Source organism: Ochotona curzoniae, unplaced genomic scaffold, assembly GCF_017591425.1.
Source record: "Ochotona curzoniae isolate NIBS_2020 unplaced genomic scaffold, NIBS_Ocur_1.0 scaffold_4701, whole genome shotgun sequence".
Lineage (NCBI taxonomy): Eukaryota > Metazoa > Chordata > Mammalia > Lagomorpha > Ochotonidae > Ochotona > Ochotona curzoniae.
In genome coordinates this window covers 14346780-14490958 of record NW_024467122.1, presented here as the reverse complement: position 1 = coordinate 14490958, position 144179 = coordinate 14346780, and the positions used below count along the sequence as shown (strand labels likewise).

The window sequence follows — 144179 nt, the reverse complement described above, 5'->3', positions numbered from 1 at the left end:
TTTTCTAGAAACTTATAGAAGGCCAGGGTTAGATGGTGGGGAAAAAAAGAGAGAATGGCGTTAGATGAAGAGATGCAGACAGACACCAGACCACATAGCACCTTCTAGCCTACAGAAGTTATCACTTCAATCTAGATGTAATGAGAAGCTGTGGAGGGTTTCAAGGTGGCGAATTGCATGTGAGGCAGACGCTCTGAATGCTCTAAGCACAGAGTTGGAAAGGAAGAACAGAGCTCATTAAGGAGGCCATAGCAGTGATCCAAGTGGGATTCCAGCAGCCTGGACACAGACGATGGCAATATAGATGGAGAGGAACGAATAGAACCAAACCACATTTTTGGTGATGAAGGACTTGCTATGGTTTGCCCCCAAAAGCTCATGTGCTGGATCTTGGTCCCCAGTGTGGTGGTTTTGAGGTAGTAGAAACTTTAGAAGATAACTTATGATGTCTTCACCCTCACAAACCAATTAATGCTGCGTCAAGGCAGTGGGTCTTGTGACTCAAAAGACCTAGTTTTTACAAAACAAGTCACTTTCCCATCATACACACACACGCCCACACAGAGCTAGTTCCCTTTCTGCTTCTCCACCTGCCATGACCCATGTGGGGCCCTCACAAGGGCCCAGTGGCCACCAGACTCATGAGGCAAATAGATCCCTTTTGTGAATATATTGCTCAGAATCATATATTCTCCCACAATACTTAAAAAAAAAGAAACAAAGAAAAAGAAAGAAAGAACAGACTAAGACAGCCCCAGAGCATGCTACAGTTAATAGTAAGTAGTCATACAAATAGAGAGGATACATAACAGGCTATGTCACGGCATCCAGCTGAAAAACTAAAAGGCATCAAGCTCAAAGGGCAAGGAGCCTTGAAATCGTACAGTGCAGAAAAGGAACAGGAGCCCAAACATGCCAGTGACTGATCCCAAGCCATCCAGCAAATCCCACTCTCCAGAATCTCACCCCATCAGCTTCATTCCCTGCCTTCCCACACAGCAGCCCAACCATCCTCATGGCCCCAAGCAGGGGTAACAGCCAGGGATTGTCAAAATGCCACACTCCCAGGATTTGTCATCCTCTCCGTCCTCCTGTCTTCTGGCTGCTTTAGTCACGTGAAAGTTTAATCATTTCCAACTCACCATGGGAGACAGAATCACAACATGCACCTGAAACACGCTGATGGTGACAACCCACACTTCTCGTTCATTTGTCAGGTACCAGATAGGGTGTGACCACTTCACACACACCAGATCACTTAATCTTCACAAATATCCTGTAAGATGTGGACTTCTATTAAACTCTGTTCTACCAAGTGGGAAATGAAGTTCAAAAGACTTAAATCAACTCTCTCTGCAACTCCATGCAACAGAATATTGTGTCTCAATCGTCCAGCTCTGAGATAGGAGAGTTCAGGCGCCTTCTTGCTCCCACAGCATCCGCTTTGCCTGAGTCAAATTACCTGTTACGTGGTAGTGATGTTTTCCTTTTTTAGCTCCATGCCAAAAACTATTTCCTGGGTGATTCTATGAGAATAATTAGTCTTTATGTAAGCATGGGTCTGCAGGTTATGAAAGACATAACTTTCAGACAGCCAGAGAACCCAGGAGGCAGCTTAGAATCACTAAGCTTCACTGTTTCTGAAGTCATTACAGATATCAACCCACAAATCACCACTTGCATTGGGCCTGCACACCTTCCTCCCACCCAAAATGATGATAGCAATTTTCTAGAAACAAATGAAGGAAGAGAGACAGCCATAGTGTTGTTCTGTAGTTCCCCCACTGGAGTTTTGTTGTCACAAGTGGAAAGGAGGTGCTGTCATCTGGGGAATCCATATCAGGGTGTGACTACAGCCCCTTGAGTCATATGACCTGACTCGGACATGTGATCAGGAGGGACGTGACACAGCCTCAACACAGCTCTTCTCGCTGCAGGTGACAGCTGTCCACTTCAAACCACGTAACCCAGAGTAGGAAGATGGGAGTGTGTCATGGCCCCGAGACAGACAGGGTAAGCAGGCCTCCAGTAGAGGTCACACCAGAAACTAAAAGTTACATCAACATCCTTTTATCTGGGCTTGATGCAATAGCTCAATTGGCTAATCCTCCCCCATCAAGCACCAGGGTCCCATATGGGCACCAGTTCAGAAGGGGCTGTTTCAGGACTTGTCCTGTCAGGAGCTCCCTTCTGGGAGACCCAGGCCCCACCTGCCTTGCTGTTTGTTTGTTTGTTTGTTTTCATGACACAGTCCCATAGGCTCAGCGATTTCCCTTTCTACCCTCCCCAGTCCCTCTCGCCACATCCCATTGATTTCCCCTATATCACTATAATACTAGATAGTCCTTCAACAACACTCACAAATCCATCATCCTGCTATTTAAGTGTATCATGACATTGTAGGTACAGACAGTCGGTAGAAAGTGCAGACTCCTGTTGTCAAGATATATTTAACAGTTTCGTTGGGAGTCCATCTTTTATTCAGAAGTAGAGATGCATACTGCAATGTATCTTCCTTTTTAGCATACTATCTCCATTATACGGTTCTTCTAGATGCAAGTATTACATGCATGTTTATCTATACATCTATTGATCTTGTATTTTGCATGAAAAAGAACTAATATTTTCCAGGAGTGATACAAAGAGGTTGATGAAGAAAATCCTGTTAAATCCATAAAGGCAGGTTGGGGTAACATACTTACTTAGGGCTATAAGATTTCGATCAGCCTCTTATCAGGATATTTCACCAAGTTCATGGACATGAAATCAAACCATAAGCTTATTTTGGTCCTAAAATTTTTTGAAGTTCATACATAGGAGAGATCTTCCAAAAGTTCGTGGAAAATGTGTACAATTTAAAAAATTGAGTTTCAAACTACTTTCATATCAAAATACTTGCCCAAAACATAAGTATTGCACTTTCACCCCAACTTTTCAAAGCATCCTCAAACATACAAAGTGTTAAAAACTGCCTAGGACATAGTAAATGCTTTATAAGAATTTATCATCATCATCATCAGCTTCTTCATGCAGAGTGGGCCACCTAAAGCACTTCCTAACCACAGCTATGCTAACTCCTAGCTAGCTCCCAAAGGCTGAGTTTTAAAACAGCAAAGAGAGGACAAAATGTGGTTCACAACTGTTTGGCTTCATGTTTATGCAAATTACCAACAATAATTCATTCTGGATTCCCAAAGTAAATAACTTTCAGCCCAATGTATTATCCAATAAAAGCAATCATTTCCCTTTGAGGCTTCCAGGCCTCTCCACACGAGTCCCAGGAGTGGCCACAATACATCAGGACGTGATGACCAAGGTCATTGCTTCATGACATCGACCACTGTTCTTGCAGTGCTCACAGTGAGAAGAGGTTTCTATAAGCCCAGGAAGGAACAAGGGGTTCCCCTCCCCCAACCACTGATTGCAGTGCAGTCTGATATTCCACCTTATCTCCTTCGCTGAGCTGCTTTCAAGTTGCTATTTCTTATAAAACAAGCTCTCCTGCATAATTCATATTTTAAAAGCTCTGCAAGTTCCCAGGTACCTTAACAACATTCTTTTCTTTTTTTTTTTTTCTTTAAGATGTACTTATTTATTTGAAAGAGTTACAGAGAGAGAAGGAGAGACAGGGAGAGAAAAAGAGATCTCTAATCCACTGGTTCGCTCTCCAAATGGCCATAACGATTAGGGCTGTACCAGAATGAAAACAGGAGCCTGGGGGTTCTTTCCGGTCTCCTACATGGATGGCAGGGGCCCCAGCATGTGGGCCGTGTTCCAATGCTTTTCCTAAGCACACCAGCTGGATGGAAAATGAAGCAGCCCATCCCACACTGGGATGTTGGTATCATAGGTGGTGACTTCACTTAACATCATGCTCCTCTTTTACAAGGAAACCCACCAACATAAAGGACTTGCCAGTGACTCTAGGGACTGAGGGTGCACTGTGCTGGCGGGACACCAGTGTCAGTACTGACACTCTGCGTGGACACCACAACAACAGCCTCACCTACATGGGGTTGAGGTGCTGGAATGGGCTGGGCTAAGCATTCAGGATGCAATCAAGGGTCAGAAAGGTAGGAACTGCACAATGGACATGCTGTGTGAGAACTAACGAGCCTTCAGATGAACTTTAGCCCAGAAGGACACAGATAGCACCTCCTTCACTGAGAAAGTAAAATAAAATAATAAAATAAAATCACTGCTGAGAAGGGCCTTGAAATACTGGAAATACCCTTTGGCTATCCTCTGAAGATTGGTTCTAAAAACAGGAGAATCTGTCGGAACTGGACTCCACAGCATAGCTGGAACAAAGGATTTGGGAAAAGCAAATGATAAGACCCACTTATCAAAGATAAGATAGATGTAATTATCACACTCATTAGCAGCTCTCGGAGGGCCAATCTGGGGTACCTTAAACACCAGGGATCTGCAGCAACCGTGACGTTACAAGGACAGAAGATGAATGCAGAGTAACGTCTGATTTGCAACCAAACAAACGAAAGCCCTACGGAAAGGGAAACTACATGAGCTGCAATATTAGGAAATGATGGCTCCTCGTTTCATTTCCAAATTCAAGTCAGTACAAAAACCTTACGCCTATTCATTAAAGAAAAGTTAGTTCTGCTTCAAGCAGGAGCTGACAGCTATACCGTATGCATATTTCTGCCAGTCAGTCCCTAAAAATACTTGTGTACATTTGCTAGGGCAGCTATACAGAGGGGAGAGGAATTCTAGGTCATTGCTACCTGAAACACGATCACATTCCTCGCATCCCTCCAGTGAGGTCTGACAGAGGTGTCTGAAGGCCAAATGATGAATGGATTCTGTTAACAACATTTAAGCGGGGTCTATGTTCCTAATAGTTGGCAGGGACTCCACACTGATTCCCTGACTTGTGTGTGGAGTAGCAGTCATTGTAATAGGATGCAGCTAAGTATTTGCCTCTGAAACAATTCCCATGCCTAGCCGAGATAATAAACCACAGGGATGTCACAGCCAGGTAGCATTGCAGAAGTCAGAGCCATCATCAAAGACACCCACTGTTAGGGTGGCCATCCCCATCAAGTCACCGGTCTGTCCCCTGCCGTTATCAGACACATCACTGAAAAGGACACATTGCTATTAATGCACTACCATTAACGGATGACATGGATTTCAGCAGCTGTGCCCAGATATGATGTCTTCACTAACACAGATTAACACAGCCTCTGGGCAAGTCCATCCTTCTCCATCCTTATCAGTCAGCAATATCAAAAGAGATTCACTGTGCAGGAGAGCAGTATACATTCATCTTTTCTTGTCTAAAGGTTCGTTTTCACATACAATCTGCAGAGATTTTATTGCCTTGGCATTCTGCACACACTGCACTCGTAAGCCATATGGATCATATCCGTGCCAATGATACCTAGAGAACAAGAAATAAACTACTCCGGATATCCCAGTAAGAGACATAGGAACCAAGGGCTGGGAGAAAACCCCTGCCGTGAGTAAGGAGCTTGCCACACCGGTGAAGTTCACAGAGGTGCAAAGATAGTTACATCTTACAAACTGAAAAACTGTGGTACCTTGCAACTCCTGACACCAGGAAAAATATACAGTACTTAATGGACTTCTTTGGAATTTAAAGGTAAAATTCGTGGCACATTGCTCCAACCTATTTATCAAGTAATTAACAACTGCCACTTTTTAAAATGTGTTTGTTTTTAGATAGACGGGGGAGATCGAAAGGAGACAGAGAGAGAGATAGTTCCCATGTCTGCTTCATTCCTCAGATGCCTACAGTGAGTGCAACTGGGCTGGGACAAAGCCAGGAGTCAGGAATCCAGGTTCCCACGGGGGTGTACTGTCATCAGGTGATATTGTCATCAGATAATTCTGGCAACCAGAGCTAGACAGGGCAAATCAGATGACCGTGAGCCTGACAGTTGTCTAGAGACGGAAATCCAAAATGGTCATGGTACATAGAGGGGGAGCGCTGAGGACCCACTGTGGCCGCTGAACGTACAGGAGAACCCGCAGCCTGTTCAGAGCGTCACCTCTAAGGATCTCTACAGCCGTTGTGTCTGGCCAGCACTTTGGATTGTGCTTGCTAATAGACTGGGATTAATGGGACAAAGGGGTAGTAAAGATGGTGGAGTCTATTAAACACCAGCCTTTCTCTCTACCCCAATTCTTGATCCAGATCTCACAATGGTTGCCGTCACCCACGTCTGAACTGACACTGCTACTTTACGCAGGAACCACCTGGCATTGCCTCATCTTGAGCCAAAAACCTCCTCTCTCACTTTCTGCTCTGGGACTTCTTGGACGCTACTGGAATACACAGAGAAATGCACTCAGCAGCCAGGCATGTACACCTTGGGAGTGACCAGGCAGCTAGCCATGACCTGTGATGGATGGAACGTGACAGATTGTCCCAAAAAACCAGTCCTGGGACATGCTTCCCAAGTCTCTCCCACCACGTCTCCAGGACTAGGCAGCAGCCAACCACAATAACCAGGTCTTGACTACTTCTTGCCACTACTTTCCCTCAGGGCTGTGCAGGAGCTGTGCTGACTCAAGAGAGCTGCTCGTTCACATCTCTACTGCCCCCACGTTCAGTGACATCAAATGGGCCATGACAGAGCGTCTACACCATGGAAGGTGGCAAATGGCTCAAGTCAGCATAATTGGCTTTTTTCCAGCCAGCTGGCTGATGAACGTTCTGCAACAACCCCTGGCTTCTTCGTCTCCTTCCTTCCTTCCTCCTTTTCCCTCTCTATTTCTTATACCAGCTTTTCCTACTTCTATTACCAAATAAACCGCAGCTGCACATACGCCTTTGTCTCAAACTACGCTTTCAAGAGAGGTCAGGCGAAGACAAATGTCGACCTCATAGTGCTGTTTTGAAACATACATGGGATCCAAATGTAATAAAATGCTGATGGCAAATACCGAATAGCCCAAACCTAGAAAAATATACCCACCTTAGAGAATCGTCTGCTATTCATTGCCTATCAAGGGCCATTGGAATCAGCTGCCTAAGGAAAAGGTGGTTGTCAAATGGAGACAATAAGGCCTTGCTCCGGTCTTGGTGCCTTGACCAAGTGACTCAAAGAAGTTGAGAGACACATGTTCACCAGCGTGCTACAGAAATGGGCTGAGGTCCCAGCACCTCTGGGTGCTAGGTCCTTGTTGCTCTTCCTTTGAGTATTTTTGTGGAACTTAAAACCCAGCTCCAGCAAGGAGTAGGAAAAAGAACCTGAGCTAATTCTTTGGTCTTGGCAGAAGGCTAATTCCAAGCACAGCATGTGGCTGGCTTTGAAACCCTTCTGATCTTCCCACCTTGTTTTATGGGCATTTGTCTCGGGCAGATGGCTAGCTGTGGATGTATAAGCATGTTGATGTGTGCTTTAAGCTAAGAAAGGTATATCCCTGAAGCTGCACTGTGAAAAACCGTATCTTCTAGCCGTATATAATTACTTACACTTAAGTTAATTACTGTGAAATAAAAATTCAAATTCAGTTCTATAGTCAGCTAGCCACATTTTGAGAGCTCAATAGCCGTGTGTGGCTAGTGGCTACTAAATGGGGCCACATAGACATGAATGCTTCCACCATCACAGAAAGTTCTCGTGGATACGTGCTTTGGAAAAGCTGAAGCAGTTGGACCCCAGGCCTGAGGTGGCGCAGAACAATCACAGCTGAGTGTTATCACTCCTTTGTTGTCTACGGCTGGAAGGCTGTGGGAGGGTCCCCTGAAGCCGGGGAGAATGGCACTGAGCCATGGGGACGACAGCGACATCTTGTGGCAGCAAAAGCAACAACAGTTAAAAGATCCCCTATCGGGTGAGCAGGTTTCAATTTTTGGTCCAGAACCACCTTGTTGTGCTTGAGAATTACACCATGTGTGTATTTTCAGTGAGGCAGGATCTATGCTAAATTTTACCCATACATTTTCTAAGCAGAAAAACACCCTTATAAGTGGGTATAATTGATATCATCCCCATTGCAGACATGATAGAACCGGGGCTCCAGGAGACCAATGAAACCTAAACTCATTAGTGGGGAGACCGGGGAAAGGTGGTCCTTGCACTAGAGGGGGGATTTCACAGTCATGCAATTTAGATATTTGAAGAAATATGACCTCAAGCTTACCCCCAAAATGGTGAAATGAAATTTAGGATGTAGAGAGAATATGGGGAAAACGTTCAGGTTGAGTTTCTGTCTCTGTTCATCTTTCGTTGGGAAGGGGGTATCTGCCTTGCTGTCAATTTTCTGTTACCCTCAGCAGTAAGGCAGACTTCTCTCTTCAGATCTCCAAAGCCAAATGAATATATTCATGAGCATTACGCAGAATAGGAAACACATTACTTAAAAATTTGCGATAATAAACTTGCTACCGAGTTCTATCACACCCCGTGTAAGAGAGCCAAAACATGTCAATTCTGAGGTCATTTGGCAGCCACTTCAGAGCTTTTTGATAAGTGTTTAGCTGAAATTACAGCATTACCTGCAAAGGTTTCCCAAGGTCTCCAACTCCTATATATATATATTCGCAACGCAGGCCGTGACTTCTGCTGCATGTCAAATGCGCTCTCTTGAGCTTCCACCACCTGTCAATTATTTTAAGTCGTTAATTAAGACTCTTCAAGGAGACTCTGACATCCCAGAAAAAAGATGCCTCCACACAGCTCCTCACTCTCTTCCCAGATCAAAATCCATGTCAACAGACACGGGCACAAGAGATGCTTTCCCACCTATTTGAAAGGGCAAGGTTTTGACATGTGGGTGGGAGAGATGGAGCGTGCGCTTTGGGGAATGCTGAGTCATCCAAAGCCAGGGCAGTAAAAACTTTCCCTGCTTGACCAATTTGCTTCTAGAGCCCTTCTCCCACCCCAGTCCCTCCACCCTGGCCAAGAGCTGCTGAGCGTTGCCCCAATGATTTCATGAGCATCGCCTCCTGCAACACAGACACGCAGCAGAAAGAGCTGGATACGCCCACCAGAAGCACAGCTGGACACCGCTGGACTCGCAGGCACCAGCTGTGCCCACAGCTTCTCCGCTGCCCAACCCCGATGAACCAGCATTGTTGAGCCATGATTATTTCTATATTGCCTCGGATGTAGAAAAGCCAATTGGAGCCAAGGAGAGGGAGGGCAGCCAAAGCAAGGGCAGCTGGAGGAGCCAGACTGTGAGAATTGTTTGAAGAGGGAGGGACGTGATGCTGGGACTCAACAGATGCATACCAGGACCCTGAGGGGGTAGTCAAACCCCTTAAGCTGATCTCTTCTCTGAACTGTTTCTGGAAGACACCCCAGTAATAGAAGAGGCAAAGCATGAGGTGCTTAGCCAGAACTGTAGGGGTCTCACTCCCTTCTACCCTTGTTGGGATCCTAAGTCAGCCAGGGTCTTTTCTTTCCACCTTTGGGAAACAAATGGGTGCCATCACTTAGTCCCCTGCTGGTGTTGCTCTGGTCCATACTTCAGTCCCCTGGAGTGCCCTGGCCCCTCCTGCTGCTCCCCCTCTGCTCCCACAGGCAGAAGGGGAAGGATGCTGTCTCCCTGTCTTGGCTTCATGATGGCTCTGCTCTTTGCCACTGCTCTGGAACCTCAGACTCACAGCTTCACCCCCAACAGATTTTTTCCTGCCCAAAGAAGCAGCTCTCACAGCCACCAACTGATGGTGGTCCTTAATAGCTGAGGGGATCCAACTGCCAAGGGGACCACTGGGAATTGGACTCCCTTGTAGGCCAAGAACTCTGAGGTCATCCACTCCCTTTTGGATCTCCCACACAGGATGGAAGAAGCCCAGATCCTTCCTCACAGGATCTAATGTCATCAAAATAACAGCCGGGAGCCGTGAGTGGTCCTCAGGAACAGAAGAACAGTAAACTTCCTTTGGGATGTGGGAGGGGAGCTTTGTCTGATTCTTACTTAGTTCCAACCTTGGATCCCCACCCTCTCTTGCAATGACCAGCAGGGTTGCTCTGGAGCACCCCCTCCCAAATTAAAATTAGATTAGATAGACAGAGACCAATAAGGAAAGCTTAGAACCAGACAGGAAGTGGACAGCTTGGACTCACATATACCTTACTAGGTAGGACACAAAGGTTAGATACTCTTCACTAAGGTATTGAAGATTTCTCTGCACACCCCTTGTAAAACTGTATTGTGCCTCAGTTGTTAACATATGCTTTGTTAGAGTTATAAGCCGGATTGGACTATTCTAAAATTCACCAAGTTCAGTAAAAATTATGCTTCAATACTATAAACAGCTAAATATAAAAATGAAAATAGACACAAGACAGCTGACTAGTACCCTATAATCATTTTAAGGCGTATAGCAGCCGGTTGTGTATAAACTAAAATTGAAATGTCAATGAAGTAACCACAGGATGTGGTTAAGAACTTGCATTTTTCTAACATATTAGTCATTCAATACCATGTCAATTAACTCCATAATGTTGTAAATTGTTGTTGATGTTATGTTGTGGCTTTTCATTAGATGGAATGATATTCTGCCAGCTATACTTCCAAACCAGGGATGGTCTCCCAAGAAACTGTTGAATTTATTTGGACAAAAAGATACTGGACTTTATACATGGTACATGTTTGCAATGAAGGAACAATGACTGGATTTCAACTGTAATACTGCAACAATGTGGAGGAATCCATCATGGGGGGAGGGCAGGGGGAGGATATGGAGGAATCCCAGAGCCTATGAAACTGTGTCATAAAACAAAATCAAATAAATGAAAAAAAAATAGCTGAGGGGATCTTAGCAATGACACCATGCTATTTCTACTTCTGAGACTAACAGGGCACTATTGCTAAGGATGGTAGACCAGCCGACATAACTGATTCTCAGGAAAACTGGATATGCTTACATGTTCATCTTGTCTCTCCAAAAGAAAAAAAGCCACTCTGAGCTTTGAGGTTTCCTACACCTGTGGGGGAAGCAGAGCTCTCAGGAGCTGGCTCCACTTGCAGTGCACACTATGTCCACTTTTTGAGCTTCCCTCTGAGTCCTGAAGTTCGGCATGGTGCAGCAGGTGGCAGGTGAGTGCCTGTCTTCTTACTGCTTTCTTCCTTTCCAAGAAGTGCCCTCTTGCCTGGGTTTGAGAGCGAATCCCTCCCTAGGGACCTGTCATACAAGGTCCCCTCTCCGGCAGGGAAGATGCAGAGTAAGGAAAACGAGAGGACCAGAGAAAATTCAGAGGCGCATAAGGCAAAATTGGTTATCTCCAACTGCCAATCAGTGAAGCGTCTTCCTCCTAAACTATTTTACAGTTTCTTTTAAAATACTCTGTTCACTGTGGTGGGTGGGAACAGTGGTAAGGAGGGGGCAGTACCAAGCAGAGGACATTCTCCAACAGCAGTACGACTTCATGAATCACTCGTCTAGATTAAGTAAAGCCACTCCTGAAATACCCACAGTTCATCTGCAACTCCTGACATGACAGGTACACAAGCAGCACTGGCTGACTACCTGTCTCCATGCCTCCCAAAACAACACAGCTGCCCCGTCCTCACCGAGACCGCCCCTCCCGGGGCTGGGGAGGGGAGGGCATACCCACACCATTCTCCATGCAGGAAAACAAAAAGTCAGCAAATGTCTGTAAGGCTTACTCGAGTATGAACTCAAACAGAAATCTCTGCCATGGTTTCACAGTTTCACGGTCTTAGCAATCTGAGCAAGGCCCAGGAGGGAATGTGAAGAAAATGCTCGGGTGGTCTGCGTGATGGAGTGAGGAGGGTGGCCTGCTCTGTCTCTGCTTTCTTCGGACAGCAGCTAGAACATGAAGCACTGAATGAGGCATCACAACCCTAAGTGTACAAAGGAGTGGATCCCATGCATGTGGAAGGGTGGCACTGAGCAGGCATCCATGGCTCCTCCTGGGCCAAGGATCGGCTGTGAGGGCAGGAGCCAGAGGCTCGGACTGGGCGTCAGGAGCTATCTGGCACAGATGTAACACAACCGCAGTATCTCCATGTTGGAGATCTCCACTCCGTCCACCAGGACTCTCAAGGTCATGGGCAGAAGGAAGCCCTGACCTTTCCATCAACTGATTCCTTCCAGAGCCCAGCAGAGCAGTTAATTCCTCTCACACCAGGAGACATTGTGAGTCCATCAAAACCTCCTCTGGTAGAATCCTGCTCACCTTGGCAGGTGCATGACAAACACAAGTACTACAGAAGATACAACAAAAAAATCATGGAAAATGGAATTCAAACATAATTGTGTTTCAGCGAAGGAGGAAAAACCGGTGAAATATTTGCATTCAAGAGACCTTCACATTTTTCATGAAACAAATCATATTACAAAAAAAACAACCCAAGGATTTCAAATTGAACCAAAATGGACTTATCCTTTCTTTCCATCATTCCATGAATATTTTGAAGTGTGCTTGTGCAGCTCTTGAAGCGTGCCACATTTTGAGGCAAATTGAAGTCATTATCTGAAAGCTGGCCGGCGATGTGTCTGGAGGCGAGAGGCTCAAAGGTCTAGCTTTGCAGCTGGGGAGGCTGGGTGCCTGTCCACAGACAGCGATGCACTTTGAGGTCTTTAATAATACAGCTCCCACTAGGTGACTAACACGGTGAACCAGGGATTCTGAGAGCAGTTGGACACACGATCCTCTGTAAGCGCTCTCTCCCGATGATGTTCACGGCACCCCTCCCCGTTCACTCTTAAGTAACTGTTTGGGGAGAAGGTACAGTGATGATCCCTGCTTTTTGGACCAGGAAGGAAGAAGTAAGATTCAGAAACCTGCCTGTGATCACATTAACTGGCAAGACAGAGTCAGAGCGCCAGGCCTGGGGACTCTAAGATGTGTCCTCCTAACCTCTGTGTTTATATTGTCTTGGCTGACACAGTGAACTGTGGTTGACACTTGGGAGATGCCCGCTAAGGTTTCCGTCTAGAAGGAGCCAAGAGACTAGTTGGTACGCCTTTCTCTATAGAAGAAACCATCCTCTCTGCACCCAGGATCCTTTTAAGGCTTGAGAGAGTGGGGCATGATGATCGGACAGGATGGATTTTGGGCCCAGCCTGGGAACAGGACAGGCAGGGGATGGATTTCCTAATCAACAAAAAGGAGATGAGAGGAAAAATACTGAGGACAGTTCATGACTACCTGAACTGATGATACGGGTCAGTCCCGGAGGCTGCCTTATGGGATCCTGGCACAAGCAAGCCTACTTTAGCCAGCAGGCTACCGTACCAGGCCCAAAATGTGGTGTTTTAAGATGAGGTTTGCACCTTCCATTCCCTTCGCCTTGGCTGTTCTTTCCAACAGCATCTTCATGTCTTTCAGGTGACCTCACCCTAAGAAGTACAACGCCTTTAATAATCCTGGCCCCACCCATCTATGCATTTTCTTTATATTACCAGTTACCTTCTATGGTTAGGCACTTGTTTGTCTTCCTATCTTCCCCCTAAAATGTAAAGAATTCAACCATATCTACTTACTTTCTGTATCCCCAGAGTGTAACAGTATTCCTGGAATTGTCCTGTAGAACTTCATAAAATCATGGCAATGCTGTAGACCCACTTTGAATAAACAGCAGCTACTAGCCATACACGGTGCCTCCCTGAAGTGGCGCTATGACTAAATAACAATGTCCATGCCAACCTCATACAGTTAAACATGCCAAATACCTGGCATGGGCAAAGTGTGAAGTTTATGGCCCAAGGCCAAAACGTATGCACTGACAAGTTTTATTTCTCCAAAATATCCCCACCCCCTGTGCATTTTGGGCACAAGGTAACCTGCACTTACCACCCTAACCCGATGCTGCCGATTCCTCTGTCTTTCAGACTTAACAAGTAACTTTCCACTTCGGGGAATAGCCATCAATACTTTGGCTAGTATCAGATGATTTGACATGATGTTAACCCTTTTATTAGATGCACTAGAATAGATCCAAAGCCCAACTTTCCTTTTTTGTAACAGATGGCCTAAAAATGAAATCGAAAAATTCACATATCCTCTTGTTATACTATTTCTTACTATCAGTAATATGACCTAGTTGTGTCTTCTTCATTAGTGGAAATCTCATAGTACTAGCTTGTGCTCTGATGTCCTGACAGGCTCAAGCAGTTTGATCCTGGATCACAGTGTCTCCATCTGCTTTGTACTTTCAGAGCGTCGCTCTCCTCCTCCCCCACCCCCCAGATACCCTCCAAATATAGCCTCTGACAAAGGCTTTCACGTAGCAGCTTGCTTGACCTCAAGGAATAGGGATATCAGATGAAAAAGTGAATAGTACAGAAGAGAAATTATTATCAAGAATGATCTTGGGTCCAGTTGTCGTAGCCTAGTGGCTAAAGTTCTCACCTTGCACTTCTGGGATCACATATGGACACTGGTTCTAATTCTGGCTACTCCACTTCACTTCCAGCTCCCTACCTGTGGCCTGCACCCACGTGGGAGACCCAGAAGAAGCTCCTGGCTCCTGGCTTTGGATCAGCTCAGCTCCGGCCATTGCGGCTGCTTGGGAAGTGAACCAGCAGATGAACCTCTGCCTCTCCTTCTCTCTGCAAATCTGCCTTTCCCATAAAAATAAATAAATCTTAAAAAAAAAAAAAAGAAAGCTCACACAAGGATAAATTTTCAAGATAGCACTGTAATGGATAATCAGTGTTCAATTACACATTCTGAAGAGCCTTCTGAAATACAGTGGAGAACCAGCCACACACAGAACAAATGGTGTGAACATTTATCCATCAGCTTCCAGTCCCATTGGTCAAACCCACCAGGGGCTCACATGTAATCTGTAGTAATTCAGACATTGTAAACTAGTGGGAGTGGGAGCCAGCGCAGGACTGAGTGCTATCGGAGTGTCTGCAATTAAAGATGGAATTCGGAGTGGTACAAGAGGCGTCTGGTATACATGCCAGACGTCCTTAATTCCAAGTGCGCCCATTATTGTTCCATTTAAGAGTGGCCCTTTGTTCTCAAAAGTGTCACTTTACCAGTTTCCTTCCTCTCTTTCTCTCTCTCCCCTCTGAGAAGCACATACAAAATGTCCCAGTAGAATTAACTTTCCACGGTTATTTTTCTTCCCTATTGTTTTTTTTTTCCTAATTTACTACTGATTTCTGCAGAAACATTCTCAACAAAATGCACCGTAGTTTGAGGCAAATGAAGAATGGAACTACATAAATCTACTCCCACTAAGTCTTCAGTAAACGGAAGATTTTAATATGCTTAATGAACATCCCTCAAAAACAGTAAGAATATTGCCTACTGGGACAGAAAAATCACACCAACCAATACCAAGAACCATGAACTGTTAAAGTTCTAGAGGCTGGAGCCCGCCGCTATAACCTAGTGGCTAAAGTCCTCGCCTTGCATGTGCTGGGATCCCATATGGGTGCCGGTTTGTGTCCTGGCAGCCCTACTTCCCATCCAGCTCCTTGCTCGTGCCCTGGGAAAGTGGTGAAGGACAGTCCAAAGCCTTGGGACCCTGCACACACGTGGGAGACCTGAAAGAAGCTCCTGGCTTCTGGCTTCGGATCAGACATTGCTGTCACTTAGCAAGTGAATCAGGGGACTGACGATCTTCCTTCTGTCTCTCCTCCTCTTGGTATATCTGACTTTCCAATAAAAATAAATAAATCTTTAAAAACAAAAATGCCCTAGAAGCTAATGCTATATGAATATAAGCCATTATCAACTTTTTAAAATGTGGCCATTCATCGGTAGCAACAGGCACTCTTGTGACAATACACAAATATCACATTACCAGTACTGTTCTTGTTTTTATTTAAGAACCAAAAGAGATGTGTTTATGGAGTGTAAAATTATTTTAGATCACTGTGGTGAATCTGAATTGCAAACTACTTAACCAGTGAATGACAAAAGCTAACTACAAATGTAATTCTGAAAAATTAGATCATCAGTTATACAACACAACAGATCGAAGCAGAGCGTTTAAATGACTTGAGATACTACTCAGTCATTTCAGGGCAAAACTCAGATTCAGTATTTTTCTCAGTGGCTCCTCATCTTGAAGATGGATGGTCTCCCTAAAAAACTGACATTCAATGTAGGCTGATGTAATACAAAGTAAATACTTTAAAATTTGAATGAGAATCATGAATAGTGGCAACGTTGAGCACTTTCGATGACATGGAACAACAGTCAACCAATCATTTGTTAAAACTGTGGTTTTATGTTTCTCTTGTTCATTACAAGTGAGATTCCTGCCATCAGTAGTCATGGATGACGGAGAGAGCTTATCACTTTGGATGCTGGCATTCAATTAAATGATCTCAACCAGGATTAAGCCCTAAGCATGGCACTTTGTCAACAGCAAGAGCTCACTGGACGTTTGTGATATGATGATCACCAGATAAAAATAGATTTGGGGAAATCACATTTCACTTACACAGCACAAAACCTTCCTATTTGACCATTCCCCAAATTAAGCTGTAAGAAGGCCCTAAATGATTTGTAAGAAAAAACAAGATTGTTCATGTCTTCAAATTTCCACCAGCTAGCTCTGATTTTCAGCTTTAAACATGAATAAAAATATATCCAAAAGAGCATGTTCTTCCCTCCAAAGATCCAACTTGTCAATCCATCCTATTTTTATCTAATAATACATTGTGAAGAATAATTGACTTCCATACCTAAAGACAACAATATTTTTAAATCCACTAAGCTGTATGATGTGCTTTATTTAAATTCATGTCCTATTCTGTGGAAGGAATTTGGTGGAGCACAGTCTGTTGGAATTACTTAGAAAAAGTCTTGGCCAAAGGGATCACCTTTTTTGCTAACTACTTTAGAAGATACTGAATGCTTTTTCTGAAAACACATAGAACTGAAACAGTAAAATACTTTTCGGTAAGACATGCATCCTTTTATTTCACCTTGTACTCATCTTCAGCTGCAGACCATTTAGAGCTAAAAGGGATGCAGAAGCTGGATCAAGCGGCACCAGTGGAGAAAAAGTGCAAGGGTCACAAAAAGCCATGATGATTCTTTGTAACACGGACAGAGAAAAAGGAAAGCAACGGCCTCAACAATGAACATCTGCTCTTTTAGTCGCAAGAAATCAACTGCAGAAAATACATGCACCCTGTAATAATAACGAACGACACAAAAACGAATTCACACCGCAAAAGTTGAACTGAACAAGCTTTTAATCAACTTAGGTCACTAGAGTAAGAACACCTTTTTCCAAGGTTTCTCACAACACCACATACTATCTATACCCTCACGGTTACCCCATCGTATTGTCTAATTCTAGAAGCTTTGATTTGGGGACATAGAATGGAAGATATTTTCTGATTCCATGGCGTACAAGAATAGAACATTCATCAGTGTGTGTCCTGTGACCAGGACTTCAGCTGTGTTCTCATTTGCATCTTGTGTCAGAAGCTAACTGCGTAGCCATCATATGCCAAATAAATCTTGCTAACAAGGAAACACAGCTTGTTTATTTAAAGGTAACTTCAGGATGTTCACAAGTTCTTTCTTTTTATTTATTCCTTTTAAAACAACCATGGAAAATTATAGCTACATGAAGCTAACAACACAGTATGTAAATTACAAATGTGACTTGGTGTAAAAATACAAGTGTGTTTATACAGAATATCATGAATACACGTACCGAAAGCAATTAGAAACATACAGACCAAAATGGTAACAATGGATTCTCAGGAATGGATATGAAGCAGTAATTATTTCTAATGCTTTTCAGCATTTCCTGAGTTCTTCATGGCTGCTACTGAGGCCCTCCAGAATCCAGCCTTGTGTTGACATGGCAACCGTGGAAAACTTCCAGTCCTGGTGAACTAAGCAATATCAGCTGCTTTGATGGGCTATGCCAGCTGTCAGAAGTCCGTAGGAACCACCTCCTTCTGGGACCTGTGCTGCTCATGAGATTCTCTGGCCTTGGCCCGTCTGAATTCTGACATCACCCACACAAGAATCAACCTTGAGAGGAGAGTTTCTTGGATTTGTTTTCAAGAAAAACAAGATACTGAGCTCCAGTACATGTGTCAAAGAATCCCTTGTATCTGTCATCAAAAATCAAGACTCCTTGGTAGTCAGACCTAGCCTCGCCATGGCATCACCTGAAGGGTTCAGGAGGGCTTCCCAGGCATCTAATTCAGGTTTTATTAAAGCAATTTCTTCAGCACCAGCTATTAAAATCACAAAGACCATGCATGGACACATACTTTATTGAAAGGTAAAGCTGCCTATACACATTTGGCACATTTTTTCAGGCCTGGATATCTCACCAGAAGGCAAAACACTGGATGCCACATATGCGGAAGCCTTTCACAATCCCATGATCCGGGTAGTCTCAACCACTGTCTTGTCCCTCATCTCTGCATCCAACCAGTCCCCAAGTCCTCGCAGTTTCTGCTCCCTCCTGACAACCTCCAGAACCCATCCTCCCACCATTTACTCCTCTAACTAGGTCCACATCACAGCCACCTCTCACCTATACTGGTTTTATTGATTCCAGACTTTAACCTTCCCAGTCCAACCCTCCCATGAGCTTAGACCTGATTATATCAAATCTCAAATTAATATCTTCCAATGATCCCAAATGCCCTCCAAATAAAGTTCTAATTCTTTGCATGACCTAGATCTTAAGAGCCTATCTCATCCTCCACACTGCACTTTCCCCCTAAAACCCCTAAAATTTCCCTTGAGGACCTAGACTCCCCACAGACATGCGCTCCATTGCTGTTTGCTTGAATAAATCCTACCATTCTTATAGCCTCGGGTGTGCAAACATTCAGGTGTGCTCGTCTCAGCAGAAATGTCCACGCCCTCCCCAGCAGGATCAGAAGCTCCTTTCTGTATGCCAAGGTGTTCCTGAGATGAAACTATTTTCTCCTCCCTCTACTAGTCCTTAGGCTCCTTCTGGTCAGGGACAGTATCTTGCTCCCCGATTCTCCAAATGCTTAATACCCTGCCAAACACGTAAGAGGTTCTGAACCAATACCGACTCAGTAAGAAGCAAGATCATGAAGCATTCCTGGCTGACTGGAGAGGCTCACCGACTGTCCTCACTCTCCCTGACACACATTTCCTCATGTAGAAAATCATTTCTTTCTCTTTTACTTCCATCCCTCTTATCTACGAAATGGGGTTTTTACATCCAAGTACTGCTTCCCTCCTTGCAGGTGTATTTTAGTCTGAGCAGTCATTAAGAAGCCTGAAACTGAACTCTGAGTGCTCTGAGACGTGAAATTTGAGAAATATTTCTAATGTTGTTGGCCTTCTTCCTTTCACTGCTAAGTAGCACTGGTTAATAAAAACCTCAGTTTCCTAAACTTTGAGACCAAGGTCAGTGATCTGCCCACCTTGAAGGTGATGAGATAGCCCAAGCGAGCACTCCTTCCACTCGCACTGTTCCTCTCCTGCAGCTACGAACTTGGAGAAGGCCGAGTTCCCCCCTAGAGAGAGGTTTGCTGTGTCTATTCATCCTCAGATGCTCTATCCTCAGCCCACAACAGCTTAGGCTTCTCAGCAATATCACTCTTGAACTTCAGACCGTAGGCTGCGACTCTCAGGTGAGAATCCACACTCCATGTTACCAGTTAGTGGTTACCGTCACTAATGTTCTTGATGCTTTTGGAGGAGAAAACGCAGGATCTATGCCCTATTACATGGAAGATTTGAGATGCTTTTACTTAATTTTTTTTTTCTTTTGGGCTTTTATGAGCAAACTAGATAGAACAAGGGAGCAGGTGGCTTATTCCGTTCTGCTTCTATTGCTATTTCCATGAGGAAACTTTGGTCTTCCTTTCTTCCTCCTTCCCTGTCTTCCTTCTTTCCTCTCTCTTTAACCCATATTCACACAACAGAAATGTCTATTAATTCCTAGGAAGTGAGATACATCTGTTACCACAAACAGGATATTCCCAATGCATTTAAACAACAGTGGCTTATGAAGTAAATACAGCTTTTTTTCTGCATACAGAAATTAAGCCTCGTGCTTCTGTTTCCAGCTACACTGACTGCCCAAGTTTATAATTACCAGAGTAACATAATTAAATGTCTTTCCTCTGTCCATTCGCAGTTTATCATTCTAATAGTTAGCTCAGAAAGAAGGTACATGACTATGCAATGGGGGCCAAATGTGAAGACAGAAGACTTCTATTAATTCAACGACATTATTTTATTCTCAAATTGTTTCCCATTTCTAAAAGTTTATATTCAGTCGTATGAACTAACTGATAATTAAGGAAGATATTTAGCTGAGCTTAAGTACAGTTAAAGTAACCCAGCAGCTTTCCTCTCCTTGTTCATCTTGGACTCCAATCCTCTCTCAACCATATTTATTCTACTCAGCATAGGGCAGTTTTCGGAAAGAAAATAGACTTGTGTAGCTTTGTGGTTCTCACCTAATTATCTCCCTTGCATTCTTCTCTCTGGGGTCGGCAACATTTCTCCAAGGATCAGTCCCCTGGGAACGTGGCCCTCTTTAGCAAATTCTCATGGTCAGAACCCTGTCTGTACCTACCTTGTATTACAGTTTCCTCGCTATCTTCTATCCGTTTTCCTTCCCTGTAAACATACCTTCAGACAGCCTGAAAAAGCTGCTTTCCTCAGCTGTAATCTTGCTCTTCAGACGCTCCTGTGGCCTGATCAATCACAAACCCTGATTGGCCAAAGGCTACAGAGCTAGAACCTTGATCCATGCTATGTCCAAAGACGGGTTTTTTGGGCAGCTGGCAGCAATGTTGATTATTTGTACCCACAGAAATTGCCATGCCCATGCATCATCTGACCCCGCTCTCAAGCTGTGGCTGTGATTCCTAATCAGATGTTTCCTCTGGACTTCCACAAGAAAAAGCCTCACTGTAGACACATGAGGGAAGCACTAGGGCATAGGATGTTCCATGTTCAGCTATGCTATTTTCACCTCTTAACATTTCATTCTTAAGTCTTGGCTTTTGAAGAAATAATGAAATGAAGAAGTAGATTTGATCAACCATGCTGGAGCCACTTTAATTGCATTCTACAATTTTGCTTTCAAAAATTTTCCCTACATTTTTGACTTACGCAGGAGACACAGGTAGCTTAAGAGAGCATTTCTAGAAAGCTACATTTGAAACAGTTTATGAGTTGAAGTTGAGGCTAAGGCACTGCTAAGGGAATCTGCTCCTCTGGGATGCTAATTAGTTCCAAATACTGCCTACAAATTATGCCAGCAAGCTACCAAAATCAGCATCTTGCAGGAGAGAAAGAAACCAAAGAAGTTGAGACGAAAAATGATGTAACCTTCTGGTTACAGGAAAGGCCATCGAGGGCAAGGGCGGATCCCAGGTTCTCCAACTCAGTCTGCTATTCCTTTTCTAGCAGCTTCCATCCTTTTTTTTCTTTCCTTTGATTTTCTTTCCTCCACTACAGCAGGTGTGATTCAGGAAATAGCATCTCCTTCAATGAAGGTCTGCTCTCCTCGTCTCTTTGCTGTTAAGAACACTTCACACGAGACCTACCCTCAACCCACATTTAGTTAAGACACAGTACTGCTCACGATAAGCACTATGTTGTAGAGCAGATCTCTAGAACTTGCTCCACTTGTATAATTGAAACGTTACACCAACTGGCACCTTCCATTTCTCCCTCCTTCAGTGACCATGGGGACAGCTACGACTGGTAGAGTATTTCTATGAGTTTGGCTGTTTTAGCTACCTCTTGCAATTGGGGCTGTGCAGAATTTGTCCTTCTACAACTTTATTTCACTTAGCATATTATCCTCTAAGTTCATCTATGTCGCTACAATAACAAGATGCCTTTCTTTTGTGAGGCTGAATACGTTAGCATACAATACACCGTGTCTCTTTCTCTGCATGCTCAGACAGGTTTTTACAGAAACCTACTGTGACCTAAATAAGTTACTTTCCTTGAAGCAGCGAAATGCCTCTAAAAAGGCCACATACATTTATGCTTCGGCCTAAATTCACATACATGTCATCCTTACAGACCTCTGGAAAATGAAAACACACATTTTTATCAGTTATTTTATCATACTGCAGTTTGAAGGCCTCCACTGTTGGTCATGTTCTAGCTGACTCCACAGACTGAGCAGCCTGAGCTGTTGATGCCATCAGTATCATCCACGCATGAATGAATTAAAATGGACCATTATGCATCTCTAAAAACAGCCTGTCAATATCACACTCATTTAGCCCTAACGTGAGGAACACCTACAGCAAGGGGCTACTCTTACAAATGGAAAACATCACTTATGCAACACTAGGATGCTTCCACCCTTAAAATCACAACGAGTGATGAATGCTTGGATTCTCGATTCCATTTTTATAGTATGACCTGAAGCCTATTTACCCATCACTCACTTCTACCGGACCTTTCAGAGCTTTTTATTTCTGTTTGTCAATTTCACACATCTTCTAAGGGCTGGCTCTTAGCAAAAAGAGTAAAAAAAATCACCTGATTCAAAGTTCTTGTGAGCCATTCACCATTCAAGGATGCATTCTAGGAATGTTCCTCTTTTAGTTGCCTAGAGATGACACTTCAAAGATGGCTGAGATAGAGGAAGGAGGGACTCGCATTAGCAAGTGAAAAGTTATTAAGGCATCATTCATTGAACAAATGCAGAAACCCCTATCAAATATTCCTTGACCAAGCAGCCTCAACCTTGGAGTCTTGAATATAAAGAACTGTGACATGTCACGTTTCCCCTCAAAGTCTGTGGAGCACTGGAGATGGGGTGCGTAGGCAAACTTTGAGTACAAATCATGTTGATTCTCTCCAGGTAGAACCTGGAGTGATTGTTTGATTTCTCAGCTTTAGTTCCATTTAGTCAGATGGAAGAAGCAACACATTGAAAATGATGCAATTTGCCTTGAACAGAGTAGAACAGGCCCAGAGAAATTGAGCAAGTTATCCACTGTGACAATATAATTAATAACTATTATTCTTCCTTGGAAATGAGCCGAGTCTGTACCCCCTAATTCAACCCACTGTGGTTCCAAAATTCCCAGATTCGGCAAGGATATTTAAATGCCCTATTTTAATTACATCAGAGAATGACATTTCAAAGGAAATGAGACATGATCTAATGTGGTAGAGTCCATCATCCCAATACTGGGATGGATTCCTTGAGACAAACTGATTTTCCACAAACTTTGCTGAGGGCCAGGGCTCTGGCCACCATGCCTGCTTCTGCTACAGAATGTCTAGTTTCCCACTAAAGTCAGATAAGGAGAAACAGTGAGCTGATCCTGCGATGGCCAAGGCCATAGACATGGAAAGCAACACTCTGAATTCACAGCGGTGGTCACAGAAACTCAGATCAATAGCAAAGACAAATGTGCCAGGAACTTGTCTGCCCTCACTTTCTTCTTCATGTCTTCCTTATTTTTTCCCTTGGCAAAGCCAGAGCACACACACAAAAATAAGATAAATATGTTAAGACTCTGTTGACAGGTACTTTGAACTCCATCACATAGGAAAATGAACAGTCCATTCAATGTATTGTTTCTGGTGCATTTTTTTTTCTTCTTGCCAACTTTAAGAATAAAACAGAAGATGAAAAACCATAAACCAGAAGACTAAAGTACCATAATGCACAATGCATACAAATCTAGCATACCCTCAGTGTATTGAGAGATCTTTTTTTTATGCAAATGCAGTGTGTACCACGGCCTCCAAGTCTGGTTTCAGGTGGGGCTGGATTGGATCATGAGAGGTTATACATTGTTAAGATTTCTATTTCAAAGTCAAGCATGCCCTGGTGGCAACAATCATTAAACTTAACGAAGGTAATCCAAGCCAAGGCAAACAACACTGTGGAAAAATACAAAATATTTACTCTACCTAATGTAGCTATTCCTACTGGACAATAAGTATGCTGCATAATTATGAACTGCAGCCCATAGCTATGCAAAGCTCACTACAGAATGAACCAAACCCTGCGTGTGTAGTTAGGGATCCAGCATGACTTTACTGCTCAGCACAAGACAAATCCACGACCCAGCAGACACGGGACTCACGGCCTGACAGCTGCGGTGTGGGAGGATGGTGTTTTTCCCTTTTCCCTTTTCGCCTCAAAATACAAACAAAATAATCACATCATTGAAGATCACAATTAAACCCCAGTCTAACTTAAAATTCATCTTCAGAGCTGTCGGCTAAGAGCATCACTCGGTCTTGCATGCTGTTGAATTCTCTCTGCTAAGAGAAAAACAAATAACAAAGCGTTAAACTCTTGCTGCTACAGAACAATGCTGAGACACTGTTCCACTGCAAAAGACACTAACAAAGCAGGGCCAGGCAGCAGCTGCTGCAGCTGCTCCACACCGCCAGGCACCTCAACACTGTGCACACACCATTAACCCCCACGTGCTTTATTAAGCAAATTAGATGAGTCCAGAGTGTTCAGAAACTGATGAGCTTTTCTAGTCCTGGTTCCGTACCTTTCTTTTATGCCTTTTGAAGCCATTTCTCCTTCGGCGATTCATAACCTTAATGCTGTAGAGTGCTCCCAAGATGAACAAGGCTCCAGCTATCCCCACGCCTACGGGCACCAGCATCCCAGACATGTAACCAGCCTGCATGGAAAAGGCAACACCATCAGACCACGGCCCGCGGCTCCCCATTTCTCCTGGATGGCAGCAGGTACACAGTCAGTTCTAATTCCGCCATTGGCCTTGCTAGCGAATAAAAATCACATCGAGAATAAGGTCACTTTTTAGGGAGAAGGTAATGGATGAGAGGTAGCACTGTATATTGGGTATCTCAAGTCTCACAAGTAAATGTTGAAATAGATCAAGCAGACCTAATGCACCTGCAGTCATCTGCTCACGTGCATCCATCAATATCTATTTTGGGTGATAGCAATATAAATTGTATTAAAAATGAGTGAAGTAAGCTTCTGAGCATGCTAGGACTATTAGAGTGCTACACAGTGAAAACAGCCTGAGACTGAGTGTCCTTTGCACTTGCATAATTTAGAGGATAAAAGGAGGGCCCTGACCATGATGGCTCTCTCTCTCTCTCTCTCTCTCTCTTTTTCTCTACCCCCACTCCCTTCCCCTCTACTTCTTGATTTACATTAAGAAAAAAAAAAAGAGACAAGAGATTTGTAGGGAAGCAAAGTGCCTACAAAAGGACAGAGCCGGAAGAGTATTAGATGCTGCGGCAAAGGGGAGAAGACCGGTGCAAGGACACAGCAGGCACAAAAACAGCAGACGGGATAACTTCTGAGCACAGCAGAATCTGTCCAGCGGAAAAGACTGAAGTTTGGGTTTGGAAAAGGATTCTGAGTGTCTCCCACCCAAAAGAAAGGAAGTGGCAGATAAGGGCACAAAGACCCCATCAACAACAGAGGTGCCTCCCCAAGAGCAGAGATCTCAAACCCACGTGTGGCCCCCACTGTCCCCAAGTTGTCATCTGGATACCTTGGTCCTGACAGCAGCCTGACCCCTACATAACCCAGGGGGTAAGCAAGTTACTCAGGCCCACTGAAGACTTAGGACAAGGCCACACTACCAAGTATCCTCCCCACACCCTAGCCAGTAAAACACCTATGGACTGGAGGGTATGTGCTAGCCTAGAGCACTTTCAGAGGGGAACACAAACATAGGCTTGCCTTCCTAGAAGCGCACCCAGACAAAATACACAAGCAATTAAAAGTCACAATTCATAGACAGGCATCGGGGATGGGAGGGACCATGAGTCTGTTCAAATGCTTCCAACAGAGCTCAAGGTTCTCTAGAAAGTGCTAAAGTGTGTGGGCTGACATGCCTTCCTGACACGCAGAGAAGCAGTTCTCGGGAGAGGGAGGCCCTGCCAGAGCTATAGCAGGTCCATCCCTGGCTGTGCCTCCCAAAGCTTAGGTTAAGGCAAATGATGGAATGTGAGAACAACAACATCATTCATCAGCATCCTAAGTGCTTTTCCCCAAGAAACAAAACCCAGTCATTTATCAACAAATTAATATGCTTTGCAAAAGCCCAAACTTTTTCTAAATGCCTTCCAGATCAGCTAAAGGCTTACAAAAACACTGTAATTTTCCATGTGGGAAAACAATGGACAACAGTAAGGTTTCAGTGCTTTTGCTGGCAATGTGAACAAGAAAAAAAAAATTACTGTTCTCAGTGCTTGGAAATATGCACTTGTGAAAACAGGATCAACTTTAAGACAAGTCAGGTGGGCTTTTCTGAGTTGGACCTTCAGGCACATCTGAGCCTGTGGGAGATGAGGCTCACCCCTGGGGTGGCCCTGCCTTCACAAAGTAGTTTGTTCCCACGTGAATCACAAGGAAATTCAACACTATCCCACATTTCTTTATTGACACATTAACACTTCTTATTTCTGGAGTTCCACATCATGTAGATTTAACCAGCAAAAAGAAATTCGGTTATCTTTTTTTGTTGTTGTTGTTCCCTCATTTGGGGACAGAGGAGCAACATCTGTCTTGCATTGAAATCACAGATTACAAGATGGGAACAAAGTAATCCCACCATCTTGGACTGTAATTTAACCATTCCATTCTCAAAACTGACAAAGGGGAAACGAGCTCTTCCTTTACAGAGCTCCTTGGTTTCTCCAGAAACAAAATAAATAAATAAGTAGGCCTGCACAGAATTTTTAACTTGCAAATCCTGCCTAGCACCGTTTTTTTTTTTTAATATAAAATTTTATTTTGACATTCTTTACATAGTTAATTAGGGTAAGAAGGTTCAAGGGCTACATGAAAGAGGATAATACTAGTATTTTTCCATATTGTTACCTTCATGTTTAAAGGGGGGTATTAAGGGAGAAGGCCCACCCAATTTCCCACCCTCCCCAGGTCCCAGATGTAGGGCATGCTCTGAGGATCTTGCTCAGGTGGTTTTGATATTGCAATTGTTATGAATCGCTGCCAGTCTTGCCACTCCAAGCACTATGAGGGCTTTGAAAAACCCACTGATTGACATAGTCCATCATAGCTTAGATGGTTGGTTGACCTGTTCTGTCTTCTCTCTTTTCTTCGTTAGGGTTCTGAGTCCAACATTTAGATTAGGAAGATCTCCAAAGAAACTTCTTGTATGTGCTAACAAGTACAGGGCCTGGCACCGTCCATCGCTCCAATCAGCTGGTGGTTGCAATTGCTGGGTTGGTTCTGTTTTCACTCCCGACTTCCACTGGAACCAATGGGTGTTGCAGTCCAGCCTAGTTCTGCCCAGCACATACTTGGTCCTCACATATACCAGCGGGAGCTGCAGCCTAGGTTGGAGCGACCCACAATAACCCCCACCAGGCCCACCCCCTACCCTGGTTTGCCAGTAAGTGTAGCAGTAATCCAGCCTGTCCCACACCCCATTCCACCCCAGCTGCTATCTTAGTTTTATGTCCTCCTGTGGAAGTGGTAACCCAAGACGGATGAGCCCACTATTACCCTCCCAGGCCTCTCCCACTCCCAGATTCCAGCTGATGCTGCGTCTAAGCCCAAACAACCCTCGCCCACTTTAATTTTGTTTGCACCAGTAGGAATAATCCACCGAGCCCGGCTTTTCCCTGATCTAGTCCACATGAGGCGCACAGGTGTGGTAGCTCTGCCCAGTCTGGTCTGCCCCCATCCCAGCCCATGCTCTCCTGCGGAAGTAGCTGTCCTGCAAAGGAACCCTCCCTTATTCCCCTGCTGGCTCTGCCCACTTCCTTTCTTGTTCTCAGGCTGGTAGGGCGCTGCGGTCCCTTCCAGTACAGGCAACCTCACCTCGGCATTCCATAATGTGCATTAGTCTTTGTTGCGACCGACCCTAGGTCGACCCACACTGGTGCCTGGATTTGCCAGTGGATGACGTGGACAGATTCAGCCTGGTCTTGCCCCCACGTCAGCCTATTGTATGCCAGTGGGTAGCTTTCCATGGCCTTTTCTGCGCTGTTTCCTATCATGTTTCTTGCGTTTACCTGCCGGGTCTGTGTCCTGCCAGAGGAGTTGCCCAGGCTCCTCCATCAGAACCTCTCCCAATGCCAGGTTTCATGCTTACCAGTGGGTCCATGAGCCAACCCTACTCAGTCCACCTCCAGGAATAAGGAACTGTGGCTTTTCCTGACTGGCCTTCCACCCAATCTGGTTCTTGCTGTTGGATGTTCCAGCCCAGCCATGGTTTGTCCATACCCACATATGGCTCACACATGGCTCAGTAGGGGTTTGAGACCTAGCCTAGTCCATCCCACATCTGCCCTGGTCCTCCAGAACACCAGGGGGAGTCGGGGTCCGGCCCGGTTCGGTGCATCCAATCCCAGTCCACACTTGTGCCAAGGGAGACTACAACTGTTTCCCGACCAGAGCGCAGCTCCCCTTCCAGGCCATGTGCCTCTTGGTGGGAACCTCAACCCAGCTAGGGTTGTCCCCTTAGCTCCCCAACCGGATCTGTTCCCAGCCATAGATCACTTGCCTGCCAATGGATGCTCTGACTCAGCTTGGCACAGCTCCTCACCTGTCCCGACCTCTGCCTTAGACACTGTGGCTTAGCATCCCTGACTCCCACAGACCAGCAGGTACAAGAGCCTAGCTCGGCATGACCTTTGCTCCCTCCTGGTTTCTAGTTTTACTTGTGGGCTAAGGTTTGCTCAGTTCTGCCTAATCTACTCTGTTCCATTACCAGTTGACACATTGGCCAACTGTTGGAGCTACTTTTGCAGGACAAGCCCCAAGCCCTTGCTTCTGCATGACTGGTATTTGGTGCTCAGAATTATTAGTGATTAAAAGTTTTGCTAAGGAAGAGTTACTGCCTGTTTCAGGTCCAAGAATCACAATGGGTTCAACCTGGAGCTAATTAAGCAGCAACTCAAAGAACCAAATCCTCAGAGCTCCCCGGCCGGGCAGCCAGCAGGCAGAGCCTGGCACCAAATGGCGCACTGGCAGCCCGGGGACAGCTCAGCACATGGCGGCTGTGCCCATGGCGGCTGTCCGGGATCCAGGCATGAGACGCCCCGTCCTGAGACCCACCAGCTGCCAGGAGGCTGCTGGAGGTTTAAATAACCCAGGCCCAAGGTCGCCCCCCCCTCCAAATCCCATTCACCGCCCCATGAGGGCGGTGGGTGGGTCCCGGGCCTGCCCAGTCCCGGAGGCCTTCCCCTCGGTCTACTCACCCCGAAGGAAGCGGCCCCCGGAACCCAGCAGACCCGGGGACAGCTCAGCACATGGCGGCTGTGCCCATGGCGGCTGTCCGGGATCCAGGCATGAGACGCCCCGTCCTGAGACCCACCACCGTTTTTTTAAGTCCAAATTGTGGAATGTGCACATGCCTCCAAAAGTGACACTCCGAACAGGACACATTTCTAGCAATGTCTTATCCCAACCCAAAATGCACTGCCTGGATTTAATCATAAAGAAATATCCAACAAGTAGAAAGTGGAGAATATTCTTTTAAAAAAGAAAGACTGCATTCTTTTAAAATGTCAGTGTCTGGAAGGCAAAAGGTAGCTATAAAAATGTTCCAGACAAAAGGAGACTAGAGAAACATGACAATTAAATGTGTTACATAATGCTAGACTGGATCCTGTACTAGAGAAGGAAAAATCGCTTTCGTGGTTTAGGACTATTGAAGCAATCTGAAACATAGATGCCACCCTACCTAAAAGAGCTACACTAACGTTAAACGTATTCAAGCTACTGAATATGTTAAGATTCGTTAACAAAACACTACTGTTCTTTGAAAGTGTATGCTGAACTATTTGGGGATAACCAGACCAAGAACATGCAACTTATCCTCAAATGGATCAGAAGAAAAGAGAGACCATTTTAACAAATGATAAAGCCAAATGGGATCCAGCATTACCAGTGGACAGAATGGGTAAAGATGGCAGTTATTTCGAAACGAAAGTCACATTCTTTAAATACATTTTAAATTGAAATATAACTAGATATACTTGTTTGAGAGTTTTTGTCTCAAGTGTATGAGAGGCATCTTTTTTGGCAGGATAATACATGATAATCATGATTTATTCTGTTGTGTTACAATGTACTAACTATAGCCTATTAGATTGAGACAGTGCATTTGTGCTTTCCATGTACAATGATGGTTCTCCAACTGGAGAAAGCGCTGTACTAATTACCATGTGTTTGTTGTGACCCTGACAATCTAATGTACTAATAAATCCCTTAGAATTAAAAAATACAAAATACAATGTATAACACTGTCAACACAGTTTCCAAAAAAAAAAAATTTTTTTTGTTAAGATGTTAAACATAGATCACTGGATTCCATCTGCATTTGTAACCCTGTGTTCAGGCTACATATTGAACACTGCTGCCCTGAGTAATGGTCTGGTTCATTTGTCCTCTGGATGTTCTCTTAAAGCTAGAGAAAAAAAAACTGAGAGAGAGAAACAAAATGGAGGAATAGGGTTAGGACACAGTTAAACAGACAATCATTAGCCAGGGTGAGGCAGAAAGGGAGTTAACCAAGGAAATAGGAAAGGACAGGCCAATGGCAGAGGGATAGCTGGAGACCCATGGACACTGGGAAGCAGCAAAGACAGCAGAGTGGGGTTGCAATGACCAAACATTCCAGGGTGGTCAGCAATCAGAGCTCCACAGTGGCCAGGTGGGAAGCGGAGTTCACCGGGAGGTCAGGAGGTGAACCTAGCCATCGAATTGCCCATCCTGGTGATCTGCTTGATTTACCAATGAGCAAACACAGAGTGGCAGAGCCCAAGCAGGCAGGTGCAGGCACAGGGTAGACTTCATGGCTCAGGCTCCACAGAGCACATCAGGCACCATTTTGTGGAACGAGGAAAAGGCTGTGGGGCTGGGGGGACAAAAGCAAGCTGCACATGCACTAAGCCAGGAGCAGGTACATATCCATTTCAGCACATCGCACTGTTCCCACAAGGAAAATGGTACCGACTTGGCATCCCACAGGTTCCACCCAGAAAGGTCCGGGTGGCCCCGAGACCTAACATCCAGCAGGCGCAGACCTCTACCAGTGCCACACTGGGCATCATTTTGTGTACTTAGGAGGAACAACAGTGAGCTCCACATGCACTAACCTGGGAGAGAATTCACTTCTGGCTCAACACATTGCACTGGTCTCACAGTAATAGTACCAACTTGGCACCCTACAGGTTCCACTCAAAATAGGTCTGCATGGTCCTCAGATCTAATGGTTAGCAGGTTCTGGCAAGATCAACACTGCTGAAAACCCAGTGAATTAGGGTAGCTGGTATCTCCATAATCCCAGGCATCTTGAAACAGCAGTGGGAGAAAAGCTGTGCAAGCAATGGTGGGACCACAGTGAAGGATCATGGGAAGTGAAAAGTGGAGAGCCAAGAGCTGGGGTTACAGAGACCTAGCACAATCAGTAAAGTCCACCTGTAAACCAGTGGGAAACACCACTTAAAAAGTGACCCAAAGGAGAGGAATCTGCTAACCAGAATAGCAATGACCAAGAGCAAAAGAAGAGACAGAGGCACAATGGATATTACTGAAGACTCTTCCACAAAGGAGCACAAGTCTTTGTCAACCTCAGAGTTGACAAACTTTAAGAGTTACCTGAGGAAGACATCAAGAAAGTGGGGGATAAAAAATGCTTAAAATTTGTTACAAGACTTCTTAGTAACAATGAGAAGCACATACAGGAGTTGAAGGAATTTAAGGAATAAGTCACACAGGATATAGTAACACTAAAACAAAATCAAACTGCATTGTTAGAAATGAAGGACACAATAGAGAAAATGGAAAATTCAATGGAAAGCCTTAATGATAGAATGAGTCAGGCAGAAGAAAGGATCTTGGAATTGAAGGACATTTCCTTCAACAATTGGGGGAAAAAATAAAAAATGGAGGAGAATCTGAGTCAAGCTAAGAAGAGTATTCAGGAATTACAGAGCACTATTAAAGGGCCAAATGTAAGAGTTATGGGAGTCCCAGAAGGTGCAGAAAGAGAAGCTGGGTTTACAAAGGTATTTAATGAAATAATAAATGAAAACTTCCCTAATTTGGAGAAAGAATTGGGAAACAAAACACAGGAAGACACAGAACTTCCAACAGGATGACCAAAAGTGAACTTCACCTCAACATATGATAATCAAGCTCTGTTCAGTTGAACACAGGGAAAAGATCCTTAAATGTGCACATGAAAAAATCAATTAACATACAGAAGAGCCCCAAGCAGACTCACTGCTGTCCTCTCAAAGGAAATTCTATAGGCCAGAAGAGAATGGAGTGACATATTCCAGATTCTAAAATGAAAAAATTGCTGGCCCAGAATAATGTACCCAGAAAAGCTTTCCTTTTTCTTTGAAAATGAAACAAAATTCTTCCATAATAAAGGAAAACTCAAAGAATATGCCTCTTCCAGATTCACCTTACAAATGAGCTTAAAGAAATATCACCTACCAAAATCAAAGGAAAACAGTTTGGTTTTTTATAATAAGACTGGTCTTTATTAGACACCTAAATAGTTAAGTATCTTCAGTTTTGAGAAGTCGTTTAGCTACTCAAAGGTTATCAGTAGGTTAGTCAAGTTAAGATTCACCCGACAAGCACCCCCAACCTAGATCTTTAACCAAAAAGAAGGGTAATTCTATATCAAATCCATATGATGCACCACAACAGCCATTCCCTGCTTCTGTAGCAACAGGACTTCAGTTTTGGATTCAGCACAGAATACAAATTATTCCTCACCTTTCATGCAGCTGGGTATAATCATATGATAAATTTCAACACAAAGATAACAAATTAGTGTTACCTGTAAATTCTAGGACATACTCTTTAAAAGGCATCAGGTACTTTGCCTAGTACTTAAGATGCCCACATTGTACAAGTACCTGGGTTTGACTCCCAACTCCAGCTCCTGAGTCCAATGTCTCGCTAAAATGGATCCCAAGAGTCAGTGGGGGTGGCTCCAAGAACTGGATTCCTGCCCCTGACATGAGAGACCCAGGTTATGTTCCCCAGTTCTGACTTTGACCCCAGCTCAGCTACCATTGCTGGTAAACAAGAGATGCTAAATGCACACGTACCTCTCAATGAAATAAGTAAAAATTTAATGGGGGGAGTAGAGCCTTTATTTTGGCCCCCTTAAACAATGGCAGAGAGAGACTTTACCCTCTCCTTTTGAGAAGGGCAGGACTCCTTTGATCTTCCCCTACTCTTTCTTTCTGGCTAGAATATAGACACAGCTAAGTTGGAAGTGCCAACATAGAGCAAGAGATGATCTTGGGAATGAAGGACACAAGGATGGAGCTTGAGTTTGTGCCTGTCACTGTGTCTCTTCCCACTGATGCTCGACAACTATTTTTAGATTCACATATGACAGACAAATTTCTAATTTAGCAAAGGCAATGATATCAGAGATTCTTCGTGACTTACAATTGGTATAAATCCAAGCTAGTATAAAAAGACAACAAAAACAAAAGGAGTTAACTTAGGCTTTTAAAAAGACCACTCTTTTTAGAGCCTGACTAAAAGAGAATGAATAGTGGAAAAGTCAAATGAAGTTAAGCTGAGAGCATGTTGTGGCTTGGTCCAGCTTAAATCTGTGATTTTGTTAGCAATTCCAAAACTTTCATCAAAGAGACAACCGTCTCACTCTCAGTGGATTCCAAATAAAATGACTGGCAAGACATACAGATCATAGGTGATGGACAGTTATATGTATAGAAGATACAGTCACATGTGTACATGTGACTGGTCATGTGCACATATGAAAGGATTTGTAACATTTTTTCATATAGAGGAAGGGTAGATAATTTAAACATCTGAATGAGTCCCTCCTAGAAAGAATCAAAAGGTGAAGACATAAATGTTAATTAAAACATTAAATAAATAAGATATAGATATCAAATAAATCCTTGCTATAGTCTTGACTTTTTTTTTCTATTTAAAAAAATTATTTAAGAAATGCTAGCGATGGGGGAGACCTTGGATTGAGCACACGTGGGGTCTTCTTGACTCCATGCGCTCCTTGTGCTTGTTGGTCTCCATGCGCTCAGCAATGGCACTGGGGGCAACCTTGAATCAGGCCTGTCGAGGGTCCTTTTGATTCAATGCTCCTGGAGACAGAGGGGGCGACCTCCAATTGGACAGCCAATGGTGGGGTGAGGTGTCCTGCATGGCCTGGGTCACCTGGCCTAGATTCTTGGGCCTGTCTGCATTGTTGGCGAGCTCCAGGAGCAGGATCCAATAGGGCCCAGGTTCTTGGGAGCCCCTGAGCCCATGAGCCCACCTGCAAAAACTCGACCTCCTCATCTGTGGAAAAGACAGAGCAGTGGACGGCAGGTCCAGATGCACCTGAAGGAAATGGCAACCCATTGGAGCCTACAGAGGACGTCTGGTAACAGAGCAGGGGAAGGAGAACAAAATACATTGCACAACTACCCCAGAAAAATGATGACAGCAAAAATCTGGGTGAACAGAGACTCTAAGGTTGACTGTTTTAGCCAATGGACATTGGAAGGGATTCCTCATCCTTAGGTTGGCAAAATCGACAGCATTTCAGAACTATCAAAACCACCTGAGCAGAACTCTTAGAGCATGCGCTACATGGGAACCCTGGGTTCTAACAAGAGGCCGTTCCCATCCCTGGATAGCAGGCAGTTGGGAGGCTGGGTATGGCTTCTCTTTTTATTTTCCCACCTTCTCCCAGACACAGGAAGAAGAAATAGAAACTTTAGAAACAGTGATTACACCCACTTTTCCCTATCCTCCCCCGTGATCCTTCCCACCCTGATCAACAATGTAAACACCATCAAAAATAAAGATTAAAAAAAAGAAGAAGAAATGTTGGGGGAAAAATGCTTTAAAAGATGATGAGAATGCTAGGAAAACCTCAAAATCCAGGGGAAAAAAAAAGAGTCACACATAAATTATTCCTCCAAAAGAAAAGGAAGTGGTAGCAGGCATCAGACTTTCCAAATTCACAGCAATCCCTCCTTGAACTGAACAGATTTTTAAAGGAAGCGGTGGGCATACAGACACAGGTAAGATGTTCTACAATAGCTAACTTTCAAACAAATTGCATCGCAAAATTTCTTTGGTTATATTTGTCCCTTCACAGTTGCTCAGGATATTTTCTGTAGAAACAATGGCATATGGGTTCTGAGATTAATACAACAGATCCTGTTATATTTTCATTGCATCACATTTTCCTCTGAAAAATAGTAAGCATACCGACATAACTATATTGGGTTTTAAATCTTTGGACTATTCTTCCCCCAAGTGTTTCAAGTCCCTCCAATCACAGCTCCTTTGCACACTGGACCACTAAAAATTCCATGAGCTTAAACTTTTTCTGAGAAGCAAAAAAATATTAGCAAGGAGAATTATAGCATTATATCATCATTATTATATCATTATTACAATGGAATGTTTTATTAATATTTAACTATAGAAAAGTACATATGATAACTACTTGGCAAAAACTGACTCCAAATCAAAAAGGTTGATGGGACACCACTGACACAGTATACTAAGTATTGGTGAATTGGAGGTAATTCAATATTTGCCACTTGATAAGCTTTCCACTTAACTGAAACCCTAGTAAAATCTGAATTTGGTTATAATAATGAGATATGACACAGGTTACACCAAGGAATTCAAGGCTTCACCACTATTTTTATTCCAGTATAAAATCACAAAGTAACCAAAAGTGAAAACTTGAAAGAGTTGGAAATCTAAAGAAAATGAAAATATAAACCTGAAAACTAATGCTGCCAATCACCATATATGTGCAATTAATAGGAAAGGAAAAAATATTTTTCTCTCACTGGCTATTTCATACAGGTCAGCTCATGAACAGTTAATAAGAAGCAGCACCGTGAAAACTATACACCCAGAAAGTCTCACATGGGGACAAGAAATGTTAGTTAGGATGGCTACATTCTTGAAATTCCCTAGAGGAAAAACCACCTGCATATGTCAAGAACATGATTCAGTTGAACAGACTTACACCTTTATATGACAGCATGATGCTTCAAAGAATAAGCAGCCTCATGTGTACTACAGAAGGACTATAACAGACCTTCCCGATGGGCACATGGAAGTGGCCTCCATCTTGGGATAGATTATTGGAAAAAGATGAGCAAGCTAGAGCTCGGCCTCTAGCTTAGCGGTTAAAATGCCCACATCCCACATTAAAGTAACTGGGTGTTAGAACTGGTTCTGGCTCCTAGCTCAGCTTCCCGTTAATGTAGACGACTCAGGGTTAATGTAGATTCTGCGTGATGGCTTGAGGAATAGGGTCCCTACCACTCACATGGCAGACCTGGACCAAGTGTCCAGCTCCAGCTATCACAGGTATTCAGGGAGTCAACCAGCAGATACGAATGATCTGTCCTCTCTCTCTCTCTCTCTCTCTCTCTCTCTCTCTCTCTCTGTCTCTCTCTCTCTCTCTCTCTCTCTCTCTCTATGTATATATATACACACACACATATCCCCTACCTTCCCTTCTTCCCTCTCTCTGGTGCATACATGCACTATCTCAAATAACCCCTCTTTTATAAAAAGAAACTTAAAGCTGTACTACTCTAGAAGTCTTTTATTTGACAAAGTTGTAAGACTTTAAAAGTAAATCCAAAGAAAGCAAATGAGTTCCTTACCTTGTCTTTTAGTTTTTCCATCCAGCTTCTCACTAGGAAAAAAAGAGAATAAAATATGAATAACCACATTATGTTTATACTTTACGGTATTAAGCTAATTTGATACATTAGAAGCTGATCTCATGGAATATGGTAAAAGTGCCAACAGCATTAATATAATGATGCTGGCCGTCTTGTTTCTATTTCCACTTCATAAAAATGCAACAGACAGCAAAAGTTTCCCTCATATCATTATTAGACGAGCAGCGTATGTTTCTTTGCTATTTTTTTTTTCTATGACTATTGAGCGCTTTCTGCAGTGACCTGGGAGGAGAGAGGCCATCACCTTCAAAGCACCACATTCATTTGTTCTCTGGCGTATTCTTTTCTGTCTTTATCCCTCATCACAGTCGGTTTTGAAGCTTGGCGGGAGGTTGCACATGAACCGTCTGAGAGCAGAGATGAGACTGAGGGAGCAAGGGCAAGGAGCAAAGCAGAGCGCCTCACAACTGGCCCCAGGGGGAACCATTTGCAATCAGGTGTGAAGAACAAAGAATGTGACCACAACCAAGAGCAAGTGTTTCTGAAACACAGATAGCTTCCTAAATGTATCATTCTAGGACAACATAACTGCAATGAAAAAACAAAGCAATAATTGGGAAACATTTATAAAAGCCCACTGGAAATGGCCACATCAACTAATTACAACCATTTGGAAGTGTGTGCATACCAAGAGCAGAAGTAAATACACCGAAACCAAGCGTTAGTCTGTCAGGGACAGCATGGGGTGCAGTGAGGTAAACCCCTGCCTGCGATGCCTGTATCCACTGTGCCCCAGCGATCCCACTTTTAGTCTAGCTAGCAGACCTGGAAAAGCAGTGGAATATGGTCAGAACACTTGGCCGCTGCCACCCCACATGAGAGACTCCAATGAAGCCATAGACTCTTGGCTTCAGCCTGGCTCATCCCAGGCTATCTGTTGTAGTTCTTTGTGGCTGTGAAACAATGCATGGGATAACTACGTCTGTGTCTTAAAAAAAAAAAAGACATAAAAAGAAAGTCTCAGTATTTTTTAAAACATGAATGAAAAAACTAAAAATGATAATCTTACTTTTGGGGAAGCCTATTATTCATCTAGACATTAATCCAAATGAGTAAAGTTACAGAATATAAAATCAGCATATAAAATTTAGTATCATTTCCACTCACCAACACCAAACTATCTGAGAAAGAAAAAAAGAAAAAAAAAGATCCCATTCACAGTAGCTACCAAACAACAACAGCTCATAGGAATAAATTTAACCAAGGAAAAGGAAGACAAAACACTAACGCCAGAAACTGGAGAAGACAAACATAAAAGAAAACTTATCTCATACTGATGGACTGAAGGATGAATATTGCCAGGTCCAGCGCAGTAGTCTACTGGTTAAAGTCCTCGCCTTGCACACGCCGGGATCCCATATGGACGCCGGTTCTAATCCCAGCAGCACCACTTCCCATCCAGCTCCTTGCTTGTGGCCTGGGAAAGCAGTCAAGCACGGCCCAAAGCCTTGGGACCTTGCACCTATGTGGGAGACCCAGAAGAAGCTCCTGGCTCTTGGCTTTAGATTGCCATAGCTCCAGCCATTGTGGCCACTTGGGGAGTGAATCAACAGAGAAGAAGAAAGATCTTCCTCTCTGTCTCTTCTCCTCTGTATATAACTGACTTTCCAATAAAATAAACAAATCTTTTTTAAAAAAAGAATGAATATTACCAAATTGTATAACTGAAAAAATACTACAAAGAAATGCCTATCAAACTCCAAAGACATCTTTAAAATAAATAAGAAAATTCTAAAAATAATATGGGACCTCAATTAACCAAAACAATTTGGAGAGAAAAGATAAGCTAAAGATACTATTCCACCTGATTTCAAGGTGATTGTAATCAAAACAGCATAATACAGGCATAAAAAGAGACACACGAACAAGTGCAACAAAACAGAGAGCCCGAGAATAAATCTATACATTTGCAGTGAATTAGTTTTGGGTAAAGTTTCCAAGAACACAAAATGGGAAAAGAAAAACACATCTTCATTAAATGGCGTTAGGAAAGCCAGATATTCACACGCAGAAAAAGGAAATCAGATCCTGATCTCGTACAACTGAAACATAAAACTCAACTTGAAGTATAAACTTCAATGTGAGATCCAAACTTGCAAATTCACAAGCTTTATAAGATTGGTTTATACAATGGTATTTTTTTATGTATATGATTACAAAAGGAAAGGCAACAAAAGCAAAGACACACAAATAAGTTAGCACCAAACCAAAAACAAATAAGAACTGAATGAAGAAAATTTGATATGTACACTGTAGAATACTACTCATCCATAAAAAAGGATGAAATCCTATCTTTTGCAACAAATGGCAGCAACTGGAAACTATTATGCTTAGTGAAATAAGTCAGACACCAAAACACAAATATCATACATTTTCCCTGATCTGTGATAACTGATATAGAGTACAAAAATATTTAATCCACATGAATGAAACTGACATTTTGAGATTTGATTCTTGTTTACAGTCTTTGTCTACACTCTTGAGCAACAGTGGTTTTTTTTTCTACTTGCTCCTTGTTGAATTCTTTCTTTAAAAAAAAAAAAGATTTATTTTATTGGAAAGTCAGGTATGCAGAGATGGAGAGACAGAGAGGAAGATCTTCCACCTGATGATTCACTCCCCAAGCAGCCACAATGGCCGGAGCTCCACTGATCCAAAGCCCAAAGCCAGGAGCCTCTTCCGGGTCTCCCATGTCGGTGCAGGGTCCCAAGGCCACAAGCAGGAAGCTGGATGGGACGTGTGACTGCTCAGATTAGAATCGGTGACCATATGGTACCCTGGTATGTGCAAGGCGAGGATTCTAGCCACTAGGTTACCGCGCCAGGCCCTATTCTTTACCTAATGGATTGTAAAGCCTATGACTGCGAACCAAAAGTACATCACTTCCAAAATGTAAAAGAAGAAATAAGGAAGGAGGAGAGCAGGTAGGGAACGCAGGAGAGGGAAAGGGGTGTGATGTATCAACCGTATTATGAAATAATAAGAAATTTGTTCACTTCAAATAGTTTCTCAAATGGTAAATGACCTTTCTCAAGAGAAGACATAGAAACGGAAAACAAGTATACAAAATGTGTCTGCTATCACCACTCATTAGGGAAATGTGAATAAAATCACAAAGATCTATTGCTTCACACCTAACTGAGTGGCTACTATAAAAGCCTAAATAACAAAGATACTGGAACATTTGCACATTGTTGGTACAAATGTAAATTCATAACGTCACTATGGAAAACAGCATGCAGTTTCCTCAAAAAACTAAAAATGGAAACTTACTACCAGTTGCTGGACACACTAAGGAAATGAAATCAGTATGGTGAAGAAACACATATGCCCCCATATTCACTGTATCATCATGCACAATCCCCAAGATACGGAATCAACCCAGTGTCTACCAAAGAATGAGTGAATAAAGAAAACACAGTATACACATACACACAGTGGATCCTATTTGCCTTTTAAAAAGACAGGGCTAGGGAGAAGCTGTCATTTGTCACAGCACAGACACACACAGAGGGTACCAACTGGATAAGCTAAGCACAGAAAGGCAAACATTAAATCTGGTAACACTGGATAGACAAAAGCAGACAGTAGAATGGTCTCCCGGGTACAGCAATTTGCCATTCACCTAACTTCCCTATGACAAAAATGGTGGAAAGAATGAAGAAACTCCAGATGAAAAGATGTTCTTGTATTATCGCCTGTAAGCTATCACTTGTACTGCTCTGCTCATCTGTGTGGGTTCTACATCCTCAAACTCAACCAACTGTAGATTGAAAATATTCTGCATAAGAAGAGCTTGTCCAAATATTTACGAGAAAGTTTTATGCTGCTGCTCAGCTCGTTTGTGAAGTTCACTGATGAACTTGAACCCATGAGTCCTGCAGATGACTTCGGGCCCATTCAGGCCTGAAGGGGTCTCTGAGCAGCCTTGGAGGAGCTGGCCAGGAAGGCAAAGGAGGTATTGCCTGGGAGCCAGCCTTAGTCAATGAGGGCTGCAGGTACACTTAGATAGTCGTATAGTGTATTGTTGCACAATAATTTAGTGACTTAAAATATTACACATTGGGGGAGCATCAAAATTACAGAATAAAGACATGTTTAAACAGACAGAGAAACATTAGCCAGTATGAAGCAGAGAGGGCATATTCCAAGAAATAGGAAAGGACAGAATGACAGCAGAAAGCCACCTGGAGACAGACAGAAGTGGGAAAGCATCAGACACAACAAGGTGTTGCAGTGACCGATACCCCAGAGGCATTCAGGGAACAATGATCTGAACTGCACCTGCAGCCTGAACTCCACCAGCAATAAGATGGGAAGAAATGCTTACCAGGAGCTCAGGAGGTGAACCCAGACAAAGAACTGCCCATTCTGCTGGTCTGTTTGATTTGACCAGGAGCAGACACAGAGCAGCAAGTCCCAAACAGGCAGTGCTGGAAAAGGGTAGATTTCACAGCCCAGTTTATCCTCCAGAGCAGAATCGGGCACCATTTTGTCTAGAGAGACAAAGGTTATGGTACAGGACTGAGCATGTCCTGCATTGGGAGAGAACTCATTTCTGGCTCAGCAAACTACAACGACGTGACATCCTACAGGTTACACCAAAGACCAGTCCAGGTTCCCCTTAGATCTGACAGCCAGCACATCAGATGCCATTTTTTAAGTGTGGCAAATGCTTTAAGATTGCAGGGAAACATTGGCAAGAACTCACTGACTCACATGGATTGCACTGGTCCCAGAGGAAAATAATACCAACTTCGGCATCGTATAGGTCAAAATAGGTCTGTGTAACCCTCAGACCTAACGGCCAACAGATTCTGGAAAGATCAGCACCAAAAACAATCTAACTATATAGGACTCCTGGTGTCTCCCTAATCCTGGGACCTGCTCCAACCAGAAGTGGGATAAAGGTGGTACAGACAATGGTGCAGCCTCAGCATGGTATCACAGGAGGTAGAGACTGGTGAGCCAGGAGCTGGAGCTACAGAGACTATGGTGGAAATCTAATATAAGAATCCAGACCTGGAACTCACTGGAGTGAGTGGCACAAATGACTGCAAAAAAAAAAAAAAAAGTCATGTGCCAACTGTAATAAGTAAAATTGAAATGTAGACCTATGGGTGACACAGCTTACAAACCTGCCCCAAGGAGAAGAATCTAATAACCAGAAGTACAATGACCAAGAACAAGAGACAAAGGCACAGTGATTGTTATTGAAGAATCCCCTGCAAAGGAGCAAAACCCTTTGCCAACCTCGGTATTAACTGAGGAATACACTGAGAAAATGAGGATACAGAATTCAAAACACTTGTTATAAAAACTTCTTATCAACAACGAGAAGTACGTAAAATAGGCATTCAAGGAATTCAAGGAATATGACACACTGGAAGTGAATCAAATGAAATTTGATACATTAGAAATGAAGAATACGGTAAAGCAAACTAAAAATACAGTGGAGAGTCTCCAAAACAGAATGAAGGAGACAGAAGAAAGAATCTCAGAATTGGAAGACATTTCCTGTCATCAGGGGGGAACAAACAAAAACCTGGAAGCAGAGCTGGGTCAAGCTAAAAAAAGTATTCAAGAACAGAAAGACACTATTAAAAGGCCAAATATAAGAGTTATGGGAGTCCCAGAAGGTGCAGAAAGAGAAGCTGGGTTTATACAGAAGCTGGGTTAAATACAAATGTATTTAATGAAATAATAAGGGAAAATTTCCCTAATCTAGAGAAAGAATGGGAAACAAGATCCAGGAGGGGCTCAGAATTCCCAACAGGCATGACCAAAGCCTATCTTCACCACGACACATGATAATCAAGCTCTCTTCAATCAAAAACAAGGAAAAGATCCTTAAATGTGCACGTGAAAAAAATCAGTTGACATAAAAAGGTTTATAGCACCTTCTCCCATCATCAAAAACCACAGCACAACACCTTCATATGTTCTTCTCTGGCTCTGATCAACTCCCCACCTCCAGGTCCTTAATTCAATTACATCAGCTTAATTAATGTCTTTGCCATGTAAGTTGCCTATTTATACTTTCCCAGGATTTGGGTGGTGAATACCATCTTGCCTTTATACAGCAGGCAAATCCACCAATCCTCCTCACTACTGGCAAGCCTTCTAGCAGCTTCTCAGAAGCCCCAACAACAATCCACTCACCAACACCACTTCACCAGCTCTCTTCGCTCTCCCTGGTTCCTATGCCCTCGCCATACCTCCTGTGATCACTTTCCAAACAAACTGCTTGCACCCAGGTTGTATCAGTGTCCACTTTGGGGAAGGACTCATAATAAAACAGTAGTCAACTTCTGCTACCAAAGGGCAGGCCAGCCTTTGCCATACTCATTCTGTACTGTAACTACCAAAATGAGCACAAGGAAGAAGGGAAGGATGGCAGGCAAGCTCGTCAAGTGCAAGGTAGAGGCCAACTCTGTCCGCTTAGATTGATGCTACCAAGAATTTCAAGCTACCTGGAATTATAAGATACCCTTTCCATATAATATGTAAAATAAACACCACAGTCAGGTTCACTTAGAGCATATTCAATTTTGAAAGAATACAAGTCTATTTAACAAAATTTTCATAATCCCATCTTCCAATAATGCAGAAAGTTGCACTTCTTAATGGAAACAGGACTGCAACTCCCACTTACACCAAAAAGAATCAGAGCATTGTACAGCTCACTTCCATTTACAGTTTTTCCACAGTGTCAAGAAACAAATGGAGACCAAGAGTTCTCCATCCTTGTTCTTTAAGCATAAGTGCCTGCTGTAAGTGCCCCCCAAAAAACAGACAAAGCTTTTTTCCAACTTACATAACACACTTAAGAATCATAAAATTTATCTTTTTGTTAAAAGAACATTGAGTTTTTCTAGCCACGGATTATTCTCTAATGATACTAAATTTACCTGCTGTAAAATCACACAGAAATACAATCTATCACCATTTACTCTTCACATAATTACAGCACAGCAAGACTCCAGTGAAAAGAATGACCTACTTCTTTGCTAGGGCTAAGTGGGCAGTAATCACACATCTGAGAAGCAATTAATTCTGAAGGTTCTAAACTGATACATACAGAGTAAAGATGCAAAGAGCCCAGATATCCAAATCATTTCTTTCAAGAAGTAATCAGAAAGCCTGTCATTAATGCAGGTTTAGGAATGATGCTATATACCGACCAGGAAGAGACAGAGACAACATCTTAACTCACCTGCACATCCTGCCATTGACTAATGCAGATAATACCTACAGGTTATAAGCCACAGTGTCACGGCCCTGGTGATGGGAGACTCGCAACTCCAACATGTGGATTCATAAGATGTGCAAATGGAGAGGTAAGTGTCTCTCTGTGTGTCTGCCTTCATCTTCCACAAACGGGAAGTAACATATTTAGCAAAGCCTGCCACAAGCCACCAGAGCAGAAAATATTTGCTTCTGTGCCCTCCCACAACTTTCTAGGGGACGGGAGATCCCTGCCTTTGTCCTAAAACACCTGGAGTTCTCCTGAGCTTGGACGTTTGGGAGTTCAGTGGTGCTGAGTCCACATTCACAAGACTTGATATTTTCACTCTCAGCAGGTTTCTCCTCACATTGCATTCCCTCATCTTCAACCCACTGGTGAAAGAGAAAACGCCTTTGCCTTCATACTTGATCTTTTTGTGTTAATTTCTTTTTGTGTTTTTTTTTCATCTATTGGAAGACAGAGATCTTCCATCTGCTGGCTGACTCCCCAAATGAATGCCAAAACAATCAGGGCTGGACCAGGGTAAAGCAAGGAGCCAGAAATCCTTCTGGATCCCACACATGGATGGAAGGGGTCCAAGCACTTGAGCCATCACACGCTACCATCCAGGAGTCATAAGCAGGAGCTAGACTGGAAACAAAGTCTCCTAGATATGGACTGGGTACATCTTAAGCAGTGACTTAACCCATTGTGCCACTATACAACCTATCTTTTTATTCTATTTTTAAATTGACCACAGCATCTGTGGCACATAATAAGATATTTTGATACATGCATGCAATATTAATTTTTAAATTAGCATAATTAACATTTTTCTCTCCTTAAATATTTATCATTTCTTTGTGGCAGAGAAGCTTCTAACCCTTCACAAGATATGTGATAAGTGGTTTCCACTACTCTACTATAGAACACAAGAACTCCTCCCTAATATGTAAGTGGATTCTGGTATCAGCTGCCCAACTTCCCCCTATTCCACTTCCCACTTGACTTCCTAGCCTGTAATGACTACTCTTATGCCCTCTCCACCTACGAAATCAATGTTTTATTCTTCCACATGTGTATGAAGACTTGTTTTATTTATCCATTCATGCTTTGGTGGATACTCCAGTTGTTTCCACAGTGTGGCTATGCACATAGTGCTGTGATAAACATGCCAAAAAGTCGTGTCTTTGGCATAACGATTTCTTATCCCTTGATACAAGAAGATATTTCAAAAAGTTTATGGAATAGAATTAAAATACTTCTGATCAAAAGAAGTTTGAAATTCATGCACAGTTCTTTCACACTGCACATTTTCCATGATTTTGGATGAACACTCATATGCCCAGGAATGGAATAAGTAGATCCCATCCTTTGTTTTTAATATCAAAAGTCACTGCTTTATGAAGTTCACCATCATCAAGCTTCAAGTGGAAGGTCAGATTGTGTGCTTTGCTTATCAAATACACTGATTCCAAAACTGGCCATCTTGAGATTCAGCTGAGGAATTAGGAACTACCAAATCAGTCAGCACCTACCTTCCCTAGTCTCTCTTCACTTTATGGATAATTTCCTTCAGAACATGTTAGCTTCAAGATGAGCCTCCAACCCCAAGCACTCTTCTCCTTTCTACAAATTTGGGGGATTCCATTGATAAAAACCATGGCTTAATGCTAAGATTACAGAAAAAGATTACATGGTGACCACATGACATTAAAGTTTCCTGTTTGCCTGCAGACCTTCTTAGAATATTAGAGTTTCTGGCATAATTCCACTCAATCAGCATGAAGTCGTGTCTAACCCAGTACTGTCTTGGCCAGCAGAGAAACCAAATTGAGGCAGAACACTGTCTGAGAACATGGGTGGGTTTCAAAAGTTCATTCACCAGTTCAAAATACTTTGTAAAAATGAGTGTATACCACACAGAACTCTTAAGAGAATTTAAGGCAGGTCTTTGATTAAGAATACTTGAGCACTGATGTAACATTACAGAGTTTGGAAAATGTCAAACATATAAGAGGGATAAATTCTAGAGCGCTACCAGACAGTCTGGGGTCTATAGCTAACAACACTATAGCATATACTTAAAAAGTTAGATGTTTGGTAAGGTGAACAATTGGATGTTTGGATGTTTGTATACATTGTGAAGTGATCAACACAAGCTAATAACATGTCAGCAACATAACTGAATAGTTACCAGTGTGTGTGTGTGTGTGTGTGTGTGTGTGTGTGTGTGTGTGTGTGTGTTAGAAAGACTTAGCAGATCTTGTCTAAAACATTCTTACCACAACCCCAATATAGGCAGCTGCCTAGGTTGCCTTGTACGTGGGCAAGTGCCACAATTCTGGGAGAAAAGCAGCCAGTAACTGGTGAGCATTCTGAGCCTGGTTAATGCCAAATCTGTGTTAACTATTCCAGTGTGCCAGCACAGTTGCCTCTTCTATTTTGTTTGTAAAGAAATGCAAGGAAGGTGGTAGATTCTGGCCCAGAACATGCCATACTGCAATGCAATGGTTGGGTCAGGGAGGAGGACAGTGCTGCAGATTGCCAGGGAAAGGGTTCTGTGGACATGTTGGAGTGGGAGCCAGTGAAGGCATGTTTGACAGGTGAGGGGTGACTTTTAGGGGTTTCCACAGACCATGTCACTGCACTCATAGGTAGGCAAGGGAGCTAAAATGGAGTGGTTTACAGCAGGAAACAGAAGGGCATGTCTAGGTCAGGCCAAGGCACACGCCCACATGAGAGACCTAGGCTGGTCTGAGGTGAGTTGCCCACTGGTACATGCAAAAGCTGGAGCTAAGGGCATGCCTGGCTGGGCTAGGCTGCAAAACCCACCTTGTCAAGGTAGAGAATGAGTCACGTTAGGCTGGGCCACAGCACCCATCAGAATGCAAGAGAACCAGATCTGTGGGCAGACTCTGTACGGGATTTGTGAGCTCACCTCTGTGGGACTGCAGCATCCACCAGTCTGCACAAGAGCTTGGGATTAGGGCAGAGGTGGTGATGGACCAAGCCAACCTGGATGGTAGAAATCATCAACACTCACAGGAAAGGGGCTGGGAGGAAGCCAGATTGAGCAAGATTGTAGCATTCACCAACACATGCAAAAGCCAGGACTGAGGGCAGACCAGGCCAAGCAGGGCCACAGCACCTGCCAAAATATGTGAGATCTGGGGCTGGGAGTGGGCATAGCAGGTGAGCTTGGGGAACTCCCCTGCCAGGGCGCAGCTCCTGTTGGGGAGCACAAGAGGTGGAGCTGGGGGATGAGCCAAGCCATGTAGTGCTTCAGCACTTGTTGGAATGTATCTCTGTATATAGCCCACTTGGGCTGTATCTATGGGCAGATCAACCTGGGTCAGGCCACAGTACTTGTTGGCAAATGCAAGAGCCAAGACAGGGTATGGACTATGCCAGGCAGGGCTAGGCCACAATACCCTCCAATGAAAGCTGAGAGTAGAGGTAGGCCATGCTAGGCTAAGCCAAAGCACTTGCCAGTATGTACAAGATTTGGGCTGAGAATGGGCATGGTAGGGGAACTTTGAGGACCCTCCCCTTCTTGGCTACAGCTCTCACTGGTGAGCATGAGAGCCAGGGTTAGAGGTGGAAAAGCTGGGCAAAGCAACAGCATCTGTCAGCATGTGTGTAGGCTGTGTCTGGGGGTGTGCCAGACCGCCCTAGGCCCCAGCCTACTGGCACTGCTGAGAGTCAGAATGAGTACAGGAGGGGCTGGGTTAGACCATGGCACCCAATGACTCACATGTGAACTGTGTCTGCCGATGTGTCAGGCTGGATGTAGCACCCATCAGTGAGAACATGGAAAGGTTGTGAACCAGTCAGGCTGGGTCACAGTACCTACAGGTAAGTGCCAGGACTAAGGAGTAGGTCAGCTCAGGTTGGCCACAGCACCCGTTGGCACACACAAGATCTGGGGCTGGGAGCAGGTCTGTTAGGGAAACTTTTTAGGAACTCCTCCGTTAGGATGCAGCTCCCTTTGGTGAGCTTGAGAATGGGGCTGAGGGTAGGCCAGGCCAGGCAGGGCTGCAGCATCTGTAACCATATGTGTGGGTCAGGTCTGGGGGTGGGCTGGGCTGGGCCAGCCCACAATACGTGCCATCACATGCAAGAGCCAGGACAGGGAGCAGGCCAGGATAAGTTTGAGCCACAATACCCACCAGTTCACATGAGGGCTAGCACTGGGTGTGGCCAAGTTGGGCTAGGCTGCTACACCCATTTGCAAGAACTAGCACTGGGAATGGGCCAAGCTAAACCAGGCTGCAGCAGCAAATGCAGAGACTAGGGACAGGTTGTGCCAGACTGGGTCATAATACCCACAAGACCCAGGGGTTGGGAGCAGTCCTGTTAGGGGAACTTTGGGAACTCCTCTGCTGGGCTGCTGCTTCCACTGGTGAGTATGAGAGCTGGGACTGGGGATGGGCTGGTTCTGACAGGGCTGGAGCACCTATCAGTTGGCAGTGGGCTCAGACTAAGGTCGGGCCAGGCTGGTCTAGACTGCCACACCCACTGGCAAGTCCTGGAACTGGGTGTGAATCATGTCAGGCTGGACCACAGTACACCCTAGCAAGCACAAGATCCTGGAATGAGAGCAAGCCTGGTAGGGGAACTGTGGACATTCACTCTGCTAGGTTGCTGCTCCCACTGGTGAACATGAGAGCCAGGGCTGGGGGCCAGTCAAGCTGGACCAGGCAGCAGCACTGGCCAGCCCATGTGTAGGCTGGGTCTGGAGTGGGTTAGGCTTCACTGAGCTACAGCACCATGGGTGTGCACACGGGCCAGATGGGATACAAGACAGGACAGGTTGGGTTAGGCCTCAGCACATGCCAGCTCTTGCCAAAACCACAACTGGGAGCAGGCTTGGCGGGGGTTCTGGGCAGATGCCCTGACTAGGTCACAGCACTCACTGGTATGCCTGAGAACCAAGCTGTGGTAGGTGCCTGTAGTACCCATAGGTACACATGAGAGATAGAGATGAGACCAAAATTGACCATGCAGCTGCATCCACCATTTAGTGTGTTAGTTTGGTTGACAAACCAAACCTGATTCTGCACTGGCTGGTGTATTCAAGTGTCAGATCTGAGGTTTGACTGGTGAGGCATCCCTAACTAGATCACTATACTTAAAACCCGGCTACAGCAAGAAATCACAACATACATGGTCCCAACCTTGGAGTACATGTGCCAGGACTGGGCCTCCTCAGTTGCTGATGCCTATGCAGGAACAGCATGCCCAGATGCACTTAGGGGACATGACAGCCAGCTAATCCAGACCAGCAAAGGACCTCAAGTGCCTCATCAAAGCATGGAAATCAGCTCCACTGGCCAAGCTTTCCAGCAAGTATCTGGGCCCGTGGATGTGTGGTCAGCCAGCAGACTTTGGAAGATTTTCTCAACCCTGTGCAATGAAACCAATGATGTATCAGACAATCAAAACTACTCAAGTAACACTATCAGAATACTCTTCCCCATATCAGGGTCTCTAAGTCATCATCAAAGGACTGTCCCCCCTTCCTCCGGGTGTTGATGTAGTTTGACAGTAAGAAGTAGCCTCCTCCCCACCTCCTCTAAGAACACAGGAGAAAAAAAAGAGCTAAAACATTTGTCCCCATCTACCTTCCTCCATACCTCCACCCTCTTCACCCTAATCGGAGGCGCATATGGGTATACATCCCAATTCTTATCACAAACAATCATCATTATCATAATAAAAGCAATCAAAGGAAATGTTGGAAAGCAATACATGTGTTAATGACCTTGAAGAAGGTGATGTTTTCAGGAATGCACAGTTCTTCCCTCAAACACATCAAGTTGCATATAGTAAGTATGTACAGTTCATTACATGTCCCAAAAAAGACATCCAAGCATCACAATACTCCAAGGCAGAATTTTTCTACCATCTAAACAGACTTGAAAGTTCTCCTAACTTCTATTGACACTTAGGGAGAAGCATAAGGGTCTTGACAGACCCCAGTAGAATAGCAGGTGCCTAATCCAGGCTCCACCTCCACCCCAACCCATCACAACTCCTTACACAAGCTTTTCCCATGCTCCCTGGGAGCGGCTGTTCAACTACATGGAGTAGTGAAGCCAATACCATTTCCACATCTCATAGTTATGTCAGACCCCATGAAGGGGTTTGAGATGCTACCCCTCCCAGCTGCTGTGTTTATTTAGGCTCCTTCACACTAGAGTGTTCATTTCTTTGTGTGATCTGTAATTTTTCCTGTGAGCTCATTTTAGTGTGGACGTTGTTTTCCCCTTGTGAAACACGGATGCTCTGCATTGCAGTGCACAGATTCTTGTCTGCCTGTGCTAAGCACGTCATGAATTGCACCCATTGAAAGGGGGCTGAGGCTGACTTCTGAGTTGGGGGAACTGTCATCTGTCACTGAGAACCCCAGGGAAAAAACGTGCTCTGTGGATGTTTTCCTGGCTTTGGAATGGGGAACATGGGTAGCTTCCAGATCATCTTTCCCTGAGCAGGTAGCTTTCCAAGGATGCATCCTTTGTAGAGAAACCTTGGTTCCTGTCCCTGCCCAACACTAGCCCAGGCACGTTTCTGGGTGCCGTGGTGTTGTGAAACCCCATCCCACGTCCCAGGATCTGCACTCAGGTCCCATAGCTTCAGTAAGAGGCTGCTGCTCAAGCTTCAAGCTGCCTCCCTGGCACTGACAGATTTGCATACTTGAAAACTTAATTGTAATTCACCTGGCATTCTCCCTGTGTTTGTAGCAGAAGATGGAAATCTACCATCATGCAACCCGTTATGTTGCTGGAACTGGAAAACCAGACTCAACTTCTAAACAGCTGTTATTTCAATTTGAAGGAGTTGGAGAGTGAGAGATAACAGAGACAGGCAGATCTTCCAAGGGCTGGCGCACACCCCATATGGCCACAACAGCTATGGCTGGGCCAGGTCAAAGCCAGGAGTCAAGAGCTTCTTCCAGGTCTTGAGTGCCAGATGGTTAGGCACATGGGTCTTCTTCAGCTTTTACTCATGCCATTGGCAAGGAAGTAGAGACATTGGCTCAAAGCTAGATTGGAAGTGGCGCAGCCAGGACATGAATCAGCACTCATATGTGATGCCAGCATTGCAGGAGGGGGCATTACCAGCCATGTCACCACATCAACCTTAAATAATGTGCTTTTGTGGTTTTTCTTACTTACTGAGATTAGCACTTTATTCACCTAACTTGAAATGTGTGTTTCAATGACATGTTTTACATTCACAATATTACACAACTATCACTTCCATCTAATTCCGAAATATTTTGATCACATCCAAAGGCACCTCAGGCCCATGAGCAGGTGTTCTCCGTTGTCCCTTCCCCAGTCCCTGGCAATCACTAACCTTCTTTCTGACTCTGGACACGCTTACCTTGACATTTCACATAAGTGGACCTTCTGTGTCTTACTTAACTCAGCATAATATCATCAAGGCTTACTCACCTTGCAACAGCCATACAAACGGCCCATAAGCATATAAGAAGAAGATAACACCAATAGTTATTAACAAATTGCAAATCAAAATCCCAGTGACATACCACTTGACATCAAAGAGGAAAGTCACTTATCTAAAAAAGCACAAAACCGCAAGAGATGGCAAGGATGAGGATAAATTGGATCCCCTCAAACACCATTAGTAGAACTGCAAAACTGTACATCTACTGTAAAAAATAATTTAGTTATCCTTCAGAAAGTTACATATTAAATTAGCAAATTAGCATGTAACCCAGCAGTTCCACTCTTAGGGATACACCCAAAGGAACTGAATAGAGGTCCTCAAAGGAATACTTGTACACCAATGTTTGTACAGCACCAAGCATAATACTAAAAAGAGAAAATAAACTAAACATCCACAACTGATAAATGGACAAAGTCTAGTACAGACCTACAGTGCTGTATCATACTGGCATAAAAAGGAATGAAGCAGGGGCCAACATAAGAGCTCAACTGCTTAATCTTTCACCTGTAAGAACCAGCATCCCATATGGGCACCAGTTCATGTCCCAGCTGCTCCACTTCCCATCCATAAGCCTTTGGCCTCTGTACCTGCATGGAAGACTCAAAAGAAGCTCCTGGCTTCAAACTGGCTCAGCTCTGGTTGTTACGGCCATTTAGAGAATGAATTCATGCATGGAAGATCACTCTGTCTCTCCTCTCCATAAATCTGCCTTTCCAATAAAAAATAAATAAGTAACTCTTTTTTAAAAAGTACTTTTACCTGCTACAACATAGATGAACATTAAAAACATGGCACTAGAAGGTGATAATGCTAAAGGAGGGAAGATGGAGGATCACTACAGAGCAGGACGGGCCATGCTCACATATGTGACCCACGGGTTCGCAGCTCCATATACCATCCTGCTGTACTCTCCACCACAGCAAATACCACAGCCACACATTACAGTCGAGATAGCCTGCCTAGACAGCTAGGAAAAGGTGATGCTGTTGAAACAAGATCCTGTTTAACCTATGCACTTCTCGGAGGCGATCCTAAAAGCATACAGAGTCAACTGCTGCACAAAACAAAGGAACCAGAAGCAAAGTCAACAGCTTGCATTTCTCTTTTTCCCCCTACTTTTTGCCACAGTAAAATACAAATAACCTAAGGCTTCCAGTCTTAACCACACTGAGTGTACAGCTCGGTAGAATTAAGAACATGCATAATGCTGAAATTCATCACCATCACCCATCTTCAGAGCTCCTTCCATCTCATCAAACTGAAACTCCATTCCCACTCAACAGTTGCTTCTCCTTCACCTCCCTTCATGTCCATACCACTGACTTTAAATTCCTCATACAGTAGAATCACACAGCAATTTTCTTTTCATGACCAGTCTCTTTCATTTAGCATGTTGTCCTCTATCTTACCCCTTTGGTAGCATGTGTCAAGGGGGAAAAATACTCCATTTTACATGTACACTACATTTTGCTTAGCATAATTCCACTGAGGAGCCTCTAGAGTTGCTTCTGCATTTTAGTTACTGTGGATAAATGCTGTAATGAACATGACTGTACAAGCAGCTCTTTTTAACCCTGCTTTCAATTCTTCTGGGTGTACACCCAGAAGTGGGAATACATTTATGGTCTGATACACTTTCATTCAATTACAAGAAGAATTTAGCAACATAACATTTATTGGGTGTATAACAGGTATCAGTACTGCTCCAGAAAATACCTATAAAGCCATGAATATTTATGACTTAAAATAAAGACCACAGTTACGCTTAAAAGCGGGGAAGAGAAACTGAACTGTACTTTTTTAGCAGACGTAATTAAATCCCAAACCTCCGAGCATCGATTAGATACTAGAAATAAACCTGATTATCCCACATGCTCATTTCCATATAAACACTTTTATGAGTTGCCTAACTGTGCACAGCCCTGAATCAGCCCTCAGCCAAAGTGGATTTGCCTTTACCTAACAACAAACGGACCTTGAACCCATTTACAAGTTTCTTACCAAGAAACAGAAAGAGATCTTTCATTTAATTGGCAAAACAACCATGTGCATTATTAATGAAAAGTTTGTTTTCTTCTTAATGCAGAAGCCTAAAAACGCCATTAATGCTGTCCAAGTTACAAATGCACGCTGGAAGAACATAACCAAACAACAGCCACTTTCTCCATGGGCCAAAACTACAGAGAAATGCTCCTCCAGGGGTTTTCCAAGGTTTTATGTTTGTGCGAAAGAATCTGCAGTAGACTTCAGCAACTAACAGCAACTAACTAAAAACGTCTGGGGAGATGTTTTTCCAAAAGTTTGACTCAATGTACAACAGGATAACCAGCTGGAAATCAAGACCCAGCCATCTGCACAGGGCAAGGAAATCCCCAACAGAAACCCAACAAGAATAACTTGAGTAGCCCTCCCCAAAGCTCTCTCCCACTCTACACTTCCAAACCAGGCTGTCAGGCTTTGTCTCTTATTACCACAAGAGTTTCTTATTCCTTTCCAGTGGTTTGGAAAGGCCACCCGATCACATCACTGCCAGCTGGAGACCCCTTTGGAATCTCCTGCTGCCCAGAGAGAACAGCCTGAACTTACACCGGGCTTGCAAGGCCTTGGATGATGCCAGTTCTTACAGCTAGCCAAGCGTGCCTCTCCTCCAAACTTCCACGGCTATTCTCGTTTTATCTCAAATTTTTATATTTTAAATGCTGTGCTAGTAATTGCACGTATTTTTTACCTACTTTGTGATGATACACGCACACCACTGTGTGAGCTCACCAGATTAACCTGTGTTCACCTTCTCTTTGCCCCAACTCACACCTATTCACCTCTAGACCTGGCGTAAAGGCCCTGCCTCGCAAGAGTCTTCTCTGGCTTCTACACTGCATCCTTCTTCTGGGAAACCACAGCGCCCTGTTCCTCCTGCATCCTTAATGTCATGCACCACACTGCTATGCAACAAAAGTATCCTGTTTAGTAACTGCCCCTGTTTTCACTGATTTGAACTCTCTAAAACAGCGCTGTATCTGTTTTACTGGTGGACATAGCTCCAGCATTACACACTCCTTAGCAGAAAGAGGACAGTATTATTGACTTAATGAATCATCTTCCACAATAATATACAATTATTCTCATGAGGCCTAGGCTATTGCTAGGAGCTAGATCAACAATAAATCTATTGCCACAATGCTAACTACCTGAGGGGTTTTTGTGGTAAGGATACCTCTCTCTATTAAATAAAGACTATGGACCCCTTCTTGGGACACTTTTTAGAAAAGCATAAGGTAACCACAATGCTAAAGAAACAATTACATTTAGATTCCATTAAGTTTCTTTTTTTTTAAGATTTATTTATTTATTGGAAAGTCAGATATACAGAGAGGAGGAGAGACAGAGAGGAAGATCTTCCGTCCGATGACTCACTCCCCAAGTGAGCACAACGGCCGATGCTATGCTGATCCGAAGCCAGGATCCAGGAACTTCTTCAAGGTATCCCATGTGGGTGCAGGGTCCCAAAGCCTGGGGCCATCCTCAACTGCTTTCCTAGGCCACAAGCAGGGAGCTGGATGGGAAGTGGAACTGCCGGGATTAGAACCGGCGCCCACATGGGATCCCGGGGCTTCAAGGCAAGGACTTTAGCCGCTAGTCCACACCGCCGGGCCCGCCCATTAAGTTTCTATTGGACTATTATGATACAATAGTCAATGTCTTTTTTTTTTACTCTTATTAAATAATAAGATCTAGTGGCAAATCTAACAATTACCATGATTCTAAAATAATGATGAGAATAAATTACATCTTGAGAAGTTTGTGACCACCATAAGGTGACAATGAAGATATGTATAATACAGAGGTACTGCAAAAGCCTATTTTTAGAACTCCAGATCAAAAGCTGGGTTGATTTGGGTATAAAAAGTTTGAAATCTGGACACAACATGGTTGTCTAGCAGCTAAAGTTCTCGCCTTGCACATGCTAGGATCCCATATGGGCACCGGTTCTAATCCCAGCAACCCCACTTTCCATCCAGCTCCCTGCCTGTGGCCTGGGAAAGCAGTCGAGGACGGCCCAAAGTCTTGGGACTCTGCACCTGCAAAGGGGACCCGGAAGAAGATCCTGACTCCTGGCTTTGGATTGGCTCAGCTCTGGGCGTTGTGGTCACTTGGGGAGTGACTCAACAGATGGAAGATCTTCCTCTCTGTCTCTCCTCCTCTCTGTATATCTGACTTTCTAATAAAAATAAAATAAATCTTTAAAAAAAAGCTTGAAATCCATGCAGTTTTTTCCTAACACGCATTTTCCATGAATTTTCTGAAGACCCCTCACATTAATGGATTTAAAAAAATGTCTGCACCAAAATAAGTTCAACCTTTACTTTTATTTTCCACAAACCTCACTAAGTACTTTCATATTTATTGGTCTCAAAGCCATAATTACTGCTGTTATTACTTTGGCTACTTCCTACACTCAAGCTTGGACAAAATACTGAAGTTCAATTAGGAGTTAGAGTAACAATGCAATGTTTGCCATCCTAGGACACAAGCCCTAGAAATCCTGTGAGAGGCAGGCAACGCCCTGCTTCACTCACGTGCTATCAGAAACAGGTGCAACCAACATGCCTGGATCCACCACTGCCTCTGTGTGGTGCCCATGTTTCCCCTGGACTGTTCCAGGCCTTGATGAGTATGGCAAGGACCTGAGTAACCCCATCCCTGTGGGACAGAGGACTTACTGCAACTGTGGCTCGAGAACTCAGCACTGACCTGGCCCAAACGTTCTGAGGGCTGAACTCCCACCTGAGTCCTTTCCTAGCCAGGCCCCCTGCCTTTGCCCCTTCTGGTGCAACAGCCAGACTGGCATTCCAGTCTGCAGGCTCCCAAAACCTACTCCTGTCCCCTTCTCCTTCTCCTTTCCAGGGGTCTCTCTCTGTAAAGCTTGCATGAGTAATCCCATTTTAGTTCTGCTTCTCAGAAGACCTAAACTAACACAATCTCTTTTGATTAAGGAAAAGAGAACATCTTATTTGCCTGAGTTTATTCCGACCTGATTACTCTGAAGATATGTGGACAGCCTACATTTGTAACACTCTACCACCTAATTCCAGAAAAAGACATTGCAGAGAATTTTTTCATAAAATAGAAAACTCTTTCCCATTAACTCTTGGTCATCTGAAGAAGAGCCACAGAGGTGGAAAAAAGGGTCACAGGGGTGGGAAGAAAGGCCTCAGTGGTGGGAAAAGGACCACAGGATTGGGTATTGGGCCTAATGCTTCAGAGGCCACCGAAATGATCACATCCCATATCAAAGTGCCTGGGTTTGAGTCCCCACTCCACTCTCAATTCCAGCTTCCTGCTAATTCACAACCTGGGAAGCAATGGTGATAGCTCAGGTAGCTGAGTCCTGGCTGCCCTTGTAGGAGATCCAGGCTGAGCTTCTGGCTCCCACACGTTCAGCCTAGCTCAACCCTCAGCTGGTGGAAATACTTGAGGAGTAAACCAGCAAAGGGAAGATACTCTGTTTTTCTCTCTTTCTCTCTTTATCAAACATGTAGATAGAAATTACAGAAGGACCACAGAGGATTGGGCCCAAAGATTAATCTCCCTGAGAAGATAACAAAGGTTTCTTAAGGAGTCTGGAACTAAAAGAAGCTGGCTGAGACCCACAACCAGCACTAAAACGCTTACACAGGATCCCTAAGCTACACTGAGCCAGTTCAGCAAGGTGTCCTACTACTCATTCCGAGAGCCCTCTGACCCCACAGCTAGAAGTGAATGCATCAGAATTCAGCAATGATGATGCAAAAATCAAAAAGGCCACAGAGTGATGTAAGAAAAAGCAAGGATCATTTTCTCACACCTTACAGTTTTGTTCATGGGGCAAGTGGACATGTAGACAGCACGGCAGGAACTGAATGAAACCAACAGATGGAACAATTTTCTGGAATCCAACAAGACATGGAAAACATTAGAGACTTCATAATGAGCAGTTCAGCCCTGACCTAGACATTTCAAGGACTCAGACGATCTGTGCCAAGCCCCAAAGAGCTGGACGTGCTCAACTTCACTTATCTTCAAAGAATGCTGCAGCTGCAAATACCCCCTGCCCCCAGTTACAAATAGCCTTGAACCTGGTCCTCAATGGAGCACCTGTTGAGTTTCTAGCTAAACCTGTGTCTCCTGATATGCACGACCTTTCTGTACCCAAATAAAAACTGTCTAGGCTTTTATGTTAACCTGAAAAGTGATTTTTTGGTCTACTGCAAAAGTTTCTAATCTGTCAGCAATGGCTAACACATAAAGTGCCTAATAGGTAGCAAATAGTATTCTAAGGGTTTCATATGGATAAACACTCTGCACAACAACAGGTTAAAACAGGTACAACCATTTATTTTCATTGTGCAGATGAGAGAACTGGGGCAAGAGTGGTTAGCAATGAATCCAAGATTGCACAGCTTGTAAGTAGCAGACCTAGGGTTTGAGTCCAAGAATACCAAGTCCAGAGTCTGTGCTCTCCCTCCATAACTACCCACAATGTTCAACTGGGGTTCTTGCATTCCAAGATTTAGGGTAGAATCTAACTTCTCTCCACCCGCTAGTGAGCAGAAAATAGAGGCAACTGACCCAGGCTGGCAGATGTCACACAAATTGGGAGCTTGGGTGAAAGGGGAGAAGTTTATAGGTGGACGTCAAAAAGAAAAAAATTAAAAAAAAAACCAGACACACAAGCCATTCTGAAGCAAAGTGAGGGGCAGCGCTGAGAAATGTCCTCTACACAAAAAAGGAAAATGCCTGAAGCTTTGGCATGGCATGGAGGAAGCTACCAGCTGTGTTCCTGCAGATTCCTGCAAACAGGAGCTCCAGTTGATTGGATATGGACTCACACATGGTGCCCAAGAGGACCTTTCTCAAGAGAGGAAAAAGGGAGACCCTGGAACCTCAAAGGACTTAACATCACAAAGGTCATGACAGAAACCACCAACCATCCCCACCTCAAAGGGAACTGTGTCACCAGTCAGGAATATGAGTGAACTTGGCTAAATTTCCTTCTTCCATTCAAAAAGTACAAAGAAGTTAAGCTGTGGACTGAACCACAAAGCAAGGAGGATAAATGGTGGTGCTACTTGGATGAAGCTTTTCCAAAAGCTCACCTGGATATAATTAGAAGGAAGCTATCTAAAAGCAAACTGGGATTGCGTGATGGGAGACATCCCTGCAATACTGACCAACACAGCTTTCTCCTGCCCTTCAAATCCGTGAGCATTCACCTTGGCCGTCAGCACTTTCTGCCTGTCTGCTTCTGGAAAGAACTTGGCACTTATAATAATAGAAGAGCAATTTTTTTAGAAAGGAACAACAACCACACAAAAAAAAAAAAGAAAAGAAAATGTTGGAAACAAGAACTGAAAAGGAAAAATATGTGGGGGAATAAGCCAAGTAGCAAAACATAAAATATCAGCAACATGCAACAGACAAAGGGAAGCAGAGGAAAATAATCTGTGTAAATGGCTAACAGTAGCAAGAAAGGAGGAAGTCAGTCAGATACAGCCAGGAAGTGCTTTATGCCCTTAATTAAACCTTCTATTTCGGGCCCGGCGCGGTGGCGCAAGTGGTTAAAGGTCCTCGCCTTGCACGCCCGGGATCCCATATGGGCGCCGGTTCTAATCCCGGCAGCCCCGCTTCCCTTCCAGCTCCCTGCCTGTGGCCTGGGAAAGCAGTCGAGGACGGCCCAAAGCTTTGGGAACCTGCACCCGCGTGGGAGACCCGGAAGAGGCTCCTGGCTTCAGATCGGCATAGTATCGGCCCGTTGCGCTCACTTGGGGAGTGAATCATCGGACGGAAGATCTTCCTCTCTGTCTCTCCTCTCTCTGTATATCCGCCTTTCCAATGAAAAAATAATAAAAATAAATCTTTAAAAAAAAAAAAAAACCTTCTATTTCACAAATAAGAAATCAACTGCTGGAATTTTGATCAAGATATAATTAAATTTCACTAATGATAGAGAAAGCCCCTAGCAAGATTAAATGATGCACCTGTATCTGAGCTACCAAAAAAAAAACTATCATCACAGACACATTCTTCTTCAAAGCACCTCTTTCCTGACCTGTGTCATCCCTCAGTCCTCTACGTAACACCTGTGGCACCAAATGTATGATGTAGTTTAGGTAGAAAGTGGAAAACACAACGGTAGAACCAGAAAAACCCATTTGTCTTTTAGCCCAGCCCATTTACATTAAGTTCTCTCTGTTGTTTCAATTCAGCTGCAGATTAAGCTTCCGTAACCACGTACTTGCTGCAAATGGGATAAAGCAAGGATGAGGACCCCACTCCTGCCTTCAAGGGGTTTATAATCTCATAGGGACACCCACAAAAGAATTAATCAAAGTCAAGTGGTTGAGTGCCTCTGACAGTGACAGCTAAGAAGGTTGTCACATCAAAACACAAAAGAAGGCATTCATCAAGGGCCTATTCTTTTTTTTTACTACTACAGAAACTCAAGGGTTAAAAACCTACCTCACTCCCAGGAGTTTGAAAATGAATGACATGAGTATGCCATAGAGTAAGCTCACTCTTCTAAACAACAGACTATACTCCCCTCCCTCCAAAATACCCATACTTGAGGTTTTTGTGAAGTCTAAACTATGGGATCCTTATCCTGAATTCCAGTTTAGAGTGGCTATGAGCATGACTTAACTGGTAAAGGCTTCTTTCTCCATCAAGGTTCTCATAAGATGAATTCAAGAAGTTGACTCTAATCTGGGCTTTGAGTCATTTGCCTACAGAGCACACCTCAGGTCCTATGGCATGACATGCACCTGTTACCTGATATCTTCAAGTGCGGCACTGCCCAAGGGCTCTGACCTTTGGGCTCTGTTTCACTAGTACAACAGACCATCTAATCCTCGGGTACAGTTGTAAGAAAGAGGGAGGGGCAAGAGGATCCTTCCCATGAATCATCACGGGCTGGAGGAGACCTTTCAGCTGCCTCACTCACACACAGACATTCTATTCCTCAACACCCACTCATGATGGTGCCTTTCTTTGACTGATGGTGTCAGTCCATTGGACCCGGTGATTGCCAGTAAAAAAATTTATCACCCATGTGAGTACCTGCATTTTCCCATAGGGAGCAATCAATCCACCAAGGAAGAATTAAGAACAAGAACAGACTAGTAGCATGTGACGGCTTCTGTAACAGTAAGCCTGGCATGTAGAGCAAGCTGCCCAGTTGTGAAGGAGAGCTAAGCTATTTGCTCAGTCTTGCCTTGTTTTGGAGTTTATCTCATTCTCCCATTTTCAAAAAGAAAATCTGTCTTGGTTTTAATTTTGGTTTAAAAAATAAGGATGTAACATTCACATAAAATTTACCATCAAACAAAAAAAGAAAAATATCTAAACCATAACAATTTTAGCTGAACAGTTCAATTGTGTTAAGCATATTCACATTTTAATGCAGTCACAAATTAAAACTCAATTCTGCATCTAATAAACAATATTTCTCCTTTCCCCTTCTTTCAATCCCTGGGGGGGGAAAGGCCTGTTTGTCAAGTAGAGCAATGAGTCTAGCAATAATCTCCTCTATGTCACAATGATATCAACCTTAGGGGACCTTACGTCACACACAGGAATGAAAGGCATTAATTGAAGATAATATTACAAAGAAGTCAAGGATTCTTAATTTATTATTTTTTGTATACTAAAAAGTCAGGCAGCTTCTCTGGGGAATACACCTACAAAATATCCAAAGATCTATTTGGGGAAGTCACTAAAACTAATACTTATTCCTATGCTCCTGACAATAACCATCAGTGATGCAAAACCTGTGGCAACCTGGCAGGCCAAAGTGTGATTTGAACTGAGGCGCTGAAGGGTGGTGATGGGAGTAACCCCATCCACTTCTAGGGACACTTGGTAAATTCTGAAAATGCCAACTTGCCCTCAAACAGCCTCCTGTGCAGCAAAGATCCATCCACTGGCAGCAGGATCAGTACCCTGGGTTGTATTTGGCCAAAATCTAACAGGTGACACCAACCTTGGATGTAAGAGCCACAGTTACACGAAGACTGCACTTGTTCTAATGGCCACACAACTGTCCACTCCCAAACTAAAGAACGTCCAGCTAATGCAATCCGCAGCCCAGCTAAAACTACAAAAGTGATCATCTAGCAACAGAAAACAACTAACCACTTGAATAACCAATGTATTCATACAGAGAACCTTCATAGACTAGAAACAATTCTTTATCCTCACCATACCTTTTGATATCATGAGCCTTGCACATTTTCAGACCAAAGTATTAAAACTGGATTTGATTTCTATTTCCTTGAACTAAACTTGTCTATAATCACCCCTCCCTCCAACAACTCTGCCTCCCACAGTTCCCTCAGGTATCCAACTGATACAAGGTAACACTGGCCCATGCCTTCCCCTGGCTGAGCTTTACATACACCACTCCTTAATTAACATTCTAGTATATAACTCTAAACATAGAGAAACAAAGAGAAAACTCCAGGATATTCTAAGCCTGAATATTAGGAACAGTTTGAAACCTCTCTATATTGAGACCACTGCCAGGATTCTGATGTACTCCAAGGCTCTGTACCACGCATCTCTTCCCCGTCCACATTTTTCTGACCTTACTCCAGGACCTGATCAGGTCCCACTAAGGTTACAACCCACTGGCCCAGTATCCAAATTTCTGTTTCATTGGACCCACAAGCTTTACACCTTCCCAGACACAAACACTACGCTCCACTAAGATCAGAATGTGTGTCCTCATTTCCTAAACCATACTTTTGCTTTTAATTACACCAACTTCCCTATACTATGTGTCTTGTGGGACCAGCTTTGTGGTAAGTATTCATTTATATCTCAGGCTATTCTCAATACAACCCTCCTCAATGGAGTTCACTGAGAACATGTCAGTTTGGAACGCGTATCACAAACACCTGACATGAACGACATGAACGACTTCTGAGCTCCTGATCAATGCATTTGGAGACCTCTTTGTCTCTTGCTCCATCTTGAAGCAATCTTTCCACAGGCTCCCAAACCATCACATGCCCTGCATGTCTCTGGTGGTTGCTCCTCAGTCTCCTAGTGGGGTCTGACCTACTTGACATGTTTTAATTGTTAAAGTTCCTCAGGGTTCAATACCAGGGTTCAATTACCCTTCTTCTAAACTCCCCTGCATCAGTTTCCATCCAACACTGACTGCCAGATGTAGACCCAAGCCCACCTCTCCTCCAGGTTGCAGTCATTTCTCTCCTTTGGGGTCTCTCATTGACCCAAAATTCCACATACCCAAAACTGAACTGATGATCTCTGCCTTTCCCCATCTTTCATGTAGTTCTCACATTCTAGCCAACTCCTTTCCATTTCAGTAATGGCATGTCTACCCACCTGTTACAGCAACCAAATACCTAGGGATCACATTCAACACTTCCCTTCCTGTCGTTGCCAGATCAGATCAGCCACCAAGACCCGAACTAGCTGCTAAATTACTTTTGAATCCATCTGCTTGCCCATTGTGCAGTCCTTTTGACACACTCCTCCATGGCTTCCCTGTGTCTGTCACTGTACCTCCTTTTTTCCATATCTACTCTTCATGCAGCATTCCCTCAAAGCATCCTTAGCCAGAGCGAGGCCCTAAAAGTCACAGAGCACTTGAAAATAGGTGCTGCTCTAATCTTCTCCCAATGCTAATCCATAGCGTTCTCAGGCCACTTCCGGCTAACAGCATGAAATCCCAAATCCTTAATTGGGCAACAAGGTCTTACAGGGTTCACCAGTTCTACTGCACTGCCTGATGGCTCTAGCTCTAACAACCGTGTTTCAAGTCTCCAAGTGCTTCCTGCCACCAACACTGATAAATCTGTTCCCTTTGCCTGAAATGCTCCCGCCTCAGCAACACTCTCTTTTCTCCTTCACTGCATGTTTTAATTCAAAAACCCATTTCCCCAGAGCAACTTTGGGTCAGAACCTCTGCTCTAAGACCTCCGGCCACCCAATCTTATTCTTCATGGCACCTAGAATTGAAAGGTCAGTGGGGGCCTGATTACCGTCTAAGCCCTTCCCTCTCACCAAAATAGGGTCATGAGAAAAGCAATCACTGTGTCGGGGAGCCTGCTGTGCTGTGACCTCTAGTGCTGAGTGATGTGCACCTGAGTTTTACGGAGGATGGTTTCTGGGCGCCACACTCACAGTGGTCATATCACCATCCTATTATGCCAGCAATGTAGGACTCCATGTCATATTTTGTGGTTTCCTGTTCTATACAGTATTTACAAATATGTTATGATGTGATAAAATTTAAGCTCCAGAGAGCCAAAAATATTTAGCTTCTTAGAGATGGAATGTGGAGAAACTTAGACAGTGTTGTTAGTACCTCCCAAAAGTTGATTCTACTCGTCTCCCCCTTCTAAATAGATGGAAACCAAGACACAAGCAAACAGAATAACTGTACAAGGCTACTAAATAAACACAGAAACCAATAATCAACCTTGACCTACCAAATCCAGAGCTGGTAGTCATGTACAGCATATGTGAAAATATATTTTTTTAAATCACATTGTGATACTAATAATAGAAGCTTAAAACTCATTGTTCATTGAGAAAGTAGGCAAGAACTGCCAACTCATGAACCACAAGAAAGCCCATCTGCAAATCCATCTGAGAAGTGGAAGACAGAGCTAAACAACTTTGGTGAGAACAACCACACAAACTCCCACATTGCCTCTCAAGGAAGGATAGCACACGCACTCAATGGAATTAGCAAGGTCACTCTGCACACTTCTCAGTTTCTGTATTGGCCAAATAAGTTATGTGATGGCTTTGAAACTACATTGAAATATGCAATGAAGAGTTACCCATCTGCAAGGTTATAGTATAGGGCTTTCTGACTACATGACATCCAACGAGATTCTTTTTCCTAAAGCAATGATGTGGGATTGTCACATGGCAGTAAAGCTCCCAATGCCTGCAGTAGTACACAAAAAAACTGCACTTGATAGTTTAAGCACAAACATTAAAAATTTATACACAAAATTATTCTGGCATCACCACTTAAGTCCTTAATTTTTATTTTTTAAACTTTATTTAGGGCCCAGCACAATAGTGTAGTGGCTAAAGTCCTCACCTTGAACATGCTGGGATGCCATATGGGCACCAGTTCTAATCCCAGCAGCCCCAATTCCCATCTAACTTCCTGCTTGTGGCCTGGGAAAGCAGTCGAGGACGGCCCAAAGCCTTGGGACCAAGCACCGCATGAGAGACCAGGAAGAAGCTCCAGGCTCCTGGCTTCGGATTGGCTCAGCTCCAGCTGTTGCGGCCACTTAGAGAGTGTATCATCGGAAGGAAGATCTTCCTCTCTGAATCCCCTCCTCTCTGTATATCTGTCTTTCCCATAAAGACATGCAAAACCAGGAGCCGGGAGAGTCTTCCCAGTATCCAGGTATTTGGATGCAGCGGCCCAAGCAGTTGGGCCATCTTCCACTGTTTCCCCAGGCACATCAGCCAAGTTGGACTGGCAGAAGAGCAACCAGGACTTGAATCAGCACCCACATGGGATGCCAGTACCACAGGCAGGGGCTTTACAGACTAAACCACAGTGCCAGCGCCAAGTCCAATGAAATCAAGCATGGCATCAATTCCCACCCACACCGAGGTAGGCCATGGAGTCGCTTCTCCCTAGGATCTGGATTACAACAGTTGATGAGTTTGCTAAAAGAAGAAAGTGGTGTTGCTTCATGCTCTCACGCTCAACAGCTACAGTGGCTGCCCAGCTGCGAGGACTACTCAAGCCATTTGCTCATGCACACGTAAGTAGCCCTCACTAAGGAGAGGAAATAGAAACACCAAGAAAATATCCCCAATTGGATCCTATATGGAGCCACATTTCCTCTTATGTATTAAACAGACTTTGTAACCATTCACTTACCAGATTGTTTTAAAAGGCTTATGAAGTACACAAACATGTGACAAACTCACTGGAGAGAGAGATGAAATAAACAAGGCTCTTTCCTGGATTTCTGGATCTTCCAGTATTAAAAGGTGCAAAAGGGCTGGTGTCCTGGTGCAGCACATTAAGCCACTATCCGCAATGCCAGCATCCATATTGGAGCACTGGTTCAAACCGCAAATACTCTGATTCCAATCCAGCTCAGCTCCCTGCTAATGTACCAGGAAAATCAGCAGAAGACAGCCCAGGTCCTTGGGCCCCTGGCACCCATTTGGGAGGCACAATTGGAGTTTCTGGCTCTGATTTCAGCTTGCCTCAGTCCCTACCACCACAGTGATTTGGGAAGTAAACCAATAGATGGAATCAGTCTCTTACTCTCGCTCTCTCTGGCCCCAAATAAATAAATCCTTTTTAAAAAGTAAAAAATGTAGTTGGCATTGTGAAACAGCAGATGAAACGGCCACTGGTGATGCCAGCACCCCAAATGTCTGCCATTCCCAGACCTAGTGTTCTACTTTTGATCCCACTCCCTGCTAAAGAACCGAGGAAAGCGCCAAGGATGAGCCAAGTGCTTGGACCTCTGCACTCACACGGGAGATCCAGAAGAAGCTCCTGGCTCCCAGATGCAGCCTGGTATAGCCCTGGCCCAAGCAGCCATTCAGGGAGTGAGTCAGTGGATGGAAGATACTGTTTACTCTTTTTCTGTCTCCCTTCCTCTCTCTTAACTCTGCCTTTCTAGTAAAATTTTTAAAAATAAACATTTTTTAAATAAAAGTGTCACAGAGGCTAATTACCAACATCAGGCAACATAAGTCACCTCACATTTAATCAACTAGTAGCAAAGAATCTTTTGTTGCTGTTTTTGAGATAACATATTTCTAAGTTACATTATAGTCAAGAGTTTAATGCTTCACCAAATGAGTTTAACAGGTAGAAAGCAAAAATAAATAAATAAATCCCTTATCTAATGAGGACATTGGCAAGGGCTATCAGCAAAAATCAAGTGGAAAGATGACCACTTCACCCAACACAGTATATTTTAAAGTTATCACAGATCATTAAAACTACAGTAGTAACATTTTTAATAACTGGTTTCATAAGGTTGTAAAACAAAGACTGGAAAAAAAAAACTATTTTGTAGCAGTGTTGATAAACAAGCATTTCTTCCTATTTTAGTTTAGTTTTTGTATTGCTTTTTATTTAAATTTAGTTTCCACACACAAGAGAGAGTATGTAATGTTTGCATTTCTGATTCTTACTATAGTCTACGGCCATACCACCCTGAATGCGCCCGGTATCATCTGATTCTATTTACATTCAATATGATGTCTTTCAGTTGCATTGATTTTGACGTAAGTGGTACAATATCATTCCTTTTTGCACCCCAGTAACATTCTAGTGTGTGCATACATCAACGCTTTCTCTAAATATTCATCTGATGATGGACACCCTTATTGATTCTATATTTTGGTTATTAAAAACAGTGCTGCTATAAATAATGGTACAGGCTGATACAACATGTTCATGCATTTTGGGTATGCATCCAGAAGTGGAACTACGGGATCACAGAGCAAGTCTATTTCCAGCTTAAAAAAATTATTTGTTTCTTTAAAAAGCAGAGTTACAGAGGAAGAAACAGAGAGAGGTTTTCCATTGAATCCCCAAATGGGTGGGTCAGGTTGAAGCCAGGAACCAGAATCTTCCTTTGGGTTTCCCACATGAGTGCAGGACTCCAAGCACTTGGGCATATTCCTCTGCTTTCCCAGGTAAGCAGGGAGCTGGTCACAAATGAAGCAACCAGGACTTGAACTAGAGGCATACAGATGTCGGCGTTGCAGGCAGCAGCCTAACTCACTACCCCACAAACCTGGCTCTCCGCATTTAGATTTTGCATTCCATGCTTGCACAAGGGCCATGCTAATCTTCACTGTATCATTCCCATTTTAGCACATGCGCTGCCGAAGCGAATACCCTATGGTTAGCTTTTTTAAGAATTCTCAGAATGTTCTCCACAGTGGCTGCACTAGTTTATTCTTGCCAGCAGTTAATAAGTTTGTTAAGTGTTTGCCTTTCTCTGCATGCACGCCAACAACTGTTACCAATTTGTCTTTCGGATTTTAGTCATTCCGTCAGGGGTGAGGTGATTACTCATTGTGACTCTGGCTTTCATTTGCCTGATGGCTAGTGATGCTGAGTTATCTTTTCGGATGATTTGCTGGTCCTTTATATTTCTTCTTCTGAGAACCGTCTACTGACAGTCTTGAGTGCACTGGCTGTGCTTCGTTACTGGTTTTCTAAGTTAGTGATACACTCTAGAGCACATATTATTGAATAGGTAGCTCACAAATATTTCTCCCATTCTCTTGACTGTCTCCACGCTCTGCTGACCATGTTCTTTGCTGTGCAGACACCCCTGACTTTGATAAGTCCCATTTGTTTGGTTCTACTTTTTCTCCTGTGATTTGAGGGCTGTGTCCAAGAAGTTATCTCCTACAACAATGACATGAAAATGCTTCCCCTATATTTTCTTGCAGCCATTTAAAAGCTTTGGATCTGAGTTGATTTTGAGTTGATTTTCATATATAGTGAGAGATAAGAATCTAATGCAGGTTCTTAACTACATTCTGTGACTTAAAGAGATTATCCTTATAAAATGCATGATCTGAACACTTTCGTCAAAAATAAGTTAGCTGCTGCAGGTATGTGGATTAATTTTTGGGTTCTCTGTTCATTCTATCGACCTATGTATTAACTGCTATGCCAGTACCATGCTGCTTTATTACCCAGCTTTGTATCATGCTTTGATGTCTATTGTGATGCCTCCAGCTTGATTATTTTGCTCAGGATTGTCTTGGTTGTTCTGGGTCTTTTGTGATTCCATAAAAATTGTAGGGTTTTTTTTTTCTAATTCTGTGAAGAATATCTGTGGTATTTTGACAGAGATTCCATTAAACCTGTAGATCATTATAAGTCATATGGACAGCTAAATGATATTGACTCTTCAAATCATGAGCAATGAATATCTTGTCTGTGTATATCTTGGATGATTCTTTTAATCAGTGATTCATGCTTTCAACATATGAAACCTTCACTTCTTGGGTTAAATTTATTTCTAAATATTTAATTTTTTGTGGTTAGCATGAATGGTAATTTTTTCTTGATTTATCTTTCAGGGAATCTATCACTAATATATTAGCATTTTTCACGTCTTTTTTTGTAACCTGGTACTACACTAAACTGGCTTGGGTTATGCCACGTACAACATCATGTCATCTACAAACACGGATAACTTAAATTTCTCTTTATCAATTTTAATGCCTTTTATTTATTTCTCCTCCCTAATTGCTCTTCCTAAAACTTCCAGTACTACATTGACTAAGAACAGAAAAAGCAGCCCTGACTCCAGTCACTGCGTGCACATGATGAGCTGGCCCCGGGACTGCATCATGTCCAGGGTCTGCTCCTTTAAGGGTGACTACAAAGGGGGAGTAGTCTCAGGATCCTGCGCAGGCATGGGGCCCACCTGCCACAATCACTGGGCAGCAGATGGCATTGAGCGACCAGCAGGCAGAGTCTGATGTCAAATGGCATGCTAGCCGCCCAGCCATGAGTTCTGGGTTTTGGTGCTTTGAATTGCTGCTTAGGTAGCTCCATGTTGAACCCACTGTGCTTCTAGGATGTGAAGCAATCCTGTAGATTCCCAACGACACAGTAACTTTTCCTTTGTAGAACTTGTTATCACCAAACAATGCTGACCACCAAACACCAGTCCATGCAAAACCTAAGACTCGGGGCTTGTCTAGCAGGAGCATATCCTAGTACCTGACATAATGATGAATCAGGAGACAGGTCACATTAGGCAGGGCCATGACATTAACTACCACAGGAGAGAACCATTTCTGGGCGTAGATTCTGTAGGGGATGTGTGGGCCAAACCCTGTGGAAATACTAGTCCCACTGGTTAGCTCAAGAATTGGGGTGGTGATGGACTAAGTTAGGTGTGACTAAGGAGCCTGCCATCACTCACACATAAGGAACCAACAACAGTCTGGGCTGGTCAAGGCAGCAGCACCCAAATGTGCATCCTGAATAGGGTGTGGAGTGGGCTGGGCTGCAACGTTCACCAGCTCATACAAGGCCAAATGGAAGGCCAGACTGTGTTGGGAACTGGTCTAAAACCCACTGGCATGTATGAGAACTGGGTCTGGGAGTGGATCAAGTGGAGGAACTTGGGGAACTCCACTGGCAACTCATAGCTCCCGCTGGTGAACATGTGGTCCAGACCTGGGGGTCAGACAAGCTGGGCAAGGTAGCTCCAAGGCTGGCCAATGTGTGAATTGGCAATGCAATGGGATGGATCAGGCAGGACTGAGCAAACCTTAGCACACAAGCAAAATTAGAAACCAGGGTAGAACATAGGTCATGCTGAGCTAGGCTCTAACACCTCCTGGTCTGCATGAGCCTGGAATGCCAAGTCACAGCATCTAAGGCAAAGCCCAACACAGCTGAGTCAGAGCAACCACTGACATGCGTGCGATCTATGGCTGGGAACAGGCCAGGTTGGGGAGCTAAGGGGACACCCTAGCTGCGTTGAGGTTCCCAGCGAGGAGTGAATGGGCTGGAATGGGGGCTGCATTCTGATCTGGATATGGCTGCAGTCTCTCTTGGCACAAGTGTGGACTGAAACTGGATGCATCAAGCCGGGCCAGACTCCAACACCATCTGGTGTTCTGGAGGACCAGGGTAGATGTGGGACCGGCTAGACTAGGTCTCAGCCCCTACTGAGCCATGTGTGAGCTGTATGTGGGTATGGACGAGCCGTGGCTGGGCTGGAACATCCAACAGTAAAAACCAGATTGGGTTGAAGGCCAGTCAGGAAAGGCCACTGTTCCTGCTAGGACAGGAGGTGGACTGAGTAGGTCTGGCTCATGGACTTCCTGGTATGCTCAAAATCTGACATTGGAAGAGGTTATGATGGACAGGCCAGGGCAATTCCTCTGGTAGGACACAGACCCGGCAGATAAGCACAAGAGGCACGATAGAGAACAGCCCAGAACAGGCTATGGAAAATTTTCCACTACATACATTTGGCATGGGTTGGGGGCAGACCAGGCTGAATCAGTTCACGCTTTCCACTGGCGAATCCGAGCACCAGAACAGAGAGTGAGGTAGGCCAGGTTTGGTCATGACAAAATCCAGTGCACATTACGGAACACCAAGGTGAGATGACCCATACCAGATGTGGCCGCAGCACCCAACAGCACACGAAAGAACCAGGAAGGGAGAGAGCAAGGCTGGCAGAAGGAATATGGGGGTGTTCCCTTGCTGGACAACCACTCTCACTGAAGAGTGTGGGCTGGGATGGGGGCAGGCCAGGCCAGGCAGGGCTACAACACCTGTGGGCCTCATGTGAGCTAGATCGGAGAAAAGCCTGGATGGGCTGAATGTTCTGGCTGGTGTAAGCTACAATTAGAGTGTGTGAAGGTTGTTTGGGCTTAGCCATAGCATCAGCTGGCAGAAGCTGGCACTGGGGGCTAATTCTGTCAATTTAAACCACAGAATCACCTAGAGAGTGCGAAATCCGGGAGTGGTAATTGCCTGGAAGGGAAATAGTGGACTCCTCCCTCTTGGGTTATCACTCCCATGGTAGGACACAAAAACTAACACAGGGGCTGGAGTGGCTAGACAGAAAGGCATCCAACAGCAAATGGTGGGCTAGATAGTGGAGCTGGTTAGGTTAAACTAGTATTCAATGCCCATTGACAAGTATGAGAGCTGAATGGGATGTGGGACAGACTGAACTAGTCTGCCATACATACTGGCAAGCACTGGGACCAGCGCAGGGGGCAGGCCTGATGGGAGTTATTGTGGGTCGCTCCAACTAGGCTGCGGCTCCCATTGGCTTATGTGAGGGCCGAGTGTGTGCTGGGCAGAACCAGCTGGACTGCAACACACATTGGTTCCAGTGGAAGACAGGGCTGGAAACAGAACCAACCCAGCAATTGCAACCACCAGTTGATTGGGGCGATGAAGTGTACTGGAACCTGTACTTGCTAGTACATACAACAATCTTTTCTGAGATCACCTCAGACAAAGTTTCTTTGGGGATCACTTCATCGAACTGCCAGACTCAGAACCCTAACCATGAAAAGACAGAGGACAGAACAAATCAATCAACTACCGCAATCATATGTTGGCTGTGAAAACTGGACAAATGGAGACTCTAAGGGGGATTGCGTCAATCAGTGGATTCTGCAGCAACCTCCTCGTGCTTGGAATGGCAAGATTGTGGCAATTCATAACTGTTGAACTATCAAAACCACTTGAGCAAGACCCTCAGAGCATGCCCCACATCAGGGACCTGGGGTGTGTAGGAGATTGGGTAGGGCTTCTCCCTTAAATCCCCCTTTATCTCAGATATAGGAAAGAAACAATATGGAACTTTTAGTTTACCCATTTCCCTTAGCCTTTGAATCTTTTTACCCTAATTAACTATGTAAAGATTGTCAAAATACAATAAAAAATGAAAAAAAAAAACCCAGTGCAAGTTGACATTCTTGTCTACATTAAGTAAGAACAGTGAAAATTGACATTTCCAGATCTGAGGCGAAACTTTTTCAGATTGGCTTTTTGTCATACACAGTCTTTATAACTTTGAAGCAAGTTCCCTGTATACCTAATTCATGGAGTTTCATTTTTTAACTATAAAGGGCTACTGAATCTTACCAAATGCTTTCTCTGCATCTCCTGAGATGACCATATGGCTTTTATTCCTTATTCTGCTGCTGTGATTTATGATGTTTATTGATTTGCAAATGCTGAACCACCCTTGCATCTCTGGGATAAATACCACTTGATCATGATGTATGATCTTTTCTATGTGGTTTTAAATTTGGAAAATGCCAGAGGAGCAGGAGGTGTGCTGTACATCCCTGCTCAAAGCTGAGTCCACAGGTCAGCAGCATCAAGGTCTCGTCTGGGAGCTCAGCTCATCTCAGGCAGTCTCAGGTATCTCCTCACCCACCAACTCAAAAACAAAACCAGATGGGCTTTTCAAATGACCCCGATGCTCTATGAAGTTTGGAGACACTCCTGCTTTATGTATTTGATATTCCGTGTCTTCCCACCAGTAATTCCCTCCTTCAAATTGAAGGAGGCCAACTTCAAAACTGGAAGTCAGGGCTTTTTCTAGAATACGAAGTACACTGTTTTAAAACTGAAATCTCTGAGGGATTTGTTTTTAATTTAAATCTAGAAAACATGATTCAAATGCTCAGCAAACTACATGGTCCTGCCTTTTAATATCTTCTAAGTACTCAGACCCTGGCCTGAAATGCTAAAGGATTTAAAAATACAGCTCTATTCATAGAGGGAAGGATGTTCTCCCTTAAAGCTTAATGTGCATTAAGTTGACCTTGCAAAGATGGAAACTTTTACTCAGAAGTTTAACTTGATTGCAAAACATAATAATAAAAGAACTATCAGACAGAATGCCATTAGAAAGAATGAAGATGGAATTCCTCCCAACTTAGAAAGAGTTGCTGAGTTACGGAGTCATAAAATGTGAGCCCAGAAAAGACCTCAGTGGCTGCCTCTCAGCTCTGTCTCATTCCTAAAGAAACTTGCGCAGTACCTCAAATCTAAAACACCCTTCCTCAAAGAGCCCTCAGTGACTCACATTTGTGAACTGAGCCATCCACCCACATTTAAATAATGTTTGATCTTCTGATATCTGCCAAATATTCTATTATCATACTTGTTGCTTTACAAAGGTCAAGCATTAACACAATGTTAAACCTCACACCAAACAGTATTGTACTAGCTATGTGTCGCATAACGTACAGTGAGGGCTGCCTTAGGAGAAAGGGAACCTCTGACGTGGTGGGGGAGGCTCAGGCAACATTCACATGCCTAGATGGAACCTTGGAGATGTGCAGTTCCAGGCTGTCCTTCACAGCATAGATACAGCTGCTAACAGTCAGGCACTTTGGTCAAGGTCATAATGCAAGTCTCTCTCTGAACTAATATCCAAAACCAGCATTCTGTCAGTATCATGCCTCATAGCTCCCCCTGAGCACCCCTCCTTCTGGCCAGTGCTGGTTAGGTCAGGTTCCTAGGCAAAGCCCATTAGTTGTCCATTAAAATCCATTATCCTCTCCTCCTATAGCAAGAGAGCCAGGTCTGGTCACAGTTTCCTAGTCTTTTGCAGTTAGTAGTGGCATAGCGGCTGAGTGTGTTGAATGAAATATTGTCAGAGTGATGTGTGACTTGAGAGCCCACACCTTAGTAGGCATGTCTCCCACACACTCTCCATCCTGTTCCCAGACAACAACGTCACAGTGAGCACGTGCAGGAACCTGGATCCCTCAACCATCTGAGTATCACAACCACCATAAATCTAGAAGCCTCACTTAAACTAGAAAAAGAAACTTTACTTTTCTTGCAGGATCTCAAATCAATACAGTGTATGACCAACATAATATAACCTAGGTGGAGGTAAATGAACATGATGCTTTCCTACTAAAAACACAAGTATCTCTTTACTTCAGCTCCTTGGCCCAAGCCAGTGTCTTGTACATTCAAACAGAAATACAGGCAGACATCGATCAGACATTTAGGTGCCAAACAATTTGTTAAAAATTCTGCATACATAAATCCTCACAATAACTCTATAAACTACTCAGTTTACAGATGAGAAAGAAAATGAGGTTTACAGGGATAAATTAAGTCATATCATTAAGTTAGCATTGAGTAAAATTCAAACTTAGACATGACAGCCTAAAACTAATGTGTTTTCTAAAAATTATTTTATTTTTATTGGAAAGTCAGCTATACAGAGAGAAGGAGAGACAGTGAGGAAGATCTTCCGTCCATGGATTCACTACCCAAGTGGCCACAATGGCCGGAGCTATACCAATCTGAAGCCAGGAGCCAGGAGATTCTTCTGAGTGCAGGGTCCCAAGGTTTTGGGACGTCCTTGACTGATTTCCCAGGCCATAAGCAGGGAGCTGGATGGGACGCGAGGCCACCAAGACTAGAACCAGCACCCATATGGGATCCTGATGCATACAAGACAAGGACTCTAGCCACTAAGCTACCACACTGGGCCCAAGCTAATGTCTTTTTTAAGATTTGTTTTCCTTAAAAGGCAGAGTTGCAGAGATGCAAAGAGATGCAGAGAGAGAGGTGTTACATCTACTGGTTCATTCCCCAGTTGGCCTCAACGGCTAGAGCTGAGCCAATTTAAAGGAGTTTCTTCCAGGTTTCCCACATGGGTACAGCAGCCCAAGGACTTGGGCCACCCTCCACTGCTTCTCAGGTCATTTCCTGTAGGAAGCTGGAACAGAAGTGGAGCAGCCAGGACTAGAACTAATGCCCATATGCGATGTTGGCACCACAAGCAGAGGAATGGCCTGCTATAACACTGCACCAACCTCACTAGTGCCCTTGCTTAAAATAAATATTCCATGTGTATGTATGTGTGTGTGTTGATGGACAGAAATGAAGTGAAAGAAATCAATGTGGCAACTAGATGTAGTAATCAGAACACTGGCCCAAGAGACAAAAGACCTGAGATTCCCACAGGTCAGGACTGTGGACAAGCTACTTCGTGTCTCAGGGTCTCAGTGTCTCCTAAATAACACACATCACCTGAATCCAAAGACCTTTAAAGACACCGCAGCACAAGTCTGGGTCAAACACGCAAAGATCAACCTGTACTCACTCACTACCACCTACAAACCCATGCTTTCATTACCAAAGCAACAAAAGAGAAAACCCTGCCAGAGAAATCAAGGTCACTCCATTATGGAAGTCAGGACAGAGATTCCTCAGAGAACTGAAAATAGATCTGTCATGGGACCCAGCCATCCACTCCTGCATATGGGAATTATTTGCACTCCAAAATTTATAACAGCTCAACTCACAGTAACTAAGATATAGAGAAAAATCATTGATGTTGATTCCATCAATGGCTAGAGAAAGAAAATGTGGTATTTATTTTTTATCCATTTTTTGACAATCTTTACATAGTTAATTAGGGCACAAATTTCAGGGGCTACAGGAAAGTGGGTAATACCATTATTTCCACATTGTTTTTCTTTCCTATATCTGGGGTAAAGGGGGATTTAAGGGAGAAGCCCTACCCAATCTCCTACACACCCCAGGTCCCTGATGTGGGGCATGCTCTGAGGGTCTTGCTCAAGTGGTTTTGATAGTTCAACAGTTATGAATTGCTGCCAATCTTGCCTTTCCAAGCACGAGGAGATTGCTGCAGAATCCACTGATTGACGCAATCCCCCCTTAGAGTCTCTTTTTGTCCAGTTTTTCACAGCCAACATATAGCTGCGGTAGTTGATTGATTTGTTCTGTCCTCTGTCTTTGTGCATGGTTAGGGTTCTGAGTCTGGCAGTTCCGACTGGTATGCTGATCCGCCAAAGAAGAGGCTTTGTCTGAGTTGCATTCCAGGAAAAGATTGTTGTATGTACTTGCAAGTACAGGTTCCAGTACACTCCATCGCCCCAATCAACTGGTGGTTGCAATTGCTGGGTTGGTTCTGTTTCCAGCCCTGTCTTCCACTGGAACCAATGTGTGTTGCAGTCCAGACTGGTTCTGCCCAGCACACACTCGGCCCTCACATAAGCCAATGGGAGCTGCAGCCTAGTTGGAGCGACCCACAATAACTCCCATCAGGCCCGCCCCCTGTGCTGGTCCCAGTGCTTGCCAGTATGTATGGCAGACTAGTTCAGTCTGTTCCACATCCCATTCAGCTCTCATACTTGTCAATGGGCATTGAATACTAGTTTAACCTAACCAGCTCCACTATCTAGCCCACCACTTGCTGTTGGATGCCTTTCTGTCTAGCCACTCCAGCCCCTGTGCTAGTTTTCGTGTCCTACCGTGGGAGTGATAACCCAAGAGGGAGGAGTCCACTATTTCCCTTCCAGGCCATTCCCACTCCCACTCCCGGATTTTGTACTCTCTAGGTGATTCTGTGGTTTAAATTGACAGAATTAGCCCCCATTGTCAGCTTCTGCCAGCTGATGCTGTGGCTAAGCCCAAACAACCTTCACACACTCTAATTGTAGCTTACACCAGTCAGAACATTCAGCCCAACCAGGCTTTTCTCATCTAGTTAAAATGAGGCCCACAGGTGTTGTAGCCCTGCTAGTCTGGCCTGCCCCCATCCCAACCCACACTCTTCAGTGAGAGTGGTTGTCCAGCAAGGGAACACCCCCATATTCCTTCTGCCAGCCTTGCTCCCTCCCTTTCTGGTTCTTTCATATGCTGTTGGGTGCTGCGGCCACATCTGGTATGGGTCATCTCACCTTGGTGTTCCATAATGTTCACTGGATTTTGTCATGACCAAACCTGGCCTGACTCACTCTCTGTTCTGGTGCTCGGATTCGCCAGTGGAAAGCGTGAACTGATTCAGCCTGGTCTGCCCCCAACCCATGCCAAATGTATGTAGTGGAAAACTTTCCATAGCCTGTTCTGGGCTGTTCTCTGTCATGCCTCTTGTGCTTATCTGCCAGGTCTGTGTCCTGCCAGAGGAATTGCCCTGGCCTGTCCATCAGAACCTCTCCCAATGTCAGATTTTGAGCATACCAGGCAGTCCATGAGCCAGACCTACTCAGTCCACCTCCTGTCCTAGCAGGAACAGTGGCCTTTCCTGACTGGCCTTCAACCCAATCTGGTTTTTATTGTTGGATATTCCAGCCCAGTCACGGCTCGTCCATACCCACATACAGCTCACACATGGCTCAGTAGGGGCTGAGACCTAGCCTAGCCGGTCCCACATCTACCCTGGTCCTCCAGAACACTAGTTGGTGTTGGAGTCTGGCCCGGTTTGGTGCATCCAGTCTCAGTCCACACTTGTGCCAAGAGAGACTACAGCCATATCCAGATCAGAACACAGCCCCCATTCCAGCCCATTCACTCCTCACTGGGAACCTCAACCCAGCTAGGGTGTCCCCTTAGCTCCCCAACCTGGCCTGTTCCCAGCCATAGATCGCACACATGTCAGTGTTGCTCTGACTCAGCTGTGTTGGGCTTTGCCTTAGATGCTGTGACTTGGCATTCCAGGCTCATGCAGACCAGTAGGTGTAAGAGCCTAGCTCAGCATGACCTATGTTCCACCCTGGTTTCTAATTTTGCTTGTGTGCTAAGGTTTGCTCAGTCCTGCCTGATCCATCCCATTGTATTGCCAATTCACACATTGGCCAGCCTTGGAGCTACCTTGCCCAGCTTGTCCGATCCCCAGGTCTGGAGCATGTGTTCACCAGCGGGAGCTATGAGTTGCCAGTGGAGTTCCCCAAGTTCCTCCACTTGATCCACTCCCAGACCCAGTTCTCATACATGCCAGTGGGTTTTAGACCAGTGCCCGACAGTCTGGCCTTCCATTTGGCCTTGTATGAGCTGGTGAACGTTGCAGCCCAGCCCACCCCACACCCTATTCAGGATGCACATTTGGGTGCTGCTGCCTTGACCAGCCCAGACTGTTGTTGGTTCCTTTATGCGTGAGTGATGGCAGGCTCCTTAGTCACACCTAACTTAGTCCTTCACCACCCCAATTCTTGAGCTAATTCTTGTGGTAGTTAATGTCATGGTCCTGCCTAATGTGACCTGTCTCCTGATTCATCATTATGTCAGGTACTAGGATATGCTCCTGCTAGACAAGCCCCGAGTCTTAGGTTTTGCATGGACTGGTGTTTGGTGGTCAGCATTGTTCGGTGATAACAAGTTCTACAAAGTACTCAAAGGAGGCTGCTATATCAGTCTTACCCTTAAAGGTCATCTGGTCATCTGGTCCCTCTCCTCCAACTTACCAGGTCTCTGTACCCTTGCTTACCTTCAAAGGAAAAGTTACTCTGTTGTTAGGAGTCTTCACGATTGATTTGCAACCCAGAAGCACAGCGGGCTCAACATGGAGGTACCTAAGCACAATTCATAGTCCCAAGATCCAAGAGCTCACTGCCTGGTGGCCAGCAGGTGGAGCCTGGCACCAAATGTGGCACTGGCCCAGGGACTGCTCATCATGTGTACACAGTGGCTAGAAACAGGGCTCCAAGCATGAAGACGTACCTGGACTGGAACCTACCAGCAGCTAACAGGATGCTGGTTTTTAACCTCTAGACCCCAAAGCTGCCCCCTCCCAGTCCCATCTACCACATGATGTTGGCGGTGGGTGATGCCCGAGTACACACTGTTCTCCAGATCTGAAAATGTGGTGCATATATATATATATATATATATATAATGAAATACTACCCAGTTATAAAAATGAATAAAATGTTGTCTTCTGCAACTAAATGCTTAGTAAAAAAAAAACTGTCCCAAAAAGACAAATACATGTTTTCTCTGATTAGTGATCACTAACAGGCAGAATACCAAAAAAACTAATTTTTAGGGACAACATGACATTCTAGAATTTGATTATTGTGTTCAATCTTTGCTTACACTTGTGAGGAATAGTAATTTTCATTTTCTACTTGCTGTTTGCTGATATCTTTACCTGATGTAGTATTAGCCTGTGATTATGAAGTGAAGTGAAAGCATGTCATTGTAAATATTTTTTTAAAAAGGAAGACAAAAAGAGGTTGGCTGGAAAACATGGGCAGGAGGTGCAGGGTGGGAGGTATCACTGCACTCCTAAATCTGTTTTTAAAAATAAAACAAATATTATTTTGTTAGGAGGTCATTAAAAGGAAGAAACCAAAAGTTGAAACAAGTAACATAAAATAAGCTGAATATGGGCCCATCATGGTTGCCTAGCAGCTAGAGTCCTCACCTTGCATGCACCAGGATCCCATGTGGGTGTCGGTTCACATCCTGGCTGCTCCACTTCCCATCCAGCAACTTGCTTGTGGCCTGGGAAAGTAGTCAAGGATGGTCCAAAGTCTTGGGATCCTGCACCAGCAAGGGAGACCCAGAAGAAGCTCCTGGCTTCAGATCGGCTCAGCTCCAGCTGTTGCAGCCACTCATGGAGTAAGTCAGCAATGGAAGATCTTCCTCTCTGTCTCTCCTCCTTTGTATATCTGACTTTCCAATAAAAATAAATAAATCTTTTTTTAAAAAAAATAAGTTAAATAAGCTTAAAAGTCAAATCCATGAGTTTCAGACTGTTCTGGGTTAATTATCCTTTTCCTATTCAAATCTAGTTGTTTAACTACCTGTTCCATCACCGTTTTCTACTGCAGGTTTGCTCAGAAAAGTGTAAAATGTAAAAAGCCTGGGAATGCTAAAACATAGACCACAGAATAGAAAGATGGGACACATGAAGAGGCCCTATGAACTCCTCAATTATGGGTGAATCCTACAGCAGGAACCTTAAGGCTGAGTGTGTGGTGAGAAATGTACAAAGGGCAGACACTTCCAAGGGGACAGATAACCCATCGTAAAGACACTGGGAGAAGGGGATAGCAATCCCCAGGAGACGGCTACACTAACACAGGGCATGGCTGAGCCTCCTGAGGAAAAGCAGGCAGCATAAAACACGAGAAAGGCCCTTCTGGTGCTTCACATTTCCCAGGGTGTGTATAAACTTGGGTGTGATGCCTGTAGTCAACCCTCTGCAGACCAGACAGTAGATCACTTTGCCAAACACTTGGTCCAAGCCTGTGCAGTGAGACCACTGTGAAAAGCAGCGAAATATTTCACAGGAGTCTGCAAGGATGCTAAATCCCATCAGCGAGTGAGCTCTCATTTTAAGATCAGCATTAAGAACCAGTCCCTTTCATTAAGGATACATACCCAAGGTCTAAGAACATAGATTCAGAACGTGTCTTCAACCACAGCGTGTAGCTAGAGCTCCAGATGAACTATTGGAAATGGCTCCACTAATGCTTCCCACTAATCATCTCAAAAATACCTTGTAAATACCAATTCACACCACATCACTCAGCACAAATACACCACTGAAAGCCCTGCGAAGCACTAACTCTCTCTGTGCAGACTGTTTATGGGGAGTTAATGACTGCTGGAGTCTGTGGACTCTGCCCAGAGCCAGTGGTTATTAATGCATAGGGGAAAAAAATGTGATACTCTGGTTCATCTTTTCAGAGGTAGCACATCCTTTGATGTGTACAGAATACAAAACCCTGGATGTTGCATCAGAGGGGAGCTGGCTGGTATTTCTGAACGCACTTGTGGACTCTTCCGTTAAGAGCTTCAGATTCCCAGAGACTGCAAAGCTCCACAACAGATCTGTCGGGTGGATGCTTACAGTGTTAAGCCATGTTGTCAACACACAGACAACAACGTAAAAGGCAATAAATACTCCCTGCATCTTCACACCAGCTCACTGGATTAGAGTCTGTGTTAATCAATACCAGATTCCTTTTTTGAGTCTGATGAATATGAACCCAATTTAATCTTTCCTGCCACTTTTCAAAGCCATATTTTATTCACTCTTTCATGTGTCTGCCTGCATTGAAAAGACTTAATTCATCTCCAGAGTTCCCTTCACAGGGTAGTAAAAGCAGCATTAACGAGCCACCTTTGCTGTTGCTGGCACATAACTCTTTGTCACAAATGGGTAATAGCTTGTTCTTGCTTTGTACCCCCACTGCACTAATTTGCCTCTTTAGCCTGTAGTTCTGCAGAACTGGCAGAAGACAGTTCACTCCTAGTAGTTTTCTAAAGACTTATTTAAAAGGCAGAGTTACAGAGACAGGAGGAGAGAGACACAGCAAATCTTCTATATGCTGGTTCACTCTGCAAATGGCTACAGCAACCAGGGTTGAGCCAGGTCAGAGCCAGGTGCCCGGAGCTTCTTCTGGATCCCCCACATGAATCAAGAGTCCAAGCGCTTTCCATCATCTTCAGCTGTTTCTGAGCTTTATTAACAGAGAACTGGATCAGAAGTGGAGCAGTTGGGACTTGAGCCATCACCCATTTGGGATCCCAACACTGCAGACAGACGCTGCTATACAATGAGCCAGCCCCTGGTCCTAATTTTAACAAATAAATAGACTAACTTCAGCAAAGTCCAACTAAGATGGGGCAGGGGTATAAATATTATAAAACCATTTGCCCCTCAATAATTGACAGTCCTCCCAAACAGCAATTGGACCACAAGACATCAGAGCACATGTGAACCTTAGACACTGATAATGATGACAAAGAATACCTATGATATTGATAACCATTGAGCTGTACCCAGTGAATATTTAGAGGTATAAAAATAAGACAGCTGTACAGAGAATTTCTCAGTACTTCTCAGGGGAACAGCATTGTTGTATCGCAGGTAAAGTCACCACCCACAATGCCATCTTCCCATATGGGTACTGGTTCATGTCCTGGCTGCTCCACTTCCAATCCAGCTTCCAGCTAATGGCCTGGGAAAACCAGCAGAGGATGGCCCAAGTAATTGGGCTCCTGCTACCCCCTTGGGAGACCCAGATGAAGCTCCTGACCCCTGGCTTCAGCCCAGCTCAGCCCTGAGTATATGCTGTGTTTCAATCCTATGCCGTTTCTCCATGACACGTATGGCCAGGGAATGCTCAGGAAAGAGTCTGGCTAAACCTTTTCAGCCGCTGGACTCTTGCTGGCTCTGTCCAGGCATCCAAAAATCTCCTCAATGTGGATCAACTGTCCAGTGTAGAATCCTCCATAAACATGTGTTCATGGCACAGGCCCAAAATACTATCATTTTATATCATTCCTTCCTCCCAGGTATTCCAGTCCACAAAATCTGGCAAAACCCCCCTCCTACTGGTAACAACCACATCTAAATTCCCTAGTGCCTTACTCAGCCCACCTCACTGGCTGCCATAGAACCAATCATTTCTGACATCAGGACTGAAACTGCTGTTTTCTGGTTCACCTGTTCCCCCCTGGAAAGCCAGATTCTGATCCACTGCCTTCCTCAAGACAGGATGCTTCTGAGAGCAGGAGCCAAAACAACAGGATCTGGCACCCACTGAACAGAAGACTGGAGATACAAAACAAAACAAAAAATGTCAAACACGCTCCAATTTACAAGTGGGTGAGGCTGTTCACATATTTGAGTCTTCATGAGAAGTTACTGGTGGACAGAAAAGCATTGCTGCAGCATCACCGTCAATTTGAGATGAATGACTCTCTTTGGAGCTGTGGTGGGCACCAAATACAGCGTATGCGGCAGTCTTTAACTGCAGAGAGGGTGATCAGAGAACGAGCCCAAGGTGGGGGTGAATGCTGGAATCAAGCCTGGCTGGGCCATTGGCTCCTGTGACTCATTTACTCCTCCGACCTAGTGAGGTCACTTTATCAAAGAGATGTCACTTTTATCCCCACTTTATCAAAGAGATGAAACTAGGGTTCACAAAGGTTGTTTTCCAAATCACTCACTTAACAAATGCCAAGCCAAAAACAGCCCAGATCTGTTAGATAACAACACTTGAGCTCAATGCCTCAGCTATCTTACTTTCCTGAGAGAACTTTAGTAAAAGCAGATGCCAATAACAGGGAAGATAATCAAATGACAAAGGAATATAGAATCCGGAGAATCAAGACGGCAGAATAGGGTAAGGCCACGTTTAAATGGACAGAGAAACATTTAATCAGAATGAAGCAGAGAGGACACATTCCAGGAAATAGGAGAGGAGAGAACAACAGCAGAGGGGTACCTGGAGACTGACAGACACAGGAAAGCAGAGGACACAATAGTGTGGTGTTGCAGTGACTGATATTCCAGTGGCATTCAGCTAACAGCGATCTGAACTCCACCAGCAGCCAGAACTCCACCAGCAACCAGGTGGGAAGGGACTTTCACTGGGAGCTTGGGAGACAAAGAACTGTCCATCCTGCTGGTCCATTTGATTTGACCAGGAGCAGAGACAGAGCAGCAGATCCCAGACAGGCAGTGCGAGAACAGGGTGGATTTCACAGCTGAGTCAGCCCCCTAAAGAAAAATTGGGGGCGCCATTTTGCGTAAGGAAGCAAAGACGAGAGAAAGGACTGAGCATACACTGAGCTGGGAGTGAACTCAATTCTGACTCAGTGAACTGCATCAACATGGCATTCTACAGGTTCCACCCAAGACAGGTCTGGACAGCACTCAGATCTGACAACCAAGAGATCAAGAACTCTACATCAGGCACCATTTTGTACAATGTGGCAATAGCTTTGGGACTGCAGGGGACAACAGTGAACTGCGCATGTGCTGAGCCTGCGAGAACTCACTGAGCTCAGGATTTCACTGGTCCTGCAGGAAAATAATGCTGACTGTGGCATCGTACAGAAGTCCCAGAAGGTGCAGAAAGAGAAGCTGGGTTTACAGCTGTATTTAATGAAATAATAGGGGAAATTTTGCCTAATCTAGAGAAAAATTGGGAAATAACACCCAGGAGGGGCACAGAACTCCCAACAGGCTTGACCGAAAGCAAAATTCACCATGGTTCATGATAATTAAGCTCTCTTCAATTGAACATAAGGAAAAGATCCTTAAATGTGCACGTGAAAAACATCAATTGACATATAAAGGAAGGCCAATTAAGCTCACAGGAGATCTCTCACAGGAAACTCTACAGGCCAGAAGAGAATGGAGCAACATATTCCAGATTCTAAAAGAAAAAAATTGCCGGCCTAGGATAACATATCCAGCAAAGGTTTCTTTTGTCTTTGAAAATGAAATAAAATTCTTCCACAGTAAAGAAAAGTTAAAAGAATTAGCCTCTCCTAAACCTACCCTACAAAGGATACTTCAAGATGTTCTCTTGACAGAGAAGAGGAATAGCACCTACCAAAACCAAAGGCAAATGGGAAGAACATCCCAGTAAAATGACAACAGAAGACTAAACCAATGAACAACCCATGCCTAAAATTACAGGACCAAAATACCACCCATACATATTAACTCTGAATGTAAATGGCTTAAGCTCAATCAAACGTCATAGATTAGTAGACTGGATTAAAAAACAAAACTCATCTATTGCTTGTCTAGAAGAGACACACTTCACCAACAAAAATCAGCGGAAACTATATTGCATGGGATTTGATGTTTTCTGTTAGTTTCATCTCTTCAAAACACTTTCTTCTGATTAAATCATTCAATGACCCATAGCTCATAAAGTAGCATCATTTTCTTCAAGAAGGTTGTTGATTTTCTTTTTCTTTTCTTTTGTGATACATTAGTCATTCAGTAACATGTTATTTAATTTCATGGTGTTATTAATTTCTTTGTTCTTCTGTTGTTGATTTTGTATTGTGGCTCTTCATTTAAAGGGATGTACAGTAGCTGTGTAATGGAGACTGTCATATCTAGTAACATGTTATTTAACTTCATGGCATTGTAAATTTCTATTTTTATTTCTATTGTTGATTTTGTATTATGACTTTTCATTAGAGGGGATGTACGGTAGCTGTGAAACAGATACTAACAGATACTAACATCCAGATGTGAGGATACAATACAGTATGCATTTCTACTTCCAGACAAAGATGGACTTACAATGAAACTGTTTACTATATCTTGACAATAGGATTCATGCCTTAGTCCACGCCTGCTATGATGGACATATGACTGTGTATGAAGAACTATACTTTACTAATGATATAGAGGAACAAGGCAGGGGGAGGGGGGGAGAATTGGGGCTGGGATAAGGGAACTTCCAGGAGCCTTTGGAACTGTATCATAAAATGATAATAATAATAATAAAATGTATTTTAAAAAAAAGAAATATAGAATCCAGGGAGAACACCGTGACCAGCTGAGTCCAGCACTGCAACGTCCGGCAATGGAAGAACCAAAAAATAGGACAGTGACAAATGGTAGGAATAAGTGCATGTTAAGAGGGAGCCATATGCCTAGGTACTATGCTAAGTGTTGTAGCTATATTAACTCTTTCCATCCCTGCAGCAGCCTCCAGACACAAGCCCATTTTAGTGATATACATAAGGCACAGAGAGGTTAAGCAATCTGTCTACACAGCTAGCAGCAAGTGAGTTGTGGACTTGAACTCAGGCAATCTAGCTTCAGAGTCCGGAAAGTCAGCACCTTCTGGGTGATCAGGGAAGCACCCAGCAAGGACACTTTCACTTCTAGGCAATGAACACTTGGGATGGAGAAAAGGAAAGCAAAAATTGGGGCAAAGCAGGTGAGTGTATTACTTCCCTAAGGCTGTCACAGCACACCACACACTGGGCAGCTGAAAGCAACACACATTTATTTCCTCGGTCCTGAGACATTCAAGTCTGAAACCATGGAGCTGGCAGGGCTGAACTCCCTGCAGAACCTCCAGTGAAAGATGGTTCCCTGCCTCTTTCAGGCTCCGGCAGTTCTAGACAGCATTTGGCTTGTGGTGACGTAATGGCAATCTCTGCCCGTCTTAATACAGACTCCTTACTCTGTGTCCGTGTCCAAACCTCCCTGTTCTCATGGGGACACCAGGCACGTAGGAATAGGGCCCATCCTAATGAGCTCATGGTTAAGTTGACTACATCTGCAGAGACTCTATTTCTTAAAAAAAAAAAAAAAGGTCAAGTTCATATTTACTGAGGGGCAGGGCCTCTCCCTATCTTCCTGGGTTAGAGGGGGCACAGTTCAACCCATAACTGCACCCCTGGGTTCTGGGCCAGGGGTCCTGTGGGGAAAGGGGTTAAAGATAAAGATTGGAAAGATTATTCATAAGCCCTATTAAAATAATATATCTTCAAGGATCAGTAGGAAGGCCATAGTTCTTTCCAAATAAGTAGAAAATTTGATTATCTGCATCCCAAGAAACACTTGCCAGGTCTGGCCTATCATTTTTGATATTCTGCTTTGATTTAATGAGTCAGAGAAGGACACAGCCTCCCAGCCTTTGCCAGGAACATCCTGGTACTGTCATCCATCACAGCTTCCCAGCTCATGTCTGCCCTAATCAATAAGAAAGCAACACCGATGCCCACATCAAGCTGCACAGTTAACTTTCAATCACACAGACTGACAGTGGCACACAGTTGTGTAAACACTAAAACTAACAAACAAGAGCTTCCTACCAGACTGGAACGTGGCCTGAATTTTTCCTGATATTTCCCTTGGTCAATTAGAAACATGGCTTGCAACCTCTCTGCTTATAGCAAATATAGGTAGTCACACCGGAAGGCAGCCTAGAAACAGCCAGATGGGAAAAGAGAAGACAAACTGGAAATAAATGGCTGCTGTAAACAATATACACAGCATTTTTTAAAGTATTTTTTCTATTTTCCATGATATATTTGGTATCCCCCACCTTGAGCCAAGAATTAGAAGTGTTCACTGTCAACAATAGGCTGATACAACATGAAAAACACAAGTACAACTTTAGTTTAAGCATTCCCAGTACTAGACTAATCACATTTGCCACTGACAATATGCATATGTTCATCAACTCCTTCCAAAGCATTTCTTCCAAGGCTGACAATGTAGCATTGTGAGTGGAGCTCCCACCTCCAATGCCAGCATCATCTGTGGATGCTGGTTTGAATCTCAGCTATTCCACTTCCAACACAGCTCCCTATGATGTGGAAACACAGGAAGCAGCTCCAGTCTCCTGACTTCTAGCTTTGGCCTTGCCTACACCAGCCACTGCAGCCACTTGGAGAGTGAACAAAGAGGATGGAAATGTGCCCCACCCCCAACTCTACCTTTCAAACAAATAGAACGAATCTTAAAAAAAAATCCACTCCTTACTGACTCATTCCCGATTAGCTTAGCATAGCATCATTAAATGAGTGGAAATTTAGTTTAAACGGAAACATGAACAAAAGATGAGCACTTGGTCAATAGCTGTTTGAATGTTCCTAATGTCATGAGACACCCTTGACCCTCCTTGTCTCTGTTATTTTAATTCATAATCATTGGGCTAGTGTTGTGGTACAGGATATTGTCACCACTTGAGATAATGGCATCCCATATGAATGCCAACTCAAGTGCTGGATTTCATGCTTCCAATCCAGCTTCGTAGTAGTGCTTCCGAGAAGGCAGCAGACAACAGACCACATATTTGAACCCCTGTTACTCACATGGGAGACCACCTTGGAGCTCTCAGCGCCTAGCTTCGGCCTAGCCCAGAACTGGCTGTGGTGGCCATTTGAGGAGTGAACCAATGGAGAGAAGCTCTCTCTGTGCATGTGTGCACGTGTTTCTTACTCTGCCCTCCTCACCCCCATCACTATATCTTTCAAATAGACAGCTTCTTAAAAACTCATAACTACTTTATTTACTAAGTAAAGATGATACAGTTCCAGCAAAAGACAACATTCTTAAGCACCAAAACTACTCTTAAAACACACATCTAGGTAGCTTAGTGGTTGTAGTCCTCGCCTTGCATGCACCAGGATCCCACAGGGGCGCCAGCTCGAGTCCCCCATTTTCCATCCAGCTTCCTGCTTGTGGCCTAGGAAAGCAGCAGAGCTTGGCCCAAAGCCTTGGGACCCTGCACCCATGTGAGAGACCCAAAAGAGCTCCTGGCTCCTGGCTTCAGATCAGGTCAGCTCCAGCTGTTGTGGGTGGTAAGCCAGCAGAAGGAAGATCTTTCTGTCTCTCCTTCTCTCTGTAAAACTAACTTTCCAATAAAGATGAATATAAGTCTTAAAAAAAAAAAAAGCACGGCTACTTCTAACAAATGAATGTTGTTCTATTGAGCCAGCAAATCAAACACCATCATTTATTCCAACAGTAATGCTAAAGCTTAAGATTTAAAAAAAAAAAAAGGGCCCAGCACGGTGGCACAAGTGGTTAAAGGTCCTCGCCTTGCACGCCAGGGATCCCATATGGGCGCCGGTTCTAATCCCGGCAGCCCCGCTTCCCTTCCAGCTCCCTGCCTGTGGCCTGGGAAAGCAGTCGAGGACGGCCCAAAGCTTTGGGAACCTGCACCCACGTGGGAGACCCGGAAGAGGCTCGTGGCTTCGGACCGGCATAGTATCGGCCCGTTGCGCTCACTTGGGGAGTGAATCATCGGACGGAAGATCTTCCTCTCTGTCTCTCCTCTCTGTATATCCGCCTTTCCAATGAAAAAATAATAAAAAATAAATCTTAAAAAAAAAAAAAGATTTAAAAAAAAAAACTATTATTGCCTACAATTGCCATCAAAGTATCTCAAACAATCCTTCCTTTGAATTCATAAAATTTACAAAATTACTTTTCCTGCCTGTCATTTATATGATATTGTACTGGATGTCATTAACTTTCTGAAATATTCAAGAGTAAATAAGAGCAAAATGAGACAAATGATACTGTTGATCAAACAGGGTAATGCCATTTAAGACCAAGAACATTTCACAAGAACAATATCCTGCTCGCCAGCCATGTACTCTTGTGGGCCAGCATCCTGATGCAGCAGGCTAAGCACACCTTCAGTGCTGGCATCCCGCAGGACCGGCGGAGTCTCAGCTACTCTGTTTCACATGCAGCTCCTGCTGATGCACTGCAAAGAGGAAGATGAAATTCTCGGGCATCTGCCCTCATGTGGGAGACCAGAAACGTGCAGAAAACCCCATAGTCCCTCTACTTCCCTGAAAGGCCTTTCCCACATCAAGGAGGCAAATTCACCAGGCTACCACACAAGGGTACCCCTGTACCAACCTTCCATTTCCCATCACTTCTTCCCTTCTATCTCTCATTCAGTGAATGATGAAGACTTCTCTGCAAAGAGGACTTCCTGGTATAGAAATGGCACATCTGTGGCCCACTAATGGCAGTGATCTTTTCTATGTCTTAAAGACGCTCGAGTTGGCACTGACAATGCTATCACCCTGGCCTAAAACTGATACTTTACTATGGACCTTCTGGATGAAAGGAGAGGGCCACAACCAGTCGTGTGACTGCTCCAAGAGAGATGCTGAGGTCAGCATAGCTAGTCTGTGTCCCCAATCAGGTCCCAAGGTCCTCCTAGGTATTTGAAATGCCCTTCAGGGTGGCAACCAGGTCCATGGAAAAAGCGGGACTGGAGGCTGACCTGGCACCCACAAGTCTGAGAAATAAAAACACACAGTGGAGTCAAGGGTAGGTGTAAGAGGCAAGGGGAGTCCGGCAGGATCTCAAAGACACTACAGAGAGCACAGACTGAGGAATACAGACTGCTGCTGAAGGCTCCACAGCCCCTGTAAATGCTTGATGTTCTCAATCACAAGTCCCTTCAAGTCCTGACATCGGCCCAGGAAAAGGTAAGGAGCCAGAAACAGCCACAAAGGCTCTGGTACCACACAGCAGCTGCTCACGTGCTACTGCACGTGCTCACCACTAATCATGAGGCTGTTTTCTTTCATCTCAACAATGTGAAGTCCCAAGCCAGGAAAGTCCTGCCCCAGCAGCCCCCTCTAGATGACTGGGGCTCTGGTGCCTCTGAACAGCTGCTAGCACAGAAGAGCTGGCTTCAAGTTGACAGGAACAACCAGCACCTTTCCATCTAGGGAAGGCAGCTCACTCCCATGGTCTTCTGAGCAGCTGCCATGAGCAGCTGAGGGCCTGTGTGGACACTACAGCCTAGCCTCCTTATCTAGCCCACTTAGCTGGCTGGCTGGCATCTCTGAACACTAGACACATTCCTTCTTTAACTTCCAATGCAAGGTTGTGGGCTCAGGACCTTCTTTTGGTATCCTTTGCCATAACAATGCAGGTCCTGCAAAGTGGGGGACCTTGGCATGCTATGCCTTGTCTTTTGTTTGTTTGTTTGATTACCTTTACATAGTTGATTAGGGCACAAAGGGTCAAGGACTACAGGATGTTTCTACATTCTCTCTGTCTCTCTCTGTCTCTGTCTCTCTCTTTCTGTATCTGGGGTAAGGGGTAAGGGGGAAGATTAAGGGAGAACCCCACTCCAGCCTCCCACCAATCCCAGGATCCCTGACATGGGGCATGCTCTGAGGGCACTACTCAAGTCGTTTTAATAGTTCAACAGTTCTGAATTGCTGCCAATCTCGCCACTCCAAGCACGATGAATCTCTACAGAATCCACTGCTATGCCTTGCTCTTAACAGTATTTCATCTCCAGAAGCTTTTCAACCCTTGTTGAGAGTCTTGCACAATCAATGATTTCACATAAAATGATCACTAATTTTATGAACTCTCCACACAACTCTATCATGTCCACGGCATGCTCGTGTAGGAGACAATTCTGGTATCGCTGTCTCAGCGTCTATGAACCTGTGGATATTGTTTCAGCTCTACCTCCACGTGACAATGGAGAAAGCCAACCTTGCTCTTCAAAGTTCCCTTTGAGGGCAGCAGGGAACCAGAGCAGGCAAACCCATCGCAGCACCAAACATCTAGCAATTGCCAGGGCTGGGCAAGGTGTGACTGACGACAACGTTTCCTTGTAGCATGATGAACTAGATAGAGGTGATTGTTGCAAAATATTGTGAATGTATCAAATGTCATAGATTTTGCACCTTAAAATAATTCATTGCGAGCTTTATGTCACATAAGATTTACCTCAATCTACAAAGTTTTAATATTTCAGAAAAGTTAACAGAGTCCTAGAATCCATGAAGACTCTGAAGAACTAAGAATATTTTTTAATGCACAAAGGAAGAATGATATGGTCACTTTTCCATAAGGAGAAATCAAAAGCAACGATCCTACATACTGCTTCTGATTACAGAATCTCGAGGACCTAAGAGGTCAGAGGTCACTGATGTGCACATTACACACTGACTGCAAGACACTATTTTATGTACGATTTTCATGATTCTAGAAATGTCAAAATGTAAAAGTCATTTGTATAGAATCAAAGGAAAATACTGTCACAAATAAACTAAACAAGAAGATTCCTTTACTATCCTAATCTCCAGTGTAACCTGAAATGCTCCCACAAAAAATAAATGGAAACAATGCAATGTCAACTTGGGCGAAATGACTAGAAAAAGGACTGGAAGATAATAGACCACCTGACCACGGTGAGTAGAGGGATTGTAGGTGGGTTTCCCCATCTTTAAATACTCCCTGAAAGTGGCAGGATGGGGCTTCCTCTGCTCTCAGCAATCTTTCCCTGGTAGAAGAAGGTCTTCCCTCCTCAAGCGTCAGCATTACACTGTGAGAGGTGACCACAACAGTAAAGGTTTGTTTGCTCAAGCAGGTGCTTCACTCGGAAAGCTTCCTTCTTTTATTCGACAAATATTTCAGGAGGGCCTGCCACAAGCCAGGCATGGTTGTAGGCTCCGGTGAGGCAACTAGAAATAAACACCCTATCCCTGTGCAGTGGGGAGGAGGAGAAGCACCTGCTAAACTCAGATATGCAGAACAGGACACGGTGGCTGGCTCACTAGAACAGCAAGATGAGGTGGTAAAAGAGAAAAGGGGAAGGAAGACCAAGTCAGAAGGACTTCTGAGGACCCAGGAAAGGAGAGTCGGCAAAGCCAGAAAGGGAACACACAGCAACGGGGAGCCACATCGCTCTACCTTTCTCAGGCCTTTGAGCGATTCTGTGCTCTGCTCTAAATAAGGGCTCTTTCTGATGGCAGACAGAGCAAAGGCCTACCCAGCTGTGCCTGGGCATAATGCCAAATCAATATATTTCACACAATTTTGTCTTGCTTCCTTGCTTTCTTGAACGTATACTGTTTCTTAGGCAGAATAATCACAAAAATGGGGAAAATCAACTAACACTAACCCCTGCTGTACTTCTTTCAACCAACCAAGCAGGTGCTTTTAGAAGATGGTGAGTCACCATCTGTAAAAGCAATCACCTTATAAACTCATGTAAGGTAAGAATGCCCAAGAGTAGCCGAAATTTCACTTCAATAAGGGAAACGAGAGTGTCACATTTCTCTTTGGAAAATGCTGGCTCCTTCTGATTCCTAATGGATGGTGTGTCACTGAAACACCATTTAAGTGGCCTGAATGATGTTTCCTATCAGGATGATAAGGGGTAGGTGTTAGGGGACTGAGAAGACACAAGAATATGAGTCTAGCAGATACTGAAAGAGATCTTGCAGAAGCCATTAGCTCTTTTGATCATCCACGTCCCTGAAAATATCTTACTATGTCTGCATATTGATTACAACTTTCCCCATATGGCAATGACGGAGGGGATTATCATTCCTCGGCACCCCACTCCCCACAAAAGCATTAGTGGCTGATGTTTTCGCATTAACACTTCCACATGAAGCCTGACGTACCAAGTGCTACTCACTGACTAAAGTGCCCACACTTGAGGTTTGTTACAGTCGAGGATAATAGCATGCTGTTCTCAAAACAGGATATCACCATGCTCACCATGATTAAACAGCACCATCTGCTAGCCTTCATGATGCCCGACAATCCGCTCGTGTCAGAAAGGGCCTCCTGATTTATCTGAGAAACACAGAAGGAGAGTGCAGAGAATTGGGAAAGGAGATAAGTCATGTTAACCAGCCACTCTTGTTCCTCAGCTAGTAAGCAAAGATATCACAAGGAAACGGATCCATCCTTTGAATGTGGGGTAAAATAACCAAAATAAAGTTACGAACCCTTACAGCTGAAACAGACCTTGAGCAACCCTGTCCAAGATCCCCTGGCCATCAGGTCGAGACGGACCTGAAGATGTCAAAGATTTACCTAAAAAACAAGCAAGCCAGTTGGAACTTCCAAATTTCTTCTTTCCAGAATAACTCAGATTTCCAATGAGATGAAAAACACTGCAATGACCACTTCCATCTACATTGCACGGGTCTTCAAGGAGATCACAGAAAATGTGTATTATGAAAAAAACTATGCATAGATTTCAAAAATTTAGCTTGCAGTTCCACTTTTTTTGGTAAGTACTATAGTACATACACAGCATCCACTCACTTATGTATGTCAGACAACAACCTCAAGCAAAAGTCCAGAGATGTATTACACACTGTCATTTATCATAGGGTACACCAGGATGAACAAGGCATTTCTCAGTCTTGTAATTCTCAATCTCGTAAGTCAAGTCACAAATAGAATCTAGCACTATGGGGGACCAACGCAGTGGCCTAGTGGCTAACGTCTTCACCTTGAAAACGCCGGGATCCCATATGGATGCCAGTTCTAATCCCGGTAGCTCTACTTCCTATCCAGCTCCCTGCTGGTGGCCTAGAAAAGCAGTCGAGGACAGCCCAAGGCCTTGGGACCCTGCATCCGCATTGGAGACCTTGAAGAAGTTCGTGGCTCCTGGCTCCAGATCAGCACAGCACGAGCTGTTGTGGTCACAAGGAGAGTGAAGCATCGGACAGAAGATCTTCCTCTCTGTCTCTCCTCCTCTCTGTATATCTGACTTGAAAATAAATCTTTAAAAAAAAGAATATAGCACTATGGACAAAAGTCTGTAGGAGTGTAAACAAGGACGGACTCAACTGGGGAGGATTCTCCCTGGTAGGATGACGTTTGCATCAGACAGGGATTCCGGAAGGGCAATCTACAAAAAGACAAGGGACAAACAAGAGAGGGAATTCCTGACCCAGAGATCTGGGTTAGCAACATGAGGGAACATTTCTTTCACACTGAGAAGAGTTAGTGTGACAGGGACGTGAAGTACAGAACGGTATCAGAACAGGTGGCAGAGGGTAAGGTTACAAGAAAGTAGCTAGAAGGCCCAAATCAGCAGAGTTTCAAAAAGACACACAAAGCAAATTTTCTCCTACAGGTAAATAAGGTGGCCAGTGAAGAGTTCCACACACAAGTATGTTCTTATTCAAGCTGTCACATAAAAATCCTGACGTAACACCTTCTCCTCATGTGTTTAGTGCTCAGGAGACACCAGAGCTGTGCTTTAGAATGATGCTTTAGCTGGCAGTGTAGACTAGCAGAGGAAGAGACTGCACACAGAAGGGTGGGAAGAGAGGCTCCTGAGATGGCCAGGAGAAGACGTGATATTGACTTAGGGCCACAAGCTGGCAAAGAAGGATGAATCTGCCAGTCACTTAGGAGACAATGAGTGGCACCTCACTGGCGCCCAGATGTGGGAGGCAAGAGAAAGCAAGAACTTGAGATGACATTGAGTTCCAACTCAGTGAGTGCTTGTTCCCATGGGGTTTGGGGCCCTTCTCAGCTCAAACCTGGGGGAGAAGCTGATAGAATGGAATCACAAGGGGGAGGAGAAGACTTGAATAGGAGATGGCCCCCTCTTCCTGAGTCTCAGGAAGGATGATGGTCCAGGTACACTGGAGGAGAGTAGACACCAAAACTGCATATCACTCCAAGACTGCTTTACGGACAGCGGACAGCACTAAAGGCCCAGGGTCATGAAGTTACCTAGACCACACCCTAGCCGCAAAGCCAAAGCACTGCACGTCTCCCCAGGGCTCCTCCATAGAATTACAATGTCCCCTTTCACAAGGAGAACAGCACCAACATCCCACCCTCTGGCACACGCCAACAGAAGAGAGGACAGGCACATAAATCAAGGGAAACCTTAAGTGCCACTTTTCAACCACTCCCTGTCCTGGCTACTGTCTACCTCTTCATAATTTATTTTGTTATCTGGTACATGTGAACATTTACTTTCTTTGTTTCAAGAAAAATAGCTGGAAAAAGATCAATAAACTCATACTAGCCTTGAGGCCATGGTTTTCACAATCTGACAAATTGTGGGGTTTATTTTTTTTTTAAAGAATTAGATAAACAGTTTGAGGGCAGAACCAAGTATTAAACTAAAAATAGAAAGAGTGATAATAACCCTATTAAGAAATTTTTGCCATGTTGACTGAAAAACAGGTGAGAGAAGTTGGGACCAATTCATCAGAACACATTTGCTGTCTTTGTAACACAAACTTTTGAGTCTTATCCTAGTGAGGAGGCATTCAGATTTATTCACTCAATTTGACTCATCCAAAAAATCGATATTTGGGACTCTAAATAAATTGAGTTTAAAGTTTCGAAATGTAATTGATGGCTCACTGGAGATACAGAAAATGCTGAACAAAAGAGCTCCACGGCTTTTATCAATACTGTTTTGTGATGTGCTTAAAGAGTCCAAGTTCTAATGCAACGGCCAGCACTCTCCTGCCACCCGGGTCGCTTCTAAATGCTGCCAAATCAGCTGCTAGAGTATTCTGGACTAACTTCAGCTGCCTGATGGAACCTGAAGGCCTTGTTAAATCCCCCAACATGGCAGGGAGCAGTGCAGGTGGAAGCCAGGAAAGACAGATTGCTCCCACATCCCATGCTATCTTCCATGTCATACGCTAATAAAATCACCAAAATCTTTGCCACAATCTATGACACATCAAGAGCATGGGGTGGCCTTTAGTGTCCAGAAAAAGAGAGAGATGGTGACAGTAATCTATAAGTATGGTTAATTTTCTGAATATTTAAAATTCAGTAAAATCAGGAAGGTATTCTTCACGTGTTTCAAATAGTGCCCATGACAAAGGATATAAGCCACAAAAAGACTCTTGCATGAAGTGAAGGGGTCCAGACACCACCTTCCCAGCTGGTGCCCTGACATGATACAGGCACATCCCTAAACACCGTTCCGTCCTAGTGATCACCCACACCACAACCTGTCACCTTCTATGTCAGCCCAATCATTGCCTAAAGTTACAATCTTTTATTTTTTATTATTATTACTATTACTATTACCACTTGATCCACCTGGCTCCTTTTCGGATAGCAATAAGCTCCTAAAAGCCAGATTTTCTCCACTGTTCATCCCTATAAGCCTGAATGCTGACAACGGCCTGCCACATCATGGGTGCATAGTAAGTGAATGGATGAGGACAAAATGTAGAAATACAAATACCTAATGCTTTCTGAAGAGACGTGCCCACTGTTAAACACCTACTTCTTTTAGATCAACAATAATAGATGGAGAGGGATTTGAGTCTGAGGTATGGCTGGATCTAGATGTTCAGTTAACATGGATTACTGGTGCTTCCTGGCTGTTTCCCCTAACAGAATTGGTTTGGCTGGAGGGGTCCCAGGGTTTCGGTTGACTGCAGCGACACCTACTGCTGAGTTTGAGGAAGAGCCATCTTCTTACTGAGCTGACAGCAAAGTGGTACCCGAGACAAGACCTCAGGGGTTTGGATGTCAACCGGATGTCAACCGTCCTGAATTATCAGCATTCCAAGAAGCAGATGCTTCAGTGTGTGTTCCATTAACACATCCCAAGGCAGATTAGGAGCTGAGCCTTCAACAGAAACTCCCGGCTCCAGTGCCCTCCTGGGGCTTTGCTGAATGGGGAAAGAGCACCAGCATCACATACTTGCCTCACTAAGAGGAAAAGAACTTTTAGTGGCACTCCTTCAGAATAACACCCTTATGTCTGCACTGGCTCTGTGAAATCCCTACTCTTTCAGAATTTGCCCTAGAAAAAAATGTGACAACTACAGACTAAAAAGTGAGAAAGAAAAAATTGAGGAAACTTAAAATAGTATAAAGCAACATCTTTATGCCACTTTACAAAACTCATTTATTTTTCATGTAAGCGGGCACTCTGGGGTGAATGGTTTTGCAATCAAGGCCCCCACACTCCACATGGGGATGTCTGGGTTCCATTCCCAGCTCCAGCTCTCAATTCACCATGGTCTGTCTAATGCAGACCCTGGGAGGCAACAACAAATTTTTATAAAAGAAAGAAAAGGGGAGCAAAGCTTTGAGGAGTAGAAGTGGATGCAGGAGCCCAGCGCGGTGGCACAGTGGTTAAAGTCCTTGCCTTGCACGCCCGGGATCCCATATGGGCGCCGGTTCTAATCCTGGCAGCCCCACTTCCCTTCCAGCTCCCTGCCTGTGGCCCGGGAAAGCAGTCGAGGACGGCCCAAAGCTTTGGGACCCTGCACCCGCGTGGGAGACCCGGAAGAGGCTCCTGGCTTCGGATCGGCATAGTGTCGGCCCGTTGCGCTCACTTGAGGAGTGAATCATCGGACGGAAGATCTTCCTCTCTGTCTCTCCTCTCTGTATATCCGCCTTTCCGATAAAAATAATAAAAATTTAAAAAAAGAGAAGTGGATGTAGAAGCTGAGACAGAGGGGAGCAGGAGGGTTAAAAAAATAACTGGAAGGGGGAGGGTTGTCTGAGAGCCAAGACCAAGGAAACTGGGGGAGAGGGCCACCTCCTGACCCCCTCCCCAGGAAGAGCAAGTCAGTTATGGGCATAGTAGGCTAAGCTTCAGCCTGTGGGCCAGCATCCCATACTGGTTCGTGTCCCTGCTGCTTTACCTCAGATAAGGCTCCCTGCTTATGGCCTGGGAAAAGCAGTGGAGAATGGCTCAAATTCTTGGGCCTCTGTACTCACATGGGAGACCCAGGAGAAGCACCTGCCTCCTGGCTTGGGATCAGCTCAGCTCTGCCAGTTGTTGCTATTTAAGAAGTGAGTGAACCAGAAAAAGGAAGATTCTATCTATCTATCTATCTCACGAGGGAAAGAAGGAAGGAAAGAAAAGAAAAAAGGCAACACCTAGGGTCCAGCACAGTAGCCTAGCAGCTAAAATCCTCACCTTGCATGCACCAAAATCCCATATGTGCACCAAATCTAAGCCCAGCAGCCCCTCTTCCCATCCAGCTCCCTTCTTGGGACCTGGGAAAGCAGTCAAGGATGGCCCAAAGCCTTGGGACTCTGCACCCACGTGGGAGACCCAGAAGAACTCCTGGCCCCTGACTTCAGATTGGTGCAGCTCCAGCTGTTGTGGCCACTTGGGGAGTGAATCAGCGGATAAATCTTCCTCTCTGTCTCTTCTCTGTTTATCTGACTTACCAATAAAAACAAATAAATCTTAAAAAAAAAAAAGGCAATGCCTGGGTACCCATGAGTTATCTGGAAATAATCGCTGCCCAGCCCAGAATCCTACAGCTAAACCAGGCTTGGGATGCGGTGCTCTGCCCCAGGGGTTCACCAGATGTCACTTTATCCACACCCAGGCTTCATGGAACCCATCGTTGACCATAGTTCTATATTTTGTGCCAGGCGCTGTGGAAACACCTCTTTGAACATCAGAAAAGCAGAGAGGTTCTCAGTCAGAAAAAGTAAAATGCAATCATCATTTACCTTCAAAGGCTGAAATGAAACGAACAGTTCTGGCTGGCTGAGCTTGGGGGGTTATTTCTAACGGCCCCAACTGCAGACAGCGAACAATTACCTAATGGCTCCGCTTGCTGAGCTGCGGAGCCCAGCGCATTCTTTCTCTGATCCAGATCAAAAAAAAAATAAATACAATTTGGTAAACTCCAAATATTCAGGATCTTACTAAAGAAGATCAATAACATCTCATTAAGGAATTTCATTTACATCATGTCATCTCAAATCAAGAAACAAAGACATTTTCTCAATTTTCCTTTAATACAATTGGAAGCTCTCCAATGTCATCTTTGTTATTTCCTTCATATTTTTGAGGAGAATAATAATTTCTCCCTTACTGGAAGTCTCCCCAGTTCTTCTAGCATTTCTACTTACTTAATTCCCACAAGAGTCTTACTAGATGTTTTCATAAGTTTTAATAATTTCCCAACTGAGCCCACAAGTGCACTCTGATTACAAAGAAATTGTTTCACATTAGTCTTCTCAAGCACAATGTGCCATATTAATGTTTTTATCAACTGCGGCTGATGAAGAGATTATTTTGGCTCAGGCCCAAGACTCCTTTTTCATCTCTCCAAAGGCAAAGTGATTGCTGAATTTTCACTTAAGAGATGGCATTCTGAATGAGAGAAATGTGACTTTTTTTTTTTTTCCTAATTCCATATAACTGAATTAGGAAAATACAGAGAGGACGTTAGCACCTGGGAAGCTTACTCCATTATCTCATTCACATTATTTAAAAAAATAATAAAATCAAGATAAATATTTGGGAGTTGAGATTTTAGGTTTCCAGAAAGATCTTCCTAATCAACAAGTTCAAATTTATTTTTTGTGCACCTTCTGTAAGGCCAGCATCCCATATGAGCGCAGGTTCGAGTCCCAGGTTGAGTCCCAACTCCTGCAATGCACCTGGGAAAGCAGCAGAAGATGACCCAAGTCCTTGGGCCCCTGAACTCACTCAGGAGACCCAGACTGAGTTTCTGGCTCCTGACTTCAGCTAGCCCCGGTTTTTGAGGCCATTTGGGAGGTGAACCAATAGATGGAAGATCTCTCCTTGTTCTAAAACTTTGCCTTTCAAATAAATAAGCTCAGCTTTGGTGAGGGAAAAAGAACCAACGTCTAAGACCTCAGACAGGGCATTCAAAAAATGAGAACATTTTCAAACCAAGACCCTCTGAAGCATTTAAAACACTAAATCATGGGCCCGGCGCGGTGGCGCAGTGGCACAGTGGTTAAGGTCCTCACCTTGCATGCCCGGGATCCCATATGGGGGCGCCAGTTCTATCCCGGCAGCCCCACTTCCCTTCCAGCTCCCTGCCTGTGGCCCGGGGAAAGGCAGTCGAGGACGGCCCAAGGCTTTGGGACCCTGCACCCGCGAGGGAGACCCAGAAGAGCTCCTGGCTTCGGATCGGCATAGTATCGGCCGTTGTGCTCACTTGGGGAGTGAATCATCGGATGGAAGATCTTTCTCTCTGTCTCTCCTCTCTGTATATCCGCCTTTCCAATAAAAAAATAATAAAAATAAATCTTAAAAAAAAAATAAAACACTAAATCATAATGACAATTTTACTGCAGTGAGATGAAACATAACAACTCAACTCTCTAGGCTGAAGAAACAATGGAATCATGGCAGACAATACAGGCGTAATGTCTCGCACCGCTGAAATGATAGTAGAATGACCAAGGTTTGTATCTGGACAAAGCCGCCTAATTAACTCTTGGGATACTGTGTGACTGAGCAACCGCACATTGAGGAGGCAGTCATCTCGTTCTCATCTGACTCCATCTCGCTGACTTGGTTCTCTCTGGGCTGTGGGTAGCCATCCCGAGCTTGAAACTGTTCAGCACAGCTGGAAGAGCAGGGACGCTGACTGCACCTGTCCTGAGGACAACATGGCTGGGGCTGGGGGACGCTGGGTAGCTCCCTGGATTGGTGGGGGAAATGGCACCTGATCAGATCCCACAGGCTTTCCACTAAGCATAAAGCTGATACTGAGCTTAAATATCACACAGCAGATACAACTCCCCGAGCTTTAACTTTCTCTGATTCCCTCCTCAGTATTTACCCACAATGCTTAGCATCTGTGAAACCTTCAGTAAAGAACTAACATTAGCATGCCTTCGTAACTACTTTAGTCACACGCTTTAGAGCGTAGACCAAAGGTAGGTTGTCTGAAATAGGACCTAATATTTCAGAATGTTTTGCAAAAATTAAGTTTGAAAGATTCTGTTCTACGCAATCAGACCTTGAAAACGTTGAGTCAATTCATGAGTTTAGACTGTTTTGCTGTAAAATAATTTTTAAATAATACGTAGGAAATGTATATTAACAACAATTTATTCATGGATTTCAAACAATTTTGCACCAAAGTTAACTCATATTTTTGTAGGTTTTTTAAATTGATTTGAAAGGGAATGGGTGAGACAGGGAGAGACAAAAAGAGATCTCTGCCCACAAGAGATGGAGCTGGAGTTGGGATAGGCTGAAGCCAGGACCCAGAAACTCCCCCAGGTGTCTCCCAGGTTGGTGTCAGGAGCCCTGGTACTTGGGCCATCCCTGCTGCCTCCCTGGCAAAGCAGCAGGCAGGTGGATCAGAAGAAGAGGCAGGCCTCAATCCTACCACTCTGGTATGGAAAGGGGTATCCCAAGCAGCTGTTCAACCCACTGCTCCACAATGACCCCTACTGTAGTATTATCTTTTTATTTGAAAGACAGAATGATAAAAAAGAGAAAAACTCATTTTTAATTCCACAACCATGAAGTTTTCGAACTCACCTTGTATTTTCACATTGCGCTGTAATTTCAAAACGAGCTTTGGCTTCTTAAGGTCAGCCTACCAGCTCTCTTGGGACTGTAATACTGTGACTGTGAACCCTCCAAATGCAGAGACCCCGCTGGGCTCAAGGCTGCTATTTCAACAAGCCTAACTTCCCTTCCTTGGCCTAGCAACCTGCCCAGGCAGGCTTCACTCCTGCGCCAGAGAGCTGAGTATGCTGGCCCTGACACAGCAGACTGTGCCACTGGGAGCTGTAGCTGCCACTGCTCAGCAGTGCCACGCACCTGACTCTTAAGCTTTTCCCTCCTCCATGCCAGAGGCTTCAAATCGACTTCATGTTGATTTTATCAAAAGAAAACTTAAGGGGAAGGAAAGTTACAGCATTCCTTATTTGACATGCGCAGAGCGAATGGTGTCTGCATTCATGATTTGAGATCTGTCTATGACCCTTAGAATTAATAAATTTCTGGAGGTTCAGTTTGTCTGCACGAGACCTGTCATACAAACATCTTACAAACAGTTGTGGACAGTTATTATTCATCAGCTTTCCAAAGAAATTTAGCATGAGGGCAGGCACCTGTAGCAATGGCAAAAACACCAGTGGGAACACACACATCTCATACCATGGCACCTGAATCAAGTGTCTTCGTCTGTCTTTAGTTTGAAATCTCACACTTCCCACTATCTTGGGAGAAGCTGCCGCAGTCTGCACAGCTCTATACTTAAGCACCCAGTCCGGGCGACATGCTATGTGTTGTAAAGGAACCAGAAGAGAAGGCCGTTGCCTTTTCACAGTCTGCAGCTCTCCCTTCGTAAGCTCTACCTACCACACCAGGGCTGCAGCTTGTCCTCATCGCCACCAATCCAAAACACCTTTGTCTAAATGTTCCTTTCCTTTTTATTTCACTAAATTACCAGCTAATGACCCTGATGAAGAAATCTCTCATGCAGCTTAATAGATAATAATCTCTTAATGAGTTATTCCACCCAGTTCGCACATCTGCATTGTTCTAAGGCCTTCCGCTGTAAGTCTAAGGAAGGCTCTAATCCTGGGAGGTGGGCACCGTGCCAGAACTGCAGGGTGATACACAGGAGCGACACCCCAGGAGTCATAACTCACAGGCGAGTAAGGCCTGGCTGTCAGTGGGAATTCAGTCCCTTGCTAACAACTGCTCAGCTACTGATGGGCTTCACATCTGACGGGCCACTCTGCACCCTGATGGCTTATCTCCTTATGTCACCCCTCACTCTGTCCTCAGCATTTAACTAGACATTAATCAGCTGCCCAATTCATGTCTAATTGAAAAAACAAGCATGTGTTTTCCACAAACTGCTCCACAACAAGTGTTTGAAAGATTCCCAGAGAAAAATATCCAATTCCTTCGTCAAAGTGCTCATTACAGTGTCGCACACAGGAGTATGAGAAAAGTGACGACAGCTATAATTATTCTGACCTTAGGTGACAGCTTCGGAATGTCTAGAACATCTGTCGAGCTCTAAAGCGGCCAAAATAATCTCCTGAAGAAGAAAAGGCAGCGATGAGATCCTCAAGTTCTCAACCAGAACTTACAAACTCAAAACAACTGAAGGGATTTTATAAACTTTGTGGGAAAATAAAAGGTAAAAATTAAGTTTATTTTTTGGTATGAAAAACAATTACATATGTAATTTTTTCATAATAGGCATTGTCCATGACCCTTTTAAAGGTCCTTGGTGTATATGGATTTAAATTTTTTGCAACAAAATACACCTATCTTTTAATTTTTCCACAAATTTGTTGAATATCCCTGGGTTTAAAATAAAGATGTCCTCAGCTCTAGGCTACTGCCTAGGCTGCCTTATCTTAGGTAAGTGTTACACTTCTAACAGAAAAGCAGCCAATAGCTGGCGGGCACTCTGAGCCTGGTTAATGCCAAATCTGCGTTGCCTACATCAGTGTGCCAGCATAGCTGCCTATTCTATTTTCTTTTAATTTTTTAAAAATATGCAGGAAAGGCGGGGAATGCTAGGCCAGAATACACCACTCCTCCCCATAGGCAGGAAGGTCTAGGGGGGTCAGGGGGAAAGCTACAGACTTCCCCAGGTAGGTGGGTGTGGTGACATGCTGGAGTGACTGAGGACATGTTTGACAAAGGAGAAATGGCTTCTGGGGATAGTCCAGGCTGGGTTAGACTGCCACACTCACTGGTGCACATGAAAAACAGATGGGTGCAGGCTGGCCAGGCTAGACTGCAGCACTGGCTGGCAAGAGCTACGATTGGGTCATATCAAGCTAGACTACAGTACCAACCTGCCAAGTAAAAGATCCAGGGCTGGGATCAGGACTGGTAGGGGAACTGTGCACACTCCTACTAGACTGCAGCTCCCACTGGTAAGCACAAGAGCAGGAGCTGGGGGCAGCCCAGGCGAGGCCGGACTGTAGCATCCATTGGCATATGTGTAAGCCAGGTCTGGAGATGGGCCAGCACACACTGGCATGACTGAGAGCCAGGACGGAGCACAGGCCAGGTTGGGTTGGACCACAACACATGCCAGTTCACATGCGGGTTGGAGGTGGGCTAGGTTGGTCTAGGCTAATGCACCTGCCAACAAAAGCTGGAACTGGGGGCAGGTCAAGCTGAACCAGGCAGCAGCACCTGCTGGTAAATGCCAAGACTGGGGATGGAGCATCTCAGACTGGGCCGCAGTGCCTGCTGGCACAGGCAAGATTTGACTGGACACAGACCTGGCAGGAGAACTTCGGGGACTTCCTTGCTGGGCCACTGTTTCCACTGCTGTGTGTAAGAGCTCAAACTACAGGCAGGATGGTCCCAGGACAGTTCAGGCTAGGCTAGGCTGCCACACAGCTAGCATATGCAAGAACCAAATAAGTGGGGGCCTGCCAGGCTAGGCTATAGCATTGGCTGGCAAGTGCCAGGACTAGGTGTAAGTCGTGTCAGGCTGGACAATCATACTCCGGGCAAATGCAAGATTCGGTGTTTGGAGGGAGCCTGGCCTGTTAGGGAAACCGTGAGCAATGTTCTGTTATGCTGCTGCTCCCACTGAAGAGCACAAGAGTCGGGGCTGGTTGCAGATCAAGTCGGGCAAGGCGGCAGCACCCAGAGGCATGCACACTGGCTGGATTTGCGGGCAGGGCAGGCTGGGCTGAGCTGCAGCATCCAAGAGTGAGCATGAGAGCCAGATGGGATATGAGACAGACTGGACTAGGTCACAGTTACAGGTCAGCATTTGCAAAACCCAGAGCTGGGGTAGGCCTGGTGGAAGTTCTCAGCAGTCACCCTGTTAGGCTGCAGCACTTGCCAGTGTCCATGAGGACCAGTCCAGTGATGGGCTGGGCTGAACTAGGCCACAGCCCCCATTGGTTCATATAAGAGATGGGACTACAGATAGAACTAATCAGGAAGCTGCATCCACCAGTATGTGCGCTAGCTGGTGTGGCTGACTGACCAAACCTGACCCTGCACTGGCTGGTTCACACAAGTGTCAAGTCTGAGGTCAGCCCAAGCGAGGCTACTTGAGGGACTCCCCAATTGGAGTGCTATACTCAAAACTCAGCTACAGGAAAAATTTACAACATATGTGGTCCCCACCTTGATACTCCTGGGCCTCCTCAGTTGCTGATGCCTGTGCAGTAACAGCATGCCCAGATGTACAGAGGGGACATGACAGCCAGCTCTTCTAGGCCACCAATGTCTTGTCTGCATGAAGCATCTCAACCATGTAGCTGCTGTCCTGTCCGAAAGCAAAGTCAAGGCCCACAGTGCAGAAAGCTAAAAAACCACCTGGGTTCTGGATGCCCCCTGAGCTGTAGAGTCAGCAGATATAGGGAGCTTTGTTGCAGGACTTCTTGTTTCAAGAGAAAATTCATCTTTTTACTCTATAAATTCATTTTTTAGAGTTCTCATTTCCAACAGTTGAAGGCAAACTAACAGATACAGAAACTAAAAAGGAAAGAATCACCATATTGATTACATTGGTAGTATCTGGAACACTGAAATTGGACTGCTGTCCTATTGATTTTATATGTTAAAAATGAGAGCCGAGTGATTGATTTTAGAAATGGGATATGACATGGGTTTGAGTCACAATATCTGTTCTCTTGGGACAGACATTTGGCACAGCAGTTAAGACTCACTCAGAACCCCATATCCCATCAGTGCCTGCATTTGAGACCCAGCTACATTCTTGACACCAGTGTCCCATGAGTGTGCACTCTAGACAACAGCAGATAATGGCTCAAGGCATTTGGGCCCTGTACCCATATGGGAGAGCTGCAGTGAGCCCCCATACATGATGCCATGTCCAGCTTCTGCAGACATTTGGGATTTGGACACCATGAACCTCCTTTCTCACTCCAACCTTTCCTCTGCCTCTCTAATAAACAGAAAAAAAATCAAATGTCTGTACAGGTTCTCACTCCCAAATCTGAACATGAACCTATTCAATCCAAGAGTATAATGAACCTGCCTGTTTGACTAGAGGGTCCCTCTGTGCCATCAGCACTTCAGCTCAGCCAATCCACCTCCATCACCACATGCATCTTCCATCCCGATTCTCTCTGCCGACACCACATACCTCACTCCACACCAACACTTTCCCATGGGATGACCAAGAAACTGAGCTCTCTCACATTGCAGCAAAGTATATGAGACAGTGACAAAGGCAGAAGCTCAGAGAATTCGAAGCCCCTACTCCTGGTGCTCTGCTCATACGTCATTGGCTTTCTCTGCTCTGTTACTTCACAGTAGAAGAGACCACAACCTATTCAGTGTCTGCATCATATTGAATCCATCCCAACCACCCAACTCAATGTGTCCATTGAAAAATTTTTACATGGGTTTTAGCATTTGTCTTGGAATATCACTCATGTTATATAAAAAGGATATGACCAACTGCAAATAAAATCACCCATTGAAAAAGAGGAAGAAAGCAGATGTCCAATTAAAGTATTATCATATTAAGTAAGATGACTTTTTAACAGGTTTCGAAGTGGATATTTCCACTGCTTCATTAAGGAAGAAATCACACTGCATTTCATCATGTCCATGCTGTAATAGTGGTCATGCACCTCTGTTTCCAAACCAACACAGCTCATTAAGTACCTCGGGAAATCTGCATGCCTCCCCTGTCACTGCAGACCCACCGGGCATGAAGACAGTGGCTTATAACACCACAAACACACTATCGTACAGCTCTTGATCTCAAATGACAGCAAGGACTCCCAACAGCTCAAATCCAGGATGGCAGGGCTGTGCTCCTTCAAGGTCCCATGGAGAATATACATATATTTTTTCTTTCCCAGCTGCTCTACCAGAATTCCTTGGCTCAGGGCCCCACCACTGGGCCCTCCACTTCGATCATCACATCCGCTTCTCGAACTCTAGCCCTACACCTCCCTCTTCTAAGATCCTTTGTGATACAGGCATTTATGACAGGGGGCTTTCCATCCACAACCTGAGCTCTTTCACTTACTCACATCAGCCAAACATACACAAGTTCCACAGAGCAGGACATGAATAGCTGAAGGAGTCATTTCTCTGTCTACTGAAAATCCATCATAGTTTAGGGAGATTTTCTGCTATTTCACTTAACCTGCAAGTATTTAGGAAACTGTTCCATGGATATTCAACCAGATATTGTTACTGATTTTGTGATACTAGAATATTCTCCTGCCCCTCCAAAGAAGGTTAGTTGGTAAATAAAATTTTAGATCCAGGCACCACTCAGTCTAATACAGTGGGGAAAAGAACAGATTGAAAGATTTTTTTTTCCCTTGCTTTGGTTCCCAGGCAAGCGACAATGCTAAAAAAAACATCTTCACAAAATGAATTCTCTGGGGAAAACAAATGGAAGAAAAAGGTAACAGGCACCTGGAAACAGTAAATTATCATGAAAGAAAAAAGATTACATTAAAAAGGGAGAGCTGGTATGTGGTTAAGCTGCCACCTGTGATACAGGCATTTCACATCTGGAGTCCTACCTTCTCTGTTTCCAACACAGCTCCCTGCTAACCTGGCTGGGAGGTAGCAGACAATGGCTCAAGCATTTGAGTTCCTGTCACCCACATGGGAGACCTGGATGGAACTCCTGGCTCCTGGCTTCAGCCATGGCTGTTGTGGGAATGTGGGAGTGAACTATGAATGAAAGAAATTTTCTCTTTTTCTTTCTCTCCCTCCTTCTCTCTGTCTCTCTCCCTCCTTCTCTGTCTCTCTCCCTCCTTCTCTCTTTCTCTTTCCCATCCTCTCTCTCTCTCCCTCTCTCTGTCTCTCTCAGTGTGTGACCCTCTCAGTCACTCCACTCACAATGAAACAAGATTATTTCATTGTACATCATACTTCTACATTATAAAAGCACCATCCAGGAGTTTTAACCCTCTTTCTTTGTATTACATTTTAACCCTCTTTGTATTAGATGTTCTTTATTTTATTTCAAACTTGTCTGTGTAATACGGGAGTAATTTGGACACTATTTCCTACATTATTCACAGATCAATGCTCAGGTTATTTTGTGTTTGTGACAAGGGTATGGTACTTTGTGTTTCTTTTAAGGTATGAAAATAGCATAGCTTATAAGCTTTGATCAGCTTCATTAGATGTTTTCAAAGGATATTATTGCCAGTACGTGCTGAATTTGTTTTAAAAAAAAAACAAATCAGTAAATACGATTGGCATTAGTAACATCCTAACCTGTCTCATCCTGTTTCATCTCCTTTCTGTATAAAATGCCTATCCACCAGAAAACCCAGCTGCTTCCCAACTACAACCTTTATGCCAACCTATAGCCCGATACTCTCCCAATTATATCGAGAGCAAAGTCTGAGACCAATATCCACATTTTTAGTATAATACTCCCAAAACTGGTTACAGTCATTTCTAGCTATCCAGTAATTGGTTTCAGGACCAATTTCTGGACATTGAAACCTACAAATGTTCGAGTCCCTTATATGAATCACTGTAGAATTTGCACAGGCCCTACAGATATTTTTCCATGTGCTTTGTTTTAACTCATCTCTAGATTACTTTTTTAAAACCTAAGATGCTATAAATGCAAGCAACTAGTTATTACACTGCACTGATAAAGGAATCATAGCAACAAAAAGTGTACATGCTTGCTACAAATGCAATCTTCCTAACCTGTCATGTGAAGGACTGACTCAACGAAATTAAATTAACACCTGTCACAACGAGGATATAAACAGGCCAAGCACAACAAACGCAGGATTTGAGAGGCGGGCTTTCTGTGGCGAAGAGGTCACTTCAGCTAAGGCCAAGTGAGTGAAGCCACAGGTACTCAGCACTTAACATGGGCTCCCCCTGACACAGGGGAGGGACAGATCAAGGAGTTGCCCCACGGGCAGGAAGAGGCATGCCAAGCTGAGTCTCCCAGCAGTACCTGCGAATGTGGGCCATGCACAGAAGAAAGTACAGGGCTGTCTGCCCGCTCTGACTGCAGGAATGGACTGTATCTGACAATGAACAGAGAAGGCCTTGGACTTCCCCAATGCCATCTGGAAGTGAGGGAGGAACCTCCTATACAGAACAAATCCTACTTGGACAGGTGTCAAGTACTTTGGTTTTCTGCCTCCAGTCCATGCCTACTGCCTACTCCATGGGCCAGTTACACACACGCTCTCCCTGTTTGGAAGACCTCCTAAAGCCCATCATTGCCTTCCAACTGGGAAGGAAAAGTGAAATGTCATCCAAAACAAACTAACCAAGCTTGTGACGGGCAGCTGGAGACAGGGGCCTGGCTATTAAGAGAACAGACACAAACTTATCATAGAGATGATCAGTAACTCTTCCCTAAGTGAACACCCATATGCAGAAAATCCATTCTGCTCCATGACAAATGCCAACAAAAGACAGATGTCATCTTGTAAAAGGGAGAGGAGGGAAAGGGAGCCAGGCATGACCTACCCAGCCCTTGATTCTGCTGTCTCCACTCGATGGCATCTGGCACTTGGTAGGTGGCTCCCTCCATCGGGCCCATGTTGTCCTGCTCTAAGCCAGGTTCCTGGGACGTGACGCCGGGGACAGTGAACACGGGTAGCTCTGTGTCACCATCCAAGCTCTCATCCAGGGAGTCTGCATCTTTATCATCCTCATCTTCCTCCTCATCTTCTTCTTCTTCATCTTCTTCATCTTCATCTTCTTCATCCTCCTCTTCATCTATCTCTAGGGAAAAAGAAATCAAAGGAAAACATGAACTGATACAGTGAGCAAACGAATACAGGAATAGAGGAATCTCTGGAATGATATTAAGGCTACAAAATAATCATGCTTGACCTTTTCAAACATATTTTATAGCCAAAGTTACACAATGTGAATTTCTGCAAGATTATGTACCCAAAGTTATATCAGCTAAGTATTATGTAGTTTCTTCAGAGTCAAAAAAACAAGTAATAATGCTGCTACTAAAGTCATATCTACATTCACCAGGGTAGAAAATATCCCTTTTTGGCCAGCACTGTGGGACACTGGGTTAAGCCACAGCTTGCATCACTGGCATCCCATATCAGAATGTCAGCTAAAGTCCTGGCTGCTCCATTTCTGATCCAACTCCCTGCTAATACACCTAGGAAGGCAGCCAAGGATGGCCCAATGCTTCGTGTTCTTCCACCCATGTGAGAGACCCGGACAGAGAATTGTTGGCTCCTGAATGTGACCTGGCCCAAACCTGGCTATCCTGGCCATTTAGGGAATGAACTAGAGGATACAAGTCCTACAATTTTCTCTCTCATTCTCTCTGCCTTTCAAATAAATAAACAATTAAAAACAAAACATCTCTTTCCTAGTCTCTGGGAACCACTGAAGGCTTAGCACTTGGAAAGCACACTGAGGTAGCAACCAAACTTAAAAAACTGTTCCCACCCTTTATATATCAAAATCTTCTTTCTCTCATCCCACAGTAGTGAGTAGACCCCAGAGCAGTGTTAAATGGTAGACAGTTAAGGCCACTCTTGGATCCTGTTCTCCCTGGGAGCAAGCAGCAACAGCATCGACACTGCCAATTCCATGCTGAATGGGAGAGGGGACATTTCTGGAGGACACCAGAAAAGCAATCCTTGAGGAAACAACCACCACCTTCGCCGTGAGGGCTAGCACTCCCAATGTGCCTCTTCAGTTCTTCAAGAGGAATGCCTGGAGGGAGGTGTACGGCCCCAATGTCATTAGGCTTGCCAGTTTTCAATTTACAGCCCCTCCCACTAGGGATGCCCTTTTGAGGTTCCTAAGGTGTTCATCATCAGAAGCCTTTCTTTGGGTCTCACCCTTAATTCTGCACACAGTAGTTAGGGAAGTAGGGAACTTCCCCTGTAGGTTTTAGAGAAAGAAGGACGGACTCAAGGCATTTCTTTTCCACTTTTAAACAGCTTTCCCCACAAAAGCCCTTTTCTTCTACAGAAGAGTTTCTTTAACTTTAAAAGCATTACTTTCATCGTCGTGCATTCTGTGTCCCTTAATCTTGTAGAATTTAATACCTGTCGCTATTCCAAAAGCCTGACAAATACTTTTTTAAAGATTTACTTATTTTTATTGGAAAGTAAGATTTACAGAGAGGAGAGACAGAGAGGAATATCTGCCATCCAATGATTCACTCCCCAAGTGAGCGCAATAGCTGGTGTTGAGCTGATCTGAACCCAGGAGCCTGAAGCTTTTTCCAGGTCTCCTATGCGGGTGCAGGGTCCCAAGGCTTTGGGCTGTCCTCAACTGCTTTCCCAGGCCACAAGCAGGGAGTTGGATGGGAAGCAGTGCGGCCAGAATTAGAACCGGCGCCCATATGGGATCCTGGCACATGCAAGGTGAGGACTTTAGCCACTAGGCTACAACACCAGGCACAATAAATATTTTTTTTAATTTTTTTTATAATGGAAAGGCAGACTTCACAGAGAGAGGAGGAGAGGCAGAGAGAAAGAGGTCTTCCATCTCCTGCTTCACTTCCCCAGATGACTGCAAAGGCTGAAACTAAACAGATCCGAAGCCAGATGCGTCCACCAGGTCTCCCACATGGGAACAGGGGCCCAAAGCTTTGAGTCACACTCCACTGCTTTACTAGACTAAAAGCAGCAAACTGGATTAGAAGTGGAGCAACCAAGAAACGAACTGGCATCTATATGAGCCGCAGGTGCCAAAGGCAGTGGATTCAGCTGCTACGGCCCTACCACTCCCCACCCAACCCCACAAATGTTTTCAAGCACGTAATTGGTGCTGTCCCAGATATGAAGGATGGAGCAATTGTGTCTCCTTCACAGAACTCAAATGTCACTCAAGGAGAGATACTGCAAACAAGAAGCTATACCAACAGACAGATAATACCAAACTTTGATTAAAGCTGTCAAAGAAAGAAGATGCGAGGCTCTGCTGTTTTAGACAGGGAGATGAAGAAAAGTCTTTCTGATCAAGTTTGAGCAAAAGCCATAAACAATGATCAGCTCACTTGATTAACTTAGGTCAGTATCTACCAGAAGAGCATTCCTGGCAGAGAACAGCCAGAGCAAAACCTTTGAGGCAGATACGTGCCCGCTGAGCTCCAAGAGTGGCAAAGCAGACTGGGAGAGCGGCAAGGGGTCCTCGGGACTGAAAATGGGAACTAAGAGCAACAAAAAGAACCCATATTCACAGTGCGACGGCCAGGCTTATGGCATCCAAATGTTGGAAGCTACAACAGAGAGATAATATTAAAACCCTCAGAGGAGCTGAGATCATCAAACGAAGAAGCATGGTCCAGGCCAGCCCTGGGGAATCCACCATGAGGAAGCTGGCCAGCAGAGACAGATCCAGCAAGACAAGCAGAGGTCCCAAAGAGGTGAGAGGAGAAGCCCCAAAGGGTTTGATAGCAAGGAAGGCAAACACTAACAAAGCATTCCTAAGTGTCTCAGCAAAAGATGAAATCCAGCTCTGGCTTTGACACTGACCAGGCATTGAGGATCTTGACAAAAGTCATTTCCATGGAATAACAGGTACAAAAGTCAGGTTGGAGTAATGCAAAAGAGAACTACAAAAGAAGCAGACACACAGAGCAGTTGTTTGACTCACAGATTTGGATGCCCATGGGACACCCACCTAGGCCAGAGGCACATTACTGCTCCCAATTCCAGTTTCCCACTATTGCACACCCCAGGAGGCAGCAGGTGACAGTCCAAGTACTTAAGTACATACCACCTTTGAGGAAGACCTAGATCAAGTTCCTAGTTCCCAACTTAGGCCTGGCCCTGTCATGATTCTTGAAGGCATTAGGGGACTGAATTAGCAGGTGGAAGTGTGTGTGTGTGTGTGTGTGTGTGTGTGTGTGTGTGTGTGTGTGCGCGCGCGCACACACACGTACACACACACCTATCTGTCCATCTCCATACCTCTCAAACAAAACAGATAGACAAGCTTTTGTTAAAAATAAGTAGATGTAGGAGCCTGGCACGATGGTGCAGTGGTTAAGGTCCTCGCCTTGCACACCCGGGATCCCATATGGGTGCCGGTTCTAATCCCGGTGGCCCCACTTCTCATCCAGCTCCCTGCCTGTGGCCTGGGAAAGCAGTCGAGGACAGCCCAAAGCTTTGGGACCCTGCACCCGTGTGGGAGACCCGGAAGAGGCTCCCGGCTTCGGACCGGCATAGCATTGGCTGTTGCGCTCACTTGGGGAGTGAATCATTGGATGGCAGATATTCCTCTCTGTCTCTCCTCTCTGTATATCCGCCTTTCCAATAAAAATAATAATAAATCTTTTAAAAACAAAATAAGTAGATGTAGCAACTACAGAAAATTCTTACTAAAAGTTGACTGAATAAGAGTTGACTGAATAAGAGAACAAGGACATGAGGACAAAGCTAAGGGACGTGAAGCCAGGGCAGGACTGGCCCAGCAACATCCCAGCAGAGGGTCACAAAGCCAGCCAGGGCAGGGCTGGCCCAGGGACATCCTCCACTGCAGGAGGAGGAAAAGAACTGGAAGCAGGCAGAGATGTGAAAGACGTGCAGATCTGGTGAAGGCAATCTGTGCCAGTTACCTTCAGATTTCTTTATATTCTTACACTTGAAAAAGAATAAAAATGAATAAAGAAATCCTGGTGGTTAGAGGCGAGAGGACAAAGTGTGAAGCAATCACCGTGGAGAGTGGGCGAGTGAATCCTCGGGGGGAAAGGCAGTGTGGGCATGCCAGGCAGCCCTTGGGGGCCCACTTGAGATGGAATGTCAGGAGCCTAAAGTGAGACCTGCTGAGATGGCTCTCCTCAGCTCTGCAGAGTGCTTGCGTGCAGGCGTAGGAGGAGAAGTGAGGCAGAGATTCAGCCAGGAGTGGATTATCCTCACAGAGAGGGTGCGAGATGATGAGAGCGCCAGGAAGGCTGTTGCCTGTGTGTGGAGGAGTAACCATACAGAAGCAGCTGGTCAGATAGAGGACCGCGCTGGGTGAGTGGATGACAGCAACAACCTTTAGGGATCATTAAAAGCATCCAAGGGCTCCAGGGACCTTTCCCCTGCACACGGGAATCGGTCCTGAGCTCAAGAGAACACATCTTCATGTTTGAAGCATCCTAAGATCATTTCTCATTCCCTTTCCTTTCTGCAAATCTTGGAGGTTTGTACTACTGGGATGATTGTGACAATGTGATCCTCTAAGATCGTTGCCCTCCGATCACTGTCACCCAAGGAACACTTCTTCTTGGTCCCCACTGTCTTCAGGGAATTCCTCCACTGAGCAGCACAGAACTATAAAACCTGGGATCCCATCTTATGTCATATCTTTTGGTTTCAAGGTGAGGCTATGTCTTCAGCACATCTCACTGGCCCTGCAAGAAGCTTGCTGCCTTTACAATGTGATTTGGAGGTCACTGCAAGGGACAACATTTCCCATAATCTCTCCCACACTCACTCACCTACTTTCTCTGCCTCCGCATCCTAAAATGGCCAAATGAAGCAACAAAACCCAGAACCAGGGAGAACTGCCTCTGGAAACATCCTACTGAGCAACACACAGTTTATAACCTAGACAGGAAAGAAGGATCTGGTTTTCCTGCGGGAGGAGAACGGAGAGCCTTCGTATATGACCAGCAAATTCAGGGACAGCTGCTCACTTCTACCATCTGAGAAAGCTCAGAGCAAGCCTGAAATGACACTGTAGAGACAGGTCATGCCAGCACCTGGGCAGAACAGCTAAGAAAAAGATGGATTGACAGGAATGGGATCTTGTTTAGCCTTATTCTCTCATTATCCTCTTTTTGTCAGAAAACAGCCTTCCTTGAGAGCTATAACCACTTTGTAGGGCATCAAACATCTGCAGCTGCATGTTACCTGTATCCTACTGCAAGTATGAGCCTATAATCATCTTTCTTAATGTCAGTAATACAATGTTCTTTGTACTACTTGTTCTTTGAAGCTTGGCCCACAAATGTGAAAACTACTGAATGGAAAAGGACAGTCTTGTCCCCAGTAGGAGACAGAGGCTGCAACAGTAGCACCAGTGACAACCACAGTGTCTAGTCACCAACAACACTCAGTAAGTATTTGGTAAGTGAATGAGTGGAAGGGCAGGTGGATGGCTGGTGATGGATGATCAGTGAGAAAGCACTGGAGCACAGCAGTGAGGTGGCTGCCTTGGCCGCCCACATCCCAGATCCCAGGGCCGGAAATCAAGCTCTGCCACTGCTCCACATCCAGTTTCCTGCTGGTGAGCACCCTGGGAGGCTGCAGGTGATGCAGTTCAAGTCCTTGGGGTCCCTGCCACTCCTGTGGAAGACCTGGATTCAGTTCTTGGCTCCTGGCTTCATCCTGGTCCAGCCCTGGTTGTCACAGGCATTTGGGGAGTGAATCAATGAATGGAACAATGGAAGATCTCTCTCTCTCTCTCTCTCTCTCTCTCTCTCTCTCTCTCTCTCTTTCTCTTTCTCTTTCTCTTTCTCTTTCTCTCTCTCATCCACCACAACCCCACCCCATCAACCTGCCTTTCCAATAACTGAAAATCAGTACAACCAATTTTAAATGACACAGATGCAGGTTTCTTAACCTAGCTCTAAAGAAACACAAGTAATATTTAATGAACAGGTAGTGGAACAACCCTCTGAAGAATGTGTCTGGCAGTAAGTACAAAAGCAACACAGGGGACCCACAGGTGCAGAATGAATTCAAAGCCTAGGCACTCAACTTCTCGCCATAAAACCTGAAGAGAGAACATCCGTGTCTCAGCCAGCTCTCAACTAGTGATGCCCAAGAGAAATAATGATGCCACAAGCATCTCTGAGATCAAGGACAATGTCACACGGTAAACGTTCAGAAAGCAAGACTGTAACAGAGTCCCACACCCAAAGGTTGAAAATCAAAGGGCATCCTGAATTGATATTTCCATTTGACCATGAAGAACAGATACACCCCAGACAGCAACACCCAGTAATAACATCCCCGAGACTTGTTTGTCCAGAGAACCCCTGAGAAAACGCCCAAGCCAACACAGGGAAAGTTCAGAACTTTCATCCTGATACACACACCCTCCTAACAGACATTCTGTCCCCAGGATGACCGACACAGACAACAGCAAGCTGCAGCAGTGACACTGACAGCAACTGGGGTGCACACAATGGCTTCTGAGCTGCCAGCTCTCCCCACAGACAAACCTCATCTTCAAACTGCCCTGCCCCTATTCCCAAACAGGACACACGTTATGTAAAAATTCCCTGAAATGTCCTGGGAAGTCCAAGAGGTCTTCTTAAATCCAGCTGCACAGGCAGACACCAGCCACTGTGGAGCTAAGGGGTTTGTTCTCATCATCCTTACCAAGAGCACACCGCCTGGGATTAATCTGACACTGCCACTAGCACGTCCGCCATCAAGAGTTCTAACACCTAGCAACTGTGACAAGTCTCACTCCAGTGTCCATCAGACAGGGAACAGGTACATATGAGACAGGGACACATTCCACTTCTGATGGTTGTGCTTCAGGTGAAATGAATCAGTCAAAATTAAAACTTTCAAACATGAAGCCAAAATATCAGGTAAGAGGTAGTGTCTCATGGCTCGGAGGTGCTTGGCCATACTAGATAAATTACCCACAGTTCAAACAAAGGACATCATATTGCAAGTGGCAGGAAGAAAACATGTGTCTACACAGTCCCTCTCTATCCACCTGTTGGCCACTCTGTGACAGCACAGCCGAATAGCCACTTCATCTACCCACTATCAGGCTTTGTATACATGGAGCCTTTTCTTCGGGGGAACTCAAAATGCTTTTGAAGGCATTAACCTTCAATCTGACATTATTGGCTAAGCAGGGAGCAAGCTTCTTCAGCTTCAATTTACTCATAGGCTACTTAGCTGGTGAAATAACTACCCTCAATGCTCAAATATCACAGCAGGGCTTAAAACGAGCTTGTTCAAAGGCAGGCTTTTTGCCTCTCCATGCCAGGCCTGCTTTCTTTGTTTATAATGAACATTTCTGCCTAAATTCCAAAAACCAAGAGTTGTAATTTTGTTCAGGACCCAGGACACCAGCGAACTCCCAACAAAACCTTCTATCTTTAATATATCTTGCTTTTGTTCAACAAAACCAAACCAATAGTAGTTTCTCCAATGTCCCTCTGCAACAGATTTTATCTGTAGTTCCCACCAAAGGCACTTGGCTTCTCCACCTACACTTTTCACAGCTTAGATATCTTCACAGGTCCGGAACATAGAGATGCCGTCAGCAGTTTCGCACTGTTACTCTGTGTGCCATGCCGCAGTACCTGGGTTTGAGTCCTAGCTCCACTCCTGATCCAGCTCCCTGCTAATGCAGAATCGGGCGGCTCAGGAACGCGGGGTCCTGCCACTGCATGGGAGACGAGCTGCAGCTCCTGGCTCCTGGCTGACTTCTGCCTGGCCAACTCCTGACTGTCATATACATCCAGAGAGGGAATCAACAGATTTTTAAGAGTGTTTTTTTTTTAATTCATGAGATGTAAAAATTAAGAATAAGCTTACATTTCTGTAAAAACATCTTGAAGTTCGTGCAGTTTGTTTTTATAATGTGCATTTTCAATGAACTTTGGAAGCGCTATAACAATCTTTGTCCCTCCTCTCTGAAAGGAATGGTTGTGGCACGTTCCAGTGGAGTTTTCTCAATGCCAGAAGCATTTGTTGCCAAGGGTTTTCCTGAGACCTCCTTGCCAATATCATCCAAAACCCTTGTAGTGAAATAACCTCCATATGTAGGAGTGACAAGCTCTAAGAAAATGCTGCTTCCATTTCCAGATTTTCCCCTTCTTTCTTCAGCTGCTTTCCCAAGCACATGAACAGGGAGCTGGGTAGGAAGCAGAGCAGGCAGGACATGAACCGGCTCTCATTCGGCACTTGGGCATCAAATTGGGCACAAAACTTAAAAGCCAGAAAAGAAAGCTGAAACTTGTCCTGAACATGTCCAGCAGATGGCTCCCCAGCACTGCGAGGTGCCAAGTCAATGTCAGGCCGACAAAATTTACAGATCACTACACTTCTGAGCCATTCCTGCCAAGTAATTGACACTTTAATCATGTAATCTTAGGTATGTACAAAGCAATGCATGTATGTATTTATGCATTAAACTTAGTGACCAAACAACCCAGAGTGGAGCAGGCAGACAGGAGGAGGCTTGTATTCCAACCCTGCAGACTCCCAAATCCTCACCAAGGACTATCAGTATGAGCTGCGAGGGCTACATCCCAACAGCCAAGGAGACCACGGGGAATTGGAGTGCCTTCGGAGCCCAAGAATTCTAAGGTCACCCACCTCCATTTGGATCTCCCACACGGGATGGACGAGAAGAAGCCCAAATCCTGCCTTGCAGGATCCAAGGTCAGGGGAACTACAACCAGGAGCAATGAGCGGTCCACAGAAACAGAACAGTAAACTTTATTTGGGACTAGGGAGAGTTTTCTCTGGTCATTGCCTGGTTCCGACTTTGGGTCCCCACCCTCTCTTGTAATGACCATCATGATTGCTCCAGAAACTCCACAAAACAAACAAACAAATAAACAAAAAAAAACCTAGAATAGATAAGGAAAGCTTAAAAACAGACAGGAAACGGTCAGCGGGGATGCACTTAAAACTCACTGGGTGGGACACAAGATTAGTTACTCCTCACTAGGGTATGGAGGATTTCTCTGCACACCCCTCCTAAAACTGTTCACCTAAACTGTTGACATATGTCTTGTTAGAGTTATAGAGTTAGACTACCCGAAAAACAGCCAGGTTCAACAAAATCATGCTTCAACACTATAAACTGCTAAATACTAAAATTAAAATAGACATGAGACAGCTGAATAGTAATCTAAAGCCATTTTAAGGTGTATAGAACCCAGTTGTATATAAACTAATAATTGAAATGTCAATGTAGAAGTCACAGGATATGGTTCAGAACTTGCATTCTTTTTTTTTTTCTCTCTTTTAACATGTTGGTTACATAATACCATGTCAACTGTTATAAATTGTTACTGATGTAATATCGGGGCTTTTAATTGACTGGGATGATACTCTGTTGGCTCTACCTTCAGACCAGAGATGGTCTCACCAAGAAACCATTGAACTTATCTGGACATTAAGATACTGGACTTTATGCTTGGTAGATGCTTGCAATGGAAGAATCTCAACTGAATTTGAACTGTAGTAATGAAACAAGGTAGAGGAATTCATGGGGGGTGGGGAGGCAGGTTGGGGAGCAGGGAGAATCCCAGTGCCTATAAAACTGTGTCACATAATGCAATGTAATCAATAAAAAAAATACACCCTAAAAAAAACAAATAAATAAACTTAGTGACCAGTATGGTACCTGTACTTGTAATACCATTATTAAGTTTCATAACGAAATGAACCCCATGAACTTGTCATTCACGTGCTATTGCATCTCCCCACAGCTTACCTTAAGCTCTTGTTTTTCCTTAATGCCACAGAAGCACACAATGGTATTCTGCGGGACCTTCTTCTCCCATTCAAAATTATAGCTAAAATTTCCTATATCTTGGGCAAAATAACAGTTTATTAATCTTCACTGCTTTATAGCATTCCATCATATGTCACAATGTATCCTTATGCTGACAAATACTTGGATTATTCAGTTGTTACTTTTTTGCTGCTGTTATGAAAAGTGACACTTGAACATTCTTATACAAGCATATTCCAAAATGTTCATGGGGAATGGAATCAAAAGTTGTTTATTTGTGTCAAGTTCTGTGGCGCTGCAGGTTAAGCACCACTCGGCACACCTGAATCCCATCGCAGAGTGCCTGGCTCAAGTCAGAACTACTCTGCTGATTTGGCTTCTGTCAACGAACCTGGGAAGGCAGTAGTTGATGGCTCAAGTACTTGGGCCCCTGCCACCCAGATGGAAAACCCAAATGGCATTCCTGCTGCTGGCTTCTGCGACCATCTGGGGAATGAGGCAGCAGTTGGAAGATCTCTTTCTGTGTGTGTGTGTGTGTGTGTGTGTGTGTGTGTGTCCCTGTTGTTCTGCCTTTCAATTATTTTTAATGTTTATTTTGGTACAAAAGTTGTCTTGAAATCCACGCACAGGTTTTTCCTAACAGGCATTTTGCATGACTGTGCAATGACTCCTCATGTGTAATCTCAATTGGATCTGTTTCAGGATTTGTCTGGGGGATGTTCCTACAGGTGTAACCACAGGGTCTAAAGAACCACCAAATGTCCAGCATTCCAGAAGAGTCTAGACAATCTGCGCAGCTTCTGAGTCTCACCAGACTTTGGTATTGTCCAACGTTCAGCTGTTTGAATCCACTGTGCACATAATATGTTGCACATAATATGTTACAACCTTTGTAACTTGCATTTCCCTAATTACTCCTGAGGTTGTGTGTCTCTTCACACACATCTTTGTGTATCTGAAATGCCTACTCATATCCTGTGCTCATTCTTCTTGTGGGTCATCTTCCTACAGACTTTTGAGCAATTATTTCTATCCTGGATACCAATCCCTTATCCATTATATGGACTACAAATATTTTTTCTCTACTTTCAGAAGTTGTATTTTTATCTTCTTTATAGTATATTTTTATAAGACTTTTCTGTTTTAACACAGCTTAATTTATCAACATTTTCTGGTATGAGTAACAATTTGTGTGTCCTGTCTAAAAAACCTTTTATCATGAGACCTAGAAAAATTATCTAACTTTTGCCAAATTATTAAGTTTTGCCTTTTATATTTATTCAGTTTTTTTAATTTTTTAAAAAATATTTGCTTATTTTTACAAGGCACAGAAACAAAGAGGAAAGGGGATTCTCCATCCAGTGGTTTACTCCCCAAATGCCTGCTTCCAACCCAGCCTCCTGCTCGTGCAACACATGATAGTCCAAGTGCTTGGGCTCCTGTCACCACACTAAAAACCCGGATGGAATTCCAGGCTCCTGGCCACAGCCTGGCCTAGCTCTGGCTACTGTGGGAACTTAGAGAGTGAATCAGCTGATAGAAGAGCTCATTCTCGCTCTCTCTGTCTCTCATGCTCTCAAAAAAAAGCAGGCTAAAAGTAAAACAGTATTATCACCTCCATAAGTACAGAAACGTCAGTACCCACACACGTTCATAATGTCAACATGCATATGGATACAAAAACAAAAACAGGACTGTGAGCAAACTTCAAGAGGCAGCAGCTGGCTGGGACTGCCGTAATGAAACAGGATAAGGTATCATGGCATATGGCAATAAACTGCCTATTGCAACACAATGGCACCAATCCAAATTCTGGCTGCTCCACTTTCAATCCAACTCCATGATAATATACCTGATATGGTAGCTGAAGATGACCCAAGTGGCTGGCCGTGGCATTTACACGAAAAACCTGGATGGACTCCTGTCGTCAGACTCTAAAAAATCTAGTACCAAAACTACCATTTGGGGAGTGAAACAGCAGATGTAAGATCTCTCTCAATATCTCTGTCTGTGTCTCTCTCTCTCTCATTCTCCCTTCCAAATACAAATTGACTGACTTTAAAATAAATTAAAAATCTGCTGGATCATTTTGATATTCTCTTCTTACTTGCTCCTTTTTGTAAATCCATCTCTTACCTCATTAAACCTTCTACAGAAGGTTTCTACTTTTTATTTTAGGTCTGACAGTTTAATATCTAACTCCTGAGGAAGCCAAATGTCTTTTTTGTTAATTCTGAGTTCCAGTGGTTTGTTTCCATGCTAATTTACTGATATTTTAACACAAGCTCACATCTGCTTGAGTTAATCTATAGGACACATGGGGATCTCTTTTGGACGTGCTTTTACACAGACAGAATTTACATTCGCTTGCTCAAGATCGAGCTACAGGGAGTAATCCTGGGAGATTCTTATGATAACTCGCAGTCTCATCAGTGCCCTTCAGCACACGTTTCACCCGAGAAAGAGTCATTCTGTTACGTCAGAGCTTATCAGAACTTTCTGTTAGAAGCTGAAATCAGAATATCATAATTTTCAAAAGCAAACCTGTACTTGAAAGATTCAGCAAGTTCAGCAAGAACTGTTAGCTGCTTTTCAAATTCTCCAGTTTTGAATACTCAAAAGAGCTTCTGTGAGCTTGGGTGCATTTTAAAATTAAACAAAATTTCCAATGTTAGTGTTTTTTAAATACTATCTTCTTTAAACATTCATAGTAATTTCTTCAGTTCTTTCCTTTACGAAAGCCTCACCGTGACTTCTTAAGCCTCCCATATTAGCTGACATAAATATACTGTAAATTGTTTGCTAAATTTCAAACCTCTTGTTAACTGTATCATAGTTATCCGCAACATAAAGTGTTTGGACAATGATGGACCATATATGAGACTTTGAGCCCAAAAGATAATATGGCCTAGTGACATTCTGTCTTAGTTTATGTGGATACTCTGTCCAAACTTTGACAAAATGGCCTGATGACACATTTTTAAAAAACCTTTGCCCCACAGTTCAGTGATACATGAATATACAAAAACTTTAAAATTCCTCCATTCTAACCTTACTTATTTATTTTTTAAAGACTTTGTTTTATTGAAAAAGGCAGTAGCCTAGTGGCTAAAATCCTTGCCTTGCATGTGTTAGGATCCCATATGGGCTCCGGTTCTAACCCAGGCTGCTCCACTACCATCCAGCTTCCTGCTTGCAGCCTAAGAAAACAATAGAGGATGAACCAAAGCCTTAGGACCCTGCATCCACGTGGGAAACCTGTAAAGAGCTTCTGGCTCCTGGCTTTGGATCGGCTCAGCTAAGCTCCAGCCGTTACAAAAGCTTGGGGAGTAAAGCAGCAGATGGAAGATCTTTCTCTCTGTCTCTCCTTCTATATATAAATCTGACTTTCCAATAAAAACAAATAAGTATATTTTTAAACAGAAGAAGGTAAAAGAAAAGGCAAATTTACAGAGTAGGAGAAACAGATAAAAAGATTTTACATATTCTGTTCACCTCCCAAATGGCCACAATTGCAAGAGCTAATCCAATCCGAAGTCAGGAGCCAGGAGCCTTCTTCTGGGTCTCCCACACAGGTGCAGGGTCCCAAGGCTTTGGGCCAGCCTCTATTGCTTTCCCATGCCACAAGCAGAGAGCTAGATCAGAAGTGGGGCAGCCAGGACATGAACCAGTGCCCATATGGGATTCTGGCACTTGCAGGTAAAGGATTAGCTCATTGAGCCACTGTGCCAGTCTCTGTTCTAACCTTATTTAAAAGGCACATATGAGGAACCAACACTGTGGCATAATACATCAAATCACTGACTGTGATGCCAACCTCCTGCACCGAGTCCTGGTGGCTCCACTTCCAATATGGCTTCCTATAGTGAACGTGGGAAGGCAGCAGAGGATGCTCCAAGTACTTAGGCCCCTGATATCCATGTAAGAGACTCAAGTAGCATTCCTGACTCCTGGCTTCAGCATGACCCAGCCCCAGCTGTTAGAGCCACTTGGGCCACTTCTCTCTCCCTCCCTCCCTCTGAAGTTCTGCTTTTCAAATAATTAAACTTTTTTTATTATTTATTTATTTATATTGGAAAGTCAGATACATCAAGAGGAGCAGAGACAGAGAGGAAGATCCTCCATCCATTGATTCACTCCCCGAACAGCCACAACAGCCAGAGCTTAACCAATTCAAAGCCAGGAGCCAGGAGCCTCCTCGGGGTCTCCCACACTGGTGCAGGGTCCCAAGACTTTGGGCCATTCTCGACTTCTTTCCCAGGCCACAAGCAGGGAACTGGACGGGAAGCAGGGCCACCAGGATCAGAACCGGCTCCCATATGTGATCCCGGAACATGCAAGGCAAGGAAATAACTAAATCTTTATCTAAAAGAATTAAAAGAAAATGTGCATTCAAGAGACAATTAAAAGGATTGAGGTGGGTCAGGCACATGGAGCGGAAGTCCACTTCATCAGCCAATCTTGGCTGAAGAGTGGAGGAATGAATGCTGAGGGACACCTAACAACAGGGCCGCTGTACTGGCCGGTAAGTGAGGGGAATGAGACCTGGTGTTACGGAGGGGAGAAACTGGAAGATCTGTATGGGTCAGACTGATTCATCAGCCCAAATGGGAGTCCTGAAATGGGCTTGTTAGCGCTGAGCATCACTGACCACCACCAAGTCATACCACGTGAAAGCTATGGCTGGGGCCTGTCTATCAGACTTAGATCCAAGTACCTGATTGAATGTTGGAATAGGGGACAGGTCACATCAGGCAGGGCCATGACACTAACCAGCACAAGAGAGAACCAGGCCCGGGGTAGATTCTATGGGGAATAAGTGGGCCCAACCCTATTGAAATAAAAGTCCTACTGGTTAGCTCAAGAGTTGAGGTGGTGACTGGCTGAACTGGGAGTAAACATGGAACCTGCCAATACTCATAGGTGCTGGAGCTGACAATAGGCTGTGCAGGTCCGAGCTGCAACACCTGCATGTGCACCCTAAAACAGGGTATAGTGTGGGCTGGCCCACAACATCCACCAGCTCATACAAAGGCCAAGATCTCCAGATGGGCAGGCTATGCCAGGCAAGAGCCTAGCACCTGCTGGAACATATGAGATCTGGGTCTGGGAGTGGGATGAGTGAAGAAACTGGGAGACATCCCTACTGAACCATAGCTCCCACTGGTGAGCATGTGTTCCAGACCTAAGGGTCAGGCAAGCTGGGCAAGGTATTCCCACCCATTGGCAAGTGTGTGGGCTGGATTTGGAAGGGGACAGATCGGACAAGGCCAAGCAGATCTTGGCCCACTGGTGAGTGCAGAAACCAAGATGGAGTGCAGGTCACGCCAGGCTAGGGTATCACACCTACTGGTTCACTTGAGCCAGGGATGGGAGCAGAAAGCAGGGCCAGGTTGCAGTACCCACCAGCGAGAGTTGGGACTGGGGCTGGCTAGGACAGGCCAGGCTACAGCATCCACAGGAAAAATGTAAATAACTAAATAAATAAAATAATAAAAAATAAAAAACAGCAAAAAGGTTTGAGAGAAGATGGCCCACTTCAAGAACTAGTATAAAGGGTTTTAAATCAATCTGTGTCTCAGATAAATGTCCACATATCCACATTTTCCGCTTCATTTCATTTTTTTTTTTTTACATTAGAGGATTCCATTCTTGACAAAGTCATCCCCCAGATTTGGCTAACAAGCTAAGGAGCTCAGTCCATACATCTAACCTCACATGTACCACTCATTGCTTACTTCCATGTTAGCCTTGACCCCATGTCACTGGTATGCTCTCCATTATCAGATATCAATCGAGCCACAAATTAAACTGAGTCATCGTAATAGACAAAACCCAGCAGCAGTAACTTTTAAGTCCCAGAGTCTAACTCTCACTTATTCAACAACTCACTTTAGATTCCGGTGACACTCTCCTATACTTTTATTTCCCTCCGGAAAAAGAAACTACAGCACTACGATTCTATTTCTCAAGGGTGCTGTAACAAGACACATAAAAGCTATATTAATATTATACCTATAAATCTCAAGCCATCTGGAACAAAATTGTTCTCTCCAGCAGTTTAGTCATCTTAAAGGAATATTTGCCTAAAGCAAACATTAAAAAAAAAGACTTGTATATGAAAATCCACATACATTGAAAAGATAAATTACACCCTGTTTGATTTGATTATTGATTTCACAGAGAAGTTTATAAAAGTAATCTCCTCTTTAAAATTTAAGCTATGATTCAACCCACCCAAAGCCTGTGTTTGTTTCGTTCCTCAAACACAGAATTTGTCTTATTCATCTTTGTGCACCTGCCCTGGGACCAAGCATTGCACCCTGCACACAGAAAGTATTCAATATATATATCAACTGAAGGCAATAAACTGGGAAGTATATTAATTACTTTTCTCTTTAAAACAACTATTTCATGACCTCACAGAGCTTCAACATAATTTAATTAACATACATGCATTTCAAATGAGTATCAACTTTTCCAGGAAACCATCTACATGCTTTTGTCACACTGAATGGGCAGGTGGAGGCAACAAGGGGGAAGACCTGTGTGAAGATTAACTCCAAGAACATATCTACAGAAGGATTCCCTCCCCTCAGCCTGCATCTCTTCGCTCCCTCCTACCCTAGTTTGCCAACATGAGGTTAAAGATTTCCTGTGTTCTGATGAGGACAGACCCACACAAGAAGGAAATGAAATGATGTATAAACACTCAATGGGACCCTTTGGAAAGCCCAAAATAAGCACTGGATCTAAACAGTAACCACAACCACAAAGGCAAAACAAGCAGCAGGTGCACTGATTATAACATGCTGAGGGTCCTAAAACCACGCACTCAATCCAAGCCAAAATAGTGACAGCTTTCTTCCCTGGAAAAACTTGAGAAAAACACAATCTTCTAAAACCTAAGTATAAAGACAGTCAATACAGCTTTTGAAAAGTAAAAACTTTGAGAAAAGAAAAAAAAAAGTGAAGTTAAAGGATATATTTGGTCTTACATTTAAAATGCATTGTTTAACGTTTTTAATTATTTATTTGAAAGGCACACAGAACATCCATCTGCTGGGCTGCGTCACAGTCAGGAGCTGGGAATTCAACACGGGTCTCCCAGTTCAGAGGGAACCCAATCACTTGAGCTATCACTGCTGTCTCCCAAGTTCCGCATTAGCAGGAAGCTAGAATCAGAAGCTGCAGGTAGGCATCAAACCAGGCACTCCAGCATCATAACCACTAACCACTCACTCCCAAGAAGCATTCTTAAACTGGTAAACATGGCTGATGGCTACCAAAAATTAAAATTGTCTTTATGTAATAATAATGGTAATTCTCTAACAGGTCAATTATAATGAGTTTGTTCCATAAATCAGAAGGAAAATGAGAATTGTCTCAGACAACGATATGGGAGCATACAATCTTAATACTCAATATTGAATCTTTGTGCTTTGCGGCAACACCAAAGGTGCCCAGGCACTGGAGGGGGCCTGGGAGACAGCATCAACAAGGGCATGTGGGGACCTGGGGGCTCACTTCCAGGCAGGCAGACCGAGCCTGGGGATTTCCCCATGTGCTAGATCCTGGGAAGTAGGGAAGGGGGGAAGGAAGAGACCTAAGTTAGCATGCTGGCCTGGTGTGCTGGTGGACCAGACTTGGGGAACTTTAAATGGACATGGAACTTGGATGTGCAGAAGGGGTAAGGTCCCAGGCCAGCACAAGTGCCAGAAGCTTGGGACCCTAGTGGGCAGGCAGAGGTCCATGTCAGCAGACTGGGCTTCGAAAGGCTAGGCTAGGGAACCCATGCCGCCGCCCCCGGCATAAGGACTAAGGATTGATCAGAGAAGGAGTAAGGAGATGTATGGGAGTGAGGATCGCTGAAATTGTTGCAGGTGAGGAACGACTTCTGAGGGACTTCCATCAATAAGACCACTGTACTTCCAGGTAGGCACAGCGGAGGGTGGAGGGGTATTGGGGAGGAAGGGGACTGAGACTGAGTATTATGGAGAGGGAAGGCTGGAGGACCTTTATGGGTCAGACCGATGCACAAGCCTACTTGGAAAAACGGAACTGAGCTAGTTGGCATGGATCACTGCCGACCACCACTCACCAGTGCACACTAAAGCTAGGGCTGGGGACCTATGTGGCAAGGCTAAATCGCAGTACCTGCCAGTGGGAGTTGGAACAGGGAACAGGTAATGTTAGACTGGGCCATAATACTAACCAGCATGCAAAGAAAACCAGGTCTGGGGGCAGATTCTGTGGGGAATATGTGGGACCACAATTTCCACTGATTTGCTTAAGAGCTGGGGGTAATGATGGGCTGAGTTAGATATGACAATGGAACCCTGCAATGCTCATGGGTACTGAGGTTGGGAATAGGTCAGGCTGGTCCAGGCAGCAGCAACTGCAGGTGCATCCCAGAATAGGGTGTGAGGTGGGCCAGGCCACAACATCCACCACCTCATACAAACGCCAGGATGGAGGGGGTAGACTATGCCAGGTAAGAACCTAGCACCTATAGGCAGATATGAGATCTGGGAGTGGGCCTGGTGGGGGAACTTGGGAAACTCCACTGGTAGGGCATAGCTCCCACACAAGCGCATGTGATTCAGACCTGGGTATCGGTCGAGCAGGCAAGGTAGTTCCTCCTATGTATGTTGATTCTGGAGGGGAGTGGACCAGGCAGAGCTGGCCTAAATGTTAGCTGGCATGTGCAGGAGCCAGGCTGGAATATAGGTCATGCTGGGCTAGGCTGTCACCCCTACTTGTTTGCATGAGCCAGGGATGGGAGCAGACTGGGCAAGGCTAGGCTGTAACACCGGCCAGCAAGACTCAGGACTTGGGGCAGGGCAGATCAGGCCACGCTGCAACATCCAATGGCAAAGCCAAGATGGGGGATCGGTTAGACTGTACCACCTACCAGCATGATCTGGAAACCTGGGGTGGACCAGGGCAGGCCAGGTTACAGTACCTGCCGGCAAATGCCAAGGTGAGGTGGGCCATATCACACTGGGCTGCAGCTCCCAGCAGCACAAATGAGACCCAGAGGGGTGGGATGAGGGAGGAGTCAGCACAAATGAGACCTGAAGGGGTGGAATGAGGGAGGAGTGGTGCGAGCCCAGTAAAGGGCTGCAGGGAGCTCTCCTACTGGGCCATTGCTCCCACTGGTGAGCATGAGAACTGGAACTGGGGACAGACCAGGCTGTGCAGAGCTACAACATCTATTGGCCTGCATGTGAACTGGGTTGGGGCAGAGCCAGGCTGGACTAACTGACTCTATCCACTGGTGTAGGAATGAGCCAGTGTGGTGCAAGCTGATTGGGCTTTGCTGCAGCATCAGTTGGCAAGTGTGGGACTGGGGACAAGTTCTGTCAAGCTAGACTGCAGAACCACCTGGAGAGAGCAAGATCCAGGACTAGGAATAGGTCTAGTAAGGAAACTGTGGGCATTTCTCTGATGGGTTGTAACTCCACTGCTGAGCATGAGAACCAGGGCTGAGGCAGGGCTGGCTAGATAAGTGGTAATACCCACCAGCATGAGTGTGGGTTGAATAGTCGGATCTGTCGGTTTGAGCTAGGCTTCAATGCCCATTGACATGTACAAGAACTCAACGGGATATGACATACTGGACCAGTCAACTGCACATACTGGCAAGCACAGGAACCAGGGCTGGGAGTAGGCCTAGTGGGGGTCACTTCAACTGGGCTGTAGTTCCTGCTGGTGTATATGGGGGCTGAGTGTGTGGTGGGTAGGACTGGGCTGGGCCACAACATCCACTGCTTTATGTAAGAGATGGAGCCAGAGACAGATCTGACCCAGCAAATGCAACTAGCAGTATGTATGTGTAGGCTGATGTGGGTGATGGACAGAGCTGGACCCCATACTGCCAAACACATACAGGAAACAAATCTGGGATCACCTCAGACAAGGTTACTTTGAGGATCCCCCCCCCCCACTGACCCAATAGGTTCAGAACTCTGATCATGGGGAAAGCATAGGATCTGTGTCTGACCATGGAGTGAGCGTGTCAAACCTGGGCATCCTCAGTGGCTAAGATGGAGCAGTGGACATCATGCCCAGATACACAGGGAGGACATGGCAGTCCATTGGGGCCTGCAGAGGACATCTGGTACTATAGCAGAGGAAGGAGAGCAGAACAAATTGGTCAAATGCCTCAGCCAAGTGTTGACATCAAGTATCTGGGCGAACGGTGACTCTAAGGTAGACTATGTCAGTCAATGGACCTTGGAAGGACTTGCTCATCCTTGGATCGCCGAGATCAACATCATTTCAGAACTACCGAACCACTTGAGCAGAACTCTTGGAGCATGCTCCACATTGGGGACCCTAAGATGACATCAGGTGGCCATCCCCCATCCCCGGGCACTGAGACAATTGGGAGGCTGGACGCAGCTTCTCCCCTTATCTCCTACCTTCCCCTTGATACAGGAAGAAAAAGAAAGTTTGGAAGCAATGATTTCACCTACTTTCCCCTAAGCCTTGACCCTTCCCACCCTAATCATCTATGTAAACATCATCAAAAATAAAATTTTTAAAAATCATGCACACAGGAAGATGCTAAATTAGAACCAGGTAGTTTCAAAATTTAAATTCTCTGTAGGACAGAGGCTGACATCTTTTCCACAAGGTCTCTAGAGTCATCCCAAGGAGGCAGATCCAATTCTCTGTGTCCCCACCTCAAGGCAGCACCAGGCAAGCATAAAGTGGCTTCCAGATCCCAGCTGGCTGCAAGAACTGGATACTTCAAATACTAAGGGAGGTGCTGGGGGTGCAAAGGAGGAAGCCCAAGACCTGAGACATGTCTGTCTTTGCACTCCTAGTCCCAATCCCCCAGACACTGAGAACTCTACCACACAGCACAGTCAGACTCACAATAGCCTGTTAGAATTTGACAGCCAAGGTGAATTTCTATCTGTCATGGACATACACTAAAAAAGTAAAGTTCACATCCATTTTAGTAAACAGATATTCTCAGTTGGGTTTCTCATTTACAGAAAGCAGAACTTGAAATAACAAATAGTTTAAGTCCTATTCCATTTTATATTAATGTTGGAAAATATTTTAAGGGCCAGCCTTATTGCACAGTGAGGTAAGCCACTGCCTTATTACTGTCACCCCACATGAGCAACAGGTTGAGCCCATTGGTTCCACTTACAATCTAGCTCCCTGCTTACTGCGCCTGGGAAAGCAGTGCGAGTACTTGGGCCTCTGCACCTACATGAAACACTGAGGCCATCGAGGAGTCAATCAGCAGATGGACAACCTCTCTCTCTCTCTCTCTGTCACTCTGTCTTTCAAATCAACAAAAAAAAATCTTTAAAAAATATATTTTAGCAACAGTTAACCCAAACAAAAATTTCTATCGTTCTTTCAAAAGTGATCAGAAATTTTACCAGAGCACTTTAGAGCAAGGGAGAATATTAATATTTAGCAAGAGAAGGAAATCATACCAAATATCATCTTGCTATGCAGTTGCAAAAAGACAGATACATTGCACATATACAACTTACCATTATCCTAATGCACACCTTGGAAGGTAGCAGATGATGGATCAAGAACTTGGGTCCATACCGCACACACGGGAGACCCAGGCTGAGTTCTGGGCTGCTAGATTTTGCCTGGCTCTGTCTTTGTTGTTGCAGATATTTTGGGAGTTAATCAGTGAGAGGAAAATCTCTCTCTCTTCCTGTTTCTCTCTTTCTCTCTCTCTCTCTCTCTCTCTGCCTTTTCAATAAAACATCATGCAATGTTGAATGCATCTGTTGTAACTATACCTGAGATAAGTGTGATGCATTTGTTGCCATCCTGAAGACACTCAATCCTTCAATGTGTGTGTATGCATATATATGCATATATATGTATGTATACATGGAAGTAAAATGTGTCAGGCAAAGTGGAAGAGAAACCAGTTTCTCTTCAAAAAGCAAAGCATACTTTGCTGATCAGGTAAGACTCACTGAGATATTTACAGGGTGTTGTGCACTGATAGAGACAGGCTTAAGTCAGTAACTATGAAGTGTAGAAACACCTCGACTTCTCCACCCCCAACTTCCCCTACTCATGGACGGGTCCACAGGGAGAGTACAGTGGCTGTCAGGGCCAGCTAGCAGACTCCTGGAAAACAGATCCCCTATCGTACTCTGAACTGTGGCCTGAAATAAGATACGTTTACATCCTAATGAGCAATTCTTGGGGATGACTTGGCAGCTGTAACCGAGTTAAGATGAGGCCATTAGGCTGGGCCCGAACCCAATGACTGTTATCATGGGTGACGGAAATCTGGGCACATAGACATGGAGGGCAGGTGTGTGTGAAGAGATTAGCCACACAAAACACAAGCCAAGCCAAGCCTGGAAAGAGCAGGGGAGGACCCTGCCTCACTCCACCCTGGGGAGGGAGCACAGGCGTTTCCAGCAACACAGTCTGTACACTTCGCTCTGGAAGTCCTGTAGACAGTAACACACTTCTTCAGCATCATGCAGTAGAGAAGCAGAGGAGGAAGGCAGGCAGACAGGGAGCCAAGCAGATGGGATCTGTAGGCTGATATGGGCTATTAATTATCTCTCCAAGGGTAAACAGGACAGTGGACTCGGAAATTTCCACAGAGTCTCTCTCCTAAACAGGGCATGTCCTATTCCGTAGTGTATTAAGGAACATACCTCATCTTCTTGAGGAATGCTCCTGCTCCGTGGAGGGAAGGACAACATTAAACCTACATAAGAACAGTACAGTGGGACGAACTGCCACCTGGGATACGAGCAGCCGACAGGAGTCCAGGCTGCGACACTTTCAATCCAGTTCCCTGCTAACGCTCCTGAGAAAGCATCAGAAGATGGTCCAAGTGCTGGGGATCCCACCACCCATGCGGGAGACCCAGCTGAGGTTCGGGGCTCCTGGCTTTGGCTGACCCAGCCCTGGTTGTTGCAGCCATTGGAGATGAATCAGCACAGGAAAGGGCACTCACTCCTTCTCCCTCAGTCTCTCCCTTTCTCTGTAACTGTGCCTTTCAAATAAATAAATAAACCACTTTAAAAAGAAACTTAAGAGAACAACGTAAAAGGGACTTGCACAATGGATCAACTGACTAATCCTCCACCTCCAAGCACAGCATCCCATGTGGCAGCCAGTTCCTGTCCCAGCTGCTCCACTTCCAAACAAACGCCCTCTTTGTGACCTAGGAAAGCGACAGAGAATGGCCCAAGTCCTTGGGACCCTGCACCCGTATAGGAGATCCTGAAGAAGTTCCTGGCTCCTGGCTTCAGATGGGCTCAACTCCAACCATTGCAGCCCTTTTGAGGAATGAACCAGCAGATGGAAGATCTTTCTGTCTCTGATTCTCTCTCTAAATCTACCTTTCCAATGCTAATAAATAAATCTTTTTTAAAAAACGTCTCTCACAAGCCTTGACAGGGAGCAGCATAACCTAAGCCAAAAACTGACAAAACAGAGTCTTAAAAAGAAGCCGAAACAGAAACCCCTGGAAGAAAAAGAAGTAAAGCCCTAGGATATCTTACGCATACAAGAAAAATGTTATCATTTTTTCAAAACTGCCAGCATCCACTGAATTTAGAAAATTATTGCAATCCCACAAGAATAAACTACTCATAAATACAATTTTCCTTGAGCCCTGCTGGGTAGAGTTGTCATCTCCAAACCAAGTGGATCTGGGGAAACCTGCTTTTCCCAGAAGGCATCAAAGAAAGCAGACACTGAAGAGAATACACTAAATTCAAAGCCACACAGTATTTCTCTTCAGGTGGTACAGGAGCTGTTGGAGGCCGAGCCTGCTCTGATCCCTTTCTTAAACCAGCATTCTACTGCAGAATTCTCCACGCTGCTCCTTAAACGTCTGTTTCTCTGTCAGCAGATACCAACGCTACCCCGGAAGTCTGCAAGAGTCTGCAGCAAACCTAGCTGAACCACCTTCCCTGCTGTTGCACAGACAAACCCTAAAGTAACAGCATGCCCCATGTCTCACTGCATCAAACACAGCTGATTTAATGCCTAAAACTTTACCTGCATTCCAGATTAGTCTAACAAGCTGCACTACAAATCTGTGGACCTTTACACCTCCAGCTAGGAATTGTTCACCTGCCCAAAAGCTCATGACAGCAACTCCACAACCACAGGACCCCTAATCCTATTTTTCTTCTTTGTTGATGTGCAGCTGTGCCATAAGTTAACTTTTCATGTTCAAAGCCAATGTCTTGAGATGTACAATGTGGCATCAATTTCCTAGTCTTGGCAGGGAGAGAGACTGCTTATCTCCAAACAATGGAACATACCAAACCAGTGATGATATCAAAGGGAGTAACCCACCACTGACAACTAAGGCCAGGTGACTAAAACAAAATCTATGTTTAACAGTCCACCCAAGGGAGTCCAATGGAGAAACTTAACCTCTCAAACACGATGTTCTTGATCCAGCCTGAATACTGAAACCACTGAAAGTAGTCTGTTAAAATTCTAATGTCAGATCTCACCCCCCCTTCGCCAACTTCTTAGAATCACCGGGAGATGGACTCAAGCACTGCTATGTTTTAAAAGCTCTCCCAAATCATTGTAGAGTCAACTGTAGGTGCAGACTACTGATCTACAGGAGGCATCAACAGACTAGTTCTGGAAAGGGTTATACTATAAATGTTCTAGGCTTCCTAGGCCTTTGCTCCCTGCCATAACTCCTTAGTTCTGCTGCTGTGACAAAAGGCATGTAACAAAATATGACACGTAAACGGGCAAGCGTGGCTGAGTTCCAACACGGCTTTCCATATGAACACTGAAATTTAGATTTTGTATAACTTTAACATGCCACAAAATATGAACATGATTTTCATTTTTATTGTCTCCCATCACTGAAAACCATGTTTAGTACACACAGGTACAAAACCATGTTTAGTACACACAGGTCAGATACTAGATAGCAGGCCGAATCTAACTTAGCCACCATTTACCCAAATTATACCCACACTGTGGAGAAAACCCACTTCTCCTCAATTTTCTCTCAAAATATTTGCTCAGTGAATCACTTAACCATTCCAATGCAAGATCTCCTTCAACACATGGATACCTTCTGATTCCAGTTGGTCCAGACCGTAGGAGGCGGCCGTATTAGCACGGCTAGAGGGTGGAGCTGCGGTGCTTGTCTCCAGGGATGCCACCAGAGCAGGAAGAGTGGGGAAAATGCTGGGTGTGCCCACCATCACCCCTGATGTTGTCACAGGAGAGTCCAAAACCGGGGTGAATTCCTCATTAGGCCTTGTGACTAAGTCTGTCAGATCTGCCAAAAAGAAGAGACAGGACTTTACACACAAGAGGCTCGTGATGAGAATGTAGACACACACTTCCAATCACTTTGTAGGCAAGAAAGGATTAGGGACTGGCATGACAGCCCAATGGGTTAATCCTCCACCTACAATCGCCAGCATTCCATAGGGGTGCCAGTTTGTATCCTGGCTGTTCGACTTCCGTTCCAGCTCACTGTTTATGGCCAGGGAAAGCAACAGAGAATGGCTCAAAGCCTTGGGACCCTACATCCGTAGGAGAGACCCAGAAGAGGCTCCCGGTTCCTGGCTTTGGATCAGCTCAGGTCTAGCCGTTGCAGCCACTTGGGGAGTGAACCAGTGGATGGAAAATCCTTCTCTTTCGGTCTCTCCTTCTCTCTGTAAACCTGCCTTTCCAATGAAAACCCAAAACATTTTTTTAAAACAAAAAAGAAAGGATAATGAAGCCAACATCCTCTATAAAAGTGCATCAGCAAGGTAGTGACTATTCCGGTCACTACAGTTCAATAAGGACACTCACATGTCCAGGTAGGGTGGACGTGTGGCTGGCAGCAGAGACTTCTGCCCCACTCACGTTCTTCCTTAATAACAAGAAAAGGTCATTCCCCTCCCCAAACACTGAAGCACCACTCCCTCCCTTACAGACCTTCCACAGCAGGAGTCACATGCATAGACAAAGGCCTGGCTGTAGTTGGACCGGTGGTGGCCAGGGACAGCTCAGGCATGGCTGTAGTTGAACTGGTGGTGGCCAGGGACAGCTCAGGCATGGCTGTAGTTGGACCAGTGGTGGCGAGGGACAGCTCAGGCATGGATGTGGTTGGACCAGTGGTTGCCAGGTACAGCTCAGGCAAGACTGTAGTTGGACCGGTGGTGGCCAGGGACAGCTCAGGGACACCAGCAACATCAGACGTGGGCGCTGTGGCCTCGTGTCCTTCCTCCGGCTCCTTGCTGTCTCCAGGACCCTGCCCTGGTGTCACCAGGGAGAAAGTGGCTTCTGCTTCTGGAGCATCTGTTGTCGTCTCCGGGGAGATGAAGTCTTAAAGGGAGAAAACATTTTAGACCAAAACTCCTAATACTTTAAAAAAGTCACACTCTGAGGGTATTTCAAAAAGTTCATGGAGAAAGAAAAATGGAATTAAAAAATAAATTCATGTGAATATAAAGGAAATTCAAAATCCAAGAATTTCTTCTTCCATGAGCTTTTCAAAGACTATATACATAATTAATAATGTATGAAAGCAGATGGCTACTTCATGGATTAGAAAAGCAAAGGGGAAACTCAGAAAGAAAATGCCAGTAAATAACTGCTGTGTCTTTCAGGAGCCATGAATCAGCCACAGACAGAGGTAACATTCATGTAAAAAACAAAACAAAACAACAACAAAAAAAACTAGAATAAAATCCAAAGTACAAAATTGAACCCCTGAGCTCCCTTTCAATCTGCCGAGGAAGAGGAAGCTGGGCAGAAGGAAATCACACCCAAAACCTCTCGGAAGCATGGGTGCGTGTCAGTTTTCACAAATGCAGTTCTGCAGCATAGCACAACGTTAGCATTTTGAAACACAAAGACAATAGCAAAAATTATGATTACTGAGTTCCTACTGTGTGCCACACACACACAGTGTGCATTATCTATTCAGGGTTATATAAAGTAGTAAGACATGCCCAAGTATATAATATCAATAAGTGACTGCTGTTAAGAGAGACAAAAAAAAAAGAGTAGGAACTAGAAATAGCAGTGGGAGTTTTAAGAGTAACACTCTAACTTTTCCAATGGAGAAAAAGTAAAACAACACAGATGTAATGTGCAGGGAATAAAACAAGCCACTGGCGGCAGTCACGCGAGGCGATTATGACCGAGGAGCAAATTCAATAAGCAAAACAATAACCAAGTTTACCAAACACATCTTACTTTTTCAGTTGTAGTAGTAGAAGCTAACACGAGTCTGTCATCCAGACCCACGAGTCAAGTGTGCGGTCTGAGACTACAGGACTCACGCTTCCAAGCGCCTCTCTCGTACGGAGAGCTGCGGGAAGTGTGCTCCATCACCTCCAATCGGCACCTGCATGATCATCTGGCCCACACCTACGCCATTCCAAACAAAACTGACAGCCATTTTCTGGAGACTTCCCCGAATACTTTAAATACACCAAAGCTCCCAGGCCTCAATATTGTAAAACTAATCTTCCTCCACCAGTCACGAAATAATCTTTATCATTTTAATTCAATCTCAACAGCATTTGTATGAAGCATATTATTAACCTGACATTTTTCATTAGTGATGCTATTTGGCTGAAGCGCCGTACACAGTCCAAAACGATTTGAAGTGAGCATTCGCATATCACACCAAGGCTTTCCTTATGCTGCAGCTGGACTGATCGGGCACGATGAAAGGAAAACACCATCCACCGACAAGATACAAGGCTCAGCAACTTGCAATGTTCACACACATAAAGGCCAAAGAAAGTGAAAACACACAATCAAGCCAGCAGATGACACTCCCCCCACCCCTGCCTTATTTTTAGATGACTTCTTTCTGCGAATACAAAGTCAGAGAATTCATACGGTTAATACTAATGAGATAAATACATAAAGCATTTTTGGGAACACAAGAAATGTATCTGAGGGTGTTTCAAAAGGTTTTTGAAGAAAATGGATTGGGGTCCAGTGCAGTAGCCTAGTGGCTAAACCCCTTGCCTTGCATGCACTGGGATCCCATATGGGTGCCAGTTCATATCCCGGCTGCTCCACTTCCCATCCAGCTTCCTGTTGGTGGCCTGGGAAAGCAGTGGAGGATGGCCCAAAGCCTTGGGGCCCTGCACCTGTGTGGGAGACCCAGAAGAAGGCTCCTGGCTCCTGACTTTGGATCAGCTCAGCTCTGGCCATTGCAACCACTTAAGGAGTGAACCAGCAAATGGAAGATCTTTCTCTCTGCCTCTCTTTTCTGGAAATCTCACTTTCCAATAAAAATTTAATGTTAAAAAAAAAAGGAAATGGAATGAAAACAGTTATGTACACAAAAAAAAAACACTTGAAATATTTGAGTAATTTTTCATAAAATACATTTTCCATGCGCTTACTGAAGATTCCTCCATAGTTTACAACAAAGTATAAATGTAAGTAAGTGTGCCCTATATCATTGTGCTATCTAACTATACAACTAAGCCTCTTACATTTTATACATTTTCATAAGAAGATGTTTGAGGAAATGTTAGTCTATGATTAGGATTCCTTATCCTTGATGTTACTAAAATGTTGGCTCAAACGAGTCCCTGCTGTGCAGGACTGTCCCGCGTGACAGGTGCAGCAGCATCCTTCTTCCCACACTTGCTGGTAGCACCTCTCAGCCATAGCAACTGCCAGTGTCTCCACGCACTGCTGTGTCCCCTCGGGAGATGAAGGAACAAAATTGGCCCCAGTGGAAGATCTATAGGCAAGGGTTATAACCTAGTATCATTTTTATGTTAAAAAAAAAAAGATTTATTTGTATGCTTTTGCTTTTCCTTAAAACAGAACCTATTTCTACATTGCTATTTTAAAAAACAAATAAATTGAAAGACTTGAAGCGAAACAAAGCTTTTTTTTTTTTTCTTTTACCTTTCAAGGTATTTTGCGATGGCTGATGGACCTGGGACCCGTACTCTGAGACCGAAGCAGTGGTCTGTGACAAAAGCACCACACCATCTTCCCGGGTGGCCTCCGTAATGTCTCCTGCACTTTGCCACAGGTTCACAGCAGGTGCTTTTGTATCCTCCACCAGACTTGTGGGGGTAACGGAAGGCAAACCAGTGAAGGCAGATCTCTCAGCCCCACGTACCGTCCCCACGCGTGTCTCCTTTCCAGGCAGCCCCTGAGCTTCCTCTGTCGTGTCTGTGAAACGGTAGCCCCCATCCAGGGGACCGGGGCTTACTTGCACTGTCTGAGATGCTCCCACTCTCACCTGTGTCTCTGTCTCATCTCCCAGCTCGGGGGTCCCTATCTGGCTTGCACCCCTGGTGTCATCCCACTCATCGCTGGAGACAGAGTCTGCTGGAGCAGCTGTGCTGACACTCTCAGGGACGTGCAGGGCTCCTGGTAGGCTGTCAACATCTGGCTCAACACTTGGGGTGCCCTCGGAAGCTGTGAGCAGGGGCTGGGTGGCAGCAGGCTGAGTATGCTTGGCTGTCGGCATGAGACCTCCAGGCTCCGTGCCTGCTGCAGAGGTGACAGGAGGAAAAGAAGCCATCCTATCATCTGCTTCAGACTCCTCCGTCCTCAGATGGGTGGTCTGTATGTCTGTGGTCTGTATGTCTGTATGTCTGTGCAGCGAAGGGGAACGACCCAGACTAAGTCCATGCAGACTTTGAGTTGCTTTGTCGTCAAGGAAACCCGGCCTTGCTGCTGGGGTCCCTTCCACTGAGGGCTGAGTGCGGGTTGCACCGAAGGGCTCCTCCTCCTTCTCATCAGGCATCAGAGAATCCGTGAGGACACCAGCAGTGCGTAACGAGGCCTGGGAAGGTAGGCTTCCAGGAGACACTTCTGCCGGCTGGCGGGAACCAAACACTTCCTCACCTGGCTGGATCTCTGGCTCAGTAACACTATAAACACCAGAGCTGCTAGGATGCAGCAGCCCAGCTCCTGGGGGATGGGCATCATGACTGAGGGAGAATACTTGAGGCCACGATGTTGCTGGCAAGCCTTCTGACACCATCACTGGGTCTCTGGAAACTACTAGCTGGGCAGCCTTTTGGGAAGCGATGGAGCTATTTTCCAGGTCATCTGTGTCCGTCCCCTGCAGCTGCCCTGTTTCTGCAGGACCATGCGCTGCCTCCCTCCTTTCTCTTTGGGGAAAAGCCAGACATTGTGTGCCCAAGTTCACAAGCAGAAGGCTAGAGCACGCCAGATAAATGTACAGTATGACCGGTTTGCTCATGGTGGAAGAGAAATGGGAACATAAATTGGCAGACTTGACAATTCCAGTAATTGACTCCTGTAGAAAAATAAAGCAAAGCAAACTGTGAATTTCTGCAAGTAACACCTTTTAAATTAAATCATAAGCAAAATCATCTCCTTGTATCACACGCAGAGAGGATGGGTTTTATAGGGCTGCTCTACTTCTCCGTACCTTTGAGACACGGATAACCCAGTTCACTTTTCCCTCTGGATTTTGCAGCTGATTTAACTGGCAGCTCCCTAGAAAAGGGTACACAAAGTTCAAGTATTAAGTTCATTGTCTCTTAAACGCCTACTGGAAACACACTACCCCTGAAGTCACATTTGCAGTTTTCTTTCCAAACCCTTCTATTAATCATGTAGTCAAACGACAAGACATCCAGAATAACGAAGGTAAATGTCACACAAAGAACATTCAAGTGCCAACGTGGTCCGAATGCTTGCGCCCCCTACAGACTCCACGGCTGGCAACCCACTCACCCGTGATGGCGCTGTAGGAAGCGACGGCATCGTGAAGGCAGAGCCCTCAGGAGTAAGAACGCCTTGATAAAACCGCCCCAGGAATTCCTTTCCCTTTTCACGCAAGAGGAAGCTGTCTCCTATGAACCAGAAGCCGTGTCCCACCCAAACACAAAATTCCCCAGGCCTCAGTCTTGGATTTCTCAGGCTCCAGAACCACGAGAAGAAAATTTCCATTGTTCCTAAACTACCTAGTTTATAACATCAGTCTGAATGGAATATGTACATCTTAAAACTTATTAGGTATCAACAGAAAGTGCTGAGTTTAAATAAAAATATAAATGATTTTCAATTAAAAATATTTTTCAATGCTTATATTGTTTCTTTTTCTTTGCACAATTCACAGAAATTGCAGGAAAAGCCTGCATACTTCAGATGTTAAGCATTAGAAAAGAAATGAGCGGGCATGGCGTGGTGGCCTAGTGGCTAAAGTCCTCGCCTTGCACATCCCGTGATCCCATCTGAGTGACAGTTCTAATCCCGGCAGCTCCACTTCCCATCCAGCTCCTTGTCTGTGACCTGGGAAAGCAGTTGAGGACAGCCCAAAGCCTTGGGACCCTGCACCTGCGTGGGAGACCTGGAAGAATCTCCTCATTCTTGGCTTCGGATTGGCTCAGCTCCAGCTGTTAAGGCCGCTTGGAGAGTGAATCATCCAATAGATCTTCCTCTCTGTCTGTCCTCCTCTCTGTATATCTGACTTTGAAATAAAAATAAATAAATCTTTTTTTTAATAATTTTTTTAAAGATTTACTTATTTTTATTGGAAAGTCAGATACACAGAAATGAGAGACAGAGAGGAAGATCTTCCGTCCGATAATTCACTCCCCAAGTGAGCGCAACAGCCGATGCTATGCCGATCCGAAGCCAGGAGCCTCTTCAAGGTCTCCCTCGCAGGTGCAGGGTCCCAAGGCTTTGAGCCATCCTCGACTGCTTTCACGGGCCACAAGCAGGGAGCTGAATGGGAAATGGAGCTGCCAGGATTAGAACCGGTGCCCATATGGGATCCCAGTGTGTTCAAGGCGAGGACGTTAGTCACTAGGCCACGCCGCCGGACCCAAAAATATATAAATCTTAAAAAAAAAAAAAAGATATGAGCAGCGTCGGGGCACACCTAAAAGACTGATGGAATCATGCCTCCGTGATGAAGGACTACACTATCGAAACAATACTGGGAGAATCAGTCAGGGGTGGGAATTTGGGGGAAGGAATCCCAGACGCTATGGAATTGTACCAGAACATTCAGAAATTAAAAATTAAATTCAAAAAAGGAAAGATATGAAAAAGGCAGTATAAATAAAAGTATTTTTAAGAAAAAAATTAAACATACCTTAAAATTAGCCATCTTTACTGAATACCCACAACTGCAAGATCAAAGTTGATTATATTCTTCAAAATAAACAATTCATGTTCTCATTACAATGAAAACTATCAAAACCGCTCATTTTTCCTTAAAGTTAAGGACCATTCTGTTTATCTGTTTTTTTGAGCAGGGTTCTTTCTCTTCCCATCATTAGAATTTTCTCAGAGATGCTGCAGGTTATAGAGAAAATTCAACTTAGGAATTAGAATTCTAAAATTCAATCCTTGCCTTTCTGAAGGCTACACGCTTTCTTTCATGTCTCATCATAAAACTATCTGGGTTAAGCACGTGACAGGCCGTAGAGACATCTACGTTTTCAGAGGGACTTCTCCCATTAAATGACATCAAAGCTTTCATGTTACCCACATCTGGCCTTAGATCTTTTTAAGACAAAAAAAAAAAAAAGGCCAAGTCCTCAGAACATGAGCTAGATGGTTGAAGACCAAAACGTGGATGAAATTTTCTACATGCGAGAAAAGAAATGCACAGATTCAGGGCAGAGGCCCCTGGGCAATCACCAACGCCACCCTCCATGAGCTTCCTCAGAACACAGCCTGCAGCCCAGCTCGCTGGGCCCAAGACTGATGGGAAACAGAGAAAGGCAGACAGCCTGTGCACTAGTTCACTCTCCACAAGGTCACAAAGGCCAAGACTAGACGAGCACAAAGTCAGGAGCTTCTTCTGCGTCTCCCTCGTGTGGGCAGGAGCCGCAAGCACTGGGGCCATCTTCGGCTGCTTTCCCAAAGTGCATTAACAGGGAGCTAGATCAGAAGTCTAGCAGCTGGGACTAGACCCAGAGTCCATGTGGGATGCTGGTGTGAAAGGCAGCTGTTTTATCCATTATACCACAGCACAGGGCTCATAAATTCACATCTTAACTGTACCTTCTCAGAAACTGAAAGCCAGAACCACCCAGCTAAGCTTCTCCCACATTCCTGATGCCCAGAGGTGACGCGAAACATCGCATACATATTGTTATTATCAAGCCATTAGCGTTGGAGTAATTCACTATACAGAACTCTCGAATATACAATACTGTGGGGAAATATTGCGATGCTTCAAAAGGTTCATGGAAAATGAAACTAAGAGACAAGTTTATTAGGCTGCAAAACACAATTCTGAAATACAGGCACATCATACCATGCGTTTTCCATGAAGCGTTGGGAAGATCCCTTGTCCAGGATGGAGCGCTGTCATAAGGACTTAGGATCACAAATGTGGCAGCAGGAGAAACTGAAGTGGGAAGCAAACAGCAAAAGCAACAGCCCTCTCAGAATGCTCGGCCATGGTGAGAATACACAGCTGCCCACATGCAGCAGGAAGGGTGGGAAACTGCATTCAAATGGTAAATTACATACAGGCAGTTAACTCTGCTTTAAGAGGAGAGTGTCTGGGACCAGCACAGTGGTGTAATAGGGTAACTCCACACCTACAGCAATAGTATCCCATATCCATATCAAATACATGTTGCTCCACTTCCCATCCAGCTCCTTGCTTATGGCCTGGGAAAACAGCAGAGGACGGCCCAAAGCCTTGGGACCCTGCACCTGCATGGGAGACCCGGAAGAAGCTCCTGGCTCCTGGCTTCAGCCTGGCCTAGCTCTGGGCATTGCAGCTATTTGGGGAGTGAACTAGCAAATGGAAGATATCTTTCTCTCTTTCACTCTTTGCTTCTCTCTTTTACTCATGCTCTCTAACCCTTCCAAGTAAAAATAAATATTATTTTTTAATGAGATTATCTGTATTAGTGAAGGGTTAAGTCTGTGGTAATAAAGAAAATTGAAAGTATATCATGGTAAAATCAAAACACGAAAAGAAGGGAGAGTTGGAGTGAAAGAGGGTAGAATGGGAAGTATCATTATGCTCTTAAAATATCAGAAATACATAATATTTGGCACCCTTTTTTTTTCTAGTTTCACAGTTTTATTCAAAACCTTTGTTAGTAAACCAAACGACTGTACAGTTACCAGATATAGGCTCAAACCATTTCTTATTGCAATAGCAGATAAACACAGGCTTTCCAGGAGTTTACAGCTTTTAAATACAGCATTCAATATGGCTGCTGCAATAGGTGGGTTCACCACTATACATCTTTTAATTAATATCAAAACTTGGATTAACTAATCTCAACTTGGGGGAGGGCAATTTTGAATTAGGCAATCACGTGGCATAATAAAAGAGTGACCTCAATATCGAGTTCAGATTCCAGTTAAAAATTCAGACTAAAGATATCACAATCTGCTGGCCTTGAAGCCTTTCAACTTCTGTACAAAGAAGGATTCAAGAACTTCCGCACACTGGTAAAAGGGGGAGTCATTTGGATTGTAGTAGCGACAGTTATCAAAAATTTTGGTCATATCCGCGACAAATTCCGTCAGCTTTTCATAGTATCGTCTTTGTATTCTTTCTTCCATAGTTGGCACCCTTTTTACAAACAAAAAATCATTTAAAAGAGAGAATATGGGCCAGTGTTGTGGCATAGCATGTATAGGTGTCTGTAACACCAGCATCCCATATGAGTGCCAACTTAGTCTAAGCCTGGCTGCTCTACTTCCAGTTTGCCTCCCTGCTAACGCACCTAGGAAAGCAGTGGAAAATAGCCCAAATGTTTTGAGCCCCTATACCCACATGGGAGACCTAGAAGAAGCTCCTGGCCCCTGGCTTCATGCTGGCCCCTGGCTTCATGCTGGCCCCTGGCTTCGTGCTGGCCCCTGGCTTCGTGCTGGCCCCTGGCTTCGTGCTGGCCCAGCTCCGGCTGCTGCAGCCCTCCAGGGAGTGATCTCCAGCTCTACTCTCTGTAAATCAGACTTTCAAATAAAGAAATGAATCTTTTAGGAAAAAAAAAATGAATGAAAACAAGAAAGATAATTGAGAACAAAGGACTAGCACAAGGCAAGACGTGGCAGCATCCTGGACCCCAGCGACCTCGGGCTGCTGGTCAGTCTATCTGGCCTGGAGCTTCGACTGTCCTTCCTCAAAACAAAGATGGAGTGAGAGTGTTCACAGTCGGTGAGATGACAGCTTTGTATTCCTGTGCATACAGACTGAACCACAGGAGAGTCAGAAAGGCCACACATCTCAGTTGGTTCGTGTTTTGTTTTTAATTGAGCAGCTGCGAGGTAGACATGCAGCTCCCATCCATCGGTCCAGTCCTCAAACGCCCACAATAGCCAGGGTGGCTGGCATCAGGCCCAGTCACAACCAGAGCTGGGAATTCAACTCAAACTGCCCACAGAGGTGTGAGGGCCCCAGCACACAAGCCCTCACC

General features: G+C 44.6%; 1 protein-coding gene and 1 non-coding gene across 2 annotated transcripts; both read right to left on the bottom strand.

The window, feature by feature from the left end:
* Nucleotides 1-24006: 24006 nt before the first annotated feature.
* ARMH4 (armadillo like helical domain containing 4) lies at nucleotides 24007-139015 on the bottom strand. Its single transcript, XM_040969955.1, has 7 exons — nucleotides 137698-139015; nucleotides 134746-135135; nucleotides 133886-134095; nucleotides 108850-109107; nucleotides 36522-36553; nucleotides 24404-24538; nucleotides 24007-24161 (listed from the first exon to the last, which is right to left on the bottom strand). Exons 1-7 carry the CDS (start codon nucleotides 139010-139012, stop codon nucleotides 24093-24095), a joined length of 2409 nt encoding a protein of 802 aa, XP_040825889.1. The 5' UTR covers nucleotides 139013-139015; the 3' UTR covers nucleotides 24007-24092.
* LOC121149565 lies at nucleotides 67116-67221 on the bottom strand. The gene has a single exon (XR_005882718.1). It is a non-coding gene; the product is annotated as a U6 spliceosomal RNA (small nuclear RNA).
* Nucleotides 139016-144179: the final 5164 nt, after the last annotated feature.

Coding starts and splice junctions, on each gene's coding strand:
- ARMH4 (XM_040969955.1), bottom strand. CDS start 139,012: ATGAGCAAACCGGTCATACTGTACATTTATCTGGCGTGCTCTAGCCTT. Junction 36,554..108,849: donor ACAGCAGAATCAAGGGCTGG/GTAGGTCATGCC, acceptor TTTTTTTCCTAG/TGAGAAGCTGGATGGAAAAA. Junction 24,539..36,521: donor TGGAAAAACTAAAAGACAAG/GTAAGGAACTCA, acceptor TTTTCCATGCAG/GCTGGTTACATGTCTGGGAT.